Source organism: Hyperolius riggenbachi, chromosome 2 (genome assembly GCF_040937935.1).
Source record: "Hyperolius riggenbachi isolate aHypRig1 chromosome 2, aHypRig1.pri, whole genome shotgun sequence".
NCBI classification, from domain to species: Eukaryota; Metazoa; Chordata; class Amphibia; order Anura; family Hyperoliidae; genus Hyperolius; species Hyperolius riggenbachi.
In genome coordinates, this window is record NC_090647.1 from 34,994,605 (window position 1) to 35,138,783 (window position 144,179).

Below are 144,179 nucleotides of genomic sequence, written 5' to 3' on the forward strand. Positions count from 1 at the left end.
CAATTTGTGGCCACATCTGCGACCAATCAGACTGCACTTAGTGGGCACAGCTGCGACCAATCAGACTGCACTTAGTGGGCAAAGCTGCGACCAATCAGACTGCACTTTGTGGACACATCTGCGACCAATCAGACTGCACTTTGTGGCACATCTGCAACCAATCAAACTGCACTTTGTGGACACATCTGCGACCAATCAGACTGCACTTTCTGGGCACAGCTGTGACCAATCAGACTGCACTTTGTGGACACAGCTGCGAACAATCAGACTGCACTTAGTGGGCAAAGCTGCGAACAATAAGACTGCACTTTGTGGCCAGATCTGCGACCAATCAGAATGCACTTTGTGGACACATCTGCGACCAATCAGAATGCACTTTGTGGACACCTCTGCAACCAATCAGACTGCACTTTCTGGGCACAGCTGCGACCAATCAGACTGCACTTTCTGGGCACAGCTGCGACCAATCAGACTGCACTTTGTGCACACATCTGCGACCAATCAGACTGCACTTTCTGGGCACATCTGCGACCAATCAAACTGCACTTTGTGGACACATCTGCGACCAATCAGACTGCACTTTGTGGACACATCTGCGACCAATCAGACTGCACTTTGTGGACACATCTGCGACCAATCAGACTGCACTTTGTGCACACATCTGCGACCAATCAGACTGCACTTTCTGGGCACATCTGCGACCAATCAAACTGCACTTTGTGGACACATCTGCGACCAATCAGACTGCACTTTGTGGACACATCTGCGACCAATCAGACTGCACTTTGTGGACACATCTGCGACCAATCAGACTGCACTTTGTGGACACATCTGCAACCAATCAAACTGCACTTTGAGGGCACAGCTGCGACCAATCTGACTGCACTTTGTGGACACTTCTGCGAACAATAAGACTGCAATTTGTGGCCACATCTGCGACCAATCAGACTGCACTTAGTGGGCACAGCTGCTACCAATCAGACTGCACTTAGTGGGCAAAGCTGCAACCAATCAGACTGCACTTTGTGGACACATCTGCGACCAATCAGACTGCACTTTGTGGCACATCTGCAACCAATCAAACTGCACTTTGTGGACACATCTGCGACCAATCAGACTGCACTTTCTGGGCACATCTGCGACCAATCAGACTGCACTTTCTGGGCACAGCTGCGACCAATCAAATTGCACTTTGTGGACACAGCTGCGAACAATAAGACTGCAATTTGTGGCCACATCTGCGACCAATCAGACTGCACTTAGTGGGCACAGCTGCGACCAATCAGACTGCACTTAGTGGGCAAAGCTGCGACCAATCAGACTGCACTTTGTGGACACATCTGCGACCAATCAGACTGCACTTTGTGGCACATCTGCAACCAATCAAACTGCACTTTGTGGACACATCTGCGACCAATCAGACTGCACTTTCTGGGCACATCTGCGACCAATCAGACTGCACTTTCTGGGCACAGCTGCGACCAATCTGACTGCACTTTGTGGACACTTCTGCGAACAATAAGACTGCAATTTGTGGCCACATCTGCGACCAATCAGACTGCACTTAGTGGGCACAGCTGCGACCAATCAGACTGCACTTAGTGGGCAAAGCTGCGACCAATCAGACTGCACTTTGTGGACACATCTGCGACCAATCAGACTGCACTTTGTGGCACATCTGCAACCAATCAAACTGCACTTTGTGGACACATCTGCGACCAATCAGACTGCACTTTCTGGGCACAGCTGTGACCAATCAGACTGCACTTTGTGGACACAGCTGCGAACAATCAGACTGCACTTAGTGGGCAAAGCTGCGAACAATAAGACTGCACTTTGTGGCCAGATCTGCGACCAATCAGAATGCACTTTGTGGACACATCTGCGACCAATCAGAATGCACTTTGTGGACACCTCTGCAACCAATCAGACTGCACTTTCTGGGCACAGCTGCGACCAATCAGACTGCACTTTCTGGGCACAGCTGCGACCAATCAGACTGCACTTTGTGCACACATCTGCGACCAATCAGACTGCACTTTGTGGCACATCTGCAACCAATCAAACTGCACTTTGTGGACACATCTGCGACCAATCAGACTGCACTTTCTGGGCACATCTGCGACCAATCAGACTGCACTTTCTGGGCACAGCTGCGACCAATCTGACTGCACTTTGTGGACACTTCTGCGAACAATAAGACTGCAATTTGTGGCCACATCTGCGACCAATCAGACTGCACTTAGTGGGCACAGCTGCGACCAATCAGACTGCACTTAGTGGGCAAAGCTGCAACCAATCAGACTGCACTTTGTGGACACATCTGCGACCAATCAGACTGCACTTTGTGGCACATCTGCAACCAATCAAACTGCACTTTGTGGACACATCTGCGACCAATCAGACTGCACTTTCTGGGCACAGCTGTGACCAATCAGACTGCACTTTGTGGACACAGCTGCGAACAATCAGACTGCACTTAGTGGGCAAAGCTGCGAACAATAAGACTGCACTTTGTGGCCAGATCTGCGACCAATCAGAATGCACTTTGTGGACACATCTGCGACCAATCAGAATGCACTTTGTGGACACCTCTGCAACCAATCAGACTGCACTTTCTGGGCACAGCTGCGACCAATCAGACTGCACTTTCTGGGCACAGCTGCGACCAATCAGACTGCACTTTGTGCACACATCTGCGACCAATCAGACTGCACTTTGTGGGCACAGCTGCGACCAATCTGACTGCACTTTGTGGGCACAGCTGCGACCAATTAGAATGCACTTTCTGGGCACAGCTGCGACCAATCAAATTGCACGTTGTGGGCACAGCTGCGACCAATCTGACTGCACTTTCTGGGCACATCTGCGACCAATCAGACTGCACTTTCTGGGCACAGCTGCGACCAATCAAATTGCACTTTGTGGACACAGCTGCGAACAATAAGACTGCAATTTGTGGCCACATCTGCGACCAATCAGACTGCACTTAGTGGGCACAGCTGCGACCAATCAGACTGCACTTAGTGGGCAAAGCTGCGACCAATCAGACTGCACTTTGTGGACACATCTGCGACCAATCAGACTGCACTTTGTGGCACATCTGCAACCAATCAAACTGCACTTTGTGGACACATCTGCGACCAATCAGACTGCACTTTCTGGGCACAGCTGTGACCAATCAGACTGCACTTTGTGGACACAGCTGCGAACAATCAGACTGCACTTAGTGGGCAAAGCTGCGAACAATAAGACTGCACTTTGTGGCCAGATCTGCGACCAATCAGAATGCACTTTGTGGACACATCTGCGACCAATCAGAATGCACTTTGTGGACACCTCTGCAACCAATCAGACTGCACTTTCTGGGCACAGCTGCGACCAATCAGACTGCACTTTCTGGGCACAGCTGCGACCAATCAGACTGCACTTTGTGCACACATCTGCGACCAATCAGACTGCACTTTCTGGGCACATCTGCGACCAATCAAACTGCACTTTGTGGACACATCTGCGACCAATCAGACTGCACTTTGTGGACACATCTGCGACCAATCAGACTGCACTTTGTGGACACATCTGCGACCAATCAGACTGCACTTTGTGCACACATCTGCGACCAATCAGACTGCACTTTCTGGGCACATCTGCGACCAATCAAACTGCACTTTGTGGACACATCTGCGACCAATCAGACTGCACTTTGTGGACACATCTGCGACCAATCAGACTGCACTTTGTGGACACATCTGCGACCAATCAGACTGCACTTTGTGGACACATCTGCAACCAATCAAACTGCACTTTGAGGGCACAGCTGCGACCAATCTGACTGCACTTTGTGGACACTTCTGCGAACAATAAGACTGCAATTTGTGGCCACATCTGCGACCAATCAGACTGCACTTAGTGGGCACAGCTGCTACCAATCAGACTGCACTTAGTGGGCAAAGCTGCAACCAATCAGACTGCACTTTGTGGACACATCTGCGACCAATCAGACTGCACTTTGTGGCACATCTGCAACCAATCAAACTGCACTTTGTGGACACATCTGCGACCAATCAGACTGCACTTTCTGGGCACATCTGCGACCAATCAGACTGCACTTTCTGGGCACAGCTGCGACCAATCAAATTGCACTTTGTGGACACAGCTGCAAACAATAAGACTGCAATTTGTGGCCACATCTGCGACCAATCAGACTGCACTTAGTGGGCACAGCTGCGACCAATCAGACTGCACTTAGTGGGCAAAGCTGCGACCAATCAGACTGCACTTTGTGGACACATCTGCGACCAATCAGACTGCACTTTGTGGCACATCTGCAACCAATCAAACTGCACTTTGTGGACACATCTGCGACCAATCAGACTGCACTTTCTGGGCACAGCTGTGACCAATCAGACTGCACTTTGTGGACACAGCTGCGAACAATCAGACTGCACTTAGTGGGCAAAGCTGCGAACAATAAGACTGCACTTTGTGGCCAGATCTGCGACCAATCAGAATGCACTTTGTGGACACATCTGCGACCAATCAGAATGCACTTTGTGGACACCTCTGCAACCAATCAGACTGCACTTTCTGGGCACAGCTGCGACCAATCAGACTGCACTTTCTGGGCACAGCTGCGACCAATCAGACTGCACTTTGTGCACACATCTGCGACCAATCAGACTGCACTTTGTGGCACATCTGCAACCAATCAAACTGCACTTTGTGGACACATCTGCGACCAATCAGACTGCACTTTCTGGGCACATCTGCGACCAATCAGACTGCACTTTCTGGGCACAGCTGCGACCAATCTGACTGCACTTTGTGGACACTTCTGCGAACAATAAGACTGCAATTTGTGGCCACATCTGCGACCAATCAGACTGCACTTAGTGGGCACAGCTGCGACCAATCAGACTGCACTTAGTGGGCAAAGCTGCAACCAATCAGACTGCACTTTGTGGACACATCTGCGACCAATCAGACTGCACTTTGTGGACACATCTGCGACCAATCAGACTGCACTTTCTGGGCACAGCTGTGACCAATCAGACTGCACTTTGTGGACACAGCTGCGAACAATCAGACTGCACTTAGTGGGCAAAGCTGCGAACAATAAGACTGCACTTTGTGGCCAGATCTGCGACCAATCAGAATGCACTTTGTGGACACATCTGCGACCAATCAGAATGCACTTTGTGGACACCTCTGCAACCAATCAGACTGCACTTTCTGGGCACAGCTGCGACCAATCAGACTGCACTTTCTGGGCACAGCTGCGACCAATCAGACTGCACTTTGTGCACACATCTGCGACCAATCAGACTGCACTTTGTGGCACATCTGCAACCAATCAAACTGCACTTTGTGGACACATCTGCGACCAATCAGACTGCACTTTCTGGGCACATCTGCGACCAATCAGACTGCACTTTCTGGGCACAGCTGCGACCAATCAGACTGCACTTTGTGGGCACAGCTGCGACCAATCAGACTGCACTTTGTGGGCACAGCTGCGACCAATCAGAATGCACTTTATGGACACATCTGCGACCAATCGGACTTTACTTTGTGGGCACATCTGCGACCAATCAGACTGCACTTTGTGGGCACAGCTGCGACTAATCAGTCTGCACTTTGTTCCAACATTTCAGCATACCCGACAAAATAGCATACAAATGAAATTGAACACGTGCAAAGTCATGCAAGTCATACATTAACCCCATAATGCCCATCAGCAGCACTAACCCTTGCAACCCAATTTAGATTCCTGGGTCCAACTCCTAACACTGGCCCTCCTCCACCATGTGGTCTGGAATAAAAACCGCGCTACATGCCCACGAAGGTAACTTCATGCACAGAAAGTGCATGCCACAAATCTCCATCAAATGCAACATGATGCTATCCTATTCCTAATCAAATGACTGACAGGTCAGTGTCAAACACACAAATATGGTAACTTGTTTTTCTAACCTAAAAAAAAGGAATAATTGCATTCATCATTAAACATAATAAACATCTATGTAAACAAATATATGTACATATTATTCACTTACCTCAATAGCAGGTGCAATCTGCTCCTCCAGGTCTCTCTGCCTCACCAGACTCCACAACAAGTTCCTGGAAGTGAGCAAACCACGGAATTCCTCCAGGGATCCGCCCCCCAAGTGTATCATCGAAAAAAAAAACCGGAATTCCGGAAAAATGGGCGGAAACTGACGAAAGCACGCTGTTATCACAAATTTAAACCATACACAAAAACTTTATTCAATGAGCAAAAAGACGGAATGAACAACGCTAACGTAATTTACGGAAGTCCGTAATAAAAATACGGAAACATACACTCGGAAAATTCCGGAATATAGCCGGAATACCGTGGAAACCCTCCGGAATACCGCGGAAACCATCCGGAATACCGCGGAATGACCCGGTAACGGAATTCCGGAGCGGCGGTATGCGGAATTTACCGCGGTACACGGATTTGCAATTCCGAGCAACCCTAGGCAGAAGAACCAACGCAGCAGGTGTCACAGATGGCTTGTGCTGCTCAACGTTCCCGTGGCAGTGTTCGTGGCTGGGGGGAGGAGGAGGACTTACCTGAGATCACTGAGGAAGAGCAAGAGGAGATGGATAGTACGTCTGGATCCAACTTTGTGCTGATGGCATCTTTCATGCTGTCCAGCCTGTTGAGGGACCCCCGTATAAAAAAACTCAAGGGGAATGAGCTGTACTGGGTGGCCATGCTACTAGACCCTCGGTATAGGCACAAAGTGGCGGATATGTTACCAACTCACCAGAAGGCAGAAAAGATGCAGCTCATGCAGAACAAGCTGGCAAGTATGCTTTACAATGCGTATAAGGATGATGTCACAGCACAACGCAATAAAGGTACCACTACCAGTAATCCTTCTCCCATGTCCACGCAGGCAAGGACAGGAAGCTCCAGCAATCTCATGGTGATGTCGGATATGCGGACATTCTTTAGTCAAACGCCTCGCCTTAGCCCTTCCGGATCCACCCTCCACCAACGCCTGGACCGGCAGGTAGCCGGCTACCTGGCCTTAACCACTTAAGGACTGCAGTCATAAAACCCCTTAAGGACCAGAGCCTTTCTTTCCATTCAGACCACTGCAGCTTTAACGGTTTATTGCTCGGTCATACAACCTACCACCTAAATGAATTTTACCTCCTTTTCTTGTCATTAATACAGCTTTCTTTTGGTGCTATTTGATTGCTGCTGCGATTTTTAGTTTTTATTATATTCATCAAAAAAGACATGAATTTTCTCAAAAAAATGATTTTTTTTAACTTTCTGTGATAAAATTTGTCAAATAAAATAAAATTTCTGTATACATTTTTGTCCAAATATATTGTGCTACATATCTTTGATAAGAAATAAAGCATTCATTGTATATTTAAGAAGCAGCAGAAAAAGAGGATTGGCTCTTGGGTGTATAAGAAACTACAAAAAAATCTTTATTAATGGACAAAAAAACCAATCATGTAGACAAATACATTAATAAATACAAATAACATTAATTAGAGTTCCCCTTAAAATCAATAGGTTGGTCTCCCAAGGCACAATCCATAAGGAATTGAGGCTGCAGTCCTCAAAAAAACCTTTTTAGAGCAATGAGTCATACTCCACTATTACCATCAAAAATGAAAATAGATGATGTTTGATAGAAATGGCTCCAAAGTGTGATACAATGGTCCCCTACAGCAGAGGTAATGGATAACAGCCCACTCATAAAATGCAGGACAAACTCAATGGATGATGTCACATAGCAAAAAACTTGTTGTTGAGTACATATCACAGACCCACATCATAAAGGGGTATGTTGCAACACATATGACAGGCATGGAAACTGAATAGGCCGCTCCAGCTGAATCATGCAGATCCTATATGCATAGGTTATAGCATAGCAGTTGGTGGATAATAGATGGTAAGCAAGAGTTCATCATATGCATAAACATGAAACAATTCGTCCAATGTCAGCTCTTCATAAACCCCCAATCGCAGGGATGTGAGACCATGGACAGAAACCTGGGACAAGGAGCGTAATAGACATGCCAAAAGTACAGTTCAGAAGCCAGCGAATTGTAAGCCAGCCATGCAAAGCTTCATAGTTACCATCCTGTCATTTGTGAGAGGAGTCCAGATGACGGCGCACAGGTGTGGAGTGGCTCAATGATGGATGCCCAGGGGAGACCGATGGCTGCCAGAACGCCTGACATGTTTCGCCGCACTAGCGGCCTTTTCAAAGGCAGGCAGCAAAAGTGTTTTACCTATGATCGCCGTAATGCCGTGTCCAGATGGTGTAATTTATTTAATTCAGTTTATTTACTATTATTGCCAGTATTGCCCATATCGGGTATAATCGGTTTATATATATTCCCCTGGCCGTATACGCTAGCTTGCGTCCTTTCCTCCCTCCCTCTTTTTTCCACTGCCTGCCTCTGGGTGGCTTCTTGCTCCTAGCCTTGCAGTGACGCGGCATACGCTTCCTGTTGGGCAATTTGAAGCGCTTTTGTGCTCCAACGAGTCGCCACCCACACGCCTGCGCATTCTGGTGGACGTGCGCACTAGCGTGGGTGGAGGAGGGCGGGTCGGACACAGCCGCGGCGTACTTCAAAAACGTCATTACGGCGATCATAGGTAAAAAACTTTTGCTGCCTGCCTTTGAAAAGGCCGCTAGTGCGGCGAAACATGTCAGGCGTTCTGGCAGCCATCGGTCTCCCCTGGGCATCCATCATTGAGCCACTCCACACCTGTGCTCCGTCATCTGGACTCCTCTCACAAATGACAGGATGGTAACTATGAAGCTTTGCATGGCTGGCTTACAATTTGCTGGCTTCTGAACTGTACTTTTGGCATGTCTATTACGCTCTTTGTCCCAGGTTTCTGTCCATGGTCTCACATCCCTGCGATTGGGGGTTTATGAAGAGCTGACATTGGACGAATTGTTTCATGTTTATGCATATGATGAACTCTTGCTTACCATCTATTATCCACCAACTGCTATGCTATAACCTATGCATATAGGATCTGCATGATTCAGCTGGAGCGGCCTATTCAGTTTCCATGCCTGTCATATGTGTTGCAACATACCCCTTTATGATGTGGGTCTGTGATATGTACTCAACAACAAGTTTTTTGCTATGTGACATCATCCATTGAGTTTGTCCTGCATTTTATGAGTGGGCTGTTATCCATTACCTCTGCTGTAGGGGACCATTGTATCACACTTTGGAGCCATTTCTATCAAACATCATCTATTTTCATTTTTGATTGTAATAGTGGAGTATGACTCATTGCTCTAAAAAGGTTTTTTGAGGACTGCAGCCTAAATTCCTTATGGATTGTGCCTGGGGAGACCAACCTATTGATTTTAAGGGGAACTCTAATTAATGTTATTTGTATTTATTAATGTATTTGTCTACATGAGTGGTTTTTTTGTCCATTAATAAAGATTTTTTGTAGTTTCTTATACACCCAAGAGCCAATCCTCTTTTTCTGCTGCTTCTTACATTAAAATGTTGGCATGATGCATAAGAAAAATATTATCAAGTGATGTTGCAAGTTATATGATCTAATTATTAATCTCATTTGATCACGTTCCCAGCTTTTTGAGGTGTTGGGATTCTAAAGTGTATATTTAATGGTTTGAGTAAAAGTTATAGCGTTTACAAACTATGGTGCAAAAAGTGAATTTTCACATTTTGAAGCATCTCCGACTTTTCTGACCACCTGTCATGTTTCATGAGGTGCTAAAATTCCAGGATAGTATAAATACCCCCCAAATGACCCCATTTTGGAAAGAAGACATCCCAAAGTATTCACTAAGAGGCATGGTGAGTTCATAGAGGATTTTATTTTTCGTCACAAGTTAGTGGAAAATGACACTTTGAGACCAAAAAAAAAGTTTCCATTTCTGCTAACTTGTGACAAAAAAAATGAAATCTGCCATGGACTCACCATGCCCCTCTCTGAATACCTTGAAGTGTCTACTTTCCAAAATGGGGTGGGAGAAATATCTCTGTAAATGACAACGTTTTGATTTTTTTTACACACAATTGTCCATTTACAGAGAGATTTCTCCCACCCAGCATGGGTATGTGTAAAAATACACCCCAAAACACATTATACTACTTCTCCTGAGTACAACGATACCACATGTGTGGCACTTTTTTGCACCCTAACTGCGCTAAGGAGCCCAAATTCCAATGAGCACCTTTAGGATTTAACAGGTCGTTTTGAGACATTTGGTTTCAAGACTACGCCTCACGGTTTAGGGCCCCTAAAATGCCAGGGCAGTTTAGGAACCCCACAAGTGACCCCATTTTAGGAAGACAACACCACAAGGTATTCTGTTAGGAGTATGGTGAGTTCATAGAACTTGTGACAAAAATAAAATCTTCTATGAACTCACCATACACCTAACGGAATACCTTGGGGTGTCTTCTTTCTAAAATGGGGTCACTTGTGGGGTTCCTATACTACCCTGGCATTTTAGGGGCCCTAAACCGTGAGGAGTAGTCAAGAAACCAAATGCTTTAAAATTGTAATGATCCGCTCAGTTGCCTGCGCAGGCAGGCAACTTTTTGACCACTGTTCAGGTCTGCATTCTGCAGGTCTCTGGAAGAGAGACCTTTTGTCAGTTTTGCAGCTTGCTGCTGCTGAGGAATTTGCATACGTTTGTTATGCAAATTGCCTAGCCACATCCTTTGTAGGCTTGCTCTATATATACCATGTGATATCACAGACCTTGGCTGGTCATAAGGATTTGTCCTGTGAAACACTCCTGGAGTGTCAGCCATGCTCATTGTTTGAAGGTTAGCTTAGAGTAATTCCTGGGACTGCACTAGGCAGGTTCCCTAGTGCAGTTAGGATTGCATATCTGTTTTGTTTGTCTGTTGCGATTGTCCTGTCCCAGCTGTGGTCGACAGGAAGTTGTTCTGATCTTTCTTCTTGGAGTATAGCTGGAGCAGCGGTTGCTACCAGCTATCTCATCTGATCTGTCTTGCCTGGATCGCACTCGCCTTGCGCTAGTGCTGTGGATCCGACTCGCTCTGTTTCTATTCTTGGATCGCACTCGCTCTGGCGGAAAGAGCAGTGGATCGTATCTCTCACTTATTCCTGTTTTCGTGTATCTGTCTTGTCTGCTACAAACGCTTGCTGGAGGCTCGGTGAGGTAACCGTTAAGCAAGCGCTCGCGTCCTCTGTTAACCGGTGGTTAGTTAGGCGTGCTTGTCTCTGTTGTGCTTAACACGCGGAGACTGCGCATAAACGTGTGCACTGTTGCGAATGAGTGCGGTGTTCGCGTTTAGTTAGCGTTTGTTATTTTCCTTATCTTCTCATTGTATGATTACTGTGCCTTTGCTACTCTCATGCCCTGTCTTGCTTAAGTCTTGTGTCACCTCTGGCAATCGCCTCTCTCGCGATTGCGTTCATACTTCGTTTCTGCTGTTGTGTGTGCACCGTCGCGGGTTGGCGACTAGTTTGGGGCACATACATACATTCTATCCCTGTGCTCATTCTCTTTCGCAATCGCTTCTCTTGTAATTGCGTTCTCACTTGGTTTTCTCCATTGTGTGTCTGCCGTCGCAGGTTGGCGGCTAGATTGGTGGACATACATACATTCCTCATCTGTGCTTATTCGGTCTTGTGTCGCTGTTAGCAATCGCCATCTCTGGTGATTGCCTTCTCACCTGATCTTCATGGCTGTGTGTTCATCGTCGCAGGGTGGCAACTAGATTGGTGGACACACATACCCTTTGTCGCTTTGATCTCTCTCTTTCAGGGCTATCTTGCCCTGCGTTTCTTTCCTTCGTGCAATTCCTGTCTGGCGTCTGTGGCAGGGCAGAGGAGCTGTTCCTCTGCACTCCACAGCTCCACCTGTGCACTGACCACGGAGAGAATTCCACAATCGTTACAAAAATAACCTGTGAAATCCTAAAGGTACTCATAGGATGTTGGGCCCCTTAGCGCAGTTAGGGTGCCACACATGTGGTATCGCCATACTCAGGAGAAGTAGTATAATGTGTTTTGTGGTGTATTTTTACACATACCCATGCTGGGTGGGAGAAATATCTCTGTAAATAGACAATTGTGTGTAAAAAAAAACAAAAAATTGTCATTTACAGAGATATTTAGAAAGAAGACACCCCAAGGAATTCCATTAGTAGTATAGTGAGTTTATAGAATATTTTATTTTTTGTCACAAGTTTTCACAAAGTGTCATTTTCCACTAACTTGTGACAAAAAAATAAAAACTTCTATGAACTCACCATACTACTAACGGAATACCTTAGGGTGTCTTCTTTCTAAAATGGGGTCACTTGTGGGGTTCCTACACTGCCCTGGCATTTTAGGGTCCCTAAACGTGAGGAGTAGTCTGGAAAGCAAATGCCTCAAAATGACCTGTAAATAGGATGTTGGGCTCCTTAGCGCACCTAGACTGCAAAAAAGTGTCACACATGTGGTATTGCTGTACTCAGGAGAAGTAGTATTATGTGTTTTGGGGTGTATTTTTACACATACCCATGCTAGTTGGGAGAAATATCTCTGTAAATGGACAATTGTGTGTAAAAAAATCAAAACATTGTCATTTACAGAGATATTTCTCCCACCCAGCATGGGTATGTGTAAAAATACACCCCAAAACACATTTGTAACGATTGTGGAGTTATCTCCGTGGTCAGCGCACAAGGTGTGCGCTGACATGGCGGAAGTCCTCCACAAGCGTAAAAACGGCAGAACCCAGCTTGGTGCAATGCACTGGTAGAGGGAAATTCCCACCGGCAGATGGAGCTGTGGAGTGCAGAGGAACAACCCCTCTGCACTGCCACAGAAGCCAGAAGGGAATTGTACGAATGCAACAATGCAGGGCAAGATAGCACTCAGACAGAGAGAGTGAGCACAGCGACAGAATGTATGTGTGTCCACCAATCTAGTCATCCCCCGGCGACGGTGAACACACAACAACGGAAATCAAGTGGGAATGCAATCGCAAGAGTGGCGATTGCCAACAGTGACACAAGACCGAATAACGACAGAGCACAAGTGTAGCAAGAAAGACACAGCAATAACAATGATCAGAACGCCAAGGAAAATAACAAACGCACTCGCTAAGCGCGGTCGCCATGCAAAAAGGGCAAAAAGGGCAACAGCGACAAAGCACGCTAATGGCGCGGTCTCCGCACGCATAGCGCAACAGAGACAAAGCACGCCAACCCTAACTAACCAATGTAACACGAAACACGAATAGAGAACGCAAACGCTTGCTAAACGGTTACCTCACCGAGCCTACAGCAAGCGTTCGTTCCAGACAAGACAGACAAAAGGAGCAACCAGCAGCAACCGCAGCTCTGGCCTACACTCCCAGACAGAGTACAGAAGGAACCACCGCCACTACCGCTAGGGCGAATACGATCCAGACAGACAGACAGATGGGGCTACCAGTAGCAACCGCTGCTCTGGCTTTCACCCCTAAGGCAGAATACAGAAGGAACCACCGCCACTACCGCTAGGGCGAATGCGATCCCAACAGACAGACAGATGGACAGTACAAGGCAATACAGATAATACAACCTGACTACGCTAGAAGGAATGCTAGTGCAGTCCCAAGTAATTACTCTAAGATAATCTTAACAAACAATTAGCAAAGGCTGAGGCTCCAGGTAAGTTAGCAGGAACAAACCATCATGACCAGCAAGGAATTCTGGGAAGAAATGGTTTTTATACTGCAAGCCATCAGAGGAAGCAGCTAAGCAATTTTCATGACAAGTGGATGCAAATTCCTCACCAGAACAGCAGCTCAGCAAGTTGCAGAGTGAAGACAGGTCTCCTTTCCAGAGACCTGCAAAACTCAGACCTACAAAATGGTCAAAAAGCTGTCTGCCTGTGCAGACAGCAGAGCAGATCATTACAACATTATACTACTTCTCCTGAGTACGGCGATACCAAATGTGTGACACTTTTTTCAGCCTAGGTGCGCTAAGGGGCCCAACGTCCTATTCACAGGTCATTTTGAGGCATTTGGTTTCTAGACTACTCACGCTTTAGGGCCCCTAAAATGCCGGGGCAGTATAGGAACCCCACAAGTGACCCCATTTTAGAAAGAAGACACCCCAAGGTATTCCGTTAGGTGTATGGTGAGTTCATAGAAGATTTTATTTTTTGTCACAAGTTAGTGGAAAATGACACTTTGTGAAAAAAACAATAAAAATCTATTTCCGCTAACTTTTGACAAAAAATAAAATCTTCTATGAACTTGTCATACACCTAACGGAATACCTTGGGGTGTCTGTTTTTTTCTAAAATGGGGTCACTTGAGGGGTTCCTATACTGCCCTGGCATTTTAGGGGGCCAAAACCGTGAGGAGTAGTCTGGAAACCAAATGCCTCAAAATGACTGTACAGGGGTATAAGCATCTGCAAATTTTGATGACAGGTGGTCTATAAGGGAGTGAATTTTGTGGAACCGGTCATAAGCAGGGTGGCCTCTTAGATGACGGGTTGTATTGGGCCTGATCTGATGGATAGGAGTGCTAGGGGGTGACAGGAGGTGATTGATGGGTATCTAAGGGGGTGATTAGAGGGGACAATAGATGCAATCAATGCACTGGGGAGGTGATCGGAAGGGGGTCTGAGGGGGATCTGAGGGTTTGGCCGAGTGATCAGGAGCCCACACGGGGCAAATTAGGGCCTGATATGATGGGTAGGTGTTCTAGGGGGTGACAGGTGGTGACAGGAGGTGATTGATGGGTGTCTCAAGGTGTGATTAGAGGGGGGAATAGATGCAAGCAATGCACTGGCGAGGTGATCAGGGCTGGGGTCTGAGAGCGTTCTGAGGGTGTGGGCGGGTGATTGGGTGCCCTAGGGGCAGATAGGGTTCTGATCTGATGGGTAGCAGTGACAGGTGGTGACAGGGGGTGATTGATGGGTAATTAGTGGGTGTTTAGAGGAGAGAACAGATGTAAACAATGCTCTTGGGAGGTGATCTGACGTCGGGTCTGTGGGCGATCTGATGGTGTGGGTGGGTGATCAGATTGCCCGCAAGGGGCAGGTTAGGGGCTGATTGATGGGTGGCAGTGACAGGGGGTGATTGATGGGTAATTGATGGGTGATTGACAGGTGATTGACAGGTGATCAGTGGGTTATTACAGGGAAGAACAGATGTAAATAATGCACTGGCGAATTGATAAGGGGGGGTCTGAGGGCAATCTGAGTGTGTGGGCGGGTGATTGGGTGCCCGCAAGGGGCAGATTAGGGTATGATCTGATAGGTAACAGTGACAGGTGGTGATAGGGGGTGATTGATGGGTAATTAGCAGTGGTGCTCAGCAGAGCTCGAATATTCGAGTAGCTCGAATATTCGAGCTCTTTCTCAGCTATTCGAGCTCGGTATTCGAGCTCCGAATAGCTAGAGCTATTCGAATGGGGTATTCGAGTACACTCGAATAGCCCATTCACTATTCGAGCTATTCGAGCAAAACGGCGCTATTCGAGCTCGGTACCGAGCTCGAATAGCGTCATAGCCCAGATTGATGTCCTTAGAGCCAATCAGAGGGCTCCCAGGCCCTCTGACGGCAGCCAATCACAGAGGGGGACCCTGGCCAGCCCCTACCCTATAAATAGCGGCCGCCATGTTAGGTTTCTCCGTGCTTGCCTGAGACTTGTACAGAGAGAGAGTTGCTCCTTTGTGCTTTGGCTTAGCAAGAGCTCTATTGTGTTCATTTATCTAGCGTTTTTGCTCACATACACCTCCTATATACACCTATATTGTTGTTAGTTAGATAGACATTGTATTTTAGTTAGTAGCTTTTGTGTTACATAGACAGAGACACAGCTGCTGCAGGCTTACACAGCTTTAGGCCTCAGGGCCTGCCTGTGTGGGCAGCTGTTCTCTCCTGTCCTCTGTTAGTATATTTCTCTCATCTATACCAGTATTTCTGATGCTGTCCTTTACTACTGATTGATTCTGTATTTAGTATTGTAGTTAGGCTAGGACACTCACTGTCACTGTTCATAGGCTAAGGCTAAGGCTACTAGCTCCTGCGTGTGTGCACTCACAGTCTTGTACACACACACTCTATTTCCTTCTGATTAGTGATTGATTATTGTAATTAGTTAGTTACTTACTGTTACTACTTGTTACTCTTACTGTACTAGGAGTCTAGGACACTCAGTCACTGTTCATCGGCTACTAGCTCCTGCGTGTGTGCACTCACTGTCTGAGTACACACTACACACACTCTATTTCCTTCTGATTACTGATTAATTATTGTAATTAGTTAGTTACTTACTGTTACTACTTGTTACTCTTACTGTACTAGGAGTCTAGGACACTCAGTCACTGTTCATCGGCTACTAGCTCCTGCGTGTGTGCACTCACTGTCTGAGTACACACTACACACACTCTATTTCCTTCTGATTACTGATTGATTATTGTAATTAGTTAGTTACTTACTGTTACTACTTGTTACTCTTACTGTACTAGGAGTCTAGGACACTCAGTCACTGTTCATCGGCTACTAGCTCCTGCGTGTGTGCACTCACTGTCTGAGTACACACTACACACACTCTATTTCCTTCTGATTACTGATTGATTATTGTAATTAGTTAGTTGTACTTACTGTTCTTACTTGTTACTCTTACTGTACTAGGAGTCTAGGACACTCAGTCACTGTTCATCGGCTACTAGCTCCTGCGTGTGTGCACTCACTGTCTGAGTACACACTACACACACTCTATTTCCTTCTGATTACTGATTGATTATTGTAATTAGTTAGTTACTTACTGTTACTACTTGTTACTCTTACTGTACTAGGAGTCTAGGACACTCAGTCACTGTTCATCGGCTACTAGCTCCTGCGTGTGTGCACTCACTGTCTGAGTACACACTACACACACTCTATTTCCTTCTGATTACTGATTGATTATTGTAATTAGTTAGTTGTACTTACTGTTCTTACTTGTTACTCTTACTGTACTAGGAGTCTAGGACACTCAGTCACTGTTCATCGGCTACTAGCTCCTGCGTGTGTGCACTCACTGTCTGAGTACACACTACACACACTCTATTTCCTTCTGATTACTGATTGATTATTGTAATTAGTTAGTTACTTACTGTTACTACTTGTTACTCTTACTGTACTAGGAGTCTAGTACACTCAGTCACTGTTCATCGGCTACTAGCTCCTGCGTGTGTGCACTCACTGTCTGAGTACACACTACACACACTCTATTTCCTTCTGATTACTGATTGATTATTGCAATTAGTTAGTTACTTACTGTTACTACTTGTTACTCTTACTGTACTAGGAGTCTAGGACACTCAGTCACTGTTCATCGGCTACTAGCTCCTGCGTGTGTGCACTCACTGTCTGAGTACACACTACACACACTCTATTTCCTTCTGATTACTGATTGATTATTGCAATTAGTTAGTTACTTACTGTTACTACTTGTTACTCTTACTGTACTAGGAGTCTAGGACACTCAGTCACTGTTCATAGGCTACTAGCTCCTGCGTGTGTGCACTCACTGTTTGTGTACACACACTACACACACTCTATTTCCTTCTGATAACTGATTGCTTATTGTAATTAGTTAGTTGTACTTCCTGACTGTTACTACTTACTTACTGTACTAGGGACACTCACTCAGTCACCTCACCCACCAACCCACTCCATTAAAGTACCCCACTTTTCACCCGCCCTTTTAAAAAACTTTTGTCTATACGCCCAAAACATCGAAGATGTCTGGAAGTGGCAGCCAGCGCGGTTTGGGCAAGGGGAAGGGCAGCAAGGGAATCAGGAGGAGAGGGAGCAGCATTGTGGCAGGCCGCGGCCGCGCCACCATGCACAGTTCCGCAGCAGCAGCAGCAGCAGCGTCAGTGGCTAACATTCCTCCCATAGCCACTGGCCGTGGACGCCTTGGGCGCCGCCCAGCAGGAGCATCTGCAACTCACGCTGCAGAGACACAGCAGCAGCAGCGTGTAGCACCTGCTCCGATTTTCCTCCAGCCGGGTCGGAAACGTCCCATTGAGGAAAAGGATGCAGACACTGTGGTGCAACTGATGACGGAGGATGAGCAGCCCGCCATCAGCTCTGCATCCGAGGCCTCCACCCTCACCACCACCACCACCCCTGTTCGCAGCAGCCGCCCAGCAGGGCCTGGGGAGGAGGCCAGTTCACCGTCAGTCGCCGACCTGTCACTCAGCAGTCTTTTGACCCCAGGCACCATCAGGGTATTGTCTGCTGTTGTTGGCGATTTTGAGGAGGAGATGCTGATGGGCACTTTGGGGGATGAGGGATTGGACAGCAAGACTGTGGCGACAGTCAAGCAGCCCATCCATGCATCAGGAGAGGAGTTTGGGGGGTCATCATCCCAGCAGGACATGTTTCAGGAGGGGGAGGATGATGGTGATGACACGGTGACAGACAGAGACTGGGTGCCACCACCTCCAGGGGATGTCGTCCTCAGCAGCTCTGAGGAGGAGGAGGAGGATGCTCTTGTGGGCCTTGCAAGGAGGCGCATCATTGCAAGCATTGGCAGCAGTAGGCAGGTCCCACAGCCTGCTGGTGTCTCAGGCTCAGCAGCAGCAGCAGCAGCATCTGCCAGTACCACCACCAGCCGCACCCAAGCCCCCCAAGCCCCCCCCCCCCCCCCAACCACCACAGGGAGACAGGCAGCAGCGCTTCCATGCCATAGGGGGATTTTTCTGTCACCAATCTGGCGATATTTCACCATGCCCACTGTGTACAGCAAGTACGCCACTTGCAACCACTGTCAGCGGAAGTTGAGCAGAGGTGCAGACCCCTTAAAGTTCAGCACCAGCTCGCTCATCAACCACCTTGCTGCGAAACATTTCCACCAGCATGAGGAGTTCCAGAGGCTGAAGGAATCTGGTGCTGGCAGTGGCACCACACCCATCACTGCACAGCCTTCAGCAGCAGCAGCAGCAACAGCAGCCACCCGCCCTCCTGCTCCTCCAGCAGCACCAGCAGGAGTGCGGAAACGCACTGCTCCTCCCCCCTCTGCAACTCCTGCCACCGACACTGAGGCCTGTTCTGGCAGCCAGTCCTCAGTGGCCTCCTCCGCTGTGTCTGCTGATTCCCGTGCCAGCAAAAAGCGACGCCAGAGCCTTTTGAGCGAGTCCTTCCAGGGGGTGGTTAGGGCTCTGCCTCCCAGCAGCCGTCGCGTGCGGCAGCTGAACGGCTTGCTGGCACGGGCCATGTGCTCCCAACTCCTGCCGTACACGCTCGTGCAGGAGGGGAGCGACATTCGTGCGCTGCTTGCTTGCGCAGCCCCAGACTGGCAGCTCCCCAGCAGACACTTTTTCTCCCGCAAGGCCATTCCTGCACTGCACCGCTTTGTGATGGCCAATGTGGAGAGAGGGCTGGAGCACGCGGTTGGTGAAAGGGTCCACGTCACCATGGACTCCTGGAGCAGCCGCTTCGGGACAGGCCGCTACCTGTCCTTCACTGTCCACTGGGTCAGCTTGGTGGAAGGGGGTGAGGATGGGAGAGCAGCAGCGGGCACAGCAGCAGCAGCAACACAGTGGGTGGTGCCACCCCGCAGGGTCAGGGGAACTGCAGCAGGTTCCTCCGATCCTCTGCCATCCTCCGGCACACCTGGCCAAACCCCCCGCCTCAGCAGCAGCGTGAAGGCCCGCCACTGCCAAGCGCTGCTGCACTTGGTCAGCCTTGGGAAGACCAAGCTGACGGCAACCCATGTGTTGGCCAAACTCCAGGAGCAGGAGAGGATTTGGCTGACCCCCAGAGGCCTCAGAGTCGGAGAGGTGGTGGCCGACAATGGGGCCAATTTGGTTGCCGCAATAGACAGGGGAAACCTGACCCACATCCCCTGTCTTGCCCACGTGCTGAACCTGGTGGTGCAAAAGTTCTTGCGCACCTACCAGGGGATGGGCGAACTGCTGGAAACGGCAAGGAACGTTGTGCGTCACTTCCGGCGCTCGGCTGCAGCCTGTGCGAGCCTGGAAGACGTGCAAAAGGAGCTGGATCTGCCACGCCATCGGCTGATCCTTGACGTTCCGACTCGCTGGAACTCCACCCTGGCGATGTTGGAGCGTCTGGTTGAACAGAAGCACGCTGTCAACCAGTACCTTGCCCTGGCCACTGTTTCCGCCGCTCAGAGAAGGGACAAGACCAGCAACATCCCGTCCATCGTCCCCGATGATGACTGGAGGCACATGCAGCAGGTGTGCTTAGTGCTGGCTCCCTTTCTGCAGGCCACTAACATGGTGAGCAGGGACCATGCTATGGTCTGCGAGTGGGTGCCCCTGGTTTGTCTGCTGAACAGGGCCCTCGATGCTTTGCTGGAACAGGGAGCGGCAGCCTTGGACCAGCAGGAGCGGCAAGCAGCTGCACAGTCCACCTCTGAGGGGGAGGAGGAGGAGGACTTGGTGGAGGTCCCTGACCTTGCTGCTGATGAGGGGGAGCAGCACAGTGCAGCTGAGTTGGTGCGGGGGTGGAGAGAGGATGAGGCTGACGAGGCAGAGGAGGAGGATGAGGACAGCAGCACTGCCGTCGATGTGCCAGCAGACGTGGCCCGCCTCTTCCCAATGGCAGCGCACATGCTGACGTGCCTGCGCAGGGACCCCAGGGTGATCCAGATGAAGCAGAGGGAGGACATCTGGATCAGCATGATGTTGGACCCACGCCTCAAGGGGAAGTTGAGCCAGTTCCTGCCGCCTGCAGGAGGAGACCCAGCGCAACAAATAAGGAGCTTGCAGCAGGCCCTTGTTGAGCGCTTGGAGGAAGCCTTCCCCCAGCCTTCCACCCCCACTGTCCAGCAGCCAGCACAGAGGCAGCAGCAGGTGCCTGCATCCAGCAGCAGCAAGCGCCCCACAGACCTGCTGTCTCTCAGCCACGAGCTCTACAGGACTGTAGAGGCTCCGGCAGCAGTGACTAGAGAGGAGGTGCATGCAGCAGCATCCTCCTCCGGTCACAGCCAGCGCCTGACCCGCATGGTGGCTGACTACATGGGGTCCTACAGCGGGCTTGACAGCGATGCCCCTGTTGATCCCATGGAGTATTGGGTCAAGCGCCTGGAGATCTGGAGCGAGCTGGCGCAGTACGCCCTGGAAGTGCTGTCCTGCCCCCCTTCCAGCGTGCTGTCCGAGCGCTGCTTCAGTGCAGCTGGTGGCGTGGTCACCGAGAAACGCTCACGTCTGTCTCACAAGTCTGTGGACAGACTGACGTTTCTCAAGATGAACCAGGCGTGGGTGGAAGGCGAGTTCCTGGCCCCTGTTGTCGGCGAGAGGGGGACATGAACTGGCTAAGAACCATCGTTAATGTGCCTTACCACCCTTTACCACCTCCTGGCTCCTGCTCACTAAGCCAGCCTGGTTCACTTTGACTATTACGTCGCCTGCAGCCACACATTTTACACCTACAGTGGGCTGCTGTGTGCTGCTGCTGCTGTCTGTCTGTGTTTCCCACTGCCAGGGTACACAGAATTACCTTCTGCTGCCACTCTGCCACCAGCTATTACGTCAAACAATAGCTATATATCTGTGTAATTTCTTTTACAAACAAAACCAAAAAACCATTAAAAAAAAAAAGGTTTAATTTTTCTGAGGTGCCCGGGTTGAAAACTGTGTTGTCCCAGTTGTGTATTGGACACAATGTGGGCTGCACGACCGCTGTCTGGGACCTCCTGTTGTGTTTATTTACGGCCTGGTATCACCGCTAGGTACCAGGGCTATTATGTCACGCTGTCTACCTGCTGCCACACTCACACTACTCCTCCATTACTCCTGCTGCTGCTGTCTGTCTGTGTTTCCCACTGCTAGGGTACACAGAATTACCTTCTGCTGCCACACTGCCACCAGCTATTACGTCAAACAATAGCTGCTCACATAATTACTCCTCCATTCCTCCTGCTGCTGCTGCTGTCTGTCTGTGTTTCCCACCGCCAGGGTACACAGATTTACCTTCTGCTGCCACTCTGCCACCAGCTATTACGTCAAACAATAGCTATATATCTGTGTAATTTCTTTTACAAACAAAACCAAAAAACCATTAAAAAAAAAAAGGTTTAATTTTTCTGAGGTGCCCGGGTTGAAAACTGTGTTGTCCCAGTTGTGTATTGGACACAATCTGGGCTGCACGACCGCTGTCTGGGACCTCCTGTTGTGTTTATTTACGGCCTGGTATCACCGCTAGGTACCAGGGCTATTATGTCACGCTGTCTACCTGCTGCCACACTCACACTACTCCTCCATTACTCCTGCTGCTGCTGTCTGTCTGTGTTTCCCACTGCCAGGGTACACAGAATTACCTTCTGCTGCCACACTGCCACCAGCTATTACGTCAAACAATAGCTGCTCACATAATTACTCCTCCATTCCTCCTCCTGCTGCTGCTGCTGTCTGTCTGTGTTTCCCACCGCCAGGGTACACAGATTTACCTTCTGCTGCCACTCTGCCACCAGCTATTACGTCAAAAAATAGCTATATATCTGTGTAATTGGTTGTAAAACCAAAACTACAAAACCATTACAAAAAAAGGTTTAATTTTTCTGAGGTGCCCGGGTTGAAAACTGTGTTGTCCCAGTTGTGTATTGGACACAATGTGGGCTGCACGACCGCTGTCTGGGACCTCCTGTTGTGTTTATTTACAGGCCTGGTATCACCGCTAGGTACCAGGGCTATTATGTCACGCTGCCTACCTGCTGCCACACTCACACTACTCCTCCATTACTCCTGCTGCTGCTGTCTGTCTGTGTTTCCCACTGCTAGGGTACACAGAATTACCTTCTGCTGCCACACTGCCACCAGCTATTACGTCAAACAATAGCTGCTCACATAATTACTCCTCTATTCCTCCTGCTGCTGCTGCTGTCTGTCTGTGTTTCCCACCGCCAGGGTACACAGATTTACCTTCTGCTGCCACTCTGCCACCAGCTATTACGTCAAACAATAGCTATATATCTGTGTAATTTCTTTTACAAACAAACCAAAAAACCATTAAAAAAAAAAGGTTTAATTTTTCTGAGGTGCCCGGGTTGAAAACTGTGTTTTCCCAGTTGTGTATTGGACACAATGTGGGCTGCACGACCGCTGTCTGGGACCTCCTGTTGTGTTTATTTACGGCCTGGTATCACCGCTAGGTACCAGGGCTATTATGTCACGCTGTCTACCTGCTGCCACACTCACACTACTCCTCCATTACTCCTGCTGCTGCTGTCTGTCTGTGTTTCCCACTGCCAGGGTACACAGAATTACCTTCTGCTGCCACACTGCCACCAGCTATTACGTCAAACAATAGCTGCTCACATAATTACTCCTCCATTCCTCCTCCTGCTGCTGCTGCTGTCTGTCTGTGTTTCCCACCGCCAGGGTACACAGATTTACCTTCTGCTGCCACTCTGCCACCAGCTATTACGTCAAAAAATAGCTATATATCTGTGTAATTGGTTGTAAAACCAAAACTAAAAAACCATTACAAAAAAAGGTTTAATTTTTCTGAGGTGCCCGGGTTGAAAACTGTGTTGTCCCAGTTGTGTATTGGACACAATGTGGGCTGCACGACCGCTGTCTGGGACCTCCTGTTGTGTTTATTTACAGCCCTGGTATCACCGCTAGGTACCAGGGCTATTATGTCACGCTGCCTGCCTCATTGACTGCATGCTGCCACACACTCATCCTCCTCCTCCTGCTGCTGAATTTACCTCCTGCTGTCTGTGTGTTTCCACTGCCAGGGAGCACATACAATGGCGCTTCCAACATGCGTGCGCCACCAGCTATTTGTTGTTACGCTCAAAAATAGCTGCATTTCTTTAAAAAAAAAAAAAAAATGAAAAGAGAAATAAGTGAAGAAGAAGAAGACGATATAGGAGAAGATGAAGAAGAAGAAGATGAAGAAGAAGAAGATGAAGAAGAAGAAGAAGAAGATGAAGAAGAAGAAGAAGAAGAAGAAGAAGAAGAAGATGAAGAAGATGAAGAAGATGAAGATGAAGAAGATGAAGAAGAAGATGAAGAAGATGAAGAAGAAGAAGATGAAGATGAAGAAGATGAAGAAGAAGATGAAGAAGATGAAGATGAAGAAGATGAAGAAGATGAAGAAGATGAAGATGAAGAAGATGAAGAAGAAGAAGATGAAGAAGAAGAAGAAGAAGAAGAAGAAGACAATATAGAAGAAGAAGAAGAAGATATAGAAGAAGAAGAAGAAGATATAGAAGATAAAGAAGAAGAAGAAGAAGAAGTATATACAGTACTGAACAAAATTCTGGACACAACTTCTCTTTTCACCTTTTTTTTTTAAAGGAACATCCCCACATAATCACTTGCTGTTGTTACTTGGAAAAAAATATGTTTCTTGCATCATTCACCCTCAAAACAAGTGTTGGGAAGCTATTTAAGGCCAATTCGAATAGTCAGCTCGAATAATGAGCTCGAATACCGACTCGAATAGTGAGCTCGAAGTCCGAGGTCGAATCGAATAGTAAAATTTATTCGACTCGAATATTCGACTGACCTCGAATAATTTACTATTCGAATTCGACCAAACTCGAATTTTAAAAAGGGGTATTTGAGCACCACTGGTAATTAGTGGGTGTTTAGAGGAGAGAACAGATGTAAACAATGCACTTCTAGCATTCCTTCTAGCATAGTCAGGTTGTATTATCTGTATTGCCTTGTACTGTCCATCTGTCTGTCTGTTTGGATCGCATTCGCCCTAGCGGTAGTGGCGGTGGTTCCTTCTGTATTCTGCCTTAGGGGTGCAAGCCAGAGCAGCGGTTGCTACTGGTAGCCCCGTCTGTCTGGATCGCATTCGCCCTAGCGGTAGTGGCGGTGGTTCCTTCTGTACTCTGTCTGGGAGTGTAGGCCGGAGCTGCGGTTTCTGCTGGTTGCTCCTTCTGTCTGTCTTGTCTGGAACGAATGCTTGCTGTAGGCTCGGTGAGGTAACCGTTTAGCATGCATTTGCATTCTCTATTCGTGTTTCATGATACGTCTGGATCGCATTCGCCCTAGCGGTAGTGGCGGTGGTTCCTTCTGTACTCTGTGATCAGGGCTGGGGTCTGAGAGTGTTCTGAGGGTGTGGGCGGGTGATTGGGTGCCCTAGGGGCAGATAGGGTTCTGATCTGATGGGTAGCAGTGACAGGTGGTGACAGGGGGTGATTGATGGATGATTGATGGGTAATTAAAGGTTGTTTAGAGGAGAGAACAGATGTAAACAATGCACGTGGGAGGTGATCTGACGTCGGGTCTGTGGGCGATCTGATGGTGTGGGTGGGTGATCAGATTGCCCGCAAGGGGCAGGTTAGGGGCTGATTGATGGGTGGCAGTGACAGGGGGTGATTGATGGGTGATTGATGGGTAATTGATGGGTGATTGACAGGTGATTGACAGGTGATCAGTGGGTTATTACAGGGAAGAACAGATGTAAATAATGCACTGGCGAATTGATAAGGGGGGGTCTAAGGGCAATCTGAGCGTGTGGGCTGGTGATTGGGTGTCCGCAAGGGGCAGATTAGGGTATGATCTGATGGGTAACAGGGACAGGTGGTGATAGGGGGTGATTGATGGGTAATTAGTGGGTGTTTAGAGGAGAGAACAGATGTAAACAATGCACTTGGGAGGTGATCTGACGGCGGGTTTGCGGGCGATCTGATGGTGTGGGTGGGTGATCAGATTGCCCGCAAGGGGCAGGTTAGGGGCTGATTGATGGGTGGCAGTGACAGGGGGTGATTGATGGGTGATTGACAGGTGATTGACAGGTGATCAGTGGGTTATTACAGGGGGGATAGATGCATACAGTACACAGGGGGGGGGGGGTCTGGGGAGAATCTGAGGGTTGGGGAGGTGATCAGGAGCCCCCAGGGGGCAGTTAGGACCTAAAATAAAAAAATAGACAGATAGTGACAGGGAGTGATTGATTGGTGATTAGGGGAGTGATTGGGTGCAAACAGTGGTCTGGGGGGTGGGCAGGGGGGGGGGTCTGAGGGGCGCTGTGGGCGATCAGAGGGAAGGGGGGGCAGGATCAGTGTGTTTGGTGCAAACTAGGGTGGCTGCAGCCTGCCCTGGTGGTCCCTCAGACACTGGGACCACCAGGGCAGGAGGCAGCCTGTATAATACACTTTGTAAACATTACAAAGTGTATTATACACTTTGTATGCGGCGATCGTGGGGTTAACAACCCGCCGGTGCTTCCGAACGGCCGGCGGGTTGTCGCCGCGGGTGGGCGGAGCCTATTGCGGGCGGATGGGCGCGATCCCCGGCCCAGAAGAGACCCAGGACCCGACACCAATGTGCGTTACGTGGTCCTGGGCATGCCACTTTGCCGCCGCCAATATACAGTGGGCGGTCGGCAAGTGTTTAAGTGTGGATGTAGACACTGTGAGTAGTGATGGGCGAACAGTGTTCGCCACTGTTCGGGTTCGCCCGGATTTTGGCCTGTTCGGGTTCGGTTCGGCACCCCCCGAACACCTCATGGTGTTCGGGAGGGTGCTCGGCCACGCTGCCCGAACCCGAACGTGCCTTCTTTGTTCGGCCGAACACAGCCATGTCCAGCCGAACATAGCCCCCTATAGGGTCCCAGCATAAAGGGAGAGCATGCCCCGAGCGTGGGGGTCGGAAATGCCCCCCACCCCTCCCCGCTAAGCTCTCCCTTTTGCCGGTACCCTATAACGTTAAATTTAAGCCCCCCAAAAGTACCTGAGGAGGAGGGCAGGAAGCGGGCAGCCGGAGATGCTAGGCACTAGTACCATCAGGTACTTCCGCCCTCTCTTGATGCACTTCCTGTTTACATTTGAAGTCGCGTCAAGAGAGCGCAGAAGTACCGTGATGATGCGTACGAGGGTACGTGTCATCATGTAGATGACGCATACCCTCGTTCGTGTCATCGCGGTACTTCTGCGCTCTCTTGACGCGACTTCAAATGTAAACAGGAAGTGCGTCAAGAGAGGGCGGAAGTACCAGATGGTACTAGCGCCTAGCATCTCCGGCTGCCCGCTTCCTGCCCTCCTCCTCGGGTACTTTTGGGGGGCTTAAATTTGACGTTATAGGGTACCGGCAAAAGGAAGAGCTTAGCGGTGAGGGGTGGGGGGCATTTCCAAAAACCCCCCGCGCTCGGGGCATGCTCTCCCTTTATGCTGGGACCCTATAGGGGCCCCAAAGGGACATGTTCGGGTTGGGTTCGGGGTTCGGCCCGAACATGCCGAACATCGGGGGCATGTTCAGCCGAACCACCCCGAACCCGAACATCTGGATGTTCGCCCATCACTAACTGTGAGCAGCGATGAACCCTTGGGCTACTGGGTGCGCAGGCTTGACCTGTAGCCAGAGCTGTCCCAATTTGCCATCCAACTTCTGTCTTGCCCTGCCTCAAGCGTCCTGTCAGAAAGGACCTTCAGCACAGCTGGAGGCATTGTCATTGAGAAGAGAAGTCGCCTAAGTCACAAAAGGGTTCAGTACCTCACCTTTATCAAAATGAATGAGGCATGGATCCCGGAGGGCTCCTGCCCGCCCGAAGACTAAGTCAGTCCCCACACACAGCATCTCTGCCTGCAGGCCGCTTGCCTTCTCCGCCACCAGGGTCCAGGACTCCAGGCGGATTCCTGAATTTTTAAGGCCGCTGCTAGCAGCGGCCGCTATACTAATTTTTCTGGTCCGTGTACTTGCCTGCCTAACTTTTCTGCCTGCAGTGCAGCTACAACAACAAAACAAAAGGCACGTACATGTGCCCATTCCCCTTCGTGATCATTACCTTGCCGCGGTGAAGGGGCTTGCGTATCACAATGAAGCAATGACCGTCGGCTGTATGAGTGTCTCGGGGGGTGGCACACCAAAGATAATAAGGTCGTTGCTTCATTGTGGACAGACCAAATTTCATCAGCTGGACAGTCACTGTTGTTCTATCATTGAGCTACCACAGACCGGTGACCATATGGGCTTGAAAACCACCACGGCCTGCACTCTCGCCATGGTGCACACCAGTCCAGCACGGCCGCCACTACACAAACAGCTGTTTGCGGTGCGTTGCACAGTGAGTTTGGTGTGTCAGTGTGAAGCAGTACTCTAATTACACTCCCTGATTGATGTATACACATGCAAGATATTTTAAAGCACTTTAGGCCTGCAATTTAGCATTCAATGTGATTTTTGCCCCTAAAACGCTGCTTTGCGTCAAATCTAGATTTTTCCCCTGGACTTTTGGCATGTATCCCACTCATCCATGCAAAAACTCAGATGTTAGACCCCTTGAAACATCTTTTCCATCACTTTTGTGGCCAACATAAGTGTTTCTAGTTTTCAAAGTTCGCCTCCCCATTGAAGTCTATTGCGGTTCGCGAAAGTTCGCGCGAACCGAACCTTTCGCGGAAGTTCGCGAACCCAGTTCGTGAACGGAAAATCGGAGGTTCGGGCCATCTCTACCTGCTGCACTCCATCCCCTTGATACAGCAGAAGTTCTGGCTGCAAGATAGGAAGTATCAGAAGGATACAGCGTAGTGTGGAGTGCTACGGCAAGAGGTGGACAGCCAGGTAAGTTTAAAGTGATCTAAGCAGCTCCTGGCTTCAAATAGCTGAAAGGGCTGCCATGTTTCAGGAGTTCAAAAACTCCTGCTGCTTTTACAATGTCTTATCCAGGCTAGGTGTGAAATCCAACAAGCTCTTGTCATATTTCTTACAGGGTTGTGTGAGTGGCAACAGTGGAGGCCAGAAGGACATGAGTTCCCTCTTCTTAGTTAAGTATGTCATTTTTTTCCCTCAGGTTAACCTTGGATATACTTTAATTCTCATTGATGTGACCCCCTTCTCAGACATGAGTGGGTTTACTTTTGCTTTTCATAAAACTGAACTCACTCATCCTTAAAGTTAGCAAAACCCAATCCAGTGATGCTTCATGGATTTTTTTGTTCAAAAGAAAAGCAATTATTTTTTCGAATATCAAATTTTATTTAAAGTTTTTGACATACAATTTACTTGTACTCATTATTTTGTTACAGATTTATCTCTATGGACTTTGAAATAAATCGTCCTAATGTATTTATTGAATGCTTCATCTCGAAGTCCATAAATGAGAGGGCTGAGAAGCCTTGGAACACACGTGAACACGAAAAAGTTAGCAAGGACCACAAAATCTCCACCGTAGGCTTCGGTAACATTGCAGGCCAAAGAAAACATGCACAGCAGGAGCTGAACAGCATGGAGCATGACAGTTTTCCCAGCCTTGGAGGCGGATGATGTGGTGGATCCAGTCTTCCGAGCGACCAGCATAACCTTCACGTAGGTAAAGAGAATGATAAGGGCCACCACAACCAAACTACCAAGTGAGAACACAGCTCTTATCATGTCCTGTATGGGTAGTAGAAATAACTCTTCCTGCCTGCATGCTATACTGCGTGAGAAAAAGTCTTTGCCAACTGAAGTCATGACAATTAAATCTGTAATATTAGGGAACAACCCAACAATCCACATGACTGCAATCGACAAGAAGGCCTTTCGGACTGTGCAATACATTAGGTAATGCAAAGGAAAGCAAATGGTCAGGTAGAGTTCCAGAGCCATGGCTGCCAGGTTGTAGGACGTTATTCGATATGTGGCAACCGTGATGACAAGCATGAAATAACAGATGGACACGGGCATGTGAAAAAGGCCATAGGCAATGTAAAGTAGAAGTCCCAGTGACAGATAAATGGTGTCATTTATGAGCATGTGAGCAAACAGAACATATCGGGACTTCTCTCGGATGTGCTGATTAGTGAAGAAGATCACCAGGATTTTGATGATGAAGTAGAGGAAAAAACTATAGGTGACAATAGATGCGAGCATGAAAGTGATAACTACAGTTTGGTATATTGGGTCCATGGAAATCCAGATAAGCGTACCATTGTTGTAAAGTTCATTGGTAGTCATCACTTCTGCCCAAATACTGAGGAGCTGGTGTTTTTTCCCTGTAAAACAAATGACCTTATTAATCAATAATGTTAATGAGTAACTAATGTAGAGAAACCGAGAGCCCAATATAGTGTAGTATGTTAAAACATAAACGAAGTAAGGCAAATCAGTGAGAAGAATATACTCACAAACGTGGGGCGCTACACCTGCTATTGATGGAATTCTGTTTTGTCCCCACGTTTATTGCCTGATGAAGCGAGCTCGGCCTGCGAAATGCGTTGCACTTTTGGGGTACTATATAATAAATGTGATTGCTACTTTTCAGACAGTCTTTTGTGTCTGTTTTTTGGAGGTAAGTCCACCACTTTCTCCAAGCAAATTTTAAAGGTTTTATCCACTTTTATTCTGCTGCCGCCTCTGTTCTCCTACTGCAAAATGAGTAACTAATGTGTTGTTTAGCCTTTAAATGAAGCTATGCCAGATGGACAAATGTATTAACAAATAACTCATTGTAACGCTGAACTCTTTCTTACAATTAATTTTACGCAATAGTTATTTTGCCGATTTTAAAAACCCTTTCTTCTTTGAATTTTTAAAAATTGATTTTCTCAAAAACTACAAGATCGTTTTGAAAAAAAAAAATGTTTTACTTGTTCCCACAAAAACAAATTTTGCATCATGATGCAAAATTACGATTGTGTGACATTTGAGCTCAACACTAGTGTTGTGGTGATCTAGGAGGGTTTCCAGCCACCTAATCATGCCTCTCAACTGTACTGAATTCTTCTTCCCTCCACCTGTAATCACCATTGTTTAGACCACCCACCACTGCTCCTTGTCCTTGCTTTCATCCTTCCCCCTCAGCCCTCACTGGCTTACTGTTCAGAGATGAGCGAGTATGAAGCCTCGTGCATACTTATCTCCTTGCCCTGTGGCCCTGTAATACAAAAGTGTTTTTCTAAGCATCTCCTGGCCAGTGTATCACGTTATAGCCATGTAGATGGAGATCTGGAGGTCAGGGGAAATATCAGACACATTGTGATTCTAGGGAATTGCCTACTAGGGAATTGCCTACTCTTTCCCCAACACACACATGCCCACACTGTGTGATTACACTTTCCTGGTGGGAGAAATTAGGCTGGGTGCTTCTGAGTGGGAGAAATTAGTCTGGGTTCTTCTTTGGGGGGGGGGGGGGGGGGGGGGAATTAGGCTGTATTGTTCTGGGTGGGGGAAATTAGGGTGGATTCTTCTAGGTGGGGGAAATTAGGCTGGATTCTCCTGGGTGGGGGAAATTAGGCTGGATTCTTCTGGGTGGGGGAAATTAAGCTGGGTGCTTCCAGGGGGGGAAATTAGGCTGGGTGTTTCTGGGTGGGCAAAATTAGATCAGGTGCTTCCGGGTGGGGGAAATAAAACTGGGTGCTTCCGGGTGGGGGAAATTAGGCTGGGTGCTTCTGGGTGGGTGAAATTAGATTGGGTACTTTGGGATTGAGGAAATTGGGCTGGGTTCTTTTGGGTTGGAGAAATTCGACTGGGTGCTGTTGATTAGGTGAAATTAGGGCCTGTACATACTGCTGCGCTTGCGCTGCGTTTTTAAAATCTTTAAATCACAAAGCCTTTATGAAAATAGAAAAATCGCATCCCACCAGTGTGTACAGGTCTTCACGATTTTCATGATTTTCAAAAGACCTTACGATTAAAAACGCATGCGATTTTAAAAGTGCAGCACAAGCGCAGCAGTGTGTACAGGCCCTTAGGCTCAAGCTGCTGGGTGAGAGAAATTTTAGTGCAGTTTGGGAAGAGAAAGTAGGCTGGTTGTTGATGGCTAGGTGGATGTCTGCATGCTTGGAATGGGTACTAAATTTTGCTGGCTGGGTGCTGCTGATAAGTGGATGGTTGCAGATGGATGGCTGCCTGCTGGCTGCTGCTGTGTAAGTGGCTGGCTGGTTGATGATAGGTGGACGGGGGCTAATAACTGCTTATGATATGGAGCATCATCATCATCATGGCATTGATGTTAATGTGTGAGTGACTGACTGGATGCTGATAGGTGAGTGAATGGGTGCTGATAGGAGTACGGCTAAGTGAGGATGTGTAGGTAGGTGCCTCAATTCCCGACAGCTAAATGAGTGCTAGTACTGCTAGATGAGTGCTGCTAGATGAGCACTACTAGCTTGGTGCTAATAGTGTGCTGCAGTGAGTTCTGATTGGTGGCTGGCTGAGACAGCATGCACACACACACTATACACACCCAGACACAGAGACACAAATAGTTCACACACAATACAGACGCACACGTAGGCACACACTGCACAAACAAACCAGCACACACACATAAACACACACACACACACACACACACACACACACCATGCACACAGAGGCAACAGTGCACACACAATGTACAGACACTCTTATACACAGACACATATGCTGCACAAACAGGCGCGCGCACACACACACACACACACAACGCACAAACAAATAGGCACACATACACTTAGGCACACTCACCCACACACAGACAGAGGCTGTGCAAAGAGGCACACACAAACACTGTACAAATAGACACACTCACTCAAATGTACGGATGTGAACATACCATTATTATCCGACACAATGGCCTCGATTCATAAAGCATTACCTCATGCGGTAATGCTGAAAACATCGGACTTTCCCGACCACTTAGCAAAGTGTCAATTCATAAAGGCTGTTACCGCATGAAAAGCTGACATTACCGACCAGGGAGATAAATTACCAACTTGGCTGTAGTTACCACCAACACATGTCAGTAAATTGTGAGCAAATGCCAATTCATAAAGCCTTCAACAAGCGGTAAGCCTGGCGGTAGTTACCGACACCTCTAGTGAGGTGTTAACAAGTTACCGACAGCTCTGATGAATGCAAATTGCAGAGAGCCGAAGTCTGTTTGAGTCATCTGTGGAGAGAGCCAGAGAGCCGTCTGTGTGAGTCGTTTGAGCAGGCAGGGAAAGACTGTGTGAGTCATCTGTCTGAGTCATGTGTGCAGAGAGCCTTCTGTGCAAGTCATTTCTGCAGGGCAAAGAGAGAATCGAGACACTGCTCTACTCTACCGCTCAATGGGCTGCAGTAATTTACCGACCTCCATGGGCAGCTGGGGAAATCTTTATGAATTAGCACACAGACCGTGAAAATACCGAGTGCGGTATTTTCCTGACAAGATTATTTTATCGCACTGCTTTTTATGAATCGAGGCCTATAAGCGCTTTTCTGAGAGAGAGAGCTTTTTCAAAAATACTCCCATTGACTTACATTAAAATTGCGGTAGAAACGCGATCACGCTAAAATCGTGTGATTTTACTGTGATTGTGATTTTACAGTGATGTTATAGTAAGTCAATGGGAGTGTTTTTCAAAAAGCACTCAGAAAACTCTGATGGCCAAAAAGCTTTTCGCATGCAGTTTTGCATTGCGGCAAAATGCTGCCAAAATGCACAAGTGTGAGCCTTCCGTAAGACTTTTTTGAATGGGAAAAAAAGCAAGTAGGATAACTGTATGAGTTATAATGAGTAGGGAAACAATTTTTTTTTCATTGCATTCTATATCAGAATTTTTACTGGTGTTCCAATGTGACAAGGCTATAAAGAAAGTCTTAGCCCATGAACTTTAAATCACCTTTAAAGGAACTCTGTAGGGGGGTCGGGGGAAAATGAGTTTAACTTATCCGCAGACATTCTGTGCCCTCGCTCCCGCTGATGTCACCAGGAGCGTACTGCGCAGGTACAGACCATACTGGGCTTGTGCAGTACGCTCCTGGTGACATCAGCGGGAGGGAGGACACAGCAACGCAGGGGCAGTGGTTTTCAGACTTTAACCTATTTTGGTTCCTGGACGTAGAAACTACATCCAGGAACTATGTGCGTTACCGCGTGCCCCCGCGGCCGATCGCGCGCGTGCACGCGCACTCCCGGCCGCGGATTCGGTAGTCAGGGAATCAATGTATCGGGCTATGGTGCCCGATCACTTATTCCTCTCCCCCGCTGAAAAAGCGACAGCTTCTCTCGGAAGCTGCGCCTTTTCTGGCTGTTCCCTTCCCGATGCGCCACTCTAAGCGTGTGTTACGCTTAGAGTGACGTCATGTAAACAAACTCACGGCCGCCATCTTGTGGTCAAAAAGTAATACTACAACTGAAAATAAAAATAAATTCAAATCAACACACATTTACATTATAAATCTATTGTTTACCCCCCACCCTCCCAAAACTACCCAAATAAAATGTTTACTATAAAAAAAAAAAAACCATTACAATAAAAAAAAAAAAACATGTAAATATTTACCTAAGGGTCTAAACTTTTTAAATATCAATGTAAAGATGAAATATTTCTATATTTTTTTTATTTTAAACTTGTTAATAGTGATAGATGCAAAATGGAAAAAATGCACCTTTATTTCCAAATAAAATATTGTCGCCATACATTGTGATAGGGACATAATTTTAACGGTGTAATAACCGGGACATATGGGCATATACAATACGTGAGTTTTAATTATGGAGGCATGTATTATTTTAAAACTATAATGGCTGAAAACTGAGAAATAATGAATTTTTCCATTTTTTTCTTATTCTTCCTATTAAAATGCGTTTACAGTAAAGTGGCTCTTAGCAAAATGTACCCCCCAAAGAAAGCCTAATTGGTGTCGGAAAAAACAAGATATAGATCAGTTCATTGTGATAAGTAGTGATAAAGTTATAGGCTAATGAATGGGAGGTGAACATTTCTCTCGTGAAACACACGGAACCTGAATGGGTTAAAGTCTGAAATTCCGGAAGTGAACCAGAGGCGGGGCGGAGCATCGGTAAGTGGCTGCGTGGGCACAGGATGCCTGCGGGGGACCATTAGAAGCCCCGGGTAACTTCAACTCATTTTCCCCCGACTCCCCCTACAGTATTCCTTTAAAGGCCACTTGAAGTGTGAGGGATATGGGGATACAAGTAATGTGGGCATCCACTGCTAATGGATGATTTGGAAACTGCCATAGGCACTAATGCAAATATCAGCTATTGGGCGGCGAAAGCAGTAATTTAGGCACTTGATAAATATCGTTTTGAAAAGTAAAACATTATAGTTTAAATTATTTTTGTTTTGAGAAAATTAGAATGTTATCATTTTTAAAGTTTATATTGTTTTAAAAATTCAAAAGTTATAGTTATTGAAATTGTTGTTCTTTTGTATTAAACAGTTTGTTTTTTTAAATAATGGTTTTTAAATTTAATTAGAACGTTATATATTTTTTTCTTTTTTTGATGCATGCGGTTTAGGGTTAGGCATCAGGAGGGGGGGTTTAGGATTAGAGGTCCTGAAGGGGAATTTTAGGGTTAGGTGTAAGGAAGGGGGGGTTTTAGGGTTTAGGGTTAGGCATCAGGAAGGGTGATTTTAAGGTTAGGTGTCAGAGGGGGAAGGGTTCTGTGTGATAGTAGGGTAAGGTTCAGTTGCAGTAAATAAAATTGGTAAAATTTACCAATGTAATGTTTACTATTGTCATTACTATTGTAAATGTTTTTTTTTCATAAATATCTGGCACCCAATTCACAATGGTATTTATCGTTTAGACTTATATCAACTTCACCCGGCACCCACTTTTCCTTGTGCCCCTATTTCATGCACACGGAAATAGAGGCTGCCATATTTATTTCCTGTTAAACAATACCAGTTGCCTGTCAGCGCTGCTGATCTATGTGACTGCAGTAGTGTCTGCATGCAGCAAATCTTGTCAGATGTGACAATAATGGCAGAAACACCTGATCTGCTGCATGCTTGTTCAGAGTCTGTGGCTGAAAGTAATAGAGGCAGAGGATCAGCAGGATAGCCAGGCAACTGGTATTGCTTAAAAGGAAATAAATATGGTAGCCTCCAGATCCCTCTCACTTCAGTTCCCCTTTAAATGCTTTGAGTGCACTAGTGAGTGACATTTTTACTTACACTGATGCTGCTGTATAACTCTCACAGACAGTTCAGCAGATGGTGTGGTCAGTTTCTTTCCTGTCAGTCTCCAGATGTTTACTGTTAGACTTGGTGAGATGCCTGTGCTGTAATACTGTTTGGTGATAGATGAGCGTTCTTAGACATCGTTACATATGGACCCCCCTTATATAAAACAAGTACAAAACAGTCACTGGTCTCTAGAGTCCATCTGTGTATTTCTTTAGCCTGTAAAACCGCCAAGAGACTTTCAAAGACGTCACATCACCATACATGACAAGCTAATTACCTGGCTAATTAGTGAAGCCTCAAGTGTTTTAATGTAAAGAGAGACAGTGGCACGTGCTAATAGTGCTAATAGTTTCCCAAAGGTTTAGAACTTACTACGTTGTTTATCGGCAAGTTCTACTAATGGAAATAAAGTATCAGATAAGGATAACTACAAATTATGATCATAGGCTCTGATGCTTGGCACATTACAGTACCTTCTGCCCCCAAAAAGTTTTAATGGCAATACATATATGAGTCTATGAACTGCATACAGTTAGATGAACGTATAACGTTTACATCTGGTACTTAGTAGTGGATAGAACAGAAACACATTTATATCTGTAGTAGCACCTCCATCTTGCTACGCATGCTGATGCCTTTGCGAGGACACCCTCAACATTGTGTCCTCCCCTCCAGCCTGGTGCCCTCCCCCGCTCCTTCCTCCCCTGCTTGCCTGGATCAAATTGCATCTCTTTTCACAGAGTGTAGGAGAGAAGAGAGACAGGAGAACTGCTGCGGCCTGTCTTATCATGTCTGCTATAACTCTTATTTCAGATGTCTTGTCTGCCTTCCTGGATTAAATCGCATTTCTTTCCACAGTGGGTGTTGGCTGGGAGCAGTGTCGGGACAAGGTCCTCTAACAACAGAGGCAGGGAATCCAAAGTGCACCCCCCCTCCCCGCAGCAACCCCTTATCCCCTTATTCCAGAGATGTGCAGCCTTCCTATATAATAATTTGCAAGTGTCCCTGCGTCTGTCCCTGTATTAGCGCTTTTGTGCACTGCGCATGTGCAGGGACAAGACGCAGAGACACTGCCGAGAGCCGGAGGAGGACGGGGCCAGAAGGGGTGTGCGGCATGCACGGCGGATTAGTGACAGACCTAGCCCATTTTTAAACGGCTAAGGTCACTAGTAGTTGTATAAGATATGTTTCTTATGTGTATTTTCAATTAAGTGGCCATTAACGATACAATCCTGCGGTTGATCAATTATTTTCACAGTAATCGATTGGAAACAATTGATCAAACCCACGAAACAATTTGATCAGATTAATGGACTCGATGCATTTTTCGGATTGATCTCATCGATCTGAGAGGATTAGTCAGCGGGTTTTTTTGCTGTTAAAGGGCCTGATCATTTCCAATCCATTGCAGCAGTGATCAGAAACAATAGCTCGTTAATGGGATTGTATCATTTATGGCCACCTTAAACTGTTGAAATTAGCCATAAATATGCACATTTGGCTTATCAGTTAGAAAACTGTGGTTCATGTGCCCATACACTGTGAGACATTCTTCAGCATATTTAGTCATTATGATCGAATCTGCAGAAGATTGTTACTCCAACATGCTGCCCGACTGTAATTTCGATCAATTGATGTCAGAAATTGACCAACATTACTGATTGGGCAGAACAGTTCTTCGTTGGTCGAATGGGGCATGCCAGGGTTTCAGTGGTATTGTAACCCATATGAAACCACTTGTACCAGGCTCCGGCTGAGTCGAATCCACTAGACACGGAAATTATCAAAGATTTATTCGCAACCGAACAGTGGTCACGGAAATTGTTATCAGCTAAAGCTCTTCAATGTCAAAATACTCCTCCCTTGCACATCAAACGTCAAAAAGTACACAATATCTAATCTTCACAGCTGGTGCACCGGTAACACCTGTAAAAGGAAACTGTTAGTTACACAGAAATTAAAGTGAGCTATAATAGGTCTTCTCGTACAACAATCAACCACTTTACAGCATATACAGATCACAGTGCCAATGTTGGGCGTGGGCTGGGGAAAGGGTTGGTCTACTGAGCAATTCAGTCCAGTACCTAATCAGTTCTCAGTCCCTTGCAACCAAGTCCAATCTATATTGCTCAGCAAAACCTTGGGGGAATCTTGTGAAAGTTCGCAATATGGTACTGAATAGATGACAGTTCTCTGGTTGGTCCAATCAGGACATTCACCTTGCTCCAAGATTTTTTAGACTCTTTAGGTTGTAGTTGTACCACTCAATACACTTTACTCTTAATACCTCCCCTTAGGATTGGGCTCCCCAAAATAACAAACAAACAAAAATAATAAGCAAATAATCAAAAAGGGTTAAAGCAAAATAAAGATAAATGAAATAAAATATAAAGTGGCCGATGCCTTCCTCCATACCATCAACACCACCCTTCTATAATAGAACTTTCTTTAAGTGCACTTTGACTTTAAGGCTGAATAAGCTCTGAATTAGAGTTGATGCAAAATGTGAAATGTATGTGCAGTGTGTGGCAATGATATATCCCTCTCTGATCAGATATCGATCAGAGAGGGAGTGACCTTTTGGACATGTCAAGAGAAAGTCTCCCAGTGTATGGCAGACTTTAGGCACTTGCTAATACCCCCAATAACATGGAGAGAGGGGGGTGGAAAAGAGAGGGGGAGGAGAGAGAGAGAGGAAAAGGGGGGGCAGAGGGGAGAGGAAGAAGGGAGGGAGAGAGAGGGAGGGGGTAGAGAGGGGGAAAGGGTGAGACAGAGGGAGGGGGAGAGAGGGGAAAGAGAGAGGGGGGAAAAGAGTGGGGGGGAAGAGAGTGGGGGGGAGAGGTGAGAGAGAAATACTCTGTAGCCAGATTCACTGCCTGCCTCTATCTACTCCCCTTTCACATTCGTACCTTCACTGCTGCCTTGCCTGCATGTGCACATGCAGAAAGCCAGCCTGCCTGCTTCCCCTGTGAGGACCCATGATCGCGTGTCTGTCCACTGATAGTGACGCTGCGTTGGTGCTGCTCCTCCTATGCAATGCTGCACCAGCTTTCTGCTGTTGCCTAGCAACGGTACCGCTACACTCGGTCCGCGCCTATCATCTTGTTGATGACAGCATGGCTTGTGACTCAGGGATGTTGCCTAGCAACAGTACTGCTTTCGGTCCACGCCTGTCATCTCTTTGATGATAGTGAGGCTTGCGACTCAGGGAGGAAGCCGGACGGGCATCGCCAGGACTTGGCAGCCGCAATGAGGAACAGAGAACTGTCAGCCTGTAAATGGACGAAGGTGGGCAGTCTGGCAGAGCTCAGAGAAATGCGCCCAGAGGCTGGTTCCTCCTCAACCTCTGCTTGGCCCAGCCCTAGCTGGGAGCAGGACATGGGGCAGAGTTATGACATCAATCTCCCAGCATCCTTTGCACCCACGGTTTGAAAATAAAATAAATTGCCCAGGCCCAATTTCTGAGGGGCAGGGATTTCAACTTTTTTAAGATCATATGTGGAATACGGACCCTGGGGGGGGGGGGGGGGGGGGGGGGGATCACATTTTATTACGTGTGATTTACAATGGCTATCATTCATAAAGCATTTCCGCATGCGGAAATGCTAAAAACAGCTGACTTTACTGACCACTCGGCAAAGTCAGCATTCATAAAGGCTCTTTCCGCATGAAAAAATGACACTACCGAGCAGAGTGATAAATCACCGCCTTGTGCGGTGATTATCGGAACAAATGTAGCAAAATGTTAATTCATAAAGAATACCGCCAGCGGTGCAACATCGGAAAGTCCCGCTCCCCCTGATGTGGCGATACCAATGCAAGTGAATGGAGACACACAGACCTCCCAGGCAGCTGCAGCAGAGCGGAACACGGAGAAATGTATCAACTCGGCAGCTTCCGTGTCTCCACAAGCCTACCGCCTGCCTAGGTCGGGGAATCTCCGCACTGCTACCGCACCTGGATACTTTTTTATGAATGCCCACCCAGAAGTCTAAAACACCGCCAGCGGTGTTTTTCCGCATCGATTCCCCTTACTGACAGCCTCTTTATGAATGATACCCAATGTCTTGGCAACCTATTAGATGTAAAGCAAACTTTAATGTATTATTTAGGAGCTCTTGAATCAGGGCCCATTTCCACATGATACTACATTTCACATGCTTTTTTCTGTATGCAAGTTTTTGCTATATTTTATGCACATCTTATGTAAATGTTTGTGTGCAGCTAGCATAATTGACAATCAGAAACAGATTTGTTGTGCGAAAGTCTGCAGCAAATACTCTAATTTTTTTTGTAGACAGAAAAGTCTACAAAAAATGCATTCAATGAAAACTATTCCATTGAAATTGCATTGCTTTCAGTACTAATGTAAATTTTTGCAATGCAAATTCACGCTCAGGGGAACGTTCAAACTATTATTATTATTATTATTATTATTGATTTATAAAGTGCCAACATATTCCGTGGCGCTGTACAAAGTAAGAAACAAACATGGGGTACATAATACAGACAATGGTGTACACTAATATACAAGACACATAATTACCGTATATTCCGGCGTATAAGACGACTGGGCGTATAAGACGACCCCCCAACTTTTCCAGTTAAAATATAGAGTTTGGGATATACTCGCCGTATAAGACTACCCCTCTTCCAATGCACACCAAATTAAAATAAAAATAAAAAAATCATGTACTGGTGCTGTGTATGAACAGATACTGGTGCTGTACTGTATGTGTTACCCAGTATATAACAGTATATAGTCAATTGACTTGTTGCATTGGTCAACTCTCCTTAAAGAGAACCCGAGGTGGGAATTACTTTTACTATTGGGGCACAGAGGCTGGTTGTGCGCACTAAGACCAGCCTCTGTTGCCCCATCGTGTGTCTCCATGTCCCCCCTGCTCGCCGCTATACCCCCCGCATTGCTGGCGACACGCAGCGTGTCGCCAGCTCAATGTTTACCTTGCGCTGTCAGTCAGCGCTGCTCCCCTGCCTCCTCCGCATCGGCGCACCCGCCCGTGTCCCTTCCCTCCCGCTGATAGGAGGGAAGTGACGCGGCGGGTGGCGCCGATGCGGAGGAGGCAGGGGAGCGGCGCTGACTGACAGCGCAAGGTAAACATTGAGCTGGCGACACAGCCAGCAATGCGGGGGGTATAGCGGCGAGCAGGGGGGACATGGAGGCACACGATGGGGCAACAGAGGCTGGTCTTAGTGCGCACAACCAGCCTCTGTGCCCCAATAGTAAAAGTAATTCCCACCTCGGGTTCTCTTTAAGTAGACTGGTCAGCTCTCCTTGTCTACCTGTTTATCAGAGCGGTATGGAAGAATAGATTGCGCTCCCTCAGCAGAGAGATCTGAGAGACGGTAACAGGATAGGGGGTATCACCCGGCATCAATGACACCCGGCGTATAAGACGACCCCCAACTTTTCAGAAGATTTTCAAGGGTTAAAAAGTAGTCTTATACGCAGGAATATACAGTAGTGACAAAATACAAAAAAAAAAAATGATACAGCATACAGAATACAAAATACAGAAGTGGTAATGACAGTGATAAAAGTAACATGATGAATAAAATGTATAATGATTTCCAAGACACAAAAGGGGGAGAGAGCCCTGCCCTTGCGAGCTTACAATCTAAAGGGAATGGGGGGAAACAAGAGGAGGGGTAGTATGCAACAAATATATAGAGGCTTTGTGTTTTAGGATACCTAGTAGGAGTGCAATTTGGTCTTAGGACAAAGGGAAGTGGCCTAGGGTAGTGCATATGCTTGTCGGAAAAAAATAGTTTTTAGAGAGCGTTTAAAAGTAACAAAGGTTGGCGAGTGACGGATGTGTTGTGGGAGGGCATTCCAGAGAAGGGGTGAAGCGCGTGCAAAATCTTGTAAGCGTGAATGTGAGGAGGTGATTCTAGAGGAGGACAACAGAAGATCGTAGATTGCGATTGGGTTTGATTCACTAAACCGTGCAAACTCATAGTACAGCCACGCTAATGTTTTGCGCTCATTATAATGCACATAACGGTTTAAGCATGCAAACACAAATTTTCGTGCGGAGATGTGAATTTGCACCCAAACACTCACATTTGCGCCCGTAAACCGATACACACGTTATAACTAACATGGGCCATGGGACTCTTTTTTGGCCCATGTTAGTTGTCTGACACTTCCAGCCACATTTTTGTAATATTACCCATCTTTTACACTGGCGTGACTGTGTTTGGGGGTAGTCTCATGGTCTGTTGTCACACTTCTTTCTGTTCCTGTGTGCTTTGCTCTTTCTTCTTTCCCTGCCTGAAGGTGAGCAGGCATGGTCGGCACTTTTCTGATGTTTGATATGCCATTTGATGGGTAACCTCAGGGGCGTAGCAATAGGGGGTGCAGAGGTAGCGACCGCATCGGGGCCCTTGGGCCAGAGGGGCCCCGAAGGGCCCTCCCTCAACTGCAGTATTAGCTCTCTATTGGTTCTGTGCTCCTAATAATCACTTATATAGATGCTTTGAATAGTGGTAATCATTAACAAACTGCTTCCCATCCCTTTCTTGCACCTCTGACACTGTGGTTGTCCTTGGCAGGTTTTGGTGCCCCGTATCAATTGTTATGTATAGAGCGCTTGGGGGGCCCCATTGTAAAACTTGCATCGGGGCCCACAGCTCCATAGCTACGCCACTGGGTAACCTGTAGGTAAGCAGGTTGAATTGAAACACACAGGGTGCTGGTTTACTTCGAATAGACAGTTATGAATATTTTTTAATATGGTTTTTGAGATACTTAATTATGTGTTCATCTCTCCTATATGCCCTGTAGAAATGCCTAAATGTGGAGTAGTGAACTCAAGGCTCTTTGAAGATTTTTCTGACATCCAATAACATTGGCAAGAATGAACCTTTCTGGGATGATTCAGTTACCTAGAGTGGATACCATCAATGGCGTCCTCTGCTATGGACATGGATATCTATACTTTGTCTGAAATAACTTACTTTTGGCCACAAGATGTCACTATGTTGGTCCTTTTTCCGAAGTGTTTACAGTTCTTCTGTTTTTGTGTTATCTTGTCTATGGTTATTTTTTGTACATATAGCATTGTGTGACTTTATAATATTAATATCTCGATATGATGTGTGCTTACATAATTAATACCTAGCTGCTGTAGTTTTTACTACATAGATTGGCTTCAGTGCGCTAGGTGGAACGCACGGAAGTCCTACTTGGGTTGGAACGGACTGGCGTCATTACGACGTCATTCCGCTCCACCCGACGTGGCCACGTCTTATCGCGCGACTACAGCAGGGTTAAGAGGGCTCCAGGCGCAGTGTAGTGTAGCCTCCAGAAGCAGCCGCACGCTGCGAACGCGCAAGGCGCTCCCCCCCGGTCTCTCCATATGCAGCATCTCACCATTATCGGTAAGCACTAGCACTTTGTTTGTATGCGCTGTATTATGATACTATTTTTGCACAACCTTCATCTGTGACATTTTTAGCAGTGTCCACACTGCATAGCACTTTTTTGCACATGAGTTTAATCCATTGGTGTTTATTTTTATCACTTTCTATATATTCATTACGTATTTTTGTACCTTATGATGTTGATATTTATATAGGATTTTTGTATTTCACATGCACGGATATGCAATAATTTGGGCGCAATATCACTGCTTTTATACAAGACACTGTGTCACGTCATGCTGCTATAGAGATTTCCTATAACCCTAGGATTAGGACAGGGGTTTTAATATTGGTTTTAATTATATATTGTGTCAATTGGATAAGTCCCCAATAAAGTTTCATTGTTTTGAGATATGAGTCATGATCTTATATTATTATGGTCTTGATACTGGGCTTCTTTTCTCATATACAACAGTGGTTTCTATAGCCCATTGGAGATGTATTTGCTTACATGCTCTATGCATTCAATATTGCATAGATTTATAGCTCTATTTTTGTTTGTGGGATCCACAGCACTAGCGCAGGATGCTAGTGCGATCCAGGTACAGAGTAGCAGAACAGAAGGATCCACAGCACTAGCGCAGAGAGGCCAGTGCAATCCAGGGAGACAGAACAGAAGGATCCACAGCACTAGCGCAGGATGCTAGTACGATCCAGGTACAGAGTAGCAGAACAGAAGGATCCACATCACTAGCGCAGGATGCTAGTGCGATCCAGGGAGACAGATCAGAAGAGATAGCTGGTAGCAACTGCTGCACCAGCTATACTCCAAGAACAGAGATCAGAACGATTTCCTGTCGACCAGCGCTGGGACAGGACAATCGCAACAGAACAAACAAAACAGATAAGCAATCCTAACTGCACTAGAGAAACCTGCCTAGCGCAGTTTCAGGAATTACTCTAAGCTGATCTTCAAACAAAGAGTAAGGCTGACACTCCTCCAGGAGTGTTTCACAGGAAGGAATCCTTATGACCAGCCAAGCATTGTGGGAAACACATAGTACTTATAGTACACGCCTCCAATGAATGTGGCCAGGCAATTTGCATGACAACGTATGCAAATTCCTCAGCAAGCACAAGCTGCAAAACTGACAGAAGGTCTCCTTTCCAGAGTCCTGCAGCATGCAAACCTAAACAATGGTCAAAAAGCTGCCTGCCTGCACAGGCAGCTGAGCAGATCATTACAGTACCTCCCCCCCCCTCCAGGGTCGAATTCCAGATGACCCTCAAAACTGCTATTAGCAAAAGACTCCAACCGAAGTCTCATGAAGGTCGGGTCAGCCCGACAAGGTCCAATTCCAGAGTCAGTCCACCCGAAACCGACTTCATCGGAAACAGAAGCCACCGAAACATGCCCATCAGCACTACAAGTCTCAGCGTAACACCCATCAGGACTGTGGATACCAGAGAAGAAGCCATCGACACCCTCCAGACAATACCCACCACCTTCCAAGGAGCGTCCGAAAATACCAAATCTGCCACAAAACCTGTTCGAAGTGTCTCTTTCAAAACAAAAGCCGCTGTTGATCGTATTCAGGGTACCAAGCAAAACTTCTCTTGGAATCTCCCAGAACGCCTTGAAGCTCCGCAGAGATTCCAAGAAGCCAGAACGCTCACCAGGCTCACATGGAGAGCTACCAAGCACCCCCATGGAACCTATGACAGTTCCAGATTCAGAATTAGCAGGACACCCATCAAGATCAGGACTTTCAGGGACCACTTCTGGGCATGCAAGCAGGCAGGCTATATCAGAACATGTCTCCACCGAGGAAGCATCTGAGTACGCTGGTAACCGAGGCACACTTGGGCTTTCTGGGTCACAGAGCACACTGGGGTACACCAGCACAGGAGAAACCTCAGGACATGTCGGGGAACTGCCAAACTCAGAGTCCGGCACGACCAGACCAAAACCAGGACCGGGCAGAAAATCATCACGAGTAGAGGTCACAGGTACTGGTATTTCAAATGAAGACTCGGTCTCAGGCTTAGAGATCTCAATGACTGTAATGGTATCTGACAGAAATTCATCATTGACTACCCATGACTGAAGCTCCATCAGAGCTGAAAAGGTAGCCAGCAAGGCAGCAATGCCTACGGAAGAGGGCAACACTTCAGAAGGACTTGGGGGGCAGGAGACATCTCCTACAAGTGCTGCACCCTTGGGAGGAACTCGGAGACCTCCAGAACATCAAACAAGACCTCAGGAACGTCATTTTCCAGGTTTTCTAAGAAGGATTCTGAACTATCCATGTTACAGGGCTGAACATTAAATACCTCCTGCAGGCAGGGCAGATGTCCCAGGAATGGTTCCACCATAACCTGAGACTGAACTTCATCATAATTAGCGGGATGTACAGGAATATTTACTGGAACACACACTGACTCCCTAACTTCATTCTCACTGTACCCAAAATTCTGTGTGGCAGTCAAACTAGCTTGTAACTCCAAAACTGCAGAAAAACAGGTGAGTATAGTGGCAATACCTAGACGGGCCTCTAGGGACACTGCAGGGGATTCTAAGCAAGGCCACATTGACTCATCCAGAGTACAGGGTGCAGAATCAGCACTTCCCTCAGAGCAAGAAAGGGGCTCACAAATGTCAGTGTGAAAGGAAAACATGTTTTCATTCATGGTACAGGGCAGGTTCAGAGAAAGCATCTCTGAACAAGGCAAAGAAGGTTCAGCATCAGATTCGCAAAACCGAAGCACTGTCTCACTCTTAGATTCGGCTAACAATGTCGAATCCGAGGAATCAGAACGCAAAACCTGCGAATCAAAAATCACTTTAGGTTGTGAAACTGACGCTTCCATAGCGCAAACCTCCGCGATCTGCGGAGCAGACTGCAAGGCATCTAGGACTGAAACACTGGAGCAACTGTCATCAGGCAACGGGCCCCTACAGGTGTGAACAGGATGAGACAGAGACTCATTTGCAGAAGAAATAGCGACATCAACAGGATAAACTTTATTAGGCATATTAATTTTACTTTTGACGCTGCATAGTCGAGAAATTTTCCCCATAGCAGGGTCACAGACGGAAGATCTCAAAGATCTGTTTCTAAATGAAAAAGGATCCCACACATCCTTGAGGAAACCGGCAGACTCATGCCAATCACAATCTGCAGGAACATCCGAGAAACAGGCATCAGATCGCACAGATTCAAACTGCACACTGTCAGGAGAGAATCCTTCAGGATTCGCACAGAAATCAACCACAGCGGCACACTCATTCATTTAAGATTGCACAAAGTCAAGACTCTCATGCTTTACCCCAGAAAGGCAGGAACAATCATCCGACAACGATGTCTCTTTATTGGAATCAATTGGTTGGTGTGTGTGCAACTCATCCAAAATCGTCTGCCACACATAAATCACCAGATCCACATCACCCTCGTCACATTCATCGGAATCAATCAAAAGGTACATAGAATCGAGACAATCATTCAAGACATCCTCGCTTTTTGCAATGTAAAAATCGCAAAAGGCTTTCCAATCAAAATCGAATTCCTCCAGCAAGGCCCCAACATCCCAGGAAGCAAATGGGGGTTCAAACAGGCCAGTATCCAGATAATCTCCATATGGGTGGAGTTCAGGAACAAGAACAGATTTTTTAACTGCTTTAATATAGTGTGCAATCCTACCTATAGTAGGATACACATAAGCTTTGGATTGGGGCAAAAAACCTGGAAACTGATCAGCAGATGCATACTCAACAAAATCGTACAAATCGGAAATTCCGTCTACACAGGGGTTTTGGGTTGGGCTGGTCATACTGTAACGATTATGGAACTTCCTCCGTGATCAGCACACAACGCGTGCGCTGATACGGCGGAAATCCTCCACAAGCGTATAATTGCAGGAACCCAGCAAAAGGTGCTACGCACCCGTAGAGGGAAATTCCTGTCAGCAGATGGCGTTGGGGAGTGTAGAGGAACCAATCCTCTGTACCTCCACAAATGCCAGACAGGAATTGTACGAAGCGCAGAATGCAATCGCAAGAGAAGCAATTGCGAATGAGAACGAGCAAAGGGACAGGTTGTGTGTGCGCCAACCTAGTCGCCAACCCGCGACGATGCACACACCACAGCAGATATGAAGCAGGAACGCGATCGCGAGAGGTGTGATCGCCAGACGTGACACAAGGCTACAGCAAGGCAGAGCACGAGAGTAGCAAAGGCACAGCAAATCATACAATGAGAAGGTAAAGAAAACAACAAACGCTAACTGAACGCGAACACCGCACTCATTCGCAACAGTGCACGCGTTCGTGTGCGGTCCCCACGTGATAAGCACAACAGGGACAAGCACACCTAACTAACCACCGACAGACAAACACAAAACAGAGGATGCGAGCGCTTGCTTAACGGTTACCTCATCGAGCCTCCAGCAAGCGTTCGTAGCAGACAAGACAGACATACGAAAACAGGAACAAGCGAGAGACAGGATCCACAGCACTAGCGAAAAGAAGCCAGTGCGATCCAGGGAGACAGAACAGAAGGATCCACAGCACTAGCGCAGGATGCTAGTGCGATCCAGGTACAGAGTCGCAGAACAGAAGGATCCACAGCACTAGCACAGGATGCTAGTGCGATCCAGGGAGACAGATCAGAAGAGATAGCTGGTAGCAACCACTGCACCAGCTATACTCCAAGAACAGAGATCAGAACGATTTCCTGTCGACCAGCACTGGGACAGGACAATCGCAACAGAACAAACAAAACAGATAAGCAATCCTAACTGCACTAGAGAAACCTGCCTAGCGCAGTTTCAGGAATTACTCTAAGCTGATCTTCAAACAAAGAGTAAGGCTGACACTCCTCCAGGAGTGTTTCACAGGAAGGAATCCTTATGACCAGCCAAGCATTGTGGGAAACACATAGTACTTATAGTACACGCCTCCAATGAATGTGGCCAGGCAATTTGCATGACAACGTATGCAAATTCCTCAGCAAGCACAAGCTGCAAAACTGACAGAAGATCTCCTTTCCAGAGTCCTGCAGCATGCAAACCTAAACAATGGTCAAAAAGCTGCCTGCCTGCACAGGCGGCTGAGCAGATCATTACACTGCGGCTAATGGACGATATGGGCACCGCCATAGACTCTAATGCATTTATTGGTAATACAGTGCCAAAAGCAAAACTTATCATTTTTGAAATATGTTATAGTTTTAACCGCTTCACGACTGAGGGGTTTTACCCCTTCAGCATCTGAGCAATTTTCTCCTTTCAGCTCTCCTTACATTCATTCGCCTATAACTTTATCATTACTTATCACAATGAAATGAACTATATCTTGTTTTTTTCGCCACCAATTAGGCTTTCTTTAGGCGGGAAATTATGCCAAGAATTATTTTATTCTAAATGTGTTTTAATGGGAAAATAGGAAAACATTTGGAAATAAATAATTATTTTTCAGTTTTCGGCCATTATAGTTTTTAAATAATGCATGCTACTGTAATTAAAATCCATGTAACTTATTTGCCCATTTGTCCTGGTTATTACACCATTTAAATGATGTCCCTATCACAATGTTTGGCGCCTCTTTGCAAATAAGGGTGCATTTGTTTCAGCGTCCATCCCTAATTACAAGCCCATAATTTATAAAGTAACAGTGTTATACCCTCTTGATATAAATACTTAAAGATTTCAGTCCCTAAGGTAACTATTTACCGTATGTTTTTTTTTTATTGTAATTTTAAAAAAAAAAATTTATTACAAAAAAAATAATTGGTAACAATTGGGGAGTGTGGGAGTTAATGAGTTAATTTATATTGTAAAATAATGTTTTTGTATAGGAAAAATGTTTTTGGATGTAGTTTTACTTTTTGGCCACAAGATGGCCACAGTATGCGTTCTGCAAGCGTAGGAAGTTCAGGGAGGCTGGAAAACTTTTTTTTTTCACAATGATCGTGCTGCTTCTCATAGAAGCAGCCGATCATTGCTGGGGGGCAGAGATCAATGAACGGGAATGGTTTTTCCCGTTCATTGATCTCCGGGCGAGCGGCCGGCGGCGTGCACAAGCACGGGAGTGCGGACAGCGGCGGCAGCGTCGGGGGGTGCATATATCTACGCTCCGGACGAGGAACTAAAGTTTAAAGGAGCATAGATATACTGTACCCGGGCGGCGAAGTGGTTAAAAACTTGGAGCGTTATAGTTTTTGTCATATTACTTTGTTTGTATATACAGATTTTACGTTAGCAAATAGGTTATCGTTTCTATGTTTGTAAGGGTGTGTGTGCAGGGGGGTGTTTAGGGTTAGGCACCACCAGGGGGTGGCTTAGGGTTAGGCACCACCGGGGAAGGTCTTAAGATTAGGCACCACCAGGGAGGGTCTTAGGGTAAAACAACACCAGGGAGGTTTTAGGGTTAGGCCCAACCAGGGGGGTTTTAAGGTTAGCCACCAGTGGTGCTCACCGCCAGGTCGTGATCACGCTTACGCGTGGATTCACGACCATTTTGACGCATTCCGCCTCGGACACGCTAAGCCATGAATAGATTTTCAACCACGAAAATCTGCTTCGGCTACGCGTGAATGCGGACAGAAATCCACATTCACGCTCGTGAAACCCGGCGCTGAAGTCGTGGTTTGCGGAAATGCGTCAAACTATGCGGAAGTGACACATTGCAGGCCAATCAGAGTGCCCCAGCCAGGCCCTAGCAACCAATCACAGGAGGGGAGCTATGCCCTCCCCTCCTGAATATAAAGCGGCGGCCATGATGGAAAAGCTCTGTCCTTGCTAGACTGTGGTGCTGAGAGGATTATCTCCAGGCCATTGTTGTTTGAGCAAGTGCATTTATTGTGTTAAAAACAAAGCGTTTTTTTTGCTAACACTGCTCTTATACTGTACACAGTTAGCTAGTCAGTGAGTGATTGCTGTAGTTAGTTGTAGTCAGTGTAGTGTAGTGGGAGTGTGGGAGTCTAGTGATTATTTAACTGTGTGTAGTGCAGGCAGGTTCAGTGCTGCAGTGTAGTCAGTGTAGTGGGAGTGGGGATTATCTGTGTGTAGTGCAGGCAGGCAGGTTAGTGCAACTGCAGTGTTCACTTGTATATTCCAGTGACAGTTATACACTTGTACTATTTGCAGGCAGCCAGTCACACCACCGGCGCCGCCACTCTCTGCCAGCGCTGTTCATTCATTCTGTCAGTGACCTTGTGCCGTGCCCAGTGCCCACTGCTCGCTCGCTGGCATATGAGCATCTCATTACACAGTGTGACATCCTTGTGTGCCCACTGCATCCTTCAGTGACCTAGTTGTATATCCAGTGCCCACTGCTGTGCCCACTGCATCCTTCAGTGACCTTGTGCTGTGCCCACTGCATCCTTCAGTGACCTAGTTGTATATCCAGTGCCCACTGCTGTGCCCACTGCATCCTTCAGTGACCTTGTACTGTGTCCACTGCATCCTTCAGTGACCTAGGTGTATATCCAGTGCCCACTGCTGTGCCCACTGCATCCTTCAGTGACCTTGTACTGTGCCCACTGCATCCTTCAGTGACCTTGTACTGTGCCCACTGCATCCTTCAGTGACCTAGTTGTATATCCAGTGCCCACTGCTGTGCCCACTGCATCCTTCAGTGACCTTGTGCTGTGCCCACTGCATCCTTCAGTGACCTTGTACTGTGCCCACTGCATCCTTCAGTGACCTAGTTGTATATCCAGTGCCCACTGCTGTGCCCACTGCATCCTTCAGTGACCTTGTACTGTCCCAACTGCATCCTTCGGTGACCTAGTTGTATATCCAGTGCCCACTGCTGTGCCCACTGCATCCTTCAGTGACCTTGTACTGTGCCCACTGCATCCTTCAGTGCCGTTGTACTGTGCCCGGTGCATCCTTCAGTGACCTTGTACTGTGCCCACTGCATCCAGTGATTCATTACTAGCAACATGTCTGGCAGGGTTTCGCGGGGTGAGAGGAAAGGGAGTTCAATTGCCTCAGCCACTTCTAGGACTGCTCCACGTCCAGGGAGAGGACGCCCAACTGTACGTGGTCGTGATGCAGCAGAAAGGGGGGCAGCAAAGCCTGGGCCGAGTCAGCGGACGCCATTGTCCAAATATTTTAACGTTTCTGGTCCCCGTGTGGTGGTTGAGCAAATGGAACCTGACGTACTCATGGACATCATAACTTCCTCCCAGACCTCTACTGTGAGCACCACTCCAAGCAGCAGCAGCAGCCAACGTCCCACGCTTGTTGTGACATCCACCCCAGCACCCACTGGTCAGCAGCCCTCCCAGGATGACAGCGTTCTGTCCCTCAGTCCGGCTTCTGGGAACCTGCTGATGCAAGAAGCTCAGGACTTACTGGGGACTGATGTGGCAGAGATTGAGATCGGGCCACAATCACAAGCGTTGTTGAGTTCTGGTGATGAAGAAGAGGGGTCTGTGTCTGGGGATGTAGGGACAGAAGAGGAGGCGGTGGAGTCAGAGGAAGAGCTGGATTATGAAGATGCTGCTGATGATGACGACGTTGTGGACCCTAACTATGTGCAGCCTGCTGAGTCCGTGGAAGAATGGTCAGAGGCAGAGCAGGATGACGAGTCACCTCGGCCTAGGCAAGGATATCGCCATATGTCAGGCAGGGGCAGGGGCATCGGCAGCAGTGGGCGTGGAGGAAGTAGACAGGACACTGCTTCAGCCGGCACCACCACCATGCAACCCCCGGCAACTACTACCACACATTGTTCCGCTGCACCCTCTGCTAGTGGGGGCCACAGTAAATTAAAGTCACCAGTGTGGGATTGCTTTGACGAATGTACTGATGACAAAAGGTATGCGGTGTGCAGGTTATGCAGCAAAAGATTGAGCCGTGGGAAAAGTCTGAGCAAGATGGGTACCTCATCCCTCCAGGGCCACCTGAGAAGCCGCCACTGCCGCGAGTATGCGGAGTTTAAGAGGAAGCAGGCACTGCTGGCAGGGGTTCCTGAGAGCAGAAGGCCCACCAGTGCAGCAGCATTATCCCTCTCTCAGGGTCGTGAATCCCCCACAGCAGCAGCAGTAGTAGCACGCAAGCGCTCTTCCACCTCGGCTACTCAGGACACAGACATTGAGGCTGGCAGCCAGTGTTCGTCTCTCTCCTCTGTCTCCCCTGCATCCCAGCGTCGTCAGACCCTGCTGAGCGACACCTTTCAGGGTCTGACCAAGCCTCTGCCTCCAAGCCACAGGCGGATCCGCAAACTAAATGGCTTGTTGGCCCGGGCCATGGCATCACAGCTGCTTCCCTACTCCCTGGTGCAGGAGGGGAGCGCCATGCGGACGCTGCTCCAATTTGGCATCCCCGAGTGGCAAGTCCCCAGTCGCCACTATTTCAGCAGGAGCGCGATCCCAGCACTCCACAAGTTTGCGGTGGAAAACGTGGCCCGTTCCCTGGACTACTCTGTGGGCAAGCGGGTCCACGTGACCATGGACTCGTGGAGTAGCAGATTTGGGACAGGTCGCTACCTGTCCTTTACGGCCCACTGGGTGACACTGATGGAAGGGAGGGAGGACAAGAGCGCATCAGCCCAGCTAGTGGTGCCACCACGCGGGATCAGGGGGGATGCAGAAGGGTCCTGTCACGACACTCCCTCTGCACCCGGAAAGCAAGCCCGCCTCGGCAGCAGCAGCCCCAAGCCTCGGCACTGCCAAGCCCTTTTAAAATTGGTGACCCTGGGGAAGGAGAGGCTTACGGCCACCAACGTCCTGGCCGCCCTCAGGAAGCAGGAGCGGAGGTGGCTGACCCCCAGAGGCCTGGAAGTGGGGTATGTGGCAGCCGATAACGGGGCAAACCTGGTGGCAGCAGTGCAGCAGGGAAACCTCCAGCACATCCCCTGCTTGGCCCACGTGCTCAATCTTGTGGTGCAGCGCTTCTTGCGCACCTACCAGGGGATGAGCGAGCTGCTGCAGGATGCCCGGGCGGTGGTACGCTTTTTCCGCCTGTCAGCCACTGCCTCTGCACTCTTGTCCACCTTACAGCAGCAGTATGGAAGGCCACAACACCGGATGATCATCGACATGCCAGTTCGCTGGAATTCGACTCTGGCCATGTTGGAGCGGCTATGTCAGCACAGGCTGGCTCTTAGGGTCTACATGCTAGACCCAAGTGTCCCCAGCAACCAGCAAGTCCCCATGATTACTGCCACTCAGTGGACACTGATACAGCAAGTATGCCTGGTGCTGAGTCCCTTCCTGGAGGCAACCAAGATGGTCAGTGAGGAGCGGGCCTCTGTGTGCCAGTGGGTGCCCTTGGTTTGTCTACTGGAGCAGGCAATGGACAATTTAATTGAGCGTGGGGATGAAGCCCTGAGGCAGTTGGAAGAACAGGAGCAGATGGCAGCACAGTCCAGCTCAGAGGAGGGCTCACAGCAGGTTGTGGAAGAGTTGGAGGTCCCTAACCTGAATGAGGAGGAGGAGGAGGAGCAGAGTGCAGCAGGCGTTGTACGTGGATGGCGGTTTGAGGAGGACAACAACATGGCACAGGAAGAGGACAGGCATGCGTTATGGGACAATGGCGAGGACAAGGAAGATCTTGCTGGCAGGGCCCACTTGTTTCGCATGGCTGTGCACATGTTGCGCTGCCTTCGAAGGGACCCCCGGGTGATCCAGATGCGTTCAAGGGAGGACATCTGAATTACCATGATGCTTGATCCCCGTCTGAAAGGGAAGCTGGGAGACTTAATGACGCCATCCACCACCGAGCAACGCACAAGGGAGTTGAAGGAGGCCCTTGTGCGCAGACTACTGGAAGCATTCCCCCAGCCTTCCACCCCCACTGTAACTGCTCTCCCAAGCCAGCAAGAGGTGCCTGCCATTGCCACTAGCAGCACAACAACAACCACCAGCAGCAGCAGCAGCAACTGGCGCCCCGGAGACCTGAAGAGCCTAAGCAAGAGCCTGTATGCAGTGCAGCAGCCCAGAACAGAGGTGCCCGCCACAGCATCCACCACCAACCAGCACAAGCAACGACTGACCACCATGGTGTCTGACTATATGGGGTCATCCAGCGGGCTCAATGACACCGACAGCCCCGTGGACCCCTTGGAGTACTGGGTCAAGAGACTGGACATCTGGAGCGAGCTTTCCCAGTACGCCCTGGAACTCCTATCCTGCCCTCCTTCCAGTGTCCTCTCAGAGAGATGCTTTAGTGCGGCCGGTGGCATGGTCACAGAGAAGCGCTCTCGGCTCTCCCACGCCTCTGTGGACAAACTCACCTTCCTGAAAATCAACCAGGCTTGGGTGGGAGGTGAGTTCCTGGCCCCTATTGTCGGACACAGGGGGACATGAAGTGGCTGCTGCATGTGCTGTTGTTAACTATGCCTGCCTTTATAAAGACAGTTACTACTTGCCTAGTGCCTACCTTGGTTAATTTTTTGGTGTTATGGTACTACTACCAGTAAGTTGCCATGGTCCTCCTTCTGAGCTGCTGAACTGACCGCCCGCTTTGTCCTCCTGACTCAGTCGCTACTACACTCTGCGTTCACACTGCCCGGGTCACTGGGTGCATTTAATTTTTTGGCCAGCACTATGACGCTGTGCTGCTACTACTAGCACCAGTATGTTGCCATGGTCCTTCTGTGCTGCTGAATTGACCGCCGGCATTGTCCTCCTCCTCCTGACTCACTCGCTTCCACCAATGTACTCTGTCTGCGTTCACACTGCCCGGGTCACCGGGTGCATTTAATTTTTTGGCCAGCACTATGACGCTGTGCTGCTACTGCTACTACTACCACCAGTATGTTGGCATGGTCCTTCTGTGCTGCTGCTGCTGAACTGACCGCCCGCATTGTCCTCCTCCTCCTGACTCAGTCGCTTCCCGCTGCTGCACTCTGCGTTCACACTGCCCGGGTCACCGGGTGCATTTAATTTTTTGGCCAGCACTATGACGCTGTGCTGCTACTACTAGCACCAGTATGTTGCCATGGTCCTCCTGTGCTGCTGCTGAACTGAACGCCCGCTTTGTCCTCCTCCTCCTCCTGACTCAGTCGCTACCACGGTACCACCAATGTACTCTGTCTGCGTTCACACTGCCCGGGTCACCGGGTGCATTTAATTTTTTGGCCAGCACTAGTGATGCTCAAATACCCCTTTTTAAAATTCGAGTTTGGTCGAATTCGAATAGTAAATTATTCGAGGTCAGTCGAATATTCGAGTCGAATAAATTTTACTATTCGATTCGACCTCGGACTTCGAGCTCACTATTCGAGTCGGTATTCGAGCTCATTATTCGAGCTGACTATTCGAATTGGCCTTAAATAGCTTCCCAACACTTGTTTTGAGGGTGAATGATGCAAGAAACATATTTTTTTCCAAGTAACAACAGCAAGTGATTATGTGGGGATGTTCCTTTAAAAAAAAAAAAGGTGAAAAGAGAAGTTGTGTCCAGAATTTTGTTCAGTACTGTATATACTTCTTCTTCTTCTTCTTCTTTATCTTCTATATCTTCTTCTTCTTCTTCTATATCTTCTTCTTCTTCTTCATCTTCTTCTTCTTCATCTTCTTCTTCTTCATCTTCTTCATCTTCATCTTCTTCATCTTCATCTTCTTCATCTTCTTCTTCATCTTCTTCATCTTCATCTTCTTCATCTTCTTCTTCATCTTCTTCATCTTCATCTTCTTCATCTTCTTCTTCATCTTCTTCATCTTCATCTTCTTCTTCATCTTCTTCATCTTCATCTTCTTCATCTTCTTCTTCTTCTTCTTCATCTTCTTCATCTTCTTCTTCTTCTTCTTCATCTTCTTCTTCTTCATCTTCTTCTATATCGTCTTCATCTTCACTTATTTCTCTTTTCATTTTTTTTTTTTAAAGAAATGCAGCTATTTTTGAGCGTAACAACAAATAGCTGGTGGCGCACGCATGTTGGAAGCGCCATTGTATGTGCTCCCTGGCAGTGGAAACACACAGACAGCAGGAGGTAAATTCAGCAGCAGGAGGAGGAGGATGAGTGTGTGGCAGCATGCAGTCAATGAGGCAGGCAGCGTGACATAATAGCCCTGGTACCTAGCGGTGATACCAGGGCGTAAATAAACACAACAGGAGGTCCCAGACAGCGGTCGTGCAGCCCACATTGTGTCCAATACACAACTGGGACAACACAGTTTTCAACCCGGGCACCTCAGAAAAATTAAACCTTTTTTTGTAATGGTTTTGTAGTTTTGGTTTTACAACCAATTACACAGATATATAGCTATTGTTTGACGTAATAGCTGGTGGCAGAGTGGCAGCAGAAGGTAAATCTGTGTACCCTGGCGGTGGGAAACACAGACAGACAGCAGCAGCAGCAGGAGGAGGAATGGAGGAGTAATTATGTGAGCAGCTATTGTTTGACGTAATAGCTGGTGGCAGTGTGGCAGCAGAAGGTAATTCTGTGTACCCTGGCAGTGGGAAACACAGACAGACAGCAGCAGCAGGAGGAATGGAGGAGTAGTGTGAGTGTGGCAGCAGGTAGGCAGCGTGACATAATAGCCCTGGTACCTAGCGGTGATACCAGGCCGTAAATAAACACAACAGGAGGTCCCAGACAGCGGTCGTGCAGCCCACATTGTGTCCAATACACAACTGGGACAACACAGTTTTCAACCCGGGCACCTCAGAAAAATTAAACCTTTTTTTGTAATGGTTTTGTAGTTTTGGTTTTACAACCAATTACACAGATATATAGCTATTGTTTGACGTAATAGCTGGTGGCAGAGTGGCAGCAGAAGGTAAATCTGTGTACCCTGGCGGTGGGAAACACAGACAGACAGCAGCAGCAGCAGGAGGAGGAATGGAGGAGTAATTATGTGAGCAGCTATTGTTTGACGTAATAGCTGGTGGCAGTGTGGCAGCAGAAGGTAATTCTGTGTACCCTGGCAGTGGGAAACACAGACAGACAGCAGCAGCAGGAGGAATGGAGGAGTAGTGTGAGTGTGGCAGCAGGTAGGCAGCGTGACATAATAGCCCTGGTACCTAGCGGTGATACCAGGCCGTAAATAAACACAACAGGAGGTCCCAGACAGCGGTCGTGCAGCCCACATTGTGTCCAATACACAACTGGGACAACACAGTTTTCAACCCGGGCACCTCAGAAAAATTAAACCTTTTTTTGTAATGGTTTTGTAGTTTTGGTTTTACAACCAATTACACAGATATATAGCTATTGTTTGACGTAATAGCTGGTGGCAGAGTGGCAGCAGAAGGTAAATCTGTGTACCCTGGCGGTGGGAAACACAGACAGACAGCAGCAGCAGCAGGAGGAGGAATGGAGGAGTAATTATGTGAGCAGCTATTGTTTGACGTATTAGCTGGTGGCAGTGTGGCAGCAGAAGGTAATTCTGTGTACCCTGGCAGTGGGAAACACAGACAGACAGCAGCAGCAGCAGGAGGAGGAATGGAGGAGTAATTATGTGAGCAGCTATTGTTTGACGTAATAGCTGGTGGCAGTGTGGCAGCAGAAGGTAATTCTGTGTACCCTGGCAGTGGGAAACACAGACAGACAGCAGCAGCAGGAGGAATGGAGGAGTAGTGTGAGTGTGGCAGCAGGTAGGCAGCGTGACATAATAGCCCTGGTACCTAGCGGTGATACCAGGCCGTAAATAAACACAACAGGAGGTCCCAGACAGCGGTCGTGCAGCCCACATTGTGTCCAATACACAACTGGGACAACACAGTTTTCAACCCGGGCACCTCAGAAAAATTAAACCTTTTTTTGTAATGGTTTTGTAGTTTTGGTTTTACAACCAATTACACAGATATATAGCTATTGTTTGACGTAATAGCTGGTGGCAGAGTGGCAGCAGAAGGTAAATCTGTGTACCCTGGCGGTGGGAAACACAGACAGACAGCAGCAGCAGCAGGAGGAGGAATGGAGGAGTAATTATGTGAGCAGCTATTGTTTGACGTAATAGCTGGTGGCAGTGTGGCAGCAGAAGGTAATTCTGTGTACCCTGGCAGTGGGAAACACAGACAGACAGCAGCAGCAGGAGGAATGGAGGAGTAGTGTGAGTGTGGCAGCAGGTAGGCAGCGTGACATAATAGCCCTGGTACCTAGCGGTGATACCAGGCCGTAAATAAACACAACAGGAGGTCCCAGACAGCGGTCGTGCAGCCCACATTGTGTCCAATACACAACTGGGACAACACAGTTTTCAACCCGGGCACCTCAGAAAAATTAAACCTTTTTTTGTAATGGTTTTGTAGTTTTGGTTTTACAACCAATTACACAGATATATAGCTATTGTTTGACGTAATAGCTGGTGGCAGAGTGGCAGCAGAAGGTAAATCTGTGTACCCTGGCGGTGGGAAACACAGACAGACAGCAGCAGCAGCAGGAGGAGGAATGGAGGAGTAATTATGTGAGCAGCTATTGTTTGACGTAATAGCTGGTGGCAGTGTGGCAGCAGAAGGTAATTCTGTGTACCCTGGCAGTGGGAAACACAGACAGACAGCAGCAGCAGCAGGAGGAGGAATGGAGGAGTAATTATGTGAGCAGCTATTGTTTGACGTAATAGCTGGTGGCAGTGTGGCAGCAGAAGGTAATTCTGTGTACCCTGGCAGTGGGAAACACAGACAGACAGCAGCAGCAGGAGGAATGGAGGAGTAGTGTGAGTGTGGCAGCAGGTAGGCAGCGTGACATAATAGCCCTGGTACCTAGCGGTGATACCAGGCCGTAAATAAACACAACAGGAGGTCCCAGACAGCGGTCGTGCAGCCCACATTGTGTCCAATACACAACTGGGACAACACAGTTTTCAACCCGGGCACCTCAGAAAAATTAAACCTTTTTTTGTAATGGTTTTGTAGTTTTGGTTTTACAACCAATTACACAGATATATAGCTATTGTTTGACGTAATAGCTGGTGGCAGAGTGGCAGCAGAAGGTAAATCTGTGTACCCTGGCGGTGGGAAACACAGACAGACAGCAGCAGCAGCAGGAGGAGGAATGGAGGAGTAATTATGTGAGCAGCTATTGTTTGACGTAATAGCTGGTGGCAGTGTGGCAGCAGAAGGTAATTCTGTGTACCCTGGCAGTGGGAAACACAGACAGACAGCAGCAGCAGGAGGAATGGAGGAGTAGTGTGAGTGTGGCAGCAGGTAGGCAGCGTGACATAATAGCCCTGGTACCTAGCGGTGATACCAGGCCGTAAATAAACACAACAGGAGGTCCCAGACAGCGGTCGTGCAGCCCACATTGTGTCCAATACACAACTGGAACAACACAGTTTTCAACCCGGGCACCTCAGAAAAATTAAACCTTTTTTTTTTTTTTATGGTTTGTTTGGTTTTGGTTTTGCAACCAATATAGCTATTGTTTGACGTAATAGCTGGTGGCAGAGTGGCAGCAGAAGAAGGTAATTCTGTGTACCCTGGCAGTGGGAAACACAGACAGACAGCAGAAGGGCAGTACACAGCAGCCCACTGTAGGTGTAAAATGTGTGGCTGCAGGCGACGTAATAGTCAAAGTGAACCAGGCTGGCTTAGTGAGCAGGAGCCAGGAGGTGGTAAAGGGTGGTAAGGCACATTAACGATGGTTCCGGCAGCCAGTTCATGTCCCCCTCTCGCCGACAACAGGGGCCAGGAACTCGCCTTCCACCCACGCCTGGTTCATCTTCAGAAACGTCAGTCTGTCCACAGACTTGTGAGACAGACGTGAGCGTTTCTCGGTGACCACGCCACCAGCTGCACTGAAGCAGCGCTCGGACAGCACGCTGGAAGGGGGGCAGGACAGCACTTCCAGGGCGTACTGCGCTAGCTCGCTCCAGATCTCCATGCGCTTGACCCAATACTCCATGGGATCAACAGGGGCATCGCTGTCAAGCCCGCTGTACGACCCCATGTAGTCAGCCACCATGCGGGTCAGGCGCTGGCTGTGACCGGAGGAGGATGCTGCTGCATGCATCTCCTCTCTAGTCACTGCTGCCGGAGCCTCTACAGTCCTGTAGAGCTCGTGGCTGAGAGACAGCAGGTCTGTGGGGCGCTTGCTGCTGCTGGATGCAGGCACCTGCTGCTGCCTCTGTGCTGGCTGCTGGACAGTGGGGGTGGAAGGCTGGGGGAAGGCTTCCTCCAAGCACTCAACAAGGGCCTGCTGCAAGCTCCTTATTTGTTGCGCTGGGTCTCCTCCTGCAGGCGGCAGGAACTGGCTCAACTTCCCCTTGAGGCGTGGGTCCAACATCATGCTGATCCAGATGTCCTCCCTCTGCTTCATCTGGATCACCCTGGGGTCCCTGCGCAGGCACGTCAGCATGTGCGCTGCCATTGGGAAGAGGCGGGCCACGTCTGCTGGCACATCGACGTCAGTGCTGTCCTCATCCTCCTCCTCTGCCGCCTCATCCTCTCTCCACCCCCGCACCAACTCAGCTGCGCTGTGCTGATCCCCCTCATCAGCAGCCAGGTCAGGGACCTCCACCAAGTCCTCCTCCTCCTCCCCCTCAGAGGTGGACTGCGCAGCTGGTTGCCGCTCCTGCTGGTCCAAGGCTGCCGCTCCCTGTTCCAGCAAAGCATCGAGGGCCCTGTTCAGCAGAGAAACCAGGGGCACCCACTCGCAGACCATAGCATGGTCCCTGCTCACCATGTTTGTGGCCTGCAGGAAGGGAGCCAGCACAAAGCACACCTGCTGCATGTGCCTCCAGTCATCATCGGGGACGATGGACGGGATGTTGCTGGTCTTGTCCCTTCTCTGAGCTGCGGAAACAGTGGCCAGGGCAAGGTACTGTTTGACAGCGTACCTCTGTTCAACCAGACGCTCCAACATCACCAGGGTGGAGTTCCAGCGAGTCGGAACGTCAAGGATCAGCCGATGGCATGGCAGATCCAGCTCCTTTTGCACGTCTTCCAGGCTCGCACAGGCTGCAGCCGAGCGCCGGAAGTGACGCACAACATTCCTTGCCGTTTCCAGCAGTTCGCCCATCCCCTGGTAGGTGCGCAGGAACTTCTGCACCACCAGGTTCAGCACGTGGGCAAGACAGGGGATGTGGGTCAGGTTTCCCCTGTCTATGGCAGCAACCAGATTGGCCCCATTGTCGGACACCACCTCTCCGACTCTGAGGCCTCTGGGGGTCAGCCAAATCCTCTCCTGCTCCTGGAGTTTGGCCAACACGTGGGCTGCCGTCAGCTTGGTCTTGCCAAGGCTGACCAAGTGCAGCAGCGCTTGGCAGTGGCGGGCCTGCACGCTGCTGCTGAGGCGGGGGGTTTGGCCAGGTGTGGCGGAGGATGGCAGAGGATCGGAGGAACCCGCTGCAGTTCCCCTGACCCTGCGGGGTGGCACCACCCACTGTGTTGCTGCTGCTGCTGCTGTGCCCGCTGCTGCTCTCCCATCCTCACCCCCTTCCACCAAGCTGACCCAGTGGACAGTGAAGGACAGGTAGCGGCCTGTCCCGAAGCGGCTGCTCCAGGAGTCCATGGTGACGTGGACCCTTTCACCAACCGCGTGCTCCAGCCCTCGCTGCACATTGGCCATCACAAAGCGGTGCAGTGCAGGAATGGCCTTGCGGGCGAAGAAGTGTCTGCTGGGGAGCTGCCAGTCTGGGGCTGCACAAGCAAGCAGCGCCCGCATGTCGCTCCCCTCCTGCACGAGCGTGTACGGCAGGAGTTGGGAGCACATGGCCTGTGCCAGCAAGCCGTTCAGCTGCCGCACGCGACGGCTGCTGGGAGGCAGAGCCCTAACCACCCCCTGGAAGGACTCGCTCAAAAGGCTCTGGCGTGGCCTTTTGCTGACACGGGAATCAGCAGACACAGCGGAGGAGGCCACTGAGGACTGGCTGCCAGAACAGGCCTCAGTGTCGGCGGCAGGAGTTGCAGAAGGGGGAGGAGCAGTGCGTTTCCGCACTCCTGCTGGTGCTGCTGGAGGAGCAGGAGGGCGGGTGGCTGCTGTTGCTGCTGCTGCTGCTGAAGGCTGTGCAGTGATGGGTGTGGTGCCACTGCCAGCACCAGATGCCTTCAGCCTCTGGAACTCCTCATGCTGGTGGAAATGTTTAGCCGCAAGGTGGTTGATGAGCGAGCTGGTGCAGAACTTTAAGGGGTCTGCACCTCTGCTCAACTTCCGCTGACAGTGGTTGCAAGTGGCGTACTTGCTGTACACAGTGGGCATGGTGAAATATCGCCAGATTGGTGACTTAAACATCCCCCTACGGCATGGAAGCGCTGCTGCCTGTCTCCCTGTGGTGGTTGGGGGGGGGGCTTGGGGGGCTTGGGTGCGGCTGGTGGTGGTACTGGCAGATGCTGCTGCTACTGCTGCTGAGCCTGAGACACCAGCAGGCTGTGGGACCTGCCTACTGCTGCTGCCAATGCTTGCAATGATGCGCCTCCTTGCAAGGCCCACAAGCGCATCCTCCTCCTCCTCCGAGCTGCTGAGGACGACATCCCCTGGAGGTGGTGGCACCCAGTCTCTGTCTGTCACCGGGTCATCACCATCATCCTCCCCCTCCTGAAACATGTCCTGCTGGGATGATGACCCCCCAAACTCCTCTCCTGATGCATGGATGGGCTGCTTGACTGTCGCCACAGTCTTGCTGTCCAATCCCTCATCCCCCAAAGTGCCCATCAGCATCTCCTCCTCAAAATTGCCAACAACAGCAGACAATTGACTCATCATGCCTGGGGTCAAAAGAGTGCTGAATGACAGGTCGGCGACTGACGGTGAACTGGCCTCCTCCCCAGACCCTGCTGGGCGGCTGCTGCGAACAGGGGTGGTGGTGGTGGTGGTGGTGGTGAGGGTGGAGGCCTCGGATGCAGAGCTGATGGCGGGCTGCTCATCCTCCGTCATGAGTTGCACCACAGTGTCTGCATCCTTTTCCTCAATGGGACGTTTCCGACCCGGCTGGAGGAAAATGGGAGCAGGTGCTACACGCTGCTGCTGCTGTGTCTCTGCAGCGTGAGTTGCAGATGCTCCTGCTGGGCGGCGCCCAAGGCGTCCACGGCCAGTGGCTATGGGAGGAATGTTAGCCACTGACGCTGCTGCTGCTGCTGCGGAACTGTGCATGGTGGCGCGCCCGCGGCCGCGGCTTGCCACAATGCTGCTCCCTCTCCTCCTGATTCCCTTGCTGCCCTTCCCCTTGCCCAAACCGCGCTGGCTGCCACTTCCAGACATCTTCAATGTTTTGGGCGTATAGACAAAAGTTTTTTAAAAGGGCGGGTGAAAAGTGGGGTACTTTAATGGAGTGGGTTGGTTGGTGAGGTGACTGAGTGAGTGTCCCCTAGTACAATAAGTAAGTAGTAACAGTCAGGAAGTACAACTAGCAGTTACAATAATCAGTAGTAATCACAAGTAAATTTAGTGTGTGTACACTCAGACAGTGAGTGCACGCAGGCAGGAGCTAGTAGCCTATGAACACAGTGACTGAGTGTCCTAGACTCCTAGTACAGTAAGAGTAAGTAATAACAGTAAGTAGAACTAACTAATTACAATAATCAATCAGCGATCAGAAGGAAATGGAGTGTGGGTGTGTGTACACTCAGACAGTGAGTGCACGCAGGCAGGAGCTAGTAGCCTATGAACACAGTGACTGAGTGTCCTAGACTCCTAGTACAGTAAGAGTAAGTAGTAACACCAGTAAGTAGAACTAACTAATTACAATAATCAATCAGCGATCAGAAGGAAATGGAGTGTGGGTGTGTGTACACTCAGACAGTGAGTGCACGCAGGCAGGAGCTAGTAGCCTATGAACACAGTGACTGAGTGTCCTAGACTCCTAGTACAGTAAAAGTAAGTAGTAACACCAGTAAGTAGAACTAACTAATTACAATAATCAATCAGCGATCAGAAGGAAATGGAGTGTGGGTGTGTGTACACTCAGACAGTGAGTGCACGCAGGCAGGAGCTAGTAGCCTATGAACACAGTGACTGAGTGTCCTAGACTCCTAGTACAGTAAGAGTAAGTAGTAACACCAGTAAGTAGAACTAACTAATTACAATAATCAATCAGCGATCAGAAGGAAATGGAGTGTGGGTGTGTGTACACTCAGACAGTGAGTGCACGCACGCAGGAGCTAGTAGCCTATGAACACAGTGACTGAGTGTCCTAGACTCCTAGTACAGTAAGAGTAAGTAGTAACACCAGTAAGTAGAACTAACTAATTACAATAATCAATCAGCGATCAGAAGGAAATGGAGTGTGGGTGTGTGTACACTCAGACAGTGAGTGCACGCACGCAGGAGCTAGTAGCCTATGAACACAGTGACTGAGTGTCCTAGACTCCTAGTACAGTAAGAGTAAGTAATAACAGTAAGTAGAACTAACTAATTACAATAATCAATCAGCGATCAGAAGGAAATGGAGTGTGGGTGTGTGTACACTCAGACAGTGAGTGCACGCAGGCAGGAGCTAGTAGCCTATGAACACAGTGACTGAGTGTCCTAGACTCCTAGTACAGTAAGAGTAAGTAGTAACACCAGTAAGTAGAACTAACTAATTACAATAATCAATCAGCGATCAGAAGGAAATGGAGTGTGGGTGTGTGTACACTCAGACAGTGAGTGCACGCAGGCAGGAGCTAGTAGCCTATGAACACAGTGACTGAGTGTCCTAGACTCCTAGTACAGTAAGAGTAAGTAGTAACACCAGTAAGTAGAACTAACTAATTACAATAATCAATCAGCGATCAGAAGGAAATGGAGTGTGGGTGTGTGTACACTCAGACAGTGAGTGCACGCAGGCAGGAGCTAGTAGCCTATGAACACAGTGACTGAGTGTCCTAGACTCCTAGTACAGTAAGAGTAAGTAGTAACACCAGTAAGTAGAACTAACTAATTACAATAATCAATCAGCGATCAGAAGGAAATGGAGTGTGGGTGTGTGTACACTCAGACAGTGAGTGCACGCACGCAGGAGCTAGTAGCCTATGAACACAGTGACTGAGTGTCCTAGACTCCTAGTACAGTAAGAGTAAGTAGTAACACCAGTAAGTAGAACTAACTAATTACAATAATCAATCAGCGATCAGAAGGAAATGGAGTGTGGGTGTGTGTACACTCAGACAGTGAGTGCACGCACGCAGGAGCTAGTAGCCTATGAACACAGTGACTGAGTGTCCTAGACTCCTAGTACAGTAAGAGTAAGTAATAACAGTAAGTAGAACTAACTAATTACAATAATCAATCAGCGATCAGAAGGAAATGGAGTGTGGGTGTGTGTACACTCAGACAGTGAGTGCACGCAGGCAGGAGCTAGTAGCCTATGAACACAGTGACTGAGTGTCCTAGACTCCTAGTACAGTAAGAGTAAGTAGTAACACCAGTAAGTAGAACTAACTAATTACAATATTCAATCAGCGATCAGAAGGAAATGGAGTGTGGGTGTGTGTACACTCAGACAGTGAGTGCACGCAGGCAGGAGCTAGTAGCCTATGAACACAGTGACTGAGTGTCCTAGACTCCTAGTACAGTAAGAGTAAGTAGTAACACCAGTAAGTAGAACTAACTAATTACAATAATCAATCAGCGATCAGAAGGAAATGGAGTGTGGGTGTGTGTACACTCAGACAGTGAGTGCACGCAGGCAGGAGCTAGTAGCCTATGAACACAGTGACTGAGTGTCCTAGACTCCTAGTACAGTAAGAGTAAGTAGTAACACCAGTAAGTAGAACTAACTAATTACAATAATCAATCAGCGATCAGAAGGAAATGGAGTGTGGGTGTGTGTACACTCAGACAGTGAGTGCACGCAGGCAGGAGCTAGTAGCCTATGAACACAGTGACTGAGTGTCCTAGACTCCTAGTACAGTAAGAGTAAGTAGTAACACCAGTAAGTAGAACTAACTAATTACAATAATCAATCAGCGATCAGAAGGAAATGGAGTGTGGGTGTGTGTACACTCAGACAGTGAGTGCACGCACGCAGGAGCTAGTAGCCTATGAACACAGTGACTGAGTGTCCTAGACTCCTAGTACAGTAAGAGTAAGTAGTAACACCAGTAAGTAGAACTAACTAATTACAATAATCAATCAGCGATCAGAAGGAAATGGAGTGTGGGTGTGTGTACACTCAGACAGTGAGTGCACGCACGCAGGAGCTAGTAGCCTATGAACACAGTGACTGAGTGTCCTAGACTCCTAGTACAGTAAGAGTAAGTAATAACAGTAAGTAGAACTAACTAATTACAATAATCAATCAGCGATCAGAAGGAAATGGAGTGTGGGTGTGTGTACACTCAGACAGTGAGTGCACGCAGGCAGGAGCTAGTAGCCTATGAACACAGTGACTGAGTGTCCTAGACTCCTAGTACAGTAAGAGTAAGTAGTAACACCAGTAAGTAGAACTAACTAATTACAATAATCAATCAGCGATCAGAAGGAAATGGAGTGTGGGTGTGTGTACACTCAGACAGTGAGTGCACGCAGGCAGGAGCTAGTAGCCTATGAACACAGTGACTGAGTGTCCTAGACTCCTAGTACAGTAAGAGTAAGTAGTAACACCAGTAAGTAGAACTAACTAATTACAATAATCAATCAGCGATCAGAAGGAAATGGAGTGTGGGTGTGTGTACACTCAGACAGTGAGTGCACGCAGGCAGGAGCTAGTAGCCTATGAACACAGTGACTGAGTGTCCTAGACTCCTAGTACAGTAAAAGTAAGTAGTAACAGTAAGTAGAACTAACTAATTACAATAATCAATCAGCGATCAGAAGGAAATAGAGTGTGTGTTGTGTGTGTACACTCAGACAGTGAGTGCGCACACGCAGGAGCTAGTAGCCTATATGAACAGTGACAGTGAGTGTCCCTACGGGTACAGTAAGAGTAAGTAGTAAGTAAGTACAACTAACAATAATCAATCAGTAATCAGAAGGAAATAGAGTGTGTGTACACACAGACAGTGAGTGAGTGCACACACGCAGGAGCTAGCTAGTAGCCTATAAACAGGGACAGTCAGTGAGTGTCCTACTCCTAGTACAGTATAACTACAATACTATTTAGTAAAGGACAGCAGAAATACTGGTATAGATGAGAGAAATAAACAGAGGACAGCTGCCCACAGAGGCAAGGCCCCCCTGAGGCCTAAACCTGTAAGCTTGCAGCAGCTGCCTGCAGTTCTCTAATGTAACACACAAGCTACTAACTAAAATACAATGTCTATCTAACTAACAACAATATAGGTGTATATGGCAGGTATAGGTGAGCAAAAACGCTAGGTAAATGACCACAATAGAGCACTTGCTAAGCCAAAGCACAAAGGAGCAACTCTCTCTCTGTACAAGTCTCAGGCAAGCATGGAAAAACCTAACATGGCGGCCGCTATTTATAGGGTAGGGGCTGGCCAGGGTCCCCCTCTGTGATTGGCTGCCGTCAGAGGGCCTGGGAGCCCTCTGATTGGCTCTAAGGACATCAATCTGGGCTATGACGCTATTCGAGCTCGGCACCGAGCTCGAATAGCGCCGGTTTGCTCGAATAGCTCGAATAGTGAATGGGCTATTCGAGTGTACTCGGATAGCCCATTCGAATAGCTCCAGCTATTCGGAGCTCGAATACCGAGCTCGAATAGCTGAAAAAGAGCTTGAATATTCGAGCTACTCGAATATTCGAGCTCTGCTGAGCACCACTAGCCAGCACTATAACGCTGTGCTGCTACTACTACCACCAGTATGTTGCCATGGTCCTTCTGTGCTGCTGCTGCTGCTGAACTGAACGCCCGCTTTGTCCTCCTCCTCCTCCTGACTCAGTCGCTACCACGGTACCACCAATGTACTCTGTCTGCGTTCACACTGCCCGGGTCACCGGGTGCATTTAATTTTTTGGCCAGCACTATGACGCTGTGCTGCTACTACTACCACCAGTATGTTGCCATGGTCCTTCTGTGCTGCTGCTGCTGAACTGAACGCCCGCTTTGTCCTCCTCCTCCTCCTGACTCAGTCGCTACCACGGTACCACCAATGTACTCTGTCTGCGTTATCACTGCCTGGGTCACCGGGTGCATTTAATTTTTTGGCCAGCACTATGACACTGTGCTGCTACTACTAGCACCAGTATGTTGCCATGGTCCTTCTGTGCTGCTGCTGCTGCTGCTGAACTGAACGCCCGCTTTGTCCTCCTCCTCCTCCTGACTCAGTCGCTACCACGGTACCACCAATGTACTCTGTCTGCGTTATCACGGCCCGGGTCACCCGGGTGCATTTAATTTTTTGGCCAGCACTATGACGCTGTGCTGCTACTACTAGCACCAGTATGTTGCCATGGTCCTTCTGTGCTGCTGCTGCTGCTGAACTGAACGCCCGCTTTGTCCTCCTCCTCCTCCTGACTCAGTCGCTACCACGGTACCACCAATGCACTCTGTCTGCGTTATCACGGCCCGGGTCACCCGGGTGCATTTAATTTTTTGGCCAGCACTATGACACTGTGCTACTACTACTACTACCACCAGTATGTTGCCATGGTCCTTCTGTGCTGCTGCTGCTGCTGATCTGACCGCCCGCATTGTCCTCCTCCTCCTGACTCAGTCGCTTCCACCAATGTACTCTGTCTGCGTTCACACTGCCCGGGTCACCGGGTGCATTTAATTTTTTGGCCAGCACTATGACGCTGTGCTGCTACTACTAGCACCAGTATGTTGCCATGGTCCTTCTGTGCTGCTGAACTGACCGCCCGCATAGTCCTTCTCCTGACTCGCTACCACCACTGCACTCTGCGTTCACACTGCCCGTGTCCACTGACAACTCTGCTGCGATGTCATTGCTAATTGCTGCAAAAAAAACAAAAAAAAATTACAAAAACCTCTCTGGGGCCTTTTTGGCGTCAGCCACTCATCCTCCTCCAGCGGTACCTTCGCCGCCAAGTGCCATTGGAACTCGCCTTCACCTCTTTGACTGCTTAACGCGTATATCCCTTTTTAAAACCACTTATTACCAATTAATAGCCCCATTTAAAGTGTTGATTTCACTTTAAAATCCATTTTCTCTAGAAAAAAAAATTTGGGGGGAATTTTTTATGTTGAAGTTATGTTGCCCCTTTTATCACCTCGATAATCCATGCAATTAGGGGGATTGTAGCATGTATGGGGGCTTTGTTATTAACATTAAATGAAAATCCGCCTCCGGGCGGGAATCCACGCGTGATTACGCCATTCACGGCAGAAAATCCGCGTGGTTGCGTAGAGGCGAACGAAAATCCGCATGCGGCGGGGCCGAATGCGGATTTTTTTTTTGCAACCACGCGGATTGCCGAATTCATGGATGAGGCACATCTGAGCATCCCTGTTAGCCACCACCAGGGAGGTTTTAGGGTTAGGCACCACCAGGGTTTTTTCAGGTTTAGGCACCACTAGGGGCGTTTTAGGGTTCGGTGCCACGGGGGGGGGGGGGGTCTTGGGGTTAGGCACCACCAGGGGGCGGCTTAGGGTTAGGCACCACCAGGGAGGATCTTAAGGTTAGGCACCACCAAGGAGGGTCTTAGGGTTAGGCACCACCAGGGGTTCTTAGAGTAAAACACCACCAGGGGGGTTTTAGGGTTAGGCACCACCAGGGTTAGGTACCAACGGGGGGAGGGGGGTCTTAGGGTTAGGTGCCACTGGGGGGGTTCCATGGGGGGGGGTTCTGTGTGAGAGTTAGTGTTGGGCGAACATCTAGATGTTCAGGTTCGGGCCGAACAGGCCGAACATGGCCGCGATGTTCGGGTGTTCGACCCGAACTCCGAACATAATGGAAGTCAATGGGGACCCGAACTTTTGTGGTTTGTAAAGCCTCCTTACATGCTACATACCCCAAATTGACAGGGTATGTGCACCTTGGGAGTGGGTACAAGAGGAAAAAATTTTTTAGCAAAAAGAGCTTATAGTTTTTGAGAAAATCGATTTTAAAGTTTCAAAGGGAAAACTGTCTTTTAAATGTGGGAAATGTCTGTTTTCTTTGCACAGGTAACATGCTTTTTGTCGGCATGCAGTCATAAATGTAATACATATAAGAGGTTCCAGGAAAAGGGACCGGTAATGCTAACCCAGCAGCAGCACACGTGATGGAACAGGAGGAGGGTGGCGCAGGAGGAGAAGGCCACGCTTTGAGACACAACAACCCAGGCCTTGCATGAGGACAAGAAGCGTGCGGATAGCATGCTTTGTACCACCATGCAGTCATAAATGTAATAAAGATAAGTGGTTCAATAAACAGGGACCACGCGGCAACGCTAACCCAGCAGCAGCACACGTGATGGAACAGGAGGAGGCGCAGGAGGAGAAGGCCACGCTTTGTGAGACACAACAACCCAGGCCTTGCATGAGGACAAAAAGCGTGCGGATAGCATGCTTTGTACCGCCATGTAGTCATAAATGTAATAAAGATAAGAGGTTCCATAAACAGGGACCGGCAACGGTAACCCAGCAGCAGCAGCAGCAGCAGCAGCACACGTGATGGAACAGGAGGAGGCGCAGGAGGAGAAGGCCACGCTTTGTGAGACACAACAACCCAGGCCTTGCATGAGGACAAAAAGCGTGCGGATAGCATGCTTTGTACCGCCATGTAGTCATAAATGTAATAAAGATAAGAGGTTCCATAAACAGGGACCGGCAACGGTAACCCAGCAGCAGCAGCAGCAGCAGCAGCACACGTGATGGAACAGGAGGAGGCGCAGGAGGAGAAGGCCACGCTTTGTGAGACACAACAACCCAGGCCTTGCATGAGGACAAAAAGCGTGCGGATATAGCAGCAATGCTTTTTGCCGCCATGCAGTCATAAATGTAATACAGATGAGAGGTTCAATAAACAGGGACCGGAAACGCGAAACCATCCCAGATGTTCATCGGTCATGTTACTTGGTTGGGGTCCAGGAGTGTTGCGTAGTCGTTTCCAATCCAGGATTGATTCATTTTAATTTGAGTCAGACGGTCTGCATTTTCTGTGGAGAGGCGGATACGCCGATCTGTGATGATGCCTCCGGCAGCACTGAAACAGCGTTCTGACATAACGCTGGCTGCCGGGCAAGCCAGCACCTCTATTGCGTACATTGCCAGTTCGTGCCAGGTGTCTAGCTTCATGCCCGGTTTCAGGTCCAGCGGTGCCAGCCACAAATCCGTCTGTTCCTTTATTCCCCTCCAAATTTCCTCCCCTGTGTGCTGCTTATCCCCAAGGCAGATCAGCTTCAGCAACGCTTGCTGACGCATGCCAACAGCTGTGCTGCACTGCTTCCACGATCCTACTGCTGCTGGTGCTGGGTTAGCATTTCCGGATGAGGTACAGCTTTGAGATGCGTTGGAGGAGAAGGAGTCAGAGAGGTAGGTGCTGCTGTTGTTATCCAGCTGTTTGCGGCGTGGGCAACACCCGCGCCGTAGCAGGTGAGGAATCGCTGCCAGGCTCCACAAGGTTCACCCAGTGCGCGGTAAGGGAGATGTATCGACCCTGGCCGAACGCACTCGTCCAGGTGTCAGTGGTGAGGTGAACCTTGCAGGCAACGGCATTCTTCAAGCTTCGGGTTATTTAGCTGACCACGTGCTCATGCAACTCAGGCACTGCAGAGCGCGCAAAGTGGTAGCGGCTGGGAACCACGTAACGTGGGATGGCCACTGACATCATGCCCTTGAAGCTGTTTGTCTCCACCACTCGATATGGCAGCATTTCGCAGGCCAGAAGCTTGGCTATGCTGGCTGGCTGTTACTGCCACGGCCCGGGGGTCATTTGCTGGCAATTTCCTCTTGTGCTCAAACATCTCAGAGACAGACAACTCAACCGTAGCGCTGCACACCGAAGGGCTGTTGGTTGTTGTGTTTGATGAACACTGGGAGACCTCAAGAGCACTAGTCCGGAAAGTGACAGTGTCAGCATCGTCTGATGTTTGTGAATGTTGTGAACCACGCAATGGCTGGGCTACTGCTGCTGCTGAGGCGGGTCTGGTGGTGAGTCTGGTGAACCCAAGGGAGGCAGTGTTGCTGGTGGTACCCTGTCCTGCCGCGTTTGCCCACAGAGTGGGATGTTTGGATAGAATGTGGCGGCTCATGCTGGTGGTGGAGAGGTTGTTAATACTTTTCCCCCTGCTCAGGCGGGTCTTGCACACCTTGCAAATCGCCATGGTAACATCCTCAGTGCAGTCTTCAAAGAAAGCCCAGACTTTAACTGGCTGAGGACTCGGACCTCGTGCGTGATGTGCTGGTGCTGCTTAACCCACTGCTGGACGCTTGAGAGGTCATCCAAGTAATTATCTGGTCCTGTTCTTTTGGATCTGTGAGGGTTGTTGTCCTGGACAACATGGGCAGTATTGAGTGGGTTTTCTTGGGTGCTCCCCTGTGGCCTGTACGTGAACCGTCAGGGGAAACACCTCTTCCCTTGCCCCTCCCTCTTTCACCGGATTTCTTCCTCATTTCACTTATCCTTAAAGTACACGCTGACTGGCAGCAGTACAGTGGCAGTACAGAAATGCTATACAGTGGTGGGTGAGCGGTGTACCACTATTGTCAGCAGTGACACAGAGCACAATGCTATACAGTGGCGGGTGAGCGGTGTACTACTGTTCCCAGCAGACACAGAGTGGAAGTAAACACAATGCTATATAGTGTGGCTGAGCCGTGTACACAGAGTAGCATTAAACACAATGCTATATAGTCTGCTATATAGTCACCCCGAACAGGGTGATGTTCTGCAGAACCCGAACAGTGGCAAACACTGTTCGCCCAACACTACTGGGAGGGAACGCAGATTTTAGTACCTAAACACACGATACAACATGTTTTCCGGGGTCGGACTCTGAGGCACATACAGATGGTCCCGATCATCATCCTCATCATACAACTCTTCTCCTGAGTCTGACCCACCCACCACCTCTGCCACCCCAACATCCCCAGACACAGACCCCTCATCGTCCTCAACATTAACTTGGGATGCTGGCCTGAGCCAGACCTCCTCCTCCACATCAGGCCCCATCATCTCCTCAATGGCAGCCCTCATTAATCGCTCTGGCGACGGACTGATGGACACAACGTTCTCCTCCGGGGAGGGCTGCTGCTGACCACTGGCTGCTGGGGTGGATGTTATAGCTTGCGTGGGGCGTTGGCTGTTGCTGTTGTTGGGAGTGCTGCTCACAGCGGAGGTCTCTGGGGAACTCATGTTGAGCTCATATAGTGGTTGACGGTGAGTGGAGTATTACTGATCCCAGCAATATACACACTGACTGGCAGAGTACGCAATGCTATATAGTGTGGCTGAGCGGTGTACACAGAGTGGCAGTAAACACAATGCTATATAGTCTGGCTGAGCGAGCGGTGTACTACTGTTCCCAGCAGAATCAGAGTGGCAGTAAACAATGGTATATAGTCTGGCTGAGCGGTGTACACAGAGTGTCAGTAAACAATGGTATATAGTCTGGCTGAGCGAGCGGTGTACTACTGTTCCCAGCAGAATCAGAGTGGCAGTAAACAATGGTATATAGTCTGGCTGAGCGGTGTACACAGAGTGTCAGTAAACAATGGTATATAGTCTGGCTGAGCGGTGTACACACAATGCTATATAGTCTGCTATATAGTGTCAGTAAACAATGGTATATAGTCTGGCTGAGCGAGCGGTGTACTACTGTTCCCAGCAGAATCAGAGTGGCAGTAAACAATGGTATATAGTCTGGCTGAGCGGTGTACACAGAGTGTCAGTAAACAATGGTATATAGTCTGGCTGAGCGAGCGGTGTACTACTGTTCCCAGCAGAATCAGAGTGGCAGTAAACAATGGTATATAGTCTGGCTGAGCGGTGTACACAGAGTGTCAGTAAACAATGGTATATAGTCTGGCTGAGCGGTGTACACAGAGTGTCAGTAAACAATGGTATATAGTCTGGCTGAGCGGTGTACACAGAGTGGCAGTAAACACAATGCTATATACTCTGGCTGAGCGAGCGGTGTACTACTGTTCCCAGCAGACACAGAACAGTAAACAGAATGCTATATAGTGTGGCTGAGCGAGCGGTGTACCACTATTCCCAGCAGACACAGAACAGTAAACAGAATGCTATATAGTGTGGCTGAGCGAGCGGTGTACCACTATTCCCAGCAGACACAGAACAGTGAACAGAATGCTATATAGTGTGGCTGAGCGAGCGGTGTACCACTATTCCCAGCAGACACAGAACAGTGAACAGAATGCTATATAGTGTGGCTGAGCGAGCGGTGTACCACTATTCCCAGCAGACACAGAACAGTGAACAGAATGCTATATAGTGTGGATGAGCGAGCGGTGTACCACTATTCCCAGCAGACACAGAACAGTAAACAGAATGCTATATAGTGTGGCTGAGCGAGCGGTGTACCACTATTCCCAGCAGACACAGAACAGTGAACAGAATGCTATATAGTGTGGCTGAGCGAGCGGTGTACCACTATTCCCAGCAGACACAGAACAGTGAACAGAATGCTATATAGTGTGGCTGAGCGAGCGGTGTACCACTATTCCCAGCAGACACAGAACAGTAAACAGAATGCTATATAGTGTGGCTGAGCGAGCGGTGTACCACTATTCCCAGCAGACACAGAACAGTAAACAGAATGCTATATAGTGTGGCTGAGCGAGCGGTGTACCACTATTCCAAGCAGACACAGAACAGTGAACAGAATGCTATATAGTGTGGCTGAGCGAGCGGTGTACCACTATTCCCAGCAGACACAGAGTGGCAGTAAACAGAATGCTATATAGTGTGGCTGAGCGAGGTACACAGAGTGGCAGTAAACAGAATGCTATATAGTGTGGCTGAGCAAGCGGTGTACTACTATTCCCAGCAGACACAGAGTGGCAGTAAACAGAATGCTATATAGTGTGGCTGAGCGAGGTACACAGAGTGGCAGTAAACAGAATGCTATATAGTGTGGCTGAGCAAGCGGTGTACTACTGTTCCCAGCAGTGACACAATGACAGGGGGGACCCTGGCTAGCGTGGCTGGAGCGCGAACTACCCTGCCTGCCTACCCAAAGCTAAACCCACAGACAAATGGCGGAGATATGACGTGGTTCGGGTATTTATTTACCCGAACCACGTGACAGTTCGGCCAATCAGAGCGCGTTCGGGTCCGAACCACGTGACCCGTTCGGCCAATCACAGCGCTAGCCGAACGTTCGGGGAACGTTCGGCCATGCGCTCTTAGTTCGGCCATATGGCCGAACGGTTTGGCCGAGCACCGTCAGGTGTTCGGCCGAACTCGAACATCACCCGAACAGGGTGATGTTCTGCAGAACCCGAACAGTGGCGAACACTGTTCGCCCAACACTAGTGAGAGTAACCACAAATTTCTTTTCATTTTGATTTCCCGAAGTCTCCGGCAATCCAGGCTTGACAAGCCAAATTTATTTACCTTCCCTGGCTCCAGCGGGGGCGCTGTTGTGTCTCTCAGCGCGGAGATAGGTGGAAATAGCCAATCTCCATCGGGTCCGCTCTACTACGCAGGCGCAGGAGACTTGCGCCTGCGCAGTAGAGCGGCCCGACAGTGATTGGCTATTTCCGCTTATCTCCGAGCTGAGAGCCGATACTGCGCCTGCACTGGAGCCAGGGAAGGTAAATAATTACATCCCCGCCGTTCGGAGGGGCACAGCGAAACACATTAGGACAGGGGAAGCATTATTAGGATCTGGAGGCTTTCCCCTACAAAGGGGAGTACCCCCCAGGGGAACTTTTTGTCATTACAGGTTTTCTTTAGGCAGTCTTCCATACCTCCCAACTTTTTGAGATGAGAAAGAGGGACACTTAAGCCACACCCCTGCCACACTTCTAGTCACACAGACCATAAAGATTTCATAGGAAAAATATGTTGTTTTGTAATTAAATTTACACGGAACCATTCTATTCTTGTTCATTTTCCTTCATATTATTATATGAAATTAAGAAATATATTAACTATCAATTCCTTTAGATTGTAAGCTCGCAAGGGCAGGGCTCTCTCACCCTTTTGTGTCTTGGAATGTTATTAATTTAATAGCTCACACTCTGTTATACAATTTATTCATCATGTTACATTTTCATTGTAATCTCCAGTTCTGTATTTTGTATCAGTGTCCATATTTGATGTATATCATTGTCTATCATTATGTATCCCTTGTTTGTTTTTCTTACTTCGTACAGCGCCACATAATATATAGGTGTATTATAAATCATCCTCCATAATTAACTCCCTGTGTCGCTACGTCCAGCTGTCCCTGTGTCCCCGTTATTTGCTACTGCGCATGTGCGGAGTCCGGGCAGCTGGACGGGACCAGGGAGCGAGGCGGGTGAGTGAGGTGGACGAGGCGGGTGCGGGCGTGCGCATGCGCACTGCGGAGGCGTTAGTAGAAAAAAGACCTAGAGCCCGTTTTTAAACGGGCTTGGGTCTACTAGTTAATAATAATAATTTAAAGAATTTGGAATAATAGAGTCAATTAACAACTTGCATACATAGTTGTGTCATTAAAATCTATGCCCTGCAGGTGGATGTGTGGCTCTGACAGGGCGTAGGCTTCACCTAGCCCCACCGCATGCTCCTGCCACTACTGCTGATCGCGTCGCTCTCTCCCCACTGCAGTTCACTAGCCCTGCCTTCTATATGATGGAAGAGCTCTGTAAGCAGGTCAGAAGACGCTTTCATTGGCTCCTGACCGCGTGATCACTGCGAACCAATCACATTGGCTAACTTTGATGGACAGAGTCAGAAGCCAATGAAAGTGGCTCCTGACCTGCGCAAAGAGCTCTGCTGCTGTCATAGTGACAGCAGAGCAAAGGGAATGCGGTGATGGGAGAACGGCGTGACTGGCGAGAGCGGCGGGTATGAGCTGCGATTCGTCGGTTAGCGCTGTTTTGTGGTACCAGCAGTCTAAGGGGCTAGAGACTGCTGGTGCACAAGGGGTTAAACACATTTTTCAGTAGAAAATCTGTAGATCTGTACATGAATCCCAAAAGAGGGACAAATGAGGAAAAAGGGATAGAGGAATTTGGTTCCTAAAGAGGGACTGTCCCTTTAAAAGAGGGACAGTTGGGAGCTATCAGTCTTCTTCTCCAGAGCACTCCGGGACATCAACTGGCGTTACTGCTTACTACACAGATGGGAACATCCTTCAGTAATGCACCATGCCAGCAGTAAAGATGACAACATCACTGATAAGTGTCAGAATGTAAATCAGGGGGAGGGAAGATTTTACAATGGGTAAACATTGACTCAACCTCTTGAGGACCGTGATCTTACCAGGCCATATTTTACAAAATAGGTCACTGTAGCTTTAAGGGCTCGCTGCAGGGCCGTACAACTCGGCACTCAAATCATTCCCCCCCCTTCCTTTTCTGCTCTCTGTTGGTGGGCAAGGATCGCTCTCAGGATGTTTATTTTTTTTATTGTAAATATTTATTTATTTTTTATAATAAATTTCCCTATTTTTTATTTTATTTTATTTATCTCACCCTTAATAGACAGTGGTACTTAAAGGGGACTCCCAGATGCCACCATAACCCCCCCCCTCCCCAGGGAGTCATCACCCCCACCTCCTCCTGGGGCACCGGAGGTGGGTAAGAGCCCCTTATCCATGGATTGGACAAGGGCTCCGGGGGGGAGGGGGTCGGTAAGGCTTGGCCGCCTCTCTCCTCCGGAGCCCCCCATACCATGGACCATGCAGGCTGGTATAGCTCAGGGTGCGAAGCCCCAGTCGGCCGTATTCTGGCTATCCCAGCCTGCATGGGAGCCAAGGTGTTACAAAGGCTCGGGAGGGGGGACCCCACTTCATTTTTTTTTAATATCCCACACTGTTAACTATTTTTTTTTAAAGTTTTCAAAATACATTGTTTCCCACTATCTGTTTAACATATACTGCAAATTTGGTGTTGCTAGGATGTAAGGGGCCTTTGCTATTAAATGCTAAGGTCGGCGGGAATGGTTTTACAAAGAACTGTCGTTTACCGCATTTAAATGTATACTTTTTTCCTTTGAAATTTTAAAATTGATTTTCTCAAAAAGTATAAGGTCTTTTTGAAAAAAAAATTCCCATTGCCCCCACTTTTCTTAACATAAACTGCACATTTGGTGATTCTGGCATTTAAGGGGGCTTTGCTATTAACTGTTAAAGTCAGCGAGTTTTGACGGTTTAATAACGGCCGTGATCACAGCTAAATTCAAGAATATGACCCGGATTTGGACCAAAATGGCGAGTGCATTCGGATCTGAATTCGTGATTGAGAGGCAATCACGAATTCGGATCACATTGGCCTCAATTCACTAAGATCATGCTTGAGATAATAAGGCTAGAAAAAACTTACCTCCACACATTGGCCTCAATTTGCTAAGCTTATCTCCTGTCTTTAATAACGTTTCTAGAGTTGTTACCATGGTGATGAGGCATGTAGTATTCAGGAAAAATTTTATCTCAGGCAAACCTAATGTTAACTCTTATGTCTTTAAGTTAACTCTTCAATCCTTAAAATAACTCCAGAATTCTAACGTTAAAGACAGGCTGTTAATTAACTGCATGTGAAAATAACTACAGAGGAGGTAACTTAACCAGTGCTGGGCCGAAATTACGCATTAGCGTAATTACGCATCGTAATTCACTACAAATGCACCGTAAGCATTACGTGTAAGGTTACTGTATTACGCATAATTAATTACGCGTAGACCATAGGTTACGTTATTACGCGTAACAAATTACGCGTAAGACAGTAAACTCCCATTGAAATTACACAGTCTGCCATAATCGCGTAATATTACGCTCCCGTATAATATAAAAAAGCCGCTGACTTTAAGGGTTAATAGCAAAGCCCCCTTAATTGCTAAGAGCCTCAAATTTGGAGAATATATTAAGGAGATCAGAAGGAATAAGAGGAAAAAATTTTTTTTCAAAAAGACCTTATAGTTTTTGAGAAAATCGATGTTAAAGTTTCAAAGGAAAAATATATACATTTAAAAACCCGCCGACTTTAACGGTTAATAGCAAAGCCTGCTTAAAATTTAGGAACACCAAATTCACAGGGTATATTAAGGGGATCAGTGGGAATAAGAGGGAAAAAACATTTTTCAAAAAGACCTTATAGTTTTTGAGAAAATCGATTTTTAAGTTTCAAGGGCAAAAATGTCTTTTAAATGCGGAAAATGTCAGTTTTTTTTGCACAGGTAACGATAGTGTTTTATTTTCATAGATTCCCCCAAGTGGGAAGAGTTTTACTTACTTCGTTCTGAGTGTGGGAAACATAAAAAAAAAACTACGTGGGGACCCCCTCCCAGACCTCTTTAACCCCTTGTCCCCCATGCAAACTGGGATAGCCAGAATGCGGAGCACCGGCCGCGTGGGGCTCCGCACCCTGACTATACCAGCCCGCATGGTCCATGGATTGGGGGGTCTCAGAAGGGGAGGGGCAGCCAAGCTTTCCCCTCCCCCTCCGAGCCCTTGTCCAATCCAAGGACAAGGGGCTCTTCTCCACCTCCGATGGGCGGTGGAGGTGGAGGCCGCGATTTCCTGGGGGGGGGTTCATGGTGGCATCTGGGAGTCCCCTTTAAAAAGGGGTCCCCCAGATGCCCACCCCCCCTCCCAGGAGAAATGAGTATAGAGGTACTTGTACCCCTTACCCATTTCCTTTAAGAGTTAAAAGTAAATAAACACACAAACACATAGAAAAAGTATTTTAATTGAACAAAAAACATAACCACGAAAAAAGTCCTTTAATATTCTTAATTAACCATTAATACTTACCTGTCCCTTTAAAAGCCAGTTCCCACGCAATATCCTCGGAAATATACTAATCAGTTACAATGTAACAAAGTTGTTACAATGTAACAACTTTGTTACTTTGTAACTCCACCGCACCCGACGTCACTCGCCGCTCACCCGCCGGCCGCCGCATACACTCTAAGTCCCCGCCGGCTCCCGCCGTCCACTCCGCCCACACCTGTCACCCATATACATGCTGGCACCCATGGGTGCCAGCATGTATATAGGTGACATGTGGGAGAGGCGGGGAGGGCAGCGGAGCCGGCGGGGACTTAGCGTCCTTCACCCGACAGAGCTCTGAGCTATATAGCTCAGAGCTCTCTAAAGCATCTTTGAATTTGGGCTCCAAGGAGCCCCATTGGTCCTTAGCAGACCAATGGGGTTCCTTCTGATTTAAAGGAACCCCATTGGTCTGCTAAGGACCAATGGGGCTCCTTGGAGCCCAAATACAAAGATGCTTAGAGAGCTCTGAGCTATATAGCTCAGAGCTCTGTCGGGTCCGTGCAGCGCAGACGCGTAAGCGGCGACGGCGAGTGACGTCGGGTGCGGCGTAGTTACAATGTAACAAAGTTGTTACATTGTAATAACTTTGTTACATTGTAACTGATAGAACATTTCCGAGGCTATTTCGAGGGATCATTTATTTAAAGGGACAGGTAAGTATTAATGGTTAATTAAGAATATTAAAGGACTTTTTTCGTGGTTATGTTTTTTGTTCAATTAAAATACTTTTTCTATGTGTTTGTGTGTTTATTTACTTTTAACTCTTAAAGGAAATGGGTAAAGGGTACAAGTACCTCTATACTCATTTCTCCTGGGAGGGGGGGTGGGCATCTGGGGGACCCCTTTTTAAAGGGGACTCCCAGAGGCCACCATGAACCCCCCTCCCAGGAAATCGCGGCCTCCACCTCCACCGCCCATCGGAGGTGGAGAAGAGCCCCTTGTCCTTGGATTGGACAAGGGCTCGGAGGGGGAGGGGAAAGCTTGGCTGCCCCTCCCCTTCCGAGACCCCCAATCCATGGACCATGCGGGCTGGTATAGTCAGGGTGCGGAGCCCCACGCGGCCGGTGCTCCGCATTCTGGCTATCCCAGTCTGCATGGGGGACAAGGGGTTAAAGAGGTCTGGGAGGGGGGACCCCACGTCGTTTTTTTTAAATATTTCCCACACTCAGAACGAAGTAAGTAAAACTCTTACCACTTGGGGGAATCTATGAAAATAAAACACTATTGTTACCTGTGCAAAAAAAAACTGACATTTTCCGCATTTAAAAGACATTTTTGCCCTTGAAACTTAAAAATCGATTTTCTCAAAAACTATAAGGTCTTTTTGAAAAAAAATTTTTTCCTCTTATTCCCACTGATCCCCTTAATATACCCTTTGAATTTGGTGTTCCTAAATTTTAAGCAGGCTTTGCTATTAACCGTTAAAGTCGGCAGGTTTTTAAATGTATATATTTTTCCTTTGAAACTTTAACGTCGATTTTCTCAAAAACTATAAGGTCTTTTTGAAAAAAAAATTTTTCCTCTTATTCCTTCTGATCTCCTTAATATATTCTCCAAATTTGAGGCTCTTAGCAAATGATTGTCTACGCCGTAAGCGTAATTTCGTAATGCGTAATAGCGTAAAATTACGCGTAATGATCCGTAAGCGTAGATTTTTCCATTACGCCCAGCACTGAACTTAACTACAGAGTGTAACGATCGGTGTAACACAGAGAGGGTCTGATTACCCGTGAACTGCAGTATCAACGAGAATGCAGAATATACCCGATTATTGGTGATCTGCAGTATCACCGATAATCAGATATATATTCTAACCTCTGGACACCTGAGGAACGAGTGAGTGTTAATGCAACAGTAATACTTTGAGTACACAAAAGGAATGTTCCTTCCGTAGGCATAGACTCTCCCGGGGGGAGGAGCTAGGCTGAGGGTAGGAAGGACAGAATGTGAGTGACACCAGAGAGAGGGTGTCACTAACAAATCTGGGAACTGCCTCTGACAGTAAAGCTAGTTCTCGAGGTCGGGCAAGCCAGGTCGTAACCACACAGACAGATACAGTACAGATTCAGGAGACAGATACGGAATCCAATGAACAGGCAGAGTTTGGCAACGGAGTATCAGAATAGCAGGGTACAGAATCAGAGTACAAAGGAATAGTCAGGCAGGCAGAAGGTCATAACAATCAATACAGTTCAAATTCCTAGCACTAAGGTGTGAGTTCCTTGGCCGTCAACACCTTTGGAAACTATACTAGAACACAGATACAGACAAGGTCTGAGTGCTACCACGTAGTGATCGCAACGCCAGACGCCAGAGAAATGACCAGCATCCAGTATATATACCTTAGCGCTCTCCAGTGCCACCCCTAAGTGCTGGACCAATAGATGGTGGTGAAAATGTCAGCTGACCGGCTTGGTCAGCTGACTCTTTTCTGGCTGTCATATAAGCTCTGCCTCTCAGTCTCAGCGCGCGTGCGCGTCTTTCTGAACCTGTATGGACTAGCAGTCCCAGCCACACCAGACATGTTTTGCAATGTATCAGCTGATTCAGGTGTGGGGGCCGCCGCACCGCTCTCCAAACAAGCGGCGGCTTCCCCGCGTCCCTCCATCATGTCAACGCCAGTGCCATGCGTACAATCCGTCGCGTCCAATGCGGACTCCACCGCTCTGCCCATGCGGCATGCGGCGGTTTCTCCGCGTTGTGTCGCCATGTTGGACGCGGAAACAGCCGCCTCACTCTGAGCACTAGCGGCGGCTTTTCCGCGTTTCCTCACACGGAGGAGGAAACTTAACTACCTCTACCTATCCACAGGCACCTTCCCCTCAGACTTCAAGCAGGCCACAGTACTGCCCCTGCTCAAGAAACCCTTCCTCGACCCGTCGCTACCCTCCAACTACTGCCCGATCTCCCTCCTCCCCTTTGCCTCAAAACTCCTTGAGTGTCTGGTTCACAAACACCTGACCCAGTACCTCATTGCCAACTCACTACTAGACCCACTGCAATCTGGATTTCGGCCTGCCCACTCAACCCAAACTGCTCTCATCAAAGTGGTCAATGACCTTGCCTTAGCTAAAGCTGAAGGTAAATACTCCATTCTCCTCCTCCTTGACCTTTCAGCAGCTTTTGATACAGTAGATCATCCCCTACTCCTCCAGTCCCTCCAGTCCATGGGCATTCACGATCTCACCCTGACCTGGCTTTCATCCTACCTCTCCAACCACTTCTTCACAACCTCCTTCAATGAGTCCTCGTCCACCCCCAACCACCTCTCAGTGGGAGTCCCCCAAGGCTCGGTCCTTGGCCCCCTGCTGTTCTCCCTATACACAACCTCCATTGGCAAGGTTATCTCCCCCATGGGTTTTAACTATCATCTGTATGCAGATGACACCCAAATCTACCTCCACACCCCTGACATATCCACCACTACCATGGACAAGGTCTCCTCCTGCCTATCTGCCATCTCCTCCTGGATGTCCACTAGGTTCCTGAAACTAAATCTAGACAAAACAGAATTTATGATCTTCCCACCCGGTCATCCCTGGACCTCCCAGATGTGCATGTCACTGTTAACCACACTACCATTCGCCCTACCTCTCAAGCCTGCTGTCTGGGTGTCACCCTGGACTCCGCACTCTCCTTCACTCCCCACATCCAAAACCTCACAACGTCCTGCAACTTCCACCTTCGTAACATCTGTAAGATTCGCCCTTTCCTGACCTCTGCCACCACCAAACTCCGCATCCATGCCCTCATAATTTTCCGCCTCGACTACTGCAATGCCCTTCTATCTGGTCTCCCTATGACCCGAATAGCCCCACTGCAGTCCATTATGAACGCGGCAGCCAGAATTATCCACTCCCATCGCTCCACCAGGGCGGCTCCTATCCGTGAATCCCTCCACTGGCTTCCTATCCAGTCCAGAATCAGATTCAAGATATTGTGTCTGACCTACAAATCCGTCCAAAAAACCTGTCCAATCTACATTTCTGATCTTATTCAGAGGTACACACCTAGCCGTTCACTCCGCTCCTCCAATGAACTTCGCCTGGTCACCCTCCGCATCACCCAGTCCCATGCACACCTCCAGGACTTCTCAAGAGCTGCTCCAACACTTTGGAACTCTCTACCTTCACCCATTAGGGCAGCCCCTCCTTCAACACCTTCAAGAAGGCTCTCAAATCTCACCTTTTCACTCTGGCCTACTACCCCTCACAAGTGCTCTAAACCCGGCCGCAGCTGAACTCTGGTCCGCTACCTCTCGTGTCTCTACATCTCCTTCTAGATTGTAAGCCTTTGGGCAGGGTCCTCCTCCTTTTGTGTCCTACCTGATCATGCACCTCCATTATGGTGCACCCATGCTATGCATTTGAGTGAACCTAGCTTGCCTAATCTCTATGCTCCCATCCAGTGACTGACTAAGCATTACCTTGTACTCATACTGTGCTGCATGATCTGGTCTTTCTTGTATTCCTGTATTGTCATATTGCTGTATGTGACCCCTAAATATTGTCTGTAACCTAAACTAATTTCCAGCGCTGCGTAATATGTTGGCGCTTTATAAATACAATAAATAAGAATAATACAGAGGAGAAAACTTAACTACAGAGGAGGAAACTTAACTACAGAGGAGGTAACTTAACTATAGAGGGGGTATGTAACGATTGAGGAATTCTCTCCATGATCAGCGCACAGGGCGTGCGCTGATACTGCGGAAATCTTCCACAAGCGTGTAATTTGAGGGAACCCAGCAAAAGGTGCAGCGCACCTGTAGAGGGAAATTCCTGTCGGCAGGTGGAGCTGTGGAGTGCAGAGGAACCGCTCCTCTGCCCTGCCACGCACGCCAGACAGGAATTGCACGAAGGGAAGAAACGCAGGGCAAGATAGCCCTAAAAGAGAGAGATCAAAGCGACAGAGGGTATGTGTGTCCACCAAACTAGTAGCCACCGTGCGACGATGAACACACAACCATGAAGATAAAGTGAGAAGGCAATCGCCGGAGATGGCAATGTGAATAAGCACAGATGAGGAATGTATGTATGTCCACCAATCTAGCCGCCAACCTGCGACGGTGGACACACAACAGAAGAAACCAAGTGAGAACGCAATCGCAAGAGAAGCGATTGCGGAGGAGAATGAGCACAGGGACAGATTGTATGTGTGTGCACCAAACTAGTCGCCAACCCGTGACGGTGCATACACAACAGCAGATATGAAGTAGGAACGCAATCGCAAGAGAGGCGATTGCCAGAGGTGACACAAGGCTACAGCAAGGCAGAGCACGAGAGTAGCAAAGGCACAGCAAATAATACAATAAGGAGACAAGGAAAACAACAAACGCTAACTAAACGCGAACACCGCACTCATTCGCAACAGTGCACGCGTTTATGCGCGGTCTCCGCGTGTTAAGCACATCAGAGACAAGCACACCTAACTAACCACCGATAGACAAACATGAAACAGAGGATGCGAGCGCTTGCTTAACGGTACCTCACCGAGCCTCCAGCAAGCGTTCGTAGCAGACAAGACAGATACACGAAAACAGGAATAAGCGAGAGATAGGATCCACAGCACTAGCGCAAAAGGCTAGTGCGATCCAGGAAGACAGAACAGAAGGATCCACAGGACTAGCGCAAGGCGAGTGCGATCCAAGTACAGCAAGAGAGTAGCAGACCAGAAGAATCCACAGCACTAGCGCAAGGCGAGTGCGATCCAAGTATAGAAAGAGAGATGGAGATCAGATGGATCCACAGCACTAGCGCAAGGCGAGTGCGATCCTGGCAAGACAGAACAGATGAGATAGCTGGTAGCAACCGCTGCTGCAGCTATACTCCAAGAACAAAGATCAGAACGACTTCCTGTCGACTACCGCTGGGACAGGACAATCGCAGCAGACAAACAAAACAGATATGCAATCCTAACTGCACTAGGGAACCTGCCTAGTGCAGTCCCAGGAATTACTCTAAGCTAATCTTCAAACAATGAGCAAGGCTGACACTCCAGGGGAGTACACAGGACTAACCCTTATGACCAGCCCAGATCTGTGATATCACATGGTATATATAGAGCAAGCCTACAAAGGATGTGGCTAGGCAATCTGCATGACAAAACGTATGCAAATTCCTCAGCAGCAAGCTGCAAAACTGACAGAAGGTCTCTCTTCCAGAGACCTGCAGAATGCAGACCTGAACAGTGGTCAAAAAACTGGCTGCCTGAGCGGATCCTCACAGGGTAACTTAAGGATTGAAGTAATAAGATAACTCTTTTTTTTTTTTTTTCTCTTCAGACTCAGCGTATTATCTTGCCCGGACTTCCATCAACATGACTTCACAGCCGTGCTCCTGTGTCCCTGGGCGCATCTTCACATCATAGTCTGAATCCACTTATATAGACATAACACAGCAACAACAACAACAACAACAACAAAAAGAAGAAAAATCACACGAGGAAAAATATTATAGTAGAATAGAATAAAATAAAAATAAATAAATAAAAAAAACTAAAAATAAACAAATAATAAAAAAAAAAACAACCACCAAAAAAAAAAGAAATGCCCTCACCGGTCCTATAGGTATAAGAGAGGAAAAGCTACTAGGAATGGGTGCAAATCCAGCCGCTGAGTGTGAATCCCTGAAAGATTGATGCATTACACCACTTATAGTATCTCACAATAGTTGCAGGGAAAATCGGAACCATAAATCGGAATCAGAATCGGAAACCGGATCTGCAGTGTGCAGGGTACCCCACACTGCAGCCGCTACTACAACAACTCTAAAATATCAATGCTGCACTGTGAGTACCTCCTTTCCCCTTTCTTTTTCCCTTCTCTTCTCCTTTGTAATTAACACCATTGTGATATAAGCCTTAGATAGGGCTGCACAGTTTTTTGGTTTAAAACCCAAACCGCGGTTCGCGACAAGGTCGAGGATGTTGGCGATTGCTGGGTCGTCTTGTCGTAATAAGATAACTCTCTCACTGTGTGGTGGTAAGTTTTCTCTTGCCTTATTATCGCCAGCATGATCTTAGTGAATTGAGGCCATTGATCTTAACTGATTAAGGTGTAGAGATAAGTTTTCACAGTGAGAGAGTTATCTTCTCACTTCAGTCCTTAAGTTACCTCCTCTGTAGTTATTTTCACACGCAGTTAATTAGCAGCCTGTCTTTAACTTTAGAATTCTGGAGTTATTTCAAGGATAGAAGAGTTAACATTAGGTTTGCCTGAGGTAAAATGTTTCCTGAATACTACATGCCTTATCACCATGGTGATAACTCTAGAAACGTTATTAAAGACAGGAGATAACCTTAGTGAATTTCGGATAGTGAAAAAGTGCTTGTGAATCGCGGCTATGCTGTGATCATGAGGTCGAAATGAGCAACCCTGGTTTTAACCAAAAACTGTCACTGCCATGCTCCCCTGGTTGGGAGGCAGTGTGCTTACAATGGTGCACATTGGAAGCTCTGAAAGGCCACATAAAATGGCAAGGAGAGCAACATTCAGCCCCCGGGCCTTGTGTTTGACACCTGTGCTCTACAGGCTTCCAACGCTTTCCTCCAGACCACAGCTGGACACCGGGACCCTCTGGAAGTTCATGGCTGAACATTCCTGAAGTCTCACATTCTAATTTGCTTTAAAGTACCCCAGACCCTGTTCCCCCCTCCACTTAATATTGCTTTATTACTAGTGCTGTGACTAGCACACAGCACCATCCTCCCCCCTCCTGTGTCCCCTGTAACCCCCCTTCTGCTTAGTCGTAGTCTTGGACTGAGGCAGAATGTTGAATATGAGCAGGGAGGAAGTGGCAGTTCTTCCTCTCGTGTGCGCACCATAACTCCGCCCCCTCCACCTGCTCCTTTAGTTCAGTATGTGATTTACTGCACACAGTGTGCAGGGGCGCTGCGCTCTGTGTGCGGACTTGTGATAATTGAGGTCGGATATTCTTCCAACCCCAATTAACACTAGACCACACACAGCGCAGCTACCCAGTGCACTGTGTGCAGTGAAACAAGTAAGGACCTAAAGCCACAGGTGGAGGGGGCGGAGTTAAGGATGCACAGAGGGGAGGAAAAGCTGCCACTTCCTCCTCGATCATAATTGTTGCCAGAACGGAGCCACAGGGGGCGCTGGAGGAAGGAGGCTGGTGCTGTGTGACAAAGTCACAGCACCAGTAGTAAAACAATTTTAAAGTATTTAAGACCCGGTCAGGAGTACTTTAAAGGACTGAAAATCTAGGTGTAAAGTTTGAGACATAATTAAACTCTTGTGGGCCTTGATGATTAAAGCACCCATGCCCTGTTTATGTCCAGTTATTCCTACCAGGGCATAGCTTTCCATCAGAGGTGGCCTTAGATTACGCGGGGCCTGGGGCGAGTGTCATATGCGGGGCCTAGAGACATATGCTGTGGATACACACACACACGCTGTGGAAGCACACACTCTGTATAGGTTAGATAGGTAGGTACCTCCAGTATAGGTTAGATAGGTAGGTGCCCCGCAGTATAGATTACATAGGTAGGTGCCCTACAGTATAGATTAGACAGGTAGGTGCCCTGCAGTACAGATTAGATAGGTAGGTAGGTACCCTGCAGTATAGATTAGATAGGTGCCTGCAGTATAGGTTAGATAGGTAGGTGCCCTGCAGTATAGATTAGACAGGTAGGTGCCCTGCAGTATAGATTAGACAGGTAGGTGCCCTGCAGTACAGATTAGATAGGTAGGTAGGTACCCTGCAGTATAGATTAGATAGGTGCCTGCAGTATAGATTAGTTAGGTAGGTACCCCGCAGTATATATTAGATAGGTGCCTGCAGTATAGATTAGATAGGTAGGTGCCCTGCAGTACAGATTAGATAGGTGTCTGCAGTATAAATTAGATAGATAGGTGGCAGCCTGCAGTATAGATTAGATAGGAAGGTGCCTGCAGTATAGATTAGATAGGAAGGTGGCTGCAGTATAGATTAGATAGGTAGGTGCCTGCAGTATAAATTAGATAGATAGGTGCCAGCCTGCAGTATAGATTAGATAGGTGCCTGCAGTATAGATTAGATAGGTATGTGCCCTGCAGTACAGCTTAGATTAGATACATAGGTGTCAGCCTGCAGCATAGGTTAGATAGGTGCCTGCAGTATAGATTAGATAGGTGCCGGCCTACAGTATAGATTAGATAGGTAGGTGCCAGCCTGCAGTATAGATTAGATAGGAAGGTGCCTGCAGTATAAATTAGATAGATAGGTGCCAGCCTGCAGTATAAATTAGATAGGTGTCTGCAGTATAGATTAGATAGGTAGGTGCCCCACACAGTTAGATATGAAGGTGGCTGCAGCCTGCAGCGGTGGGGAGAGCAGTTAAAACTCACGTGTCTTCCTCCGATCCTCACAGCTACCATCTATTTCCTCTCCCACCATCTGTGTATTGGTAACAGCACCCCCTATGATGACGTGACCGCATGTCACCACAGAGGGCGCTGTTACCAATACACAGATGCTGGGAGAGGAAATAGATGGTAGCTGTGAGGATCGGAGGAAGACACGTGAGTTTTAACTACTATGCCCGCTCTCCCCACCGCTGCAGAGGGTGCGGGGCCTCTTCAGGCGCGGGGCCTTGGGCTATTGCCCCACTTGCCACCCCCAAAGGCCGGCTCTGCTTTCCATCATTTCCACCACAGGTGCTGCTCGCTCTCGCCGTACCCGCTGATATCTTTGGCTCTCTGCACACTGCATGCGATTTTTAATTGTTACTGCATGCTGCGTTTTTTCTACGTTCTTCTGTTGCTAGCATTCAGGGAAAATCGGAATTGCAAATCAGAATCGAAATCGGAATCGCAAATCGAATTTGCAGTGTGCAGTGAATTTGCCCTGTGCACTGTGTGCAGTGAATCACATACGGAACTAAATGGGGAGGTGGAGGGGGTGGAGTTATGGATACGCACAGGAGAGGAAGAACTGCCACTTCCTCCCTGCTCATATTCAACATTCTGCCTCAGTCAAAGAGTACGACTAAGCAGAAGGGGGGTTACAGGGGGCACAGGAGGGGGAAGGATGCTGTGTGCTAGTTGCAGCACTAGCCTTTGTCACACTTTAACGATGCAAAATTATGATTATCACTGAATATGTTCCTGGGTTTGCCTTTCATCAAAGTGGGGTTTTATAATCTGGGGGCACCAAAGTATAGTTTCGCTCAAGGAGTTGTGAAACCTAATACAAGCCCTGCTAACAACACATTTGCTGCAACACATTTTTTTTGGAAGTTTCCAAAAACATTCAGAATCAGACAGACAATGATGACATTTGTAAGAAATCTATTTTTGGCTTTTGACATTCGAACTACATTACCAAAATGTCTAGTTAGAGCACAGATCTGTAAGAATTATGAATTGCTTTGGGAATTACATAGATATTTAAAGATATGAAAAAGGGTTAAAGGACAAATCACAAGGGGAAATGTGCTTGTTAAAAGGAATATCATGGATGCCACCAGTGGGAATTAACTGCAAATAAATAGAAGAGGCAAAACAGCATCTCTGCAAAACAGTCATTGGTTTCTGCACGTGCTTCTGTGAGCTGCAGCTCTCATATTCTGATCCCTGTTGTTATTATTATTATTTATTTAGTATTTATATAGCGCTGACATCTTCCACAGCACTGCACAGAGTACATTGTCTTGTCTGTGACAAATTCAAAGCCCCTCAGTAAGTATGAATGTCACAGGAAGTGAATGATGATACAGTGGTGCAGCTAAGGAGCTGTGGGCCCTGATGCAAGTTTTACAATGGGGCCCCCCAAGCACTCTATACATAGCAATTGATAAAACTTGCCAATGGCAGCCCCAGTGTCAGAGGTGCAAGAAGAGGATGGGGAACAGTTTGTTAATGATTACCACTATTCAAAGTATCTATAGAAGTGATTATTATGAGCACAGGACCAATAGTGAACTAATACTGTAGTCGAGGGAGGGCTCTTTGGGGCCCCTCTGACCCAAGCGCCCCGATGCGGTCCCAACCTCTGCAACCCCGATTGCTACTCCCCTGTAATGATACTATTCCACTAATTATGATTGTGCCAAATTTCACGTACATTTTTGTAATTACAGCCCTACCTCATTACGGTTTGGACATTCAATTGATTTTGTATAATCCATTTGTAATTTTGCGCAATTACGTGACATTTCACATAATTTTGTGCCGACTTTAGAGGTTAATGGCAAAGCCCTCATACATGCTATCATCTCCAGAATTGCTACGTATGTTAAGGGGAATGCTGGGAACAAGGTAAAACATTTTTTTTAAACTCCTTGTATTTTTTGAGAAAACTGGTTTAAAAAATACAAAGGAAAACTTTTTTAAACTCGGAAAAATGACAGTTTAAAACCCATTTTTACTTTGCATTTTCAAAATCGATTAACTCATAATCTCTCGAAATTACGATTATGCAAAATTCATGCTTATCACTAGTCACAGGTTGCACATGCAGTCTTACTTTTTTCAGCAAAACACTGGGCAGGGTAGTGATAACAAAAATGTGCTCAATTCACTAAAGCGTGCTACCACTTAGCACGACAGTGATAAGCCGCTTTGCACGTGATATTACGTGCTAAGTATCATTATCACGTGCTAAGTCTCATTATCACGCGCTAAGTCTCATTATCACGCGCTAAGTATCATTGTCACGCGCTAAATATCATTATCACGTGCTAAGTATCATTATCACGTGCTAAGTATCATTGTCACATGAAGTCACTGCAGATCATTTCATTACCAAACTCTATCTTCTGATTGTGCGAAGCGCTGTAGTTTTCAATAGCATAGCGTGTGAAGCGTCACAACGTTCGCGTGATAAAACTTAACACGCGAAAGGTAGAAACTGTTCACGAGCACAATGGGCTCGATTCGTGATAACTCAGTTATCATGTTTTAAGTCTTTTCACGTGCAAACGCGCATGTAAAGCATTGTGTGCGTGAACAGTTTCCACTGTTCCCGTTTTATCGCGCAAACAGCGTTACGCTTCACCTGCTAAGTGCGGAATGCCATTGAAAACTACGGCGCTTCACACGGTCAGAAGATAGAGTTTGGTAATGAAATCAGCAATGGTGCTTACATTAACATGTGAGTTAATGTAATACAGCGTGCGCAAAGTTTAACACGCGTCGCTTTATGTACTGTATACAGTAATAATTCATGATCTACATTCTGTTCGTGTGATCTGCAGTGACTTCACGTGATAATGATACTTAGCACGTGCAAAGCCTTTACATGCGTGTTTGCACGCGCAAAGCCTTTACATGTGATAACTGAGTTATCACGCTGTAGTGAATCGAGCCCAATGTTTTAATTTCGCTTATGTGAAGTTTTGCAATTATAATTTCACATAATTACGATTTGAAAATTGAATTGATTTTCCGTAATCAATTCGTAAATTTTGCATGTAACGCAAAATTACGAATGGGCAATTGTAAATTATTTCTGTACATAAAAAAGTACACTTTTTTTTTCAAAAACATCTTGTAGTTTTTCAGAAAATCAATTTTTAAAGAATCCAAAGAAAACATGGTTTTTAAACTGAGTAAAATGACATTGTTCTGTGGTCCAAGTTCTGTATAATTATTTTATACAAGACACCAAAAGTGTGAAAGAGCCCTTTGTTCATCATGGGCATGTGGGGGATGCATAGCCTCCCCTCACTTCCAGAGGCTCCCCACATCAAGGACCACGTGGGCTGGTACAGCTCAGGCTGTGGTGCTCCACGTGGTCTGTTCTCCCCATTCTGGCCATACCAGCCTGCATGTGTAATACGGGGTTAAAAAAGTGGGGGGGTCTTACGCGGTTCCACAGACAAATGTCATTTTGCTTAGTATAAAAAACATTTTGAATTCCTTAAATTGATTTTCTCAAAAATTTTAATGCAAAAATTCTAGCTCAACACTAGGGCAGGGTAGGCCCTAGACGACCCCATTGTAAGACAAGATCTTTAGGATCCTCTATTGACTCTCACATTTTGCCCACACATAGGGCTGATTTAATAAGGTTGAAGAACAATGGTAAGTGTTTAAAAAAAAAAACCTGTCAAAGATTTTTTAAAAAGTGTCTGCTAGGTAGCTGGTACAAATATTTCACTTGTATCAGGATACAGTGATGATTGACTAAAAAGGATAGCACATATAAAAAGCAGCTACAGCATGCTCAAGAATAACAACAATCTACTGTATTTTTCGGCATATAAGATGCTCCAGACTATAAAAGATGCAATTAGGTTTAGAGGGCAAAAACCAGGGGAAAAAAGTATACTAAACCTGGTAAGTCTATGGTCTAGTAGATGTTCTACCCCAATTATTGTGTCTTTTTTTGTACCTCTTGCACCCTCCTGTGTCCCTCATGTGCCCCCTTAAAGAGACACTGAAGCGAGACTAAATCTCGCTTCAGGTCTTATATATAGCAGGGGCACGTGTGCCCCTGCTAAAACGCCGCTATCCCGCGGCTTAACGGGGGTCCCTTCACCCCCAACCCACCCCCCGCAAAAGTTGGTCGTAAAATGGTCGTAGGGAAAACTCTTCCTGGAGGCAGGGCTAACGGCTGCAGCCCTGCCTCCCAGCGCGTCTATCAGACGCGCATCGCCGCCTCTCCCCCGCCCCTCTCAGTGAAGGAAGACTGAGAGGGGCGGGGGAGAGGCGGAGATACGCATCTGACAGACGCGCATGGGGCAGGGCTGCGGCGGTTAGCCCTGCCCCAACCAGGAAGCGCTCCCCCGCTGCACGGAGGGGGTTTGGGGGGACAGGGACCCCCGTTAAGCCGCGCTATAGCGGCGTTTTAGCAGGGGCACGCATGCCCCTGCTAGCTATGAGGTCTGAAGCGAGATCTATTCTCGCTTCAGACTCTCTTTAATAATTATAAGCAGCGGTAGCATGGCTCACCTCATCTATCGGTTCCAGCGACGAGCTCCTCCCATAGTGCCAGCTTCTTCTGACCACGTCATCAGTAGAAGACTTCTGCCAGAAGCTGTCACTAGGGGACCACTAACACCAATTGGAAAGCGACTCACCGAATAAGTTGGACCACCAATCACAATGGTTATTTGCGCATGTGGGGCATTCAGAGGCTCCCCACGCCTATGAGCACTACTCCACTTCTGCTGCAGCCACCATTTAGCACTGAAGTCCTAAGGCAGTTCCACTTTAATAGTTTCCTCAAATGTAAAAATAAATTTCATAGCGCAACACTGTATATAATCTAAAAGATTTATTCCAGGTGTACACTTACAAGCTGAAGAGGTGGGTATGCACATAGAGTTTGTCCGGCTGGCTCTCCCCCGCTCAGGCTCCCGGTATGCCTGAATGGTGTCCTCAATCCTTGTCTGCATGGTCCCGCTCTGGCCTCCCACCGCTTGTTCGTATAGGAAGAATGCCGTCAGCAGCTCCGCCATATCGATTTCGTCACATGCACGTGACTCATTAGGGGCGTCCTTCCTATACGAGCAAGCGGTGGGAGGCCAGAGCGGGACCATGCAGACAGGGATTGAAATTGATTTTTACTCACCTGCTTTAACCCCTAGCCCCAGTAAGCAAAACCATTATGGCGGTATTCTTCCCACATGCCCAGTCCCACTGTGCAAGATTAAGTGCCATCTTTCAGATGGACTGCTGAACTGTGCGCTTGCTGAGCAGTTCAGAATCCTAACAGCCACCCACAAGCGCCATTTAAGTGCAATTAAAATGCAGTTGAATGGCAGCGTTTGTAACACAATGAATGTCAGAGCTGGACATACGGTGGCGTTACCTGGCGGCAGAGAACTGTGACATGTAATGTCTGAGAAAGGCTGAGGCTGCTTTCAGATGTGATTCCATAACTATAGAGACCATTTCTACACTTTTATTTAGTTTAATTATATATTTTTTTCTCATTTCAGCTGAAATCTTTGAATATCTTCCTGTCCATCTTCAGGGATGAACTCATCTGTTTCATACAGCAGCTTGAGCAACGTTTCTAGCTCCTCCACAACAGTATCGAACATTTTACCAATGGTCTTCCTAGCTTTGACCATCATTTGTTTTGTTCTCTTTCTCTTTTTCACCTCCCTGATCTTCCATGTCTTCTGCATCACTCCATCCATCAGAGAGACCTCTCGATATATCCTCTTTGTCCACATGCTGCTCAATGATGCTGTATACCTCTTTGCTGGTCTCTTCCTGTTTCTGGCTGCCCTTGCTTTCTGGTCCATGCCGGTGCCCCTGTGTTATGCTGCCCTCACTGTGGTCTCTGTAACTTTCCAAATCACCCCGTACAATTTGGCAGCCATGGCCTTGGAACGTTATGCTGCCATTTGCCACCCACTAAGCTACAGAACTCTTTGTACTCTGCAAAGGTCCACTTATGCCATTGCTACATTATGGGTGATTGGATTGATTCCTATGTTACTGGATTTCTCCATCATGATTGTGTCTGTTGATACAACATTCTTCTCCTTTAAGGTGCTGTGTTCTCGAGAAATATTACTCATTGTACCTTTGCAGGGCACAATAAGATCCTTCACCCTTATCGTTAGCTTCGGCTTGGTGGGACTCATAATTGCTTTCACATATGTGAGAGTGATGTCGGTGGCTAAGAAGATGAGTTCTGGGGGAAGTTCAGCCTCCAAAGCCAGCAGAACAGTTATGCTCCATGCACTACAGTTCCTTTTATGTAACATCTCCTTTATTTCAACCTATACACAGGCCAACCTTCAGTACCGTTTTACTTTTTCACAGTTTGGTAGCTTTTTCTTTTTCACGTTTGTGCCAAGGTGTCTTAGTCCTGTCATATATGGAATAAGGGACAGTGTGTTTAGTAAAAAGATACATCAGCTGTACACAGCAAAATCTTAAAAAGATCTTTAAGACTAAATAAAAAAAATTGAATGGTAATACATATATGAAGTCTGTGCACTGTGTACAGTTAGATGAGCATATAAGGACATTTACATCAAGTTTACTGTACATCTGGTACTTAGTAGTGGATAGAACAGATGCACATTTATATCTGTAGTACCCCCTCCATCTTTCTCCTGCCTCCATCTGATGCCTGCAAGCACACCCTCAGCACTGTGTCCTCCCCTCTAGCATGGTGCCCTTCCCTGCCCCTCCCTCCTCTGCCTTCTTGCTGCCTGAATCAAATTACATCTATTTTCACAGTATGTAGGAAAGAGAAGACACAGCGGAACAGCTGTAGCCTGTCTTATCATGTCTTTTTGCTATAATTCATAGTTCAGATGTCTTGCTTGGCAGCCTGGATTAGATTACATCTCTTTTCACAGTAGTTGCATGCTGGGAGTAGGGCATGAGGGTGGAGTTATGAGATCAATCCCCCAGCATTCATTGTACCTATGATTTGGAAAGGAAAACAATTGTTCAGGTCCGATTTCACTATTTCAGACAGGGGGGGCAGGAATTTTAAGACCATAAGTGGAACACGAACCCTGGGGGTGAGAAAATCACACTTTATTACGTGTGATTTAATAAATCTTGGCAACTTAATGGGTTTGAAGCAAACTTTAATTTATAACGAAGTTACTCTTTAAGTGACATGATGAGATTGACATGTAACACAATGAGATAAACATGTCTATGTATAGTTCCAATCCTGCTTTGAACATGCCTGTATGTATTCAGTAGTGTAGGGAACACTGCAGCAGCCATAGAGTCTGCTACGGGTCTACAGCCAAGGGGCCTAGTGGTCTTGATGGCCAGCAATAAGGGGGTCAGCGGTGGGTCTTATGGACAGGGCTGTGGAGTCGGAGATGGAGTCGAGGAGTCAGCGTCAGAGCAATTTTGGGAACCCGGAGTCGGAGTTGGAGTCGGTGGTTTCATAAACTGAGGAGTCGGAGTCGGATGATTTTTGTGCAAAATCCACAGCCCTGGTAAGTATTAGACTAAGGAGTCGGAGTCGAGGAGTCGGAGTCGGAGCCATTTTGGGTACCCGGAGTCGGAGTTGGAGTCTGAATCGGTGGTTTCATAAATTGAGGAGTCGGAGTTGGAGTCGGAAGATTTTTGTACCGACTCCACAGCCCTGCTTATGGAGACCTGCAGCAGGCACCCTCAAGTGCAGAGTTATGAGCGTAGTGTGGCGTAGAAGTAACATTCCTCTCACTGATTACCTACCTTTCTCAGAGGCGTCATGGCATCTATTACTTTGAGTGCCGTCTCTCAGCATGTGACTCATGGGTAATATGAATGCTGGATAGTGTAATGGTTAAAGGCTCTGCCTCTGACACAGGAGACCAGGGTTTGAATCTCGGCTCTGCCTGTTCAGTAAGCCAGCACCTATTCAGTAGGAGACCTTTGGCCAGTCTCCCTAGCACTGCTACTGCCTATAGAGCGTGCCCTGGTGGCTGCTGCTCTGGCGCTTTCAGTCCGCCAGGAGAAAAGTGCGATATAAATTTTATTTGTCATGAAGGGAATATGCACTGTAATGTTGACAGCATGATGTGGATAGGACTCTCATTTTGCAGTGCTGGGTTCCCGGTTCGAAATCCCAGCCAGGGCACAATCTGCTCGGAGTTTGTATGTCCTCCCCGTGTCTGTGTGGGTTTCCTCCAGGCACCCTGGTTTCCTCCCACGTCCCAAAAACATACAGATCAGTTAATTGGCTTTCCCCTAAATTGGCCACAAGTCTGCAATGAACATATAACAATAACAATAACAATAATATTTATATAGCGCTTTTCTCCCTGGGGACTCAAAGCGCTGTGACCCTGCATTATGCAGTCTCAAAGGCTAGGGAAAAGAGGTGAGTTATTAGCCTTTTTTTAAAGCTGTCCAGAGAGGGAGCCTCTCGTACTGATTGTGGAAGTGAGTTCCATAGAGTAGGGGCTGCGTAGGAAAAGGCCCGAGCACCAAATGTTAAGTGTATCCTGGGAATAACCAGCTTCATCTTGTTGGCAGAGCGGAGGGTGCGTGGAGGGGCATAAAGTTCCAATAGATCCGCTATGTATTTGGGTCCCATGTGGTGTAGAGCCTTGAATGTCAGCAGGCAGATCTTAAAATTGATTCTCCATTTTACTGGCAACCAGTGAAGAGTTTGCAGTACTGGGGTGATGTGTGAGCTGCGGGGGGGCATTGGCTAGGAGTCTGGCTGCAGCATTCTGTACTAGCTGTAAGGAGCGCAGAACCTTATCTGTAGATCCGATGAACAGGGCGTTGCAGTAGTCTAGGCGGGAGGAAACAAATGCATGAACCAGGACAGGTAGGTCTTCAGCTGGGATAAGGTGTTTGATTTTCGCTATATTTCTTAGATGGAAGTAGGAAGACTTGACGACAGCTGATATCTGCTGTTTGAGTTTTAGATTTCCATCCAGGATCACCCCAAGGTTTCGCACAGAGTCTATATACTGTACAGTATCTCCCCCAATTGCTAGTTTGAGGTGGTGAGCGTTTTGAACTTTATCAATCATGTGTGGACCACCTACCACCAACACCTTTGTTTTGTCAGAGTTCAGCCTCAGCCAGCTGGTGTTCATCCAATTTTGTAAATCCACTAGACACGCATTTATGGATGCTGATGGGTCTTGGGTGCCAGGCTTGAAGGACAGATACAGTTGTGTGTCATCTGCATAACAATGGTATCCTAGGCCATAGTTCTGGATTATTTTGCCCAGTGGGAGCATGTAGACTGCATGACTATGGTAGGGATTAGATTATGTGCTCCTCTGAGGGACAGTTAGTGACATTAATACATACTCTTATGCAGGGGCGTCCGTCTCTAGCCATTTTGTCACTCCAGGCGAGAAATCCTGTTGCGCCCCCCCCCCGTGATTGCCCCCAGTCCCAGACTCCCCACCCCTCGTGGTGAACACCACTCCTGTGGTGAACCCCACCCCCAAGACCCCCGAAAATCATATGCAGCAGCGTTTCACCAAAAAATACACTTATTGTGGCATGGGTTCACCAGAAAGTAGTTGTAATGCAGCAGAGCGTTTCACCATAAAATATACTTATTGCGGCATGCACTCACACACAGTACACACACACACACACACACACACACACACGCGCGCACACAGTACACGCACACTATACACGCACACACATACCGCACACAACATACACACTATACACAGTACACACACACACACTTTAGACACGCAGAGTACACACACTATACACACACACTACACTATACACACACACACACACCGCACACATCATACACACTATACACAGTACACACACACACACTTTAGACACGCACAGTACACACACTATACACACACACTACACTATACACACACACACACACACACACACACACACACACACTACACTACACTATACACACACACACTACACTATACACACACACACACACACACACACTATGCTGCTACCAGGGGAGGACTGGGACCTTCTGGCCTGGGGGGAAACACAGACTAGAGGCCCATTATCATGGCAGCCTCAGCCCAAATTATGTCACACACTCACCCCATGTCATATATGCCAGTAATCACGTGGAGCTCCAATGCGGAAATACAGCAAGGACACTCTGTGAACAGTGTGACAGGAAAAGTACAGGCATCAGGGGGGCACAATACATTTTGAGGGACAATGGCCGGGGCTTCCGTCTTGTCTATAATTCGTGGTTATCGCACTCCATGATTATCGCACCTGACAACCACATTGGCCCAAGATTTCCCAACATCTCAGATTGATACATTCAACCAATTTCCACCCAAAATTTTTTATCCGATTTGCTAATATCAAAATGGTTGGTCAATCGGCTGTCAAGTCAACAGAAGTATGGCGACTGTAATTCCCTCAAGGCCAATCCCCCCACATACACCTACCTATGTCCTCCCCTTCACTACCATCTCTACTAATCCCGGTTTTCACTACCTTATAGTGTGTCTGATCCCTTATGCAGAGAAATAATGAGGAGAGAAAAGCTGAAAGAGAGGGAAGAAGATATTTGCCTCACCAGGATTGCACTTTTATTTAGCTTTCCTGTATGACAAGAAGACACAGCCAGCCAGCACTAGGGAAAGAGGGAAACAAAGGTGAATGAAGAAGGCTGGTGCACACCAAGAGTGCTTCAGAGCGCTTTTCAAATTTACAGCGATTTGAAAAGCGCTGGGCTAATGTTACCCTATGAGGGTGTTTCCACAGCAGTGTTGTGATTTTTTAAAAATCGCAAACATGCTGCAGGTAGCATTTATTGGAGAGATTCTTTCAGAAATCGATTCACAAAGTCGCATTTGCGAATTGCTAGCGATTGCTATTGCGATTTTGTCGTGCACTAGCCCAGAGATAGGATGAGTGGAGTGAGACTGAGAATAGCCTGAGATGGAGCAATGAGCTTATCTGTATTGCAGTCCCACATTACACAGAGACTAGTTGCTGGTAATAGGACTGCTGTCCCTGCCAGTCTCCCACACAAGTCAGCAAGCAGCCCTCCTGGAGTCTAGGGACTGTCAAAACTTTTCAACCTGTTTAACACCTTATCTGCACATGCAGTCATTTTAACAATGGGGAGAGACCAGACAGATTTTTTCCCAAGGACCCTCCTCTGCATCATGCTGTGTATATTTACCAGCTTGCCTGCCCTCTATTTGCACTTTTATCAGCTAGCCTAGTGTTTTAGATTGCCTTACAACAACAAACCTGAATACAGCAGACACAGGACCAACCCTAAATCACTGAATGAAAGGAGGCCTGGGGGGCAGTCCATGCCTGGCTGCTACACAGTCTCTACATCCATGCAGTTACCAGTAGAAGAGAGAGAGGGACTGAATGAATCTCAGGACTCAGGAAGGAGCTTCCCCCATCGCCATGGCGACGATCGGAATGACGTCATCGACATCATTGATGTCATGACGTCAGGGGGAGTCCCGATTCACCCCATAGCGCAGCCTGGCGGTGATTGGCCAGGCTGCGCAAGGGGTCTGCAGGGGGGGCCCTCTTTCGCGGTGGGTAGCGGCGGATCGGCGGTGCGTGGAGGCGATCGGAACAAACACTCAGCTAGCAAAGTGCTAGCTGCGTGTTTGAAAAAAAAATTATGCAAATCGGCCCACCAGGGCCTGAGCAGTACACCGCAGCGTTACTCGACGAGCTGAGCTCAGGTGGTTAATAGCTCAGGTGGTTAATAGCAAAACCCCCATACATACATGTTATTGCTACCAAAATTAGTACATATGTTAAGGAGAATAATAGGTACAAGTCAAAAAAATCAATTTTTCAAAAAGACATTGTAGTTTTTGAGAACATCGATTTTAAAAATGCAAAGAAAAATGGTTTCTAAACTCATTTTTCCAAGTTTAAAAAACATTTTTCTTAGTATTTTTTAAATTTTCTCAAAAACTATATGGTCTTTTTGGAAAATTATTTTTTTCCCTTGTACCCACTATTCCCTTTGAGATAGATAGCAATTTTGGTGTCAGTAGCATGTATGGGGGCTTTGCTATTAACCTCCAAATTCTGCACAAAATTATGCAAGATTTCACAAAATGACGCAAATTTTTAATGCAAAATTACGAATGATTATGAAATCAATTCAGTTTGCAAACCATAATTACGTATAGGCGTAATTGCAAAAATGTACGCAAAATTTTGCAAAATCGTAATTTTGCTGATTACGTTCATCACTACACCCAAAAGACCCCACAAGACCAATAACAATAAGGGCTTGCAAGTGCGTAAATCTTGGTAAATGTAGATTGCTGTACATGGAAGAGGAAATTGAGATTATGAGAAATTGATGATGGAATTCATGGTTTGGAAAGTGATGATGGTGTTACAGAATGTGATGACATGACTATATTTAAAGCAAGAAGTTTTGAATCAGGAAGATACCATTTATTGGCTAACTTAGAGGTAAATACAAAGTAAGATTTTGGCTAACAAGCCTTCTTCGGACTAGTTCCTGTATATGTTAAATTACACAGCTTATATACACTGGACACTCAGAGGAGAAACATTCTTCTGCAAACAGAAATAAATGTCATTAGATGCGTTAATTACAACATCAGGAGGGTCACACAGGGATGCTAGCTAATTTATGACAAATAGATTAGACCACTTGTTTGCTAAAACAACACATACCGCAGACTCCAGTCAATGGGGAGGCATTGTAAATCCAGAGTTCAGACTTGACTTAACTACAAACACTATCACTATTTATATAAGCTAAAGAGAACTGTGGCATTTTAAAACCCTCTTACAAGCACATGAAAGACAACTAATAGAGGCATTAAAAACTATCTTACCAGCATATGAAAGAAAAAATAAAAACAATTGTGGCATTTAAAACCCATCGTACCAGCACAAGAAGTTACAAACCTAGTTTAAACCTTCTTCTACATTTTTGAACCAATGTATATATTTAGTTTCTTTCGTTAGTCCTTCTTTATGCGATTTGAAGCCACCCATTAATACAGTGGTGAGAAGATCACTTAAACTGTGTCCACGTAAACAGAAATATGTGGGCAATGGGAGATCTATATATTTATTTAGTTACTAGTAAAAAGGCCCGCCCGTTAAAAGAAAAGGACGCTAGGCCTCGGCCGCTAAACCCCGGCAAAGCGCATACCGACGCTTCCTGCTCACCCGTCCCCAACCATTGTCCAAAGTATATGCACACAGGGAGATGTAGCTTGCTTGGCAGTTGGAAAAACCTGTTATTTCCCACAATGCAGTGAGGTTCTCAGACAGCCAACTGTCAAGTCTGGAAGCACGGACACAGGGACACAGGAGGGACTCAGAGACACAGGGGTTTTATTATATAGGATTTATTTTGCTGTTAATGTTGAACCTGTGGTAGCTCAAGCGCTCATGTAGAGTTTGTCCTGTTTCTCCCACATACATTCCTTTGGGGCATTTTGCATATGTGATCAGGTATACAAGGTTAGATGAACCACAGGAAAAGGTGCCTTGTTCTTTGTATTCCTGTTGAGTACCTGGTATTGGTATCCTGTCGGTGGAATGGATGTGTGTACAGGTCTCTATATTTAAAAGACAACTGAAGCAAGAGGGATATGGAGGCTGCCATATTTATTTCCTTTTAAGCAATACCAGTTGCCTGGCTGTCCTGCTGATCCCCTGCCTCTAATACTTTTAGCCATAGACCCCGAACAAGCATGCAACAGATCAGGTGTTTCTGACATTATTGTCAGATCTGACATGATTAGCTGCATGCTTGTTCCTGGTGTGATTCAGGCACCACTGAAGCCAAATAGACCAGCAGGGCTGTCAGGAAACTGGTATTGCTTAACAGGAAATAAATATGTCAGCCTCCATATTGTTGTCACTTCAGTTGTTCTTTAAACAAATACTGCTTCTTTTTTCTCCCCAAGAATAAATAAAGATTTTTGTTCATGGAAAAATAATCTCCTGCAGATAATCTCCAAGGCATCTTTTATAGCAAAAATCAATAAGACCCTTTTAAAGAAACATGGTAATAAGGTAAGAACCAACACCTGGGCCCATATGCAATTAACTTTTTCTCCCGACTTATCTCCTGGGAGATCATTTTCACTTTCTCTTTAACCCATTCGCGTTCCGTCGTTTTCACTTGAGAAATGTTCACCTCCCATTCATTAGCCTATATCTTTATCACTACTTATCACAATGAACTGATCTATATCTTGTTTTTTCCCCCACCAATTAGGCTTTCTTTGGGGGGTACATTTTGCTAAGAGCCACTTTACTGTAAATGCATTTTAACAGGAAGAATAAGAAAAAAACGGAAAAAATCATTATTTCTCAGTTTTCAGCCATTATAGTTTTAAAATAATACATGCCTCCATAATTAAAACTCACGTATTGTATTTGCCCATATGTCCCGGTTGTTACACCATTAAAATTATGTCCCTATCACAATGTATGGCGACAATATTTTATTTGGAAATAAAGGTGCATTTTTTCCGTTTTGCATCTATCACTATTTACAAGTTTAAAAAAAAAAAATATAGAAATATTTCATCTTTACATTGATATTTAAAAAGTTTAGACCCTTAGGTAAATATTTAAAATTTAGGTTTTTTTTTATTTTAATGTTTTATTTTTTTTTTTTATATTAAAACATTTTATTTGAGTATTTTTGGGAGGGTGGGATGTAAACTATAGTTTTATAATGTAATTGTATGTTGTTTTCAATTTTGTTTACTTTTAGTTGTAGTTTTACTTTTTGGCCACAAGATGGCGGCCATAAGTTTGTTTACATGACGTCACTCTAAGCGTAACACACGCTTAGAGTGACGCAGTGGGGAGGCAACGGCCAGAAAAAGCACAGCTTCCGAGAGAAGCTGACGCTTTTTCAGCGGGGGAGAGGAATCAGTGATCGGGCACCATAGCCCGATACATTGATTCCGTGGCTACCGAATTCGTGGCCGGGAGTGCGCGTGCGTCGCCAGCACAATGTTTACCTATGTGCTGTCTGTTAGCGCCGCTCCCCGCCTCCTCTGTATCGGCGCTACCCATCCGCGTCTCTTCCCTTCCGCTGATTGGAGGGAAGTGACGCAGGCGGGTAGCGCCGATACAGAGGAGGCGGGGGAGCGGCGCTAACAGACAGCACATAGGTAAACATTGTGCTGGCGACACGCTGCGTGTCGCCAGCACTGCGGGGGTATAGCGGCGCGCAGGGGGGTCCTGGAGGCACACCATGGGGCAACAGAGGCTGGTGTTAGTGTGCACAACCAGCCTCTGTGCCCCACTAACATCATTAAATCCCACCTCGGGTTCTCTTTAACATAATTGTTCAGCATTTTATGGTTGAAAAATTACCCAAATGTAGGTGGAAATATATTATAAAAATAACTTTGAGTATTTTCTTGCTTGCTGGTAGTTTAAAAGGGCATTTCATTGACAAGGTGTCAAAATGTCACCTAGGAGAAAACTTAGAGTAGGAAAAAAAGTGAATTGCATATGGGGCCAGGTTGTATATGGGTCCAGGGTCCATATGCAGTTCACTTTTTCTTCTAAGTTTTCTCCTAGGTGATATTTTCACATTGTGTCAATTAGATGCCTTTTAAACCACCAGCAAGCAAGAAAATACTCTAAAGGCAGCCATACACTGGTCGATTGCCACCAGATTGACCAGCAGATAGATCCCTCTGTGATCGAATCTGATCAAAGAGGGATCTATTGGCTGCCTACACTGCAAACAGATTTTGAATCTATTTCACTATGAAAATTAAGTCCCCGCTGTCCCCGCGGTCTCTTCTCTGCTCTGGGCTCCAGCTTCACTTTACTTCCTGTCGGCGGAAGCTTAAAGGGGAACTTCAGCCTAAACAAACATACTGTTATTAAGTTACATTAGTTATGTTAATTAGAATAGATAGGTAATATAATCTTTTACCCAGCCTGTTTTAAAAGAACAGGCAAATGTTTGTGATTCATGGGGGCTGCCATCTTTGTCATGGGGGCAGCCATCTTTTTGGTTGAAAGGAGGTGACAAGGAGCAGGATACACAGTTCCAACTGTCCTGTGTCCTGATAACCCCTCCCAGCTGCACATGCTAGGCTTCAAATGTCAAATTCAAAATGTAAAAAAAAAAAAAAAATTGCACCAAAACAGCAGAACGAGAACAACAACATCAGAAATCCCATCATGCTTTGCACAGCATCAGGGGAAAAAAGCCCGGGCAGTTTTCTTCTGTGCAGCTAAAAATGAGGCTTGTATAAGAGAAACAAAGTTCTGATGCTGTGAAACTGTTAAAGAAACACCAGGCCTTTGCGGTGCTGCTGAGTCAATTTTTAGTCTGGAGGTTCACTTTAATTGCATATGGGCCCTGGTCTCTCAAAGTGCTTTGGGGTAGAAGACTGCCTCATATATCCTAGGCTAAGTATCACTGGAAGGGGCGGGGGTTACACACCAATGTATAGCAATATATAGATAAAAGGAAGCATTTCTGATGCTAAAACCTTGACAATTAACACAGAAATGGGTCTCCTGAATAATAGTAGTACTATAATAATAGTACTACATTCTACTATATGTCACTACAGTTCCTCTTCATCCACTAGCTGACCGCGTCACGTCGATGGGTGTAGCCACGGCAGCAACCCCAGGATCGGCTTATGGTTCTGTAGGCGTTTTGCAGGAGATAGCGCGCTGATGCGCGTGCATCTCCGCTTGAGTGACAGAGCTCTGCTCTGCCATCAGCCTCCCAGTGGCGATCGTCGCTTGGAGACTGTTAGATGGCGAAACATAGTCTATTTATAAAGTACAGAGCTACGATCTACAGCAGCACTGTACAGGGGACAGCTGGGGGACACGACTGTCCACCTGTGACGCACGAGAGCAATCAGCTCTCATGGACAGAAGCCCTTGACAGCCGATTACTGTTTTAGGCTGGCTAGGGTAGGGAGGGAAGGCTGGAAAAATAAATTATAAAAAAAAAATCACATATTTATTTAAAAAAAATATATATTTATAAAAAAAATAAACAAACACCCTGGGAGCCATCACAGCCCACCAACAGTAAGCTCTGTTGGTGGGCAGAAAAAGGGGAGGGAATCACTTGTGTGCTGACATGTATGACCCTGCAGTGAGCCCTTAAAGCTGCAGTGACCTAATTAGTGAAAAATGGCCTGGTCTTTGGGGGGGGAGGGGGTGTTAAAGCCTGTGGTACTGAAATGATTAAGCCATCAGTTTTGTAAATGTGATGAATTGATAGGTTAACTGAATTGGTAGGTTAACTTTTAGGTTTTGGTGTGAACAGCCGCCTAATACTTTTCCTAAACACATTGTCCCTTATTCCATAAATGACAGGACTAAGACACCGGGGCAAGCATGTGAAAAACAGAAAATTGGCAAAAGGCAGGAAAGTCAAAGAGCTTGCATAGGCTGCTTCTGTGAAGGTATATGTTAATGACATAATGCATAGAAGGAACTGGAGAGCGTGGAGCAGGACCGTCATGCCAGCTTTAGAAGCTGAATTGTTCCCGGAACTTATCTTCTTAGCTACAAACATCACACTAACATAGGTGAAAACTATTACGCAAGAAACTGTGCTTAAGACCGCAATATTGGTGATGGACCTCATGATCTTTTGGATGGGCTTCACAATCAATAATTCTCGAGTACAAATAACTTTAAATGAGAAAATAGACGCTTCAGGCGAGGTCATAAGGATAATAAAGTCAGCTAAATTGGGAATTAGACTAATTACCCACATGATTGCAATGGCAAAATAAGATCTCCGTGGAGTGCAAAGTAGCCCATGTCTCAGAGGGAAGCAGATGGCCACATAGCGTTCAAGGGCCATAACTGCCAAATTGTACGGCGTGATTCGAAAGGTAACACCGGCCAGGGTGACAATGGAGTAGCAAGTTGGCATAGGGATGGTTAAATTGTTGAGTGAGCCTAGTAGGAGATAAAATCCTATAACAAGATACACTGTGTCATTAACGAGCATGTGAGCAAAGAGGATGTATCTTGAGTTATCACGTAAATAATCGGTGGACCAGAAGATGTAAAGAAGCATTGAGATGCAGAGGAAGAAGAGTCCAAAGCAGATGATGGTCAAGAATAGGAAAACTATTGAGTAGACCGCCAATGTTTTGGAAGATTCTGAAATTTGCGTCAAATTGTTGTAGACAACTGGTGAGGTCATCATCGCAGGTTACCAGCCACATAATGCAGACGAAGAACTAAACTAGAATAAAGTACACTACATGTTTATAAGATGGCCAACTAAAATGATTTCTTAATACTGTATGTGCATTATTCAGCAATAATGAAGAAAAGAAAATTGTGTTTTAATTGAAGGAGTTATTTTTCTGCAAATACATTGAAATTTCATATGATGCTTGTAGGCATTTTTGTGAATATATAATTTCGTAATTTCCGTTTTCAAGAAAGTGAAAAAAAAATGAATCTTCACAAAAATATGAAAATTTTTGTGAAGATTCAAACAAAGCAAAAAAATAAATAAAAATAAAGTCATTTTCACTCATCATCAAAAGCACCAACAGCAATGATGAGTGAAAATGCTGATATTCTTTTCTCATTAATATTCACTAAAATAATGTTAAATTCGACTTTTAACCTCCTTGCCGGTCTAAAAAATCCGGCAAGGAGGCAGCGCCGAACTTTTTTTAATTTTTTTTTTAATCATTTAGCGAGCCCAGGGCTCGCTGCATGATAGCCACTGAGCGGCTGCATCCCCCCACCCACTCCGATCGCCTTCAGCGATCAGAGTATGCAGGAAATCCCGTTAAGAACGGGATTTCCTGCAGGGCTTCCCCGGTCGCCATGGCGACGGGGCGGGATGACGTCACCGACGTCATGGACGTCGGGGCGTCACAGGGAATCCCGAACCGCCTCTCAGCGCTGCCTGGCACTGATTGGCCAGGCTTCGCAGGGGTCTGGGGTGGGGGAGGGGCGGCTCGGCGCTGCGGGTAGCGGCGAATCGGCGGCAAACGGCGGCGATCGCATGCTACACGCAGCTAGCAAAGTGCTAGCTGCGTGTAGGAAAAAAATTGTGCAAATCGGCCCAGCGGGGAATGAGAAATCCTCCTGCGCAGGTTACCCCGAGCTGAGCTCGGGATAACCGGCAAGGAGGTTAAGCAAAAAAGTCATGAAATTTCAATTTTTTTTTGTGATTTTGTGATTTTTCACGCTAAAAATAATCAATTTCATGCTTTTTGTAAATTTTCATTTTAAAAATAAAGATTTTGTTTGTGTTTCTTGCGAATTAAAAAAAAAATCCTTTCACCATGTTGTGAAAATACAATGCATTTTTGCGAATATTTTCTTGAAAACTAAAATACAATTTTTTCATGCAAAAATGACTTTGGTGAAAATTTCGCAAGCAACTCTGACCAACAGTCCTCAGGTGGAGAAACTCAACCCTGAGTGGGTCCTTCTTCTGTGGTGAGTGACCAGTGTGGAGGGGCTCCACACCTTACCAGAAAGGAGAGACAGACGCATTGGGCATGGAGTGCCATTCTACTTAGCATCACAGATACATGAGAAACTTTGCTTCTAAAGGAACTAGTTATGCATGTTATTTTGTGTACCTCTGAGGAAGCGGTGTTATACTGCAAAACACATGCCAGGCAGTTTTTTGGGGGACTCTACGTGTGAAAGTGCAAGTGAATCTTTGATTTCTATTACCTGAATATTAAAAAAACAACAACCTGGGGACTGTTGGTGCTTTTGTATAAATAATTAGGGGAAGGAGCACACTTTATACTGTATTTATGGAATCATGTGTTATGGTACTGTGCCTAAGTGTACTGTTTGTCAGGAGAAAGTTTGAAATATTGGGGGTGCCCCTCCCCCAATAGACAGTGGGTGCAAGTCAAGAGAAGGATATTCAAACTGCGCTAGTTATTGTCCTATTACTGAAGTATATTGTGGCCACAAGAAGGGCAATAAGATCACTAGTGAATACTAATGACTTTTTACTCAATGATCAATCAACATGTATGTTCTACACAAGACTGCACAAGTTAAAAATGGTATATCTTACTGCAGTAGATAATCACTGTAAATACAAATGATATGCATACACAAAGTAATGCTAGGAGGTGAGGTTAAAGGTCCGTACACACGCCGGACTGGAGGCAACGACGGGTCCGTCGTCACCTCCCGCTGGGTGGGCGTTCCAGCGACAGTCCGGCGTGTGTACAGTCTGTCTGCAGACTGATACGGGTGTTTCTGAGCGATCCAAAAAAAATAGGAGTAAAAATGTAAAAAGTTAACGTTAAAAATTAGAGCATCAAATGCATTTATCACTCAATGGATAATATTGTTGAGGGATGCTGTCTCTTTAATTGTATCCAAATCGCTCGGGGAGTCCTGAATCCTGGTGTGTGAATTAGTGATGGGTCGTTCGCGAATGAGCCGGCTCTAAGAGCCGGCTCTTTGCTTCGAACGACAAGAGCCGCTTCTCGGTTTTGAAAGAGCCGATGCCTCAGCCGCCCCACACAGCTCTGATTTGCTGTGTAATAAAGGGCGCTGAGGCATGCTGGGAGATGTAGTCCTCCTCTTGCAGCTTGTAGGAGTGTATGGGGCGGAGCAGAGCAGTAGCAGGAGGTATTGCCCCAGTCAGAGAAGCAGTCTGGAGTTGTCATGGAGACGGGGGCGGGGCTTTTACTCCGATTCTGAGTGGTGTCTAGTGATATTTAATGAAGAGCCGATTCAGAGCCGTAAGAGCCGGCTCTTTAATGAGAGCCGATTCAGAAGAGCCGATTCTCAGAGAAGAGCCGGAATTCCCATCACTAGTGTGAATGTCCATCCAGTATAAACAGAAGGAAATCTGCAACAATTCAGCTATAAGTGAACATGTGTGGTTACCCACAATGCACTACTACTAAATATGCAAATTATCCCTTTTCGCCCTTGGTAAGCCAAGCATGCATCCAGAACTGCTGGTGTATAGCAAGCCTATAGCTTTAAATTTTACACAGCCATATCAAACCCACACCAAGCTTTGCTTCTTTTAGTAGGAGGGCTTTTTGGTTCCTTTTATCCCCCTATACATTCCTAGTAGTTTGGGTCACCCTGAGCTGCCTGGTTACTCTCTTCATCCAGTATGTGCTGGTATGTTTATAGCTGCAATCCCTGTATCACGTGACAGGATTGATGGCTGGGCTGAATAAACAACAGCCCTCCATGTTTAAAATGTTGTTCAGTGTAATGTTTATGGCTGCAATCCCTGCTCAGGAGTCAGGACAGATAGCTGGGCTGAATAAACTCCAGAGCTCAGTGTTCAGATGCTAATCAGTGTCACTCCTGTGATTAGGAATAGAGTGAGACCTGGGAAAATAGCTGAATAGATATAGCTATCTGTCCTGACACCTGAGCAGGGATGGCAGCCATAAACATTACACTACACTAAACATTACACTGAACAGCATTTGAACACGGACCGATGTTGTTTATTCAGCCCAGCCATCAATCCCAAACTCCTTTCCCCATATTCACCTATGAGTGTTGTCAACCGAGGATGTGAGTTTTACGTTTCATTGGGTGGACCATTTAATTTTCAAGATATTTTTTTTTTAAAAATAGGCTGTCTGCATTGTTCTTGTTTCTGAGGTGTTATATATGCTTTGAGATAGCCAATGCCCCACTATCTGACTCCCCTCCGCCGATATCAGGGGGTTGGCTGCTTGATAGCCCCTTAAAGTGTACCAGAGCTGACATAAAGTAAACGTTTTATACATACCTGGGGCTTCTTTCAGCCCCATGCACATGGATGGATCGCTTCTACGCCACCATATTCAGTCTTGTCCCTCTTCGGTACTGGGTCCTGTCACTTTAGCCAGTTGCGACCAGTCTGTGCAAGAGTGCCCTCTACGTATCTCTCCGGCGGCTGTTAGAGATACGTAAGTGGCGCACTTCACTTGCGTCAGACTGGCCACAACTGGCTGAAGTGATGGGACCTGGTACCAAAGAGGAAGAAGACTGAGGACGGCAGCGTGGGAGCGATCTATAGGGCTGGAGGAAGCCCCAGGTATGTATGAAACCTTTACTTTATGTCAGCTCTGGTTTCCATTAAACCTAGTTGCTGCTATTTGTATTTTGGTTGCAAGGTAGAAAAACTCAGTGGACTGTGGCCACTATTGTCACCCCTATCTTGAGTACAGCTGCATGGTAGCTAAACTCTGTGTACCCCTAGTTCCTACCATCGATAATAGTCGTATAGCCCACATTATAGCTTACCTGTATCATATCAGATCATAGAAAAGATTGCTAACAGGTTATGCTGGCTATAAACTAGGAGATTTGCAGTAGATAAGGAAAACAGTCCCTATCGCCCCGTAATTAGTGGTTGTTCTGGGATAAATGAACGTTAGAAGGAAGGAATATTCATAGTATAGGTCCATACTTTTGTCAAAAGTGCAAATTTTGGTATCTGTCCTTTGAAGTTCATACTTGTCCTTAAAAGTCTAAAGTGCTGGAGGCTGTCAAACGTCTTGTACAAGAAGAATAACTAATGACTTGCCATTGTTTTTTCATTTACTGCAGGCCAATATTTATATGTGATCATCTCCCTATGGGCTGATACATCAGCTTGTTTTTAACCTGTGACTTCACTTGCTCCCTTTTCACTTTGTTTGTAGGTCTCTATTGGCAGACATCCTAATCATTCTCCCAGAGTGATCAATTTTAGCATTCATTTAACCCAAGAAGATGCTTATTCCCAGGTTTACACTATTCTTCGGTCCCCTGTTTGCTTCGTCCTCCCTGGTCTTTGATTCACCAGATGTCAGAGTTATTATCATATAATATGAAGGGGCTCTCTTCTTTTATGTACTTGAATATGTATTCATTCTTCTTATTTATTATTATTATTTAGTATTTATATAGCGCCGGCATCTTCTGCAGCACTGTGCATAGTACATATAGTCTTGTCATTAACTGTCCCTCAGAGGATCTCTCAATCTAATCCCTAACATAGCTACATGTCTATATATGTATCGTGTAGTGTATGTATTCTAGTCTAGGGCCAATTTCGGGGGGAAGCTAATTAACTTATATGTATGTTTTTGGGATGTGGGAGGAAAACAGAATGCCCGGAGGAAACCCACACAGACATGAGGAGAACATACAAACTCTTCACAGTAAGTGCCCCGGCTAGTGTTGGGCGAACACCTGCATGTTCGGGTTCGCGAACGTTCGCCGAACATGGCCGCGATGTTCGGGTGTTCGCGCCGAACTCCGAACATAATGGAAGTCAATGGGGACCCGAACTTTCGTGCTTTGTAAAGCCTCCTTACATGCTACATTCCCCAAATTTACAGGGTATGTGCACCTTGGGAGTGGGTACAAGAGGAAAATTTTTTTAGCAAAAAGAGCTTATAGTTTTTGAGAAAATCGATTTTAAAGTTTCAAAGGGAAAACTGTCTTTTAAATGCGGGAAATGTCTGTTTTCTTTGCACAGGTAGCATGCATTTCGCCGCCATGCAGTCATAAATGTAATAAAGATAAGAGGTTCCATAAACAGGGACCGGCGGCAACGCTACACCAGCAGCAGCACACGTGATGGAACAGGAGGAGGCGCAGGAGGAGAAGGCCACGCTTTCAGACACAACAACCCAGGCCTTGCATGAGAACAAGAAGCGTGCGGATAGCATGCTTTTTGCCGCCATGCAGTCATAAATGTAATAAAGATAAGAGGTTCAATAAACAGGGACCGGCAACGCTAACCCAGCAGCAGCACATGTGATGGAACAGGAGGAGGCGCAGGAGGAGAAGGCCACGCTTTGAGACACAACAACCCAGGCCTTGCATGAGGACAAGAAGCGTGCGGATAGCGTGCATTTTGCCGCCATGCAGTCATAAATGTAATAAAGATAAGAGGTTCCATAAACAGGGACCGGCAACGCTAACCCAGCAGCAGCACATGTGATGTACGTGAACCGTCAGGGGGAACACCTCTTCCCTTGCCCCTCCCTCTTTCACAGGATTTCTTCTTCATTTCACTTATCCGTAAAAGTACACGCTGACTGGCAGCAGTACAGTGGCAGTACAGAAATGCTAGCGACACAGAGCACAATGCTATACAGGGTGAGCGGTGTACTACTGTTCCCAGCAGACACACAGAGTGGAAGTAAACTCAATGCTATATAGTGTGGGTGAGCGGTGTACTACTATTCCCAGCAGCGACACAGAGCACAATGCTATACAGGGTGAGCGGTGTACTACTGTTCCCAGCAGACACACAGAGTGGCAGTAAACTCAATGCTATATAGTGTGGGTGAGCGGTGTACTATTATTCCCAGCAGCGACACAGAGCACAATGCTATACAGGGTGAGCGGTGTACTACTGTTCCCAGCAGACACACAGAGTGGCAGTAAACTCAATGCTATATAGTGTGGGTGAGCGGTGTACTACTATTCCCAGCAGCGACACAGAGCACAATGCTATACAGGGTGAGCGGTGTACTACTGTTCCCAGCAGAGAGACACAGAGTGGCAGTAAACACAATGCTATATAGTGTGGGTGAGCGGTGTACTACTATTCCCAGCAGCGACACAATGACCGGGGGACCCTGGCTAGCCTGGCTGAAGAGAGAACTACCCTGCCTGCCTACCCAAAGCTAAACCCACAGACAAATGGCGGAGAAATGACGTGGATCGGGTATTTATTTACCCGAACCACGTGACCCGTTCGGCCAATCAGAGCGCGTTCGGGTCCGAACCACGTGACACGTTCGGCCAATCACAGCGCTAGCCGAACATTCGGGGAACGTTCGGCCATGCGCTCTCAGTTCGGCCATATGGCCGAACAGTTTGGCCGAACACCATCAGGTGTTCGGCCGAACTCGAACATCACCCGAACAGGGTGATGTTCTGCAGACCCCGAACAGTGGCGAACACTGTTCGCCCAACACTAGCCCCGGCTGGGATCCATACCACGGACTCAGCGCTGCAAGGCAAGAGTACTTTCCACTATACCACCGTGTTTCTGGACATGATGGAGTCAAGGCATTCAAAAGTAATACTTTGGTTTTGTAAAAATGCTAGCAGGTTATATGACTCATCTACCTTGCTTATCAGGCCCTATCACTGCTTGTACTAAATTCTCATATCCTGCACATTTTGACAAGAGTGGTAAGCGATGTCCTCAACAGTACCATAGTCCACAATGTTAACTGTGGCTATGGTGTGCCAGGGTGCTTAGATTCAGCACAGTCGGCAAAAGATTGAGCGCAACTCGGTCAGTAAGTGGCAGTTATGACGATCAGGAAGCAGACATTGGTAAGAAAGGTTAGTGTTAGATTAAGGAGGTTTTAGTGTTATACAATTAGTGATATTAATACTATCAGCAGCTCATACTACTATCAGCAGTTCTACTATATCTTACTAATATTATAAATGTGAAATATGGCACAAGCCTCAAACCTGGTACAGTTGGTCATTCGGGTGACTAAGGTTTCAACTTCAGAAAAGGGGGTGGGGCCACAGTCAATCAGATTTGTTTCATTTCAATGCAAATGATTGATGCCAAAGACCGCAAAGCTCACAAACTAGATCATTGAGTCATTGTGTGTTAGGCTTAGAAACAGTGGATGGCGCCAACAACACCTGCCAAATACATACCCGGGCAACTCCAGGCCATCAGCGCATAGAGGGCCAGCGCATACCACAAAGGCTGCATCTGCAATGACCAACAGCTCACATGTGCAGCACCTCTAATAAGCTATTTGTCCAGAATATTATACTTTGCATGCAAACTATAGTGGAAGCCAAAGTTCCTCCATAGTATAATAAATGTAGCATTTGTTTTGGACGCAGGACATGCATTTTCAGCCTAATAGAGGTGGTGCATGCCTGAGCGATTAACCAGTCAATTGCAGCATGTTCTTAGGGATGTGCAACCCCCCCCCCCCCCTTTCATAATTTTGCTAGTATGTAACTACCAAGTTAGCTGTTCCCAGCCCGTATTCCTGAGTTTACCGTTTGCATGGTAAGTAATAGTAGTTATGCATATGATTTGCATCTGAATTGAATGTGAAGTGTGCAGATAGCTTATTAGAGGTGCTGCACATGTGAGCTGTTGGTCATTTCAGATGCAGCCTTAGTGGTATGCGCTGGCTCTCTCCTCGCTGTCCATTAAAATGTAAGTATAGAAAAGATGCTGGAGGCTGGCACTTCCAAACGTAGAAAAAGCTCTTTATTGAACCATTAAAATCAGTGGTAATACAGCACTGATTTTAATGGTTCAATAAAGAGCTTTTTCTACGTTTGGAAGTGCCAGCCTCCAGCATCTTTTCTACATGTATTGAATCCAAAGGTGTGAGGATCCTTTGAGGCTTTGGCACCCATATCCCTGTTGATGAGTGCTACTCTTTTTACAAATATTTCTACATTAAAATGTAAGTTACACATTTTTGCTTAGCTGCTACCAAAGTTATGCATATGTTGTTTTTAATTTAGGTTAGGTCACTTGCGCAGAGATCTACCTCACCGTGGTGCAAGTGTCCAGTATATTATACTTTGCATGCAAACTATAGTGGAAGCCAAAGTTCCTCCATAGTATAATAAATGTAGCATTTGTTTTGGACGCAGGACATGCATTTTCAGCCTAATAGAGGTGGTGCATGCCTGAGCGATTAACCAGTCAATTGCAGCATGTTCTTAGGGATGCGCAACCCCCCCCCCCCCCCCCCCTTTTCATAATTTTGCTAGTATGTAACTACCAGGTTAGCTGCTCCCAGCCCGTATTCCTGAGTTTCCCGTTTGCATGGTAAGTAATAGTAGTTATGCATATGATTTGCATCTGAATTGAATGCGAACTGTGCAGATAGCTTATTAGAGGTAGAGATGGCCCGAACCTCCGATTTTAGGTTCGCGTACCTACCGCAAAAGTTTGGCTCGCGCGAACTTTCGCAAACCGCAATAGACTTCAATGGGGAGGCGAACTTGGAAAACTAGAAAAAATTATGCTGGCCACAAAAGTGATGGAAAAGAGGTTTCAAGGGGTCTAACACCTGGAGGGGGGCATGGCGGAGTGGGATACATGCCAAAAGTCCCGGGGAAAAATCTGGATTTGACGCAAAGCAGCGTTTTAAGGGCAGAAATCACATTGAATGCTAAATTGAAGGCCTAAACATATTGCATGTGTATACATCAATCAGGGAGTGTAATTAGAGTACTGCTTCACACTGACACACCAAACTCACTGTGCACCGCATCGCAAACAGCTGTTTGTGTAGTGACGGCCGTGCTGGACTGGTGCGCACCATGGCGAGATTGTTCTTCCTCAGTGATATCAGGTAATGTCTGACTGCCTTATCTACTTTTGATGGTTCTTTCTCTACCATTGTTAAAGCTTACATCTATTTTTTTAAAATTACATTTTCTACTTGCTGTTCAGTACCTGCAACGAGAATCTGTTATGGAGGGCAAGTCTGCCATTATGACCAGTGGGTAATGACCGGGGAATCAGGGTTCGATTCCGGTCCAGAGTGGGAGCCTGAGACCCATGCTGTATAAGTAATGTACCTGCCCTGACCGTGCTTTGCAGACCAGGTATCTGTGGTCAGATGGACCCTTGACCCGGCGCAAGACTAACCAAATCGAAAGCATTTGCCAAGAAAGTGTTATGGAGGGCAAGTCTGCCATTCATTCAACTGTGTGAAACTTTCGATGGTACTTTCTCAGTACCATGGTGACCACGGGTAATGGCTGGAATCCTGTTTCGATTCCGTTCCGGAGTGGAAGACTAAGAAATGGCTACCACCACAAGGAAGGCAGCAGGCACGCTGTGGGCAAAGGAGCAGGCACGGCTACCACCACACATCCAAGGAAGGCTTGCGTCACGGCACGTGATGCAAGTCCTGACTGTGAGAGCACAAGGAATAACGGAATAAGACTTTTTTGAGGCCCTGCTGTATAGGACGAGCTGCAGAGATCTACAGCTTAGGTGGGGAAATCTATCCATAGGACAACTATTAGTCATGCACTGCACAAAGTTGGCCTTTATGGAAGAGTGGCAAGAAGAAAGCCATTGTTAACAGAAAAGCATAAGCAGTCCCGTTTGCAGTTTGCCACAAGCCATGTGGGGGACACAGCAACCATGTGGAAGAAGGTGCTCTGGTCAGATGAAACCAAAATGGAACTTCTTGGCCAAAATGCAAAACGCTATGTGTGGTGAAAAACTAAACGCTGTTACTGCATAGGCTGTTGCCTATGAGAGGAGATCATAATGATTGGCTCTCCAGGAGGTGGGAGGGTGAAAGGAATCATTTAAAGAAAACAGACGAAGTTATTACAAATTTAATAGCAAAGAAATTCATTTAAAAAAGTACAAATCACAGCAGTAATCAGATGCCACCAGCAGAAAGCTCTGTTGGTGGCAAAAGAGGAGGGCAGATTGATTTGTGTGCTAAGTTGTATGGCCATGCAGCAAACTGTTAAAGCTGCAGAGCACTGAATTGTAAAAAATGGTCTGGTCACTAGGGGGGTGTAAGCCTGTGGTCCTCAAGAGGTTAACTCAGTTTTATCCAGGGGCGTAACTAGACATTCCTGGGCCCCCCTGTGAAACTTTGGATGGGGACCCCACACCCCCCTCGCTATCTGCAAAGGAAAACTGAGGACCAGGGACGTCGCTAGCCCTATTTTGAGGTGGCACGTGCCCCCAATCTGTCCTGGGGTGCCACGGATCTCAGCGGCTACCTCCAGCCGCCGCCGCCGCGTCACTCGGACCTCAGGATCAGGCGGCGAGCCGGCGACCAATCGTGCGGGCGCTAGGACCCAGCGCCCGCACTGATATGCGAAAGTGACATCACTTCCGCATATAGAGTGGGTACGTCCGGCGCCCGCTCGTACTACTGGTCGGGTCGCTGCTGATCCTAAAGTCTGACTACACTGCCAGGTGAGGGGGGAGCGGCGGCGGCGGTGGCTAGAGGGGGGGCCTCCCTGTCACTCACTACCTAAAGGGGCTCCCTGGCACTCACTCACTACCTAAAGGGGCTCCCTGGCACTCACTCACTACCTAAAGGGGCTCCCTGGCACTCACTCACTACCTAAAGGGGCTCCCTGTCATTCACTCACTACCTAAAGGGGCTCCCTGGCACTCACTCACTACCTAAAGGGGCTCCCTGTCACTCACTCACTGCCTAAAGGGGCTTCCTGGCACTCACTCACTACCTAAAGGGTCTCCCTGGCACCCACTCACTGCCTAAAGGGGCTCCCTGGCACTCACTCACTACCTAAAGGGGCTCCCTGGCACTCACTCACTACCTAAAGGGGCTCCCTGGCACTCACTCACTACCTAAAGGGGCTCCCTGACACTCACTCACTACCTAAAGGGGCTCCCTGGCACTCACTGCCTAAAGGGGCTCCCTGGCACTCACTGCCTAAAGGGGCTCCCTGGCACTCACTCACTGCCTAAAGGGGCTCCCTGTCACTCACTATCGGGGTCCCTGTCACTCACTACCTAACTGGAGGCACCTGTCACTCACTAGCTAACCTGGGGGTCCCTGTCACTCACTACCTAACTTGGGGGGCTACCATATTAAGGGGGCATTCTGCCTATTTATGTGAAATGCTGTCTATTTATGTGCCTCATGACTGCTGAATTTGTCTTGTTGGGGGCCTCATGATTTGTTGGAGGCCTCATGATTGCTGAATTTGTCTTGTTGGGGGCCTCATGATTTGTTGGAGGCCTCATGATTGCTGAATTTGTCTTGTTGGGGGCCTCATGATTTGTTGGGGGACTCATGATTGCTGAATTTGTCTTGTTGGGGGTCACATGATTGCTAACTGCGAGACTATGGGAAAAGCTGAATACTTATCATATGAGACAATAGCATTAAACCTACTTTTTTAGCTTTTTAAAACAGAAAATAAAACTGGGAAATTCTAAAAAATTGAATACATTTACAGGAGTAGGATGGATGAAATTGTTTATCTTCACAGTTTATTTTCAACTTGGATTTTCCATAATGTTCATGTATGAGTTAAAACGTTTGTACAGTATTTAGTTTAAATTGCTGTTGCCACTTTGCAATAGATGAGTGACTTTTGGGTTGCAGTTTGGGCACTCAGCCTCCAAAAGGTTCGCCACCACTGTCATAATCTAATGTCCCACCATTGCTAGGTTCATGTAAATTTGTCTCCACCCGTTACCACACCTATATTCTGGTCAATTGCCCACACATTTTTCGGTGCGGCGCGATAAGCACGCTACACAACGTGATCGTCATATTTTTGGCACGCTAGCTGCAGTGTGCTGAATTCTGCTGCCTACAGTATGTACAGTATACGCTGTTCTCTAGTGCCTGCACTGCGTGCTGATTTACCTCCAGTGTGTACAGTGTAAGGTGTTACTGTGCCTTTACTGATTGTAAACCAGCTATATTGTATGCTGATCCCTGCTACTTTCAGTATGTACAGTATTAGCTGTAAAGCCTGGTACACACATACAATTTTGATTAGCCAATTTTAGCTCTGTTCATAAAATTCATTGTCTGTTGGCCCACTTACTGCACGGGGGTGGTAAAACTGGGGGTCAGCGATTGACCAATCAAAATTGTATGTGCGTATACATCTTTGATCTATGCCTATACTGATTGTAAATTATCTAAATAAAGGACAGGGGGCTCCATCCAATATTTTGATGGGCAGGCCCATTATCTGTAGCTTACACCGCTGCTAAGTTCATGTACATTTGGCCCCACCCGTGGCCACGCCCACTCACCTCATGACCACGCCCATTTTTGCCGCGGCGCGCTGAGCACGCTGCATATACCTCCCCACCTGGTGCCCACAGGTGCCCCCGATCTCCAAGGACCCTAGAAACGCCTCTGCTGAGGACCAATGTGTTTTCCCCATGCAGATAAAAACAAGGGCCCGTTTCCACTTGTGCTGTACGAATTAGTCCCGGAATACGCAAAATGAATTTGCACGTGGATGCGAATTTTAATTTGCGGGCATTTTTGCATATGTTAGTAAGTATGCGAATTTAACCATGTCAGTGCCTGTGTGCATTTACATTGATTTTATGTGAAAACGCCCGCGAATTCGCGGTAAAATTTGCATACAAAAACGCATGCGAATTTCCTAATAAATACATTGTATGCGAATCGCACACAGCAAGGAGGTGTGCGAATTCTGATGCCTCTGCCGTGCAGATTTTTCCTGCACACAAAACCGCACAGGATTTCTGACACAGGAACCAGGCCCATTCACTTTTGTTGGTTATGCGAATCTGCATGCAGAAAACGCATGCAGATTCGCACAAGTGGAAACGGGCCCTTAGACTTAAAGGAAACGTCAGGCAATCTATGCTAAGTCCCTCGTTGCAGCTTTGCTCCCAGTACATACATACACACACACACACACACAGCTTTAATATTTCACTACATGAGAGCACATGCTATATGGAGGAACAACAATGACATGCTGAACATAACATATAGGGCCTGATTCACAAAGCGGTGCTAACAGTTAGCACCCTGGTGAAAAGCCCTTTATCACACCTAAACTCAGTTTAGGCATGATAAGTTTAGGTGTGATAAGTTTAGGTGTGATAAGTTTAGGCATGATAAGTTTAGGTGTGATAAGTTTAGGCATGATAAGTTTAAGCACCAACTGCGTTAGCACCGCAGTGCACAGCTGATCAAAAGTTTTGCGCTAGCAAAGTCTGGTGCACTTTGCATAGAGTTTAATGGCGCTGCTTTGCGTGCGGGACTTTGCACGCTATCTACACTTGTCTAAACTTAGCATGCCTAAACTTATCACACCTAAACTTATCACACCTAAACTTATCACGCCTAAACTGGCTTTTCACCAGTGTGGTGCAAAGGTTATCATGCCTAAAGTCTTTTAGGCGTGATAACTGAGTTATCACCGCTTTGTGAATCAGGCCCCTAGTATTCACTGTAACTTTGGCAAAACATTCAGAATGTCACTGATTGATACTGTTATTACAGGATCTAATGCTGGGCATAGACGAGTCGACCCGGCGGCTCGATTAGCCACCGGATCGACTACCGCCACGTCCCCGCGCGTCCCCGCTTGTCCCCGCAGGCAGCCGGATCGATCCACGCTCGTCCCCACGGGCGCTCCTTATCTTCCGCTCGATTCCCCGCTATTGTCCGCCCGACGGGATCGAGCAGGGAATCTATCCTGCGGGTCATCGGACCTGTCGGATATTATCAATCGAGCCATCAGTGCCTCGATTGATAAGGGAAAAATGACCCTTCTATGCCCAGCATTAGACTCCATGTGGGACACAAGCTCTTAATGAGGCAGCAACAGTCAGACATCAATCTCCACTCCACTGGGTTGTAAAAGTAATCAAAGCCATAAGGTCATTACCCTGTGTGTGGTAAGAATCTAGGAATCCTTTGCTGAAAAGGAAAGGTCTACAATGTGACTCCTTTGTTTGTAAAGTTGTACATGAAGTCATCAGAACTTTGCAGCAGTGAGAGACAGATGTTTTTTTATGAACCCTAGGGAGCAGGGACAGTGTACAAATTTCAAAGTTTGTGTGATTCCTTATCTGTGTGGTGGACACATGCAGTCAATATAACAATGGTGCGAGAGCAGAATACGTCTTTTCGTTCCATGCCCTTAGCTGTCAGTCTCTCAAACTTTTCCCCCCCACAGGCCCCCTGTGGCTTCTGGGCCCGCCTGCGGAGGCATCCCTTGCAGGGTCTATTGTTACGCCCCTGTTTTTTTCCCCCACATACTGTGCTGTTGGAGGGGTCTATTCTGGCCTCACATGGTAAAAGCCAGACAGGTTTTTTCTAAGAAGGAGAGTGACCAAATCCAGTCCAGTCAGGGCACCCCGAGTGGAGTCAGGCTAATTGTCTCCTCCTTCTTCAAGTGGTTAGTTGCCCCCCTGGAACCTACCTTGGTGAGTAGCACTTTCTATTTACAATTTTATCTTTTCAACTAACATACTATGCTATCTGGGCTCCCGTTTTAGTTTTCTGTGTCTTTCTTTTCCTTAGGTTCACGTTTTCAAGGATTGATTGCTTGGCAGAGGGTAACAAGGATAGGAGTGGACAATGCAAAGAGTTATGTGGACTCAGCGTGAACATAACTCTGTGCTTACAGTAGCTTAGCTTAGGAGCTCTGGGCCCCAGTGCAAGTTTTACATTAGGCCCCCTCAAGCGCTCTTTACATAACTATTTATGTGGAGCACCAAATCCAGCCAAGGACAGCTGCAGTGTCAGAAAGTGTAAGAAGGGGTGTAGAATAGTGTTGATCGAACGCCTAGATATTCGGGTTCGGATCGGCTCGGCCAAACATGGTCCAGATGTTTGGGATATTCGGCCGAACACTGAGCCTAATTGAATTCAATGGAGACCCGAGCATGGGGCGAATATCCCAAATATCTGGACCATATTTGGCCGAGCCGATCCGAACCCGAATATCTAGATGTTCGATCAACACTTCATGCAGTGGAGAACAATCTATTAAGGGTTACAACTAATCAAAGCACATCTAGAGGTTATCACTACCAGCTTAGCACCAATAAAGAGCTAATAAAGTGGTTAAAGGAGGGCCCCTCCGGTCCAGGGGCCATTGTGCGGTTGTTACCTCTGCCCCTCCCCCACCCCATTGCTATGCCACCGTGTGCTTTAGTTAGGTAGTTTTGCCTTGGGTCAGGTGTACTTTAAAGAGGAATCAAAGTAAAAATAAGCTTTGACCATGTTGCACCCACAGCATTATAAACAGAAAATGCAACAAATTGTTTAGACTTTCTGATAAGTGGGTTGCTGCATCAAATTTAAAGGGGCACTATGGCGAAAAATTGTAAAATGTAAAATATGTGCAAACATAAACAAATATGTATGTTTTTTCCCTAGAGTAAAATGAGCCATAAATTACTTTTCTCCTATGTTGCTGTCACTTACAGAAAAAAACGTACTTCCTATTTGTCTATGTTTGCTCGAATTTAAAATGTTAACATTTTTCGCCATAGTGCCCCTTTAAGCTTCTACTGTGTTTAAAACATTTAAACATATGAAAAATGCATAGAGGTGATACGCAAAACTCGTGCAATTTTGCTTGCATTTGCGAGTCTGGGAGAAGTAATGGTTATACTTTAGAAAACAAAAGTCTGGATTTCCTATTAATATTTAATGTTAATAAACCATACAACATAGTTATTATTGGGCAGAATGGTGGTGAAGTGGTTAGCACTTCACCACCAGATTCCCGGTTTGAATTTTAGCCAGGGCACTATCTGCACAGTGTTTGTATGTTTTTCCCTGTGTCTGTGCGAGTTTTCTCTGGGCACCCCGGTTTCCTCTCACATCCAGGGTCAGTTCTAGCTTCCATTGGGCCCCGGGGCCAACTTAACTTGGGGGACCCCTGACTTTGCCCCCCCCCCCCTACCCCTGGACCCCCCCGCCGCCGCCCCTGAAAGGCCTGCTGTTCTCCCCAGTGTTAGGTAGCCTCCTCCTAGAATAGATGGCCAGATGAATCCCCCAGGATTAGATAGCCCCCCCCCCTACCAGTATAGATAGCTAGACATGCCCCCATGTTTAGGTAGCCTCTCCCCTCCAGTTTAGTTAGCCAGATATGCCTCCCCCCACAATGATTAGGTAGCCCCCCTCCAGTATAGATAGCCAGATATGCCAACCCCCACAATGATTAAGTAGCCCCCCCTCCAGTATAGATAGCCAAAACAGTCCCCCACAATTAGGCAGACCATCTAATTTAGATAGCTAGATGTGCCCCCCCCCCCCCTGGATTAGGTATCCCCCCTCCCAGTATAGATAGCTAGATGTGCTCCCCATGATTGGGTAGCCCTCTCCCTCCAATATAGATAGCTAGACTTGTCCCCCAGGATTAAGTTGCACAAACCCCATATACAGAGTGGTGGGCATCGCAACAGAGGGGCCAAGGGTACAACTCACCTGTCAGCAATGCCGGGAAATTCAGAAAATCTTCTCCACTTCACGCAGTCACAGCTTCTCCTCTCTGACTCCTCCAGCGGCCCAGTACTGAGAGAGGAGATGGTGTGACTGCGTGAAGTGGAGAAGACTTTCTGAACTTTCTGGTGAAGCTGACAAGCTGACAGGTGAATTATATCCTCGTATCTTATATTGCGCTGCATATGGGGGGTAGCACTCGGAGAGGCCCTGCCTCATTCATCTGCCTGCTTATACTTCCACCACCTGCACTACACACGCGATGGTACCACTAGCTGGCCAAATAAACTTTTTAAATGGAAGATGCCTGGGGGCCCCACATGGGCTCCGGGGCCTGCATTGCCTGCATTGTATCGCCAGCCCTGCCCACATCCCAAAAATTTACGGATAAGTTAATTGGCATCGCCATAAATTGGCCCTAGACTACAATACATACACTACATGATACACTCATAGACATATGACTATGGTAGGGATTACATTGTGAGCCCCTTTCAAGGACAGTAAAGTGACAGGACAATATACTCTGTACGGCGCTGCAGAAGATGTCGGTGCTATATAAATACTAAACAATAATAGTTTAGTTCCACTTTAATCCATGGGGATATTTTAAAGCTTTCTAAAAAAAAAGTGTTTTAAAGGTACAACTGTCTTTTAAAATTTGTTATAAACTTTCAATAAAAAACATTTTTCTTATATATTTTTTAAATGCTTCATCTCTAACTCCATAAATCAATGGGCAAAGGAGTCTTGGCAGACAAGTGAACAGGAGAAAGTCTAATCCAATGGCAGCAGGATGATAATCCGGTAAAGTTGTTTCTGCAACAGAAGTGATGAAAGAGACCATACACAGAATTAGGTGGACCACATGGAGTGAGATAGTTTTACCGGCTTTTTGAGCAGAAGATCTCTGTGAACCAATCCTCTTGGCCACCAGCATGACTTTAACATAAGTAAATAAAAGAATTAAGACCACAAGGATGAAACTGAGAATGTGGGCTATGGACCGAATCACGTTTTGTAGAGGACTTATAACTAGCATCGAATGGTTGCACAAGAAATGATGAGAAAAAAAGTCTGTTTTGACTGAGCAGACAATAGCTACAAAGTCGGCAATACTTGGGGAGAATCCTATGACCCAAACCACGACTATAACAAAATTCGCTCTATGTGCTGAACAGAATTCCAGGTGTCTCAATGGAAAACATATCGCCACATATCGTTCCAACGACATAACAGCCAATGTGTACGGTGTTACCCTGTAGGACGTAGATGCCACAGCAAGGACGAGAAGGCATAAGGGCACCGGAAAGTACACAGTGTGCAGCAAGGCCATCACAAGAAATGTTCCAAAGCCAAGATAGATTGTATCAGTGATAAGGATATGTGCAAGTAGGACATACCGGGAATTTTCCTGGAGGTGAAGAGTGCCGTAGAAAATCCAAAGAAGGACTCCGGTTAAGTAGAGGAAGAAGGAGAAACAAATAAGTGTCAGGATCATATAAACCAGGCGGAATACCGCATCAAGTTTCTCAAGCTGAGTCAATGCTTGTGTGCTATTTCCAGAGACAGCGGTTATATTCATGGCTGGACCCAGATAAATTGAGATTCCTGTGGGGGGAGGGGGGGAAGAAATATCACAGGAAGTTATGCATATTAAGTGCACCTGTTTTGAATGCAATGTATGTAATCAGCCTATCAGAGGTGCTGCATCAGTAGTGTAGCTAAAGCTATGGGCCCCGGTGCAAGTTTTACGCTGGGCCTCCTCCAAGCGCTCTATACATAACAATTGATACAGCACACCAAAACCTGTCAAGGACAACCACGGTGTCCAATGTGCAAGAAGGGGATTGGGAAGAGTTTGTAAATTATGACTACTAATCAAAGCATCTATAGAAGTGATTATTACCAGCATAGGACCAATAGAGAGCTAATACTAAGGGCCCCAATGTGGTCACTACCTCTGCACCCCCTATTGCTATGCCACTGTGTTGCATATATGAGCTGTTAGTTAGTTCAGATGCGGTCTGTTGTAGGATGTGCTAGTCTCTTTCTCCTTTCCTGATCATGGGGTTGGATTCCGAATTCGTGATCGCCTCTCAATCACGGATTAAGTTCCGAATGCACCCGTGATCGTGGTCCAAATCCAGGTCGTGATCACGGATTTAGCTGTGGCCACGGCCATGATTATAACCTGAAAATCAGTGGTTAATAGCAAAGCTCCCTTACATGATATGAACACCAAATTTGCAGGATATGTTAAGTAGAACTGTGGGAACAAGGGGACCTTATACTTCAAAAAGACCTTATAGTTTTTGAGAAAATCGATTTTAAAGTTTCAAAGGAAATTAGTATGCATTTAAATGCGATAAATGACAGTTAATGTCCTTACCGCATTTACATGTATACTTTTTTCCTTTGAAACTTTAAAATTGATTTTCTCAAAAACTATAAGATCTTTTTGAAAAAAAGATCACCTTTAAAATCCATGCAATTTTGGTGATTGTAGCATGTATGGGGGGTTTGCTATTAATGGTAAAGTCAAATCCGTGATCACAGCCATGATCACAGATTCTACATGTAATCACGGCTAAAATCTGAGTCAAATTCGGAGCTCCGATTCAAATCCGGATCACAATCATGGCGTATCCGGATTTTGATTCTGCCGTGGCCAGATTTACTCAAATTCATGATTGGGGGTATCCGAGCATCACTGGTTGGATAGTGAAGATTAGGCTTCAGGAAGATGCTAATTGTGAGAAGTAGTTTAAGGTTGGGTGCCAGGAAGAGATTAGTGTTAAAGACAAGACAAATAACATTTATATCACGCTTTTCTCCTGGCGGACTCAAAGCGCCAGAGCTGCAGCCACTAGGATGCGCTCTATAGGCAGTAGCAGTGTTAATAAGACTGGCCCAAGGTCTCCTACTGAATAGGTGCTGGCTTACTAAACAGGCAGAGCCAAGATTCAAACCCTGGTCTACTGTGTCAGAGGCAGAGCCCTTAACCATTACACCCTCCAGCCAGGTTGGGGGGAGGGTTTATGTGTTTGATAAAGTTACTTTTTGAGGGAAGTTCATTACAGGAATCAGTTAGGGTTAGGGATATGATGGAAAAATCCAGAAAAAAGTGCTGCACTGCCAATATTTGCAACAATCTGCAATCGCATTGCCAATGTCCAGCGCCCAATAATCTGGTGCTTAATCCAAATGTAGTCAGAATTGGGATGGGCTGCTAACCTACGGAGGTTAAATAAAAGAAAACCTACCTTTCACTGGCAGATCTACTATATCTGGAGAATAATCCATGCTTTTTCTCCCAAATTCTCTCCTAGGGGAAAATGTTTCATCTTCTGTTTAAAATAAATTTTTACCGCTTTGCAATTGTAAAAGTACTAAAAAAAAAAAGGTAAGAAAGTATTGTCAATACTATTCTGAGTATTTTCATGTTTGTTGGTTGCATTATGGGCCTAGAAAAAGTAAATTGCACATGGGCCTTTGACTGCAGGTTCCATGGAATTTGGAGAAATGTTTATATCAGTGTTGCTTGCGAATTTTCGCCAAAGTCATTTTCGCATCGAAAATCCCATTTTCGATTTCGCCGAATTTTCGCGAAAATAAGTACTATTTTCGTTTCAAAAGGCGAAAGTTCGCCTGAGTATTTCGCATTAATTTTCGCCTAAAGTCAGTTTTTTCGCGTTAAATATCTAAGCCCCCTTAGAAGCTAGAATCACCAAATTTGCAAGGTATATTAAAGAGATATGTGGGTACAAGAGGAAAATTTAAAAAGACCTTATCGTTTTTGAGAAAATCGATTTTAAAGTTTCAAAGGAAAAAGTTTACATTTAAATGTAGTAAATGCCAGTTACTGTAGCAAACCTGGCGGTAGTGTAAATTTACTAATATCAAACTAAAGGGCCAAGTGCAAAGGGCCAAGTGCAAGTGCCATAGGCCAAGTGCAAACTGCCAAGTGCAAAGGGCCAAGGGCCAAGTGCCAGCGCAAAGGGCCAACTGCCAGCGCAAAGGGCCAAGTGCCAGCGCAAAGGGCCAAGAGCCAAGTGCCAGGTGCAAGCGCAAAGGGCCAAGTGCCAAGTGCAAGCGCAAAGGGCCAAGTGCCATGTGCAAGCACAAAGGGCCAAGTGCAAGCGCAAAGGGCCAAGTGCAAGTGCAAAGGGCCAAGTGCCAAGCGCAAGCGCAAAGTGCCAAGTGCAAGCGCCAAGTGCAAAGGGCCAAGTGCAAAGGGCTAAGTGCAAACGGCCATGCAAAGTGCAAAGGGCCATGCAAAGTGCAAAGTGCCAAGTGCAAAGTGCCATGCAAAGTGCCAAGTGCAAAGTGCAAAGTGCACTTTACATTTAACACTTGGCACTTGGCACTTTGCATTTGACACTTGGCACTTTGCATTTGACACTTTGCACTTGTCACTTTGCATTTAACAATTTGCACTTGGCACTTTGCATTTGACACTTTGCACTTGGCACTTTGCACTTGGCACTTTGCACTTTGCATTTAACACTTTGCACTTGACACTTTACATTTGACACTTGGCCCTTTGCACTTGGCCCTTTCATTTGATATTAGTAAAATTACACTACCGCTAGGTTTGCTACAGTAACTGTCATTTACTGCATTTAAATGTATACTTTTTTTCTTTGAAATTTTAAAATGGATTTTCTCCAAAACTATAAGGTCTTTTTGCAAAAAAAAATTTCCCTCTTGTACCCACATATCTCCTTAATATACCCTGAAAATGTGGTGATTCTAATCTGTAAGGGGGCTTAGATATTAAACGCGAAACAAAACGGACTTTAGGCGAAAATTAATGTCATGTCTTTAGCTGCAAATTGGTACAACTGTGGTGAAATAGTCACATACAAAATATATATGTAAAAGAGAAACCGAGAGCCCAATATAGTGTAGTAGGTATTAAAATTGGTAACATGGAACGAGTACAATGTTATACTCACAAACCAGGGTTACCTCCAGGCAACCACTGTATAGGCAGGTGAGGAGATTGTCCTGTCCTCACTCAGGATTAGGAAGTCGCTCTCTGTAGATTAGGCTTTCTCAACCAGGGTTCCCTGCAACCCCAGGGTTCCTTGAGGACTCTGCAGGGGTTCCTTGGCATTTTACCACATTGTGGTGGAAGTATACTAGAACACACTATAATAGGTGGTACTGTAACAAGAAGCACAAAATTGGGGGGTCAGGAGACAGTATAATGAGTGGCAGTGTAATAGGAGATAGTGAAATTAGCAGCCTAACCTATTTAAAGCCAATGGGTACCGCTAATTAAAAAAAAAGTCAGATACTCACCTAAGGAGAGGGAAGGCTCGGTCCTAATGAGCCTTCCCTCTCCTCCCGGTGCCCTCGGTGCTGCGCTGGCTCGCCCGTTCGCGTCCGCCACCGCAGGGACTTTGGAGGTCTTCAGGAGCACTCGGGCTTCCGAAGACGGGCCGCTCCATACTACGTTTGCGCGAGCGCGCCATAGCGCGCCATAGCGTCATAGCGCGCGAGCGCGTCATAGTATGGAGCGGCCGCGTCCTCGGGAGCCCGAGTGCTCCCGAAGGCTTCCAAAAGCTCCCTTCGCCATGCGGAAGTGGCAGTATTTGACCGAACTGGTCGAATACTGCCACAGGGGATCCTGCGCGGGACCAGGCACCGGGAGAGGAGAGGGAAGGCTCATTAGGACCGAGCCTTCCCTCTCCTTAGGTGAGTATCTGACTTTTTATTTTTTAAACCGGTAAACATTCACTTTAAAGACCACACCTCCTGAAAAATAAATGTAGGGGTTCCTCGAGACCAAAAAAATGTTTGCAGGGGTTCCTTGAAATCCAAAAGTTATTTACAGGGTTCCTCCAAGGTAAAAAGGTTGAGAAAGGCTGCTGTAGATAGTAGAAAAAAGGGGTATCCCCCTCCACCAGGGGTGGATATATATATGACAAGAATAGAACAGAGGCGCCAAAAGTATAAAAACAGTTATTAAAAACTTTAAAAGACAGTCTCTTGAGTCTGCTTGCAGGAGGTAAGTCCACCGCTGCCTCCTAAGCATTTTTAATAACTGTTTTTATACTTTTGGCGCCTCTGTTCTATTCTTGTCACGTACAAAAGATACAGCAGTCTTTTTGAAAGCTAAGATCCTCCATATTGTCAGCTGCTTGTATTGCTATGCAGTGTGTCAGCCTTTTATAAACAGCAGATGGTTAAGAATGGTTTGCATATACATTTCCTCACTATATTTAGGTTCCAGCAGGATATTAAATACTGTATATACTCGACTATAAGTCTAGACATTTAGGTGGGATTCACAAAATAAGTATAGGGGTCGACTTATACACGAGTCACAAGCAACGCTGAGCACACTGGGTAATGTGTATACTAATAGTGACATTCCCATTAGCAGCAATTTACCCAGTGGTAAGTGACACTTTCTTGATAAAGGAAATATCAGGAAAACACAGGTGGGAAAGTCCTGGCCACAACAATTAACAATGAAAGGGGCAGGGGGGAAATACTGGCTGCAGGACAGGGAGAAAATAATTTCTGCACTTGTGGCCTGGAGGAGTTACTGGCTGCACTTATGGGACAGGAAGAGTTAATGGCTGCAATACTGTATGCAGTGCAGTCACTAACACCTCCTGGTCTTCAAGTGCAACTGTTCATTCTTCCAGGTACACAAGTACAGCCATTAACTTTGCTGGGTAGACTTACATTCGAGTTAAAACAAAATTCCGGCTTAAGAGGGTCAAATATTGGAGTCAACTTATACACAAGGTCGACTTATATTCGAGAATATATGGTAATTAAAGAGGCACTGAAGCGGAAGAAAAATTATGATATTATGATTTGTATGTGTAGTACAGCTAAGAAATAAAACATTAAGATCAGATACATCAGTCTAATTGTTTCCAGTACAGGAAGAGTTAAGAAACTCCAGTTGTTATCTCTATGCAAAAAAGCCATTGAGCTCCACGACTTTCAAAGTCGTGGAGAGGGCTGTTTTCTGACTTTTATTATCTCAACTGTTCGTCAACTATTTACTTTTCCTCTGGCAGAGGAGAGGTCATTAGTTCACAGACTGCTCTGAAAGAATCATTTTGAATGCTGAGTGTTGTGTAATCTGGACATATTATGGAATGATGCAATGTTAGAAAAAACACTATACACCTGAAAATAAAAATATGAGAATATTTTCTTTGCTGCTAATCTTCTAGTAATTATTCATAGTACACAACCAATTCATTATATCATAGATTTTTTTCGCTTCAGTGTCTCTTTAAAAATTATTCTTCTAACCTCTAAACCAAGTGTGCCTTTAAAGGATGACTGAAATTACTTTTAAAACACTGTAATTCATCCACCAGCCATAGCTGGAAGCTGAAGTACACAATTCCCTACCATCCACGTCGACCTGGAGGGGGCATAGTATTTAACGCCACCGGGACTTGTGCAGGAACAGGGTAAGCTGTATATCTTCGGCGGTATTCTGCGCCCAAGTCTCCCAGCAGCTATTTCATGGGTCCGCGTTTCAAGTTCTACCCCATATAGCCATATTAATCCATGCCATGCACTGACGGGGACCAACCAGTCTGTATGCATGTTGGATTAATGTGGCTCTGTACCATTAAAAAGCTGACACATCATTACATTCCACCTGTTCTGAAGGCACGCTTACATAGTTACATAGTTACATAGTTATTTTGGTTGAAAAAAGACATACGTCCATCGAGTTCAACCAGTATAAAGTACAACACCAGCCTGCTCCCTCACATATCCCTGTTGATCCAGAGGAAGGCGAAAAAACCCTACAAGGCATGGTCCAATTAGCCCCTAAAGGGAAAAATTCCTTCCCGACTTCAGATGGCAATCAGATAAAATCCCTGGATCAACATCATTAGGCATTACCTAGTAATTGTAGCCATGGATGTCTTTCAACGCAAGGGAAGCATCTAAGCCCCCTTTAAATGCAGGTATAGAGTTTGCCATAACGACTTCCTGTGGCAATGCATTCCACATCTTAATCACTCTAACTGTAAAGAACCCAGTGGCGGACACAGCCAGCAGTGGGCCCCTGTGCAAAATTGTAATTGTGGGCCCCCTACAACCTGCGGCGCGCGCAGCGTCAAAATATGGGCGTGGCTACAACCTGCGGCGCGCGAAGCGCGGCGCGGCAAAAAATAGGCGTGGAAAGAATGGGCGTGGCAATGACCGGATGAGGGCGGAGCTAACTGTAACTTAAAGCGAACCCGGGGTGAGGGTTTATTTCCTTTTAAACAATACTAGTTGCCTGGCGGCCCTGCTGATCTATTTGGCTGCAGTAATAAACTGAATTACACCAGCAACAAGCATGCAGCTAATCTTCTCAGTTCTGACAATATTGTCAGAAACCCCTGACCTGCTGCATGCTTGTTCAGGGTCTATGGTTGAAAGAATAAGAGGCAGAGGACCAGCACTGCAGCCAGGCAACTGGTATTGCTTAAAAGGAGAGAAATATGGCAGCCTCAAGATTATTCTCACCTCAGGTTCCCTTGAAAAGTGCAACGCAAAGACAGTGGGCCCAAGTTTTGGTGACCCTTTCCCCAGAAAATTCACATAATTGTGCAGGTTTTCTCAAGAAAATACACATCATGTCGGCAGATATGCCCAGAAAATACATGCAATCATGTCGGCAGATATGCCCAGAAAATACGTGCAATCATTTCGGCAGATATGCCCAGAAAATACGTGCAATCATTTCGGCAGATATGCCCAGAAAATACGTGCAATCATTTCGGCAGATATACCCAGAAAATACGTGCAATCATTTCGGCAGATATGCCCAGAAAATACGTGCAATCAAGTCGGCAGATATGCCCAGAAAATACGTGCAATCATGACGGCAGATATGCCCAGAAAATACGTGCAATCATGTCGGCAGATATGCCCAGAAAATACGTGCAATCATGTCGGCAGATATGCCCAGAAAATACGTGCAATCATGTCGGCAGATATGCCCAGAATATACGTGCAATCATGTCGGCAGATATGCCCAGAAAATACGTGCAATCAAGTCGGCAGATATGCCCAGAAAATACGTGCAATCAAGTCGGCAGATATGCCCAGAAAATACGTGCAATCAAGTCAGCAGATATGCCCAGAAAATACGTGCAATCAAGTCGGCAGATATGCCCAGAAAATACGTGCAATCATGTCGGCAGATATGCCCAGAAAATACGTGCAATCATGTCGGCAGATTTGCGCAGAAAATACATGCAATCATGTGGCAGACCTGCCCAGAACATACACCTGCTAATATAAATAAAAAAACAAAAACATTTACTCACCTGCAGCAGCAGACCTCCTGTCCCAGCCTCCATCCGGCGCGCAGCTCCCATGGGTGGTTGGGTGGATAGGTAGCCTGGTGGGTGGGTGAGTGGGTGGGTGAGTGGGTTGGTAGCCTGGTGGGTGGTGGGTGGGTGGGTAGGTAGCCTGGTGGGTAGGTAGCCTGGTGGGTGGGTTGGTAACTAGCCCGGTAGGTAGGTAGGTAGCTTGGTGGGTGGGTAGGTAGGTAGCCTGGTGGGTGGGTAGCCTGGTAGGTGGGTTGGTAACTAGCCCGGTAGGTAGCCGGGTGGGTGGTTAGGTAGGTAGCCTGGTGGGTGGGTAGGTAGGTAGCCGGGTGGGTGGGTAGGTAGGTAGCCTGGTGGGTGGGTAGCCGGGTGGGTGGGTAGGTAGCCTGGTGGGTGGGTTGGTAACTAGCCCGGTAGGTAGCCAGGTGGGTGGTTAGGTAGGTAGCCGGGTGGGTAGGTAGGTAGCTGGGTGCGTGGTTAGGTAGGTAGCCGGGTGGGTAGGTAGGGAGGAAGCCTGCTGGTAGGGTAGGTAGCCGGGTGGGTAGGTAGGAAGCCTGGTGGATGGGTAGGTAGCCGGGTGGGTAGGTAGGTAGGAAGCCTGGTGGGTGGTTAGGTAGTCGGGTGGGTAGGTAGGTAGGTAGGTAGGTAGCCGGGTGGGTAGGTGGTTAGGTAGCCGGGTGGGTAGGTAGGTAGGTAGCCGGTGGGTAGGTAGCCTGGTGGGTGGGTAGGTAGCCGGTTGGGTAGGTGGGTAGGTAGCCGGGTGGGTAGGTAGCCTGGTGGGTGGGTAGGTAGCCGGGTGGGTGGTTAGGTAGTCGGGTGGGTGGTTAGGTAGGAAGCCTGGTGGGTGGGTAGGTAGCCGGGTGGGTAGGTAGGAAGCCTGGTGGGTGGGTAGGTAGCCGGGTGGGTAGGTAGGTAGGAAGCCTGGTGGGTGGTTAGGTAGTCGGGTGGGTAGGTAGGTAGGAAGCATGGTGGGTGGGTAGGTAGCTGGGTGGGTAGGCAGGTAGCCCTTTTAGTAGCTATCCGGGTGGGGGGCCCGACTCCTATCCTCCCTCCCTCCCTTCCTTCCTCACCTCGGAGGGCCCCCCTCCCGATATGCGCGGCGGGAGAGCGAGCGGCAAATACAGGAAGTCTTCGGCTCTCCAGGCAGACGCTAGAGGGCTCCACTGCTTGGTCTCCAATATGTCTCCAACTCTGTCGACATATTGGAGACCAAGCGGCTGAGCCCTCTAGCGCATGCCTAGAGACCCGGATTTGCCGCTCTCCCGCCGCGCATACCGGGAGGGGGGCCCCCGAGGTGAGGGAGGGAGGGAGGATAGGAGCCGGGGCCCCCCGGGGGAAAAAATAATAAAAATATATATATATTAAAAAAAAAACAACTTAATGGGGCCCTCGTGCGGCGGCACGGCCTGCACGGCCGTATGTCCGCCACTGAAAGAACCCTTTCCTAAATAAATGGCTAAAACGTTTTTCCTCCATGCGCAGATCATGTCCTCTAGTCCTTTGAGAAGGCCTAGGGACAAAAAGCTCATCCGCCAAGCTATTATATTGCCCTCTGATGTATTTATACATGTTAATTAGATCTCCTCTAAGGCGTCTTTTCTCTAGCTTTCAGGGACAACAAAGGGATGATTTGTATATTCAGCACTGCATTGTAGGAGACCTCATGTGCTCATTACAACCTAAATAATCACAAATACCTTATGTATGTGACACTTCAGAAAGAAAAAAAAAACATAACATATGATACAATGATTTGTATGTGTAGTATGGATAATTAATAGAACATTATTAGCAAAGAAAAGAGTCATATATTTTTATTTTCAGGTACATAGCTTTTTTTTTCAAGGCATGTGCCTCATTCTATGATATTTGCAGTTTACAAACCACACTGTATTTTAAACTATGAAACAAAGCAGGGCTAATGGCCCTTTAAACATTCCTGCCATAAAAACCTCATCTGAAGCTGTGTCTGTTTATTTCATATATAGTAAGTGCCACAGAAAAAAGCACTGTAGCCGACTAAACTGGTCAGAGAGCTCAGAGAAGCTTTTTTGCACAGATAACAAGTGAAGTTTCTTGACTCTTCCTGTACTGGAAACAATATAAGACTCATACAGAATAGTAAGCAGCGCTCAATACAAAAATATGTTATGTAGCTATCATAAACATTAAGTGACCAAAGTCCAAATGTACCTGTTAACGCTCAATCCACGAGCGGATCGCTGTAGTGAGATATGTGTGTATCTTCAAAAGCAATATTGTAATGTTCTAGCAGCGCTTAGTAACAGATCATCAGATAAATGCTGGCTTAATACATTCGTAGAGCAACTCACCAGAGGATGCGGCCGAACCGGCCCAATATCGCTTCTGGGGTATATGGCCACCCCACTGACTCCAACTGGCAACCTCCAAGAGCTCATTGTTGTCTGGGGATGAAAAAAGAGGCCTCCATAGCGTAAAATTGTATTTTTATTCTTAAAAAAATCAGGCTTATGCCTTTAACCACTTGAGGACCACAGTCTTTCTACCCCTTAAGGACCGGCCACTTTTTTTCCATTCAGACCACTGCAGCTTTCACGGTTTATTGCTCGCTCATACAACCTACCACCTAAATGAATTTTAGCTCCTTTTCTTGTCACTAATAAAGCTTTCTTTTGGTGCTATTTGATTGCTCCTGCGATTTTTACTTTTTATTATATTCATCAAAAAAGACATGAATTTTGGCAAAAAAATGATTTTTTTAACTTTCTGTGCTGACAATTTTCAAATAAAGTAAAATTTCTGTATACATGCAGCGCGAAAAATGTGGACAAACATGTTTTTGATTTAAAAAAAAAAACATTCAGTGTATATTTATTGGTTTGGGTAAAAGTTATAGCGTTTACAAACTATGGTGCAAAAAGTGAATTTTGCCATTTTCAAGCATCTATGACTTTTCTAACCCCCTGTCATGTTTCATGAGGGGCTAGAATTCCAGGATAGTATAAATACCCCCCAAATGACCCCATTTTGGAAAGAAGACATCCCAAAGTATTCACTGAGAGGCATAGTGAGTTCATAGAAAATATTATTTTTTGTCACAAGTAAGCGGAAAATGACACTTTGTGACAAAAAAAAGAAAAAAAAAAAGAATCCATTTCTTCTAACTTGCGACAAAAAAAAATGAAATCTGCCACGGACTCACCATGCCCCTCTCTGAATACCTTGAAGTGTCTACTTTCCAAAATGGGGTCATTTGTGGGGTGTGTTTACTGTCCTCGCATTTTGGGGGGTGCTAATTTGTAAGCACCCCTGTAAAGCCTAAAGGTGCTCATTGGACTTTGGGCCCCTTAGCGCAGTTAGGCTGCAAAAAAGTGCCACACATGTGGTATTGCGGTACTCAAGAGAAGTAGTAGAATGTGTTTTGGGGTGTATTTTTACACATACCCATGCTGGGTGGGAGAAATATCTCTGTAAATGACAATTTTTTCATTTTTTTTACACACAATTGTCCATTTACAGAGTTATTTCTCCCACCCAGCATGGGTATGTGTAAAAATACACCCCAAAACACATTGTACTACTTCTCCGGAGTACGGCGATACCACATGTGTGGCACTTTTTTGCACCCTAACTGCGCTAAAGGGCCCAAAGTCCAATGAGTACCTTTAGGATTTCACAAGTCATTTTGCGGAATTTGATTTCCAGACTACTCCTCACGGTTTAGGGCCCCTAAAATGCCAGGGCAGTATAGGAACCCCACAAATGACCCCATTTTAGAAAGAAGACACCCCAAGGTATTCCGTTAGGAGTATGGTGAGTTCATAGAAGATTTTATTTTTTGTCAAAAGTTAGCGGAAAATTGATTTTTATTGTTTTTTTCACAAAGTGTCATTTTCCACTAACTTGTGACAAAAAATAAAATCTTCTATGAACTCACCATACTCCTAACGGAATACCTTGAGGTGTCTTCTTTCTAAAATGGGGTCATTTGTGGGGTTCCTATACTGCCCTGGCATTTTAGGGGCCCTAAACCGTGAGGAGTAGTCTGGAAATCAAATTCCGCAAAATGACCTGTGAAATCCTAAAGGTACTCATTGGACTTTGGGCCCTTTAGCGCAGTTAGGGTGCAAAAAAGTGCCACACATGTGGTATCGCCGTACTCGGGAGAAGTAGTACAATGTGTTTTGGGGTGTATTTTTACACATACCCATGCTGGGTGGGAGAAATAACTCTGTAAATGGACAATTGTGTGTAAAAAAATCAAAAGATTGTCATTTACAGAGGTATTTCTCCCACCCAGCATGGGTATGTGTAAAAATACACCCCAAAACACATTGTACTACTTCTCCCGAGTATGGCAATACCACATGTGTGGCACTTTTTTGCACCCTAACTGCGCTAAAGGGCCCAAAGTCCAATTAGTACCTTTAGGATTTCACAGGTCATTTTGCGAAATTTGATTTCCAGACTACTCCTCACGGTTTAGGGCCCCTAAAATGCCAGTTCAGTATAGGAACCCCACAAATGACCCCATTTTAGAAAGAAGACACCCCAAGGTATTCCGTTAGGAGTATGGTGAGTTCATAGAAGATTTTATTTTTTGTCACAAGTTAGTGGAAAATGACACTTTGTGAAAAAAACAATAAAAATCAATTTTCCGCTAACTTTTGACAAAAAATAAAATCTTCTATGAACTCACCATACTCCTGACGGAATACCTTTGGGTGTCTTCTTTCTATAATGGGGTCATTTGTGGGGTTACTATACTGCCCTGGCATTTTAGGGGCCCTAAACCGTGAGGAGTAGTCTTGAAACCAAATGTCGCAAAATGACCTGTGAAATCCTAAAGGTACTCATTGGACTTTGGGCCCCTTAGCGTACTTAGGGTGTAAAAAAGTGCCACACATGTGGTACCGCCGTACTCAGGAGAAGTAGTATAATGTGTTTTGGGGTGTATTTTTACACATACCCATGCTAAGTGGGAGAAATATCTCTGTAAATGACAATTGTTTGATTTGTTTTACACACAATTGACCATTTACATAGAAATTTCTCCCACCCAGCATGGGTATGTGTAAAAATACACCCCAAAACACATTATACTACTTTTCCTGAGTACGGCGGTACCACATGTGTGACACTTTTTTGCAGCCTAGGTGCGCTAAGGGGCCCAACGTCCTATTCACGGGTCATTTTGAGGCATTTGTTTTCTAGACTACTCCTCGCGGTTTAGGGCCCCTAAAATGCCAGGGCAGTATAGGAACCCCAAAAGTGACCCCATTTTAGAAAGAAGACACCCCAAGGTATTCCGTTAGGTGTATGGCGAGTTCATAGAAGATTTTATTTTTTGTCACAAGTTAGTGAAAAATGACACTTTGTGAAAAAAAACCAATAAAAATCAATTTTCAGCTAACTTTTGACAAAAAATAAAATCTTCTATGAACTCGTCATACACCTAACGGAATACCTTGGGGTGTCTTTTTTTCTAAAATGGGGTCACTTGTGGGGTTCCTATACCGCCCTGGCATTTTACGGGCCCAAAACCGTGAGTAGTCTGGAAACCAAATGTCTCAAAATGACTGTTCAGGGGTATAAGCATCTGCAAATTTTGATGACAGGTGGTCTATGAGGGGGCGAATTTTGTGGAACCGGTCATAAGCAGGGTGGCCTTTTAGATGACAGGTTGTATTGGGCCTGATCTGATGGATAGGAGTGCTAGGGGGGTGACAGGAGGTGATTGATGGGTGTCTCAGGGGGTGGTTAGAGGGGAAAATAGATGCAATCAATGCACTGGGGAGGTGATCGGAAGGGGGTCTGAGGGGGATCTGAGGGTTTGGCCGAGTGATCAGGAGCCCACACGGGGCAAATTAGGGCCTGATCTGATGGGTAGGTGTGCTAGGGGGTGACAGGAGGTGATTGATGGGTGTCTCAAGGTGTGATTAGAGGGGGGAATAGATGCAAGCAATGCACTGGCGAGGTGATCAGGGCTGGGGTCTAAGGGCATTCTGAGGGTGTGGGCGGGTGATTGAGTGCCCTAGGGGCAGATAGGGGTCTAATCTGATAGGTAGCAGTGACAGGGGGTGATTGATGGGTAATTAGTGGGTGTTTAGGGTAGAGAACAGATGTGAACACTGCACTTGGGAGGTGATCGGACGTCAGATCTGCGGGCGATCTATTGGTGTGGGTGGGTGATCAGATTGCCCGCAAGGGGCAGGTTAGGGGCTGATTGATGGGTGGCAGTGACAGCGGGTGATTGATGGGTGGCAGTGACAGGGGGTGATTGATGGGTGATTGATAGGTGATTGACAGGTGATCAGTGGGTTATTACAGGGAAGGACAGATGTAAATAATGCCCTGGCGAATTGATAAGGGGGGGTCTGAGGGCAATCTGAGCGAGTAGGCGGGTGATTGGGTGCCCGCAAGGGGCAGATTAGGGTCTGATCTGATGGGTAACAGTGACAGGTGGTGATAGGGGGTGATTGATGGGTAATTAGTGGGTGTTTAGAGGAGAGAAAAGATGGAAACACTGCGCTTGGGTGGTGATCTGATGTCGGATCTGCGGGCGATCTATTGGTGTGGGTGGGTGATCAGTTTGCCCGCAAGGGGCAGGTTAGGGGCTGATTGATGGGTGGCAGTGACAGGGGTGATTGATGGGTGGCAGTGACAGGGGGTGATTGATGGGTGATTGACAGGTGATTGACAGGTGATCAGTGGGTTATTACAGGGAAGGACAGATGTAAATAATGCCCTGGCGAATTGATAAGGGGGGGTCTGAGGGCAATCTGAGCGTGTAGGCGGGTGATTGGGTGCCCGCAAGGGGCAGATTAGGGTCTGATCTGATGGGTAACAGTGACAGGTGGTGATAGGGGGTGATTGATGGGTGATTGATGGGTAATTAGTGAGTGTTTAGAGGAGAGAATAGATGGAAACACTGCGCTTGGGTGGTGATCTGATGTCGGATCTGCGGGCGATCTATTGGTGTGGGTGGGTGATCAGTTTGCCCGCAAGGGGCAGGTTAGGGGCTGATTGTTGGGTGGCAGTGACAGGGGGTGATTGATGGGTGATAGGTGATTGGCAGGTGATTCACAGGTGATCAGTGGGTTATTACAGGGAAGGACAGATGTAATTAATGCACTGGTGAATTGATAAGGGGGGGGGGGTCTGAGGGCAATCTGAGCGTGTGGGCGGGTGATTGGGTGCCCGCAAGGGGCAGCTTAGGGTCTGATCTGATACGTAACAGTGACAGGTGGTAATAGGGGGTGATTGATGGGTGATTGATGGGTAATTAGTGGGTGTTTAGAGAAGATAACAGATGTAAACAATACATTTGGGAGGTAATCTGACGGCGGGTTTGCGGGCGATCTAATGGTGTGGGTGGGTGATCAGATTGCCCGCAAGGGGCAGGTTAGGGGCTGATTGATGGGTGGCAGTGACAGGGGGTGACAGGGGGTGATTGATGGGTGATAGGTGATTGGCAGGTGATTGACAGGTGATCAGTGGGTTATTACAGGGAAGAACAGATGTAATTAACGCACTGGCGAATTGATAAGGGGGGGTCAGAGGGCAATCTGAGCGTGTTGGCGGGTGATTGGGTGCCCGCAAGGGGCAGATTAGGGTCTGATCTGATAGGTAAAAGTGACAGGTGGTGATAGGGGGTGATTGATGGGTGATTGATGGGTAATTAGTGGGTGTTTAGAGGAGAGAATAGATGTAAACAATGGATTTGGGAGGTGATCTGATGTCGGATCTGCGGGCGATCTATTGGTGTGGGTGGGTGATCAGATTGCCCGCAAGGGGCAGGTTAGGGGCTGATTGTTGGGTGGCAGTGACAGGGGGTGATTGATGGGTGATTGATGGGTGATTGATGGGTGATTGACGGGTGATTGACAGGTTATCAGGGAAGATAGATGCATACAGTACACAGGGGGGGGGGGGTCTGGGGGAAATCTGAGGGGTGGGGGGTGATCAGGAGGGGGCAGGGGGCAGGGGGGGGGGGATAAAAAAAAATAGCGTTGACAGATAGTGACAGGGAGTGATTGATGGGTTATTAGGGGGGTGATTGGGTGCAAACAGGGGTCTGGGGGGTGGGCAGGGGGGGGGTCTGAGGGGTGCTGTGGGCGATCAGTGGGCGGGGGGGGGCAGATCAGTGTGTTTGGGTGCAGACTAGGGTGGCTGCAGCCTGCCCTGGTGGTCCCTCGGACACTGGGACCACCAGGGCAGGAGGCAGCCTGTATAATACACTTTGTATACATTACAAAGTGTATTATACACTTTGTAGCGGCGATCGCGGGGTTAACATCCCGCCGGCGCTTCCGTATGGCCGGCGGGATGTTACGGCGGGTGGGCGGAGCCAGTTGCCGGGGGAAGCGCGCGTCATCAATGACGCGATCGCTCCCCCGGCATGCCTAGAGGACGCGCCGCCTGAAGGCGTATTGCGGTCCTTTAGGCGTCCACTTTGCCGCCGCCCATGGGCTGTGGGCGGTCGGCAAGTGGTAAAAATGGTCAAACCAATATTGCTACTGGATGACAGTCACTTAAAACGAATAAGTTACATGTAACGCCCGTACAAGTCTTTGCAGGGTTTGCGGAGTATGATCACGCTATGTCCGCACAGGAAAACAATAAAGTGTGCAGTACACTAAGATATCGCCGCTCACTGCCCGCAATGCGGCACATAGGTGACACACCGTGTGAAAAATGAAGTGCAGCGCCAGCCGCGTCCAGCTAGCGTTGCATGTGACGTCGTCGCTCCGTAGCTCCGCCCTACGCGTTACGTTGATTACAACTCATCAGGGGCAATCCGCAAACCCTGCAAAGACTTGTATGGGGATTACATGTAACTGATTCGTTTTAAGGCAGTTGGAGGCAGTGGGGTGGCCATATACCCCAGAAGCGATATCGGGCCGGTTCGGCCGGTTCGGCCGCATCCTCTGGTGAGTTGCTCAACGAAGGGGGGGAGACCCCATGGTGTTTTGTGAAGTGGTATTAAGCCAGCATTTATCTGATGAACTGTTACTGAGCGCTGCTAGAACATTACAATATAAGACTCATATCCTTGCTACTAATGTTTTATTTCTTAGCTGTACTACACATACAATTCATTATATCATACGTCTATTTTCACTACAGATTCCCTTGAAAGAGGCACATTTCTGTTTTGCATAACAGAATTTTGCCTAATTGCATATTTTGTAATTAAATCAAATGACAGATACTTACTGGGGCTGGTCCTACATTGGAGTCTACACTCAGCATCTCAGAAGACCAGCTCCATCCTCATCCAGGCATCCCTAATTGTGGCTAACTGGCTATACAAGTATTTATATCCTTATGGCTCCCTCCCTGGGAATACCTACAACTTTCCTATATTTTGTTTATTCTATGCACTGTAAAAAACACACCATGTAGGTCTCAATAATTAATGATTTACAGCCTTTTTTAGACATTACACCAAGGATATACTAGAAGCCCAGGAGGATTACAAGATGGAAAAACATGAGCTAGCGTGTAAAAGTGATATCTGCATAAGAGCGATATCTGTAATTTATGCATTTTTGGAATATTCGATTTGTAAAACTTAATTAGCTTTAGGAATATACAAAATTCATCAAACTGTCTTTCTATTCAAAAAAGTAGTCATCTATTCTCAAATGCTTGGATCGCCACAAACCGCTAATCTGTGTGCGCCGGTTTGTGGGCATGTAATACGACATGCCCACACGCATAGTGCCCCACATCTGATCTCCCCCATCAGCCCTAGAAGGAAGTGACATTTAGATTTAAATGTCACTTCCGTTTCTTTCCTGGTTTTTTTTTTCTTTTTAAATAAAATATAGCTGCTGATTCGTTTTTTGCAGATTCCATTCTGCAAAAAAAGGAAAAATAATTGCAGATTAAATTTTATTTTTCTTGCAGATTGCCTGCAAAGTTGTTAAGAGAATGAATGGCATCCTATGGGATGGACTGGGGGAGGGTGTAAATAGTAGCCAGTATTTTATTGCTAATCTGCCCAATCGAAATACCAACGATTGCATTGTGTGTAGGGACAGTAAGACCCCGGGTGGCGGGCATAAAACCACCTATTATTGCGAAGGCCCGGATTACACCCAGGAAACTGTTTTTCAATTTACCATACCTCGGCTTTCTCCTCTGCTACCAGCCAATAGAAGATGCCAAACTGTCCAAATAAGTTATCAAATTAAACGTTATAATGTGTTCTTTAAAATAAGATATAACATGTTACTGTGTTCCGTTCCATGTTAAAATGGAAGAGAGTGTATGAGGGAGAGCGCATTTCCTTAAAAAAAAAAAACTCAGAGCAGAAACGACTTCCTTTAGGAAAGAACTCAGAGTGGAAAGGGTTAAACGCTATTCCATGATCATGGCCGTGATTAGGCGTGATTGCCTCATTCACAGAAAAAAAATAAAAATTTGAGAGTCCGGCTGAAATTCGGAAAATCAATCACTCCGTTTCCAGAATTTATTTTAATCTTTTACCTTTCCAAGTTTCACCCAGTCACACTCTCTCCGTAGCTGCATGGCTGCTTTTAGACACCGGCCTTTGGGATGGTGTAGTTACATCTGGTTGGTTCAGATGCCCATTTTAATATATGATTGTGCAAAGTATCTGGTTTCATTGCTAATTGGGTCTATGAGAATTTTATATATACAGAGACCTGATGAATGGCATTTATCACCCGATACGAACATCTGCCGTTGCCTGAAACTATAACTTCTCA

The 144,179-nt window shown here is 46.9% G+C and overlaps 3 protein-coding genes across 3 annotated transcripts; all 3 read right to left on the bottom strand.

Annotated features, from left to right (window-relative positions):
- Positions 1-28,968: 28,968 nt before the first annotated feature.
- On the bottom strand, positions 28,969-94,243 carry LOC137544759 (odorant receptor 131-2-like). The gene is made up of 2 exons (XM_068265850.1): positions 94,081-94,243; positions 28,969-29,930 (listed from the first exon to the last, which is right to left on the bottom strand). The coding sequence occupies exons 1-2, from the start codon at positions 94,241-94,243 to the stop codon at positions 28,969-28,971; spliced, it is 1,125 nt and encodes a 374-aa protein (XP_068121951.1).
- A 12,233-nt stretch (positions 94,244-106,476) lies between these two features.
- On the bottom strand, positions 106,477-107,397 carry LOC137544760 (odorant receptor 131-2-like). Its single transcript, XM_068265851.1, has one exon. The coding sequence runs from the start codon at positions 107,395-107,397 to the stop codon at positions 106,477-106,479; it is 921 nt and encodes a 306-aa protein (XP_068121952.1).
- A 17,405-nt stretch (positions 107,398-124,802) lies between these two features.
- Positions 124,803-125,723, bottom strand: LOC137544761 (odorant receptor 131-2-like). Its single transcript, XM_068265852.1, has one exon. The coding sequence runs from the start codon at positions 125,721-125,723 to the stop codon at positions 124,803-124,805; it is 921 nt and encodes a 306-aa protein (XP_068121953.1).
- Positions 125,724-144,179: the final 18,456 nt, after the last annotated feature.

Bases quoted from the DNA above. Each gene is read 5' to 3' on its own strand.
- LOC137544760 (XM_068265851.1), bottom strand. From the start codon at position 107,397: ATGACCTCACCAGTTGTCTACAACAATTTGACGCAAATTTCAGAATCT.
- LOC137544759 (XM_068265850.1), bottom strand. From the start codon at position 94,243: ATGGCGGAGCTGCTGACGGCATTCTTCCTATACGAACAAGCGGTGGGA. The intron at 29,931-94,080 runs GTAAGTGTACAC...TTTGTTTTACAG, and splicing joins CATACCCACCTCTTCAGCTT to GGAAAAAACACCAGCTCCTC.
- LOC137544761 (XM_068265852.1), bottom strand. From the start codon at position 125,723: ATGAATATAACCGCTGTCTCTGGAAATAGCACACAAGCATTGACTCAG.